Source organism: Hemiscyllium ocellatum, chromosome 37, assembly GCF_020745735.1.
Source record: "Hemiscyllium ocellatum isolate sHemOce1 chromosome 37, sHemOce1.pat.X.cur, whole genome shotgun sequence".
NCBI classification, from domain to species: Eukaryota; Metazoa; Chordata; class Chondrichthyes; order Orectolobiformes; family Hemiscylliidae; genus Hemiscyllium; species Hemiscyllium ocellatum.
The window spans coordinates 11,921,137-12,065,315 of NC_083437.1; positions in this window are offsets into that span (position 1 = coordinate 11,921,137).

The following is a 144,179-nucleotide window of genomic DNA, read 5'->3' on the forward strand; positions in this document are numbered from 1 at the left end:
ACTCCAGTCCAGGCAGCATCCTGGTGAATCTCTGTGCTCTTCCTCAGTGCAATCACACCCTTCCTGCAGTATGGCCAGCAGAACCACACACAGTAGTCCAGCTGTGGCCCAATTCAAATTATATACAATTTAATTATAGCCTACTTGCTCTGATATTCGATGTTTTGACTGATAAAAGACAAGTATCCCATATTCCTTCTCAACCACCACATCTGTCCTGTCCTGTTTCCTTCGAGGATCTGTGGATATGCTCACAAAGGTCCCTCTTATCCTCGGGTGGAAGTTGGTACAATTACAACATTTAAAAGGCATCTGGATGGGTATATGAATAGGCAGGGTTTAGAGGGATATGGGCCAAGTGCTGGTAAATGGCACTAGATTAGGATATCTGGTCAGCATGGATGAGTTGGACCAAAGGGTCTGTTTCCGTGCTGTGCATCTCTATGAGTCTATAACCTACCACTCAACATGTACAATCTTGCCGTTTTAGTCCTCATAAAATGCATCACCTCACATCTTTGTGCTTGGATGTGAATGTGCCTGAATTAGATCCAAAGATGGATAGGATCAATACACAACTAGTATAACAAGTGTCAGATATCATCACAACAGCAAATTGTACTTGTATAGCACTTTTAATGCAGGAAAGTGAACAATATTGCGATGTGCCTCACAGAAAAGATGGTATTAACACAACCTGTTACCAGGGCAAATAAAGAACCAAAAGCAGATAACCAGATGGTTGGTCAAAAAGAAGGATTAAAGGTTTAATTTAAAGGAGGAAAAAAATAGAGAGGGAGCTTTAGGATGCCAATTTAAAGCTAGAGAGCCCAGCGGCTGATGGTGCAATTCAAATTAGGATGCCCAAAATGGAGGAAGGTGAAAGTACCTCTGGCAATACTATGGTTTCAAGAGATGTATCTTGCCCTTTTTTTAATGAAGGAAGGCTGAGACAGAGGTTTTGAGCAGTTTGTGCCATAGCTCATAAAGTAAGAAGCTTGTGAGGCTTTTTATTAAAATTGGAACAATAGAAGCAGCCTAAATGGTTGGAGTCAGGCTCCCACAGAACTGTTTCATTTGTTGCTGGGATCTTGAAGTTGGATGTAGAAACTTTTATTCCTCTCGCTGTTACAGCTAAAACCTGGAGTTCTCTTCCTGCTGTGTGTGGGATTATGACATTGGAACAGTTAATTAGTAATAGTTAATATATACATACATTTGTTAAGCATTTCAATTGAGTTATATTCAAGCCAATCCTTTTATTTTATTTTTATCTTGTCTGCATTTTAATTATAGTATACGAATAAGGTATGTATTGCTTCAAGCCTGGTAGCTTTACCAATCAAATTGCATCTAGAACACAATATCTTACACTTATCTTTAAAACAAAGAAAAGATAGAGTCTAGATGCTACCTTCTTAATATATTTGGAGAGGGAGTTTGGCCTGATCCTTTATCATACCTTTAAGAGTTACATGATAACAGGATTGTCCAGAGATTGGGAAAGGTGAGATTTGAAAGCAAGATTTTTAAAATTGTCGTGATTCTTAATGGGAGTTAATGTATACCTGTGTGCACAGGGGTGGTGAATGTTTGGGAGTTGGTGCAGTTTAGGATTCATATAACAGCGATATGGATTAAGTCAGACTTATGGAATGTAGAGGTCAGCCAAGTCCAGAGGTAACATGGGTACAGACGTGATTTCAGCAGCAGATGAGAAGGGCAAAGTGGATTAGCGTTATAGACATAGAAATAGGCAATTTAGTGATGTCTGAATGTGCCTCAGAAGTCTGTCTCAGAGCTGAATATAAAACCAGAAGAAATAAGAGCAAAAGTAGGTTATTCAGTTCAGTGTCTCTGCTTCATCATCCAATGAATTTGTGGCCGATCTGATAACTCTTTGCCTTTCTTTTCCCCACAACCCTTCCTGATGAAATATCTGTTTTTCTCCCCTCTACAGCCTCTGGCAGTAAAGAGTTCCACAGATTTGCCATCCTCTGAGAGAAATATTTCTGCTTCATTTCTGCCCTAACTGGGTAGTAACCTTATGCTGAGAATCTGAGACTCTGGTCCTCGAGTCTCCCTCAAGGAGAAACAATCTCTCAGCAACAGCCATCACACGACAGCAGGATTGAGAAGATAGTTGCCAGTGAGAGGCATGAAGTGGGTGGCTAGAGATCGGCTTTTGTGTTGGAGACCACCAAAGTCAATGGTTTCATTCTTCTCAATGCCAAACATGGAATGGGTCTAAGCATTATACCAGGAGATACATGCCAAATGTGGAAGTGACCAATACATGACATTGTAAGATAAATTTACAGATTTGACCTTTCATAACAGAACAGCACTCAGAGAGAGAGGTCAATGATACAGCCGCAAGCTCTACTATGCCAACTACGCAGACTCTGAGTGTGACTCCCTGATCATGGAATCAAAGAATTGTTACAGCATAGGAGGATGCCATTTCTAGTTCTAGTACCTCGTGCCAATCTCCTGCCTTTTCCTCCTATCCCTGACATTCCCAATGAATAACCATCCAATGCCATCTCGAATGCCTGAATTGAACCTGCCTCCACCACATTTCCAAACAGTACATTTCATACCATATGTACTCACTGTGTTTTCTCACACCACATTTGCTTTGTAAGCACAAATGACACAACACCAAGGTGGAAATTACTTTCGTGCAGGCAGTGACCTAATTCAACCTATAAGCTTGTATTTTATCACTCTTATTTAATATTTTCTGAATTAAGTCTGTATGGTTTACAAATGCTTATATTATGATTTCTGGCACAGCCCCAATTTTTGTAAACTGCTTGCACCAGTTGAAAACAAAGCAAGCAACACAAAAAATTATGACCCGTCTAATTCTCCGAACTGAAGCACGGCTGTTGCACTGCCTTGATTTCCATTTCACGGCAAGAGTCCGTTGTACAACACCAGGGAGGATATAGGTTGGGGTGGGGATGGAGGCCTGGAGGGGTCAGGACAGAGGGAATCATGGCAAGTGGTGCTGCGGAGAGAGCATTTGCGACAGTCAGCTGTCACAAGGAAAGTCACAGGGAAGGAATGCAAGCATTTGGATAATTGCACTCTAACATTTGGGGGGAGAAAGGAAGGCACTTCAGGTAATGGAAAGGGCTTCATGCTTTGGTGGTCATGGTCTGAATATAATTTGCATATAAATGAAGCCCAGGAAGCTATACAGACTGCAGTCACCCAATGGCAGAGTGCCACAGTGGAAGCTCTGATAGAGGTGTTGAAATGGAGGTTGTGGCTCAGCTGCCATTGGGTTCAGTACTGAAATGGGCAGCAGCTATGCTTTAGACAATTACTGAATTTGTCCAAGGCGTCATGGCAACATGTTGTGCTTTCTCAGGATGACAGAATCCACACTCCCACTGTGATGATTGCAATGAGGTAAGTCAGGTGGACCTCACAGAATATGAGGTCCCTGATGGGGCTATTAACATGGCCCAATCAGGGAGCCCAGGCTGACAGATACAAACAGCAGTGTCAGACATCTTGGCATTCAGAGCTGGCTCTGAGGGAGCTGGATCAGTGTCAAGGACTCCCCACATGGAAATAAGGGATACCAGCCTCTGAGGAGTTATTTCACCCAGCTCCACTACTCGGCCAGTGACCTCTCTGTAACCTCTCTGCCAGTGACCTCTCAGCCAGTGACCTCGCTGTAACCTTTCAGCCAGTAACCTCACTGCAACCACTCTCCCAGTGACCTCGCTGTAACCTCTCTCAGTGACCTCTCAGTCAATGACCTCGCTGCGACCTCTCAGCCAGTGACTTAGCTGTGACCTCTCTCCCAGTGACCTCTCCACCAATGACCTCGCTGTGACCTCTTAGCCAGTGATTTAGCTGTGACATCTCTCCCAGTGACCTCTCAGCCAGTGGCCTCGCTGCGACCTCTCTCTCCCAGTGACCTTGCTGTGACCTCTCTCCCAGTGACCTTGCTGTGACCTTTCAGCCAGTGACCTCGATGTGACCTCTCAGCCAGTGACCTTGTTGTGACCACTCAGCCAGTGACCTCGCTGTGACCTCTCAGCCAGTGACCTCTCAGCCAGCTCACCCACAAGAGATGTGTGAGGGGGAATTCTGGGATGTTTTGTGTTCAGAATGTGTTGCTGGATAAGGAAGTTAAATTCTTGGCCTCTACTGAATGGTGTTGGCCAATGCAACTCTGTGATGGCCTGTCTGTTGTGTTTGTGATGGTTCTGTAGATGGAGAAGTTGACTTTAACTCAGTAGAGAGCACATAATGCAATCTGCCTAGTTTCACATATTACATGTGATCCCTTCCTCTTCCTCTCCAGATGGTCACCAACATAAGGGGTACTGGTCCTTCATAATGGCAAGGCGAAGGAGGACACAGTAAATGACCATGAACATGGACATTCACTGGGGTGTATCCAGCAGTGTACAGCACAAGATGCAATAAAGCTCAATAATCCCTGAGAGATCTAGACAGAGAAAGGTTTGCTTTAGGAGACCACTGGCTTTCTCCATTGTTTTGCAGGTGGTTCCCTGGTTTTCATCGAAGACATCTGGCCAGTCCATCAACTGGGATGGTGGAAGGAGATTATGAGGTATGTGTGGAGGGAATAGCCTCTGGTTGCCAAGCAATCATCCCATGGGAGATCTTGGAAGTGTGAAAATACTGATGGTTGCAGGATAAAAGCATTATGTGAGCAGCCAACATTCACTCTGACAATCAATTTGGTCTGGTCGCACACTAGCTGAGCGTGGATGTAGTGGTCACCACTGGCACACATGGTAATGTTCTGCAGTATCTCAGTGAACCCACATTTCCAGTCACCCTGCTGTTCCTTCTTTCAGCACTGTAAGTATTAAGCTCCCTCGCCTTGAGTACTGTGCCTCTCTCAACTTCCTGATGCCTCGGTGAATAATGAGTTGTGACATTGCTGTTGTCACCTCCCACCTGGAGGTTCCCATCGCAGGTAAGAAAGAGGAAAGGTAGGTAGGGCCTTCTTTTCTAGAATATTTTTCCTAAAATGTGAGCACATATTGTCCAGCCCCATTGACATTTGGGAAGCTGGTGATGAACTGTCTTTTTGATGTATTGGAGTCATGTGGTATAGGTACGCCCATAATGCTGTGTGGATTTGACACAGTGGCAGTGGGGTAGAGTGACAGCAATTCCAAGACAGGATGGAGCGTAACTGGACGAGAACTTGTTGGTGCTGTTGTTCCGATGTTCCTTTTATCATCTCCAGGAGGTAAAAGTCATGTGTGAGGAAGATACATGGCTTGAAGAAAAAGCCTTACCCACATGCTACGCCATATTCTGTAAATGGTGCAGACAGCTGCAACTGTGGACCAATAGTGCAGGGCGGTGAATGGTGATGGTGGTGAAGGGAGGGGATGAGGGTTGGTGGTGGTGGAGGGTGAGGGTGTTGAAGGTGGTAGAGGGGGTAAGGGTGAATGGTGGGGGATGGTGTGAGGATTGAAGATATACAGGGGGAGAAGGTTGAAGGTGGTAGAGGGGGTGAGTGTTGAAGGTGGTGTAGGGGGTCAGTGATGAAGGTGGTAGAGGGGGTGAGTGATGATGGTGGCAGGGCAGTTGAGTGATGAAGATGGTGGAGGGGGTGAGTGTTGAGGGTCGTGGGGGATTGAGTTTTGAAGGTGGTGAAGGGGGTGAGTGATGAAGGTGGCAGAGGGGTTTAGTGATGAAGGTGGTGGAGGGGGTATGTTGAAGGTGGGGGAGGGGGTGAGTGTTGAAGGTGGTGGAGGGGGTGAGTGTTGAGGGTGGTGGAGGGGGTGAGTGATGAAGGTGGTGGAGGGGGTGAGTGTTGAGGGTGGTGGAGGGGGTGAGTGAGGAAGGTGGTAGCAGGGGTGAGTGTTGAGGGTGGTGGAGGGGATGAGTGATGAAGGTGGTGGAGGGGGTGAGTGTTGAGGGTGATGAAGGGGTGAGTGTTGAGGGTGGTGGAGGAGGTGAGTGATGAGCGTGGTGGAGGGGGTGATTGATGAAGGAGGTGGAGGGGGTGAGTGTTGAGGCTGGTGGAGGGGGTGAGTGTTGAGAGTGGTGGAGGGGTGAGTGTTGAGGGTGGCGGAGGGGGTAAATTATGAAAGACCAGTACCCTTTATGTTGGTGACCATCTGGAGAGGAAGAGGAAGGGATCACATGTAATATGTAAAACTAGGAAGATTGCATTATGTACTTTCTACTGGTTGAGGAGTTAAGTGTTGGTGGAGGGGGTGAGTGTTGAGGGTGAAGGACGGTGTGAGTGATGAAGTTGATGGAGGGGGTGAGTGATGAAGGAGGTGGAGGGGGTGATTGATGAGGGTGGTTGAGGGGTTAAGTGTTGGTGGAGTGGGTGAGTGTTGAGGGTGGCGGAGGGTTGAGTGATGAAGGAGGTGCAGGGGGTAAGAGTTGCAGGTGGTGGAGTGGTTGAGTGTTGAAGGTGAAGGAGGGTGTGAGTGATGAAGTTGATGGAGGGGGTGAGTGATGAAGGTGATGGGGGTGAGTGTTGAAGTTGGTGGAGGTGGTGAGTGTTGAGGGTGGTGGAGGGGGTGAGTGTTGAGGGTGGTGTAGTGGGTGAGTGATGAAGGTGGTGGAGGAGGTGAGTGTTGAGGGTGGTGGAGGGGGTGAGTGTTGAGAGTGGTGGAGGGGTGAGTGTTGAGGATGGCGGAGGGGGTAAATTTTGAAAGTAGTGGAGTGGATGAGTGTTGAGGATGGTGGAGAGGTGAGGGTTGAAGGTGGTGGAGGGGTGAGTGTTGACGGTTGTGGAGGGGGTGAGTGCTGAGGATGGTGGGGGGGGTGAGTGTTGAGGGTGCTGGAGGGGGTGGGTGTTGAGGGTGCTGGAGGGGGTGAGTGCTGAAGGTGGTAGAGGAGGTGATTGATGAGGGTGGTTGACGGAGTGAGTGTTGATGGTGGTGGAGCAGGTGAGTGATGAAAGTGGTGGAGAGTTGAGTGTTGAGGATAGTGGAGTGGTTGAGTGATGAGGATGGTGGTGTGGGTGAGTGTTGAAGGTGCTGGAGGTGGTGAGTGCTGAGGATGGTGGAGGGGGTGAGTGTTGAGGGTGGTGGAGTGGTTGAGTGTTGAGCGTGGTGGAGTGGGTGAGTATTGAAGGTGGTGGAGGGGTGATTGATGAGGGTTGTAGAGGGGGTGAGTGTTGAAGTTGGTGAAGGGGGTGAGTGTTGAGTGTGGTGGAAGAGGTGAGTCATGAAAGTGGCGAAGGTGTTGAGTGATGAAGGAGTTGGAGGGGGTTAGTATTGAGGGTGGTAGAGGCATTGAGTGTTGAAGGTGGTGGAGGGGGTGATTGTCGGGGGTGGTGCAGGGGTAAGGGATGAAAGCGATGGAGGGGGTGAGTGATGAAGGTGGTGGAGCAGGTGAGTGTTGAAGTTGGTGGAGGGGGTGAGTGTTGAGGGTGCTGGAGGGGGTGGGTGTTGAGTGTGGTGTAGGGGGTGAGTGCTGAAGGTGGTAGAGGGGGTGATTGATGAGGGTGGTTGACAGGGTGAGTGTTGATGGTGGTGGAGCAGGTGAATGATGAAAGTGGTGGAGAGTTGAGTGTAGAGGATAGTGGAGTGGTTGAGTGATGAGGGTGGTGGAGTGGGTGAGTGTTGAAGGTGCTGGAGGTGGTGAGTGATGAAGGAGGTGGAGGGGGTGAGTGTTGAGGTTGATGGAGGGGGTGAGTGTTGAGCGTGGTGGAGGGGGTGAGTGTTTAGGGCGGTGGAGCGGGGTGAGTGTTGAAGGTGGTAGAGTGGATGATTGATGAGGGTGGTGGAGTGGGTGAGTGTTGGGGGTGGTGGAGGGGTGAGTGTTGAGGATGGTGGAGGGGGTGAGTGTTTAGGGCGGTGGAGGGGGTGAGTGATGAATGTGGTGAATGGGGTGAGTGATGAAGTTGGTGGAGGCGGTGAGTTTTGAAGATGGTGGAGGTGGTCAGTGTTGAGGGTGGTGGAGCGAGTGAGTTTTAAGGGTTGTGGAGGGGGTGAGTGATGAAGGTGATGGAGGGAATGAGTGACGACGGTGGTGGAGGGATGGGTGATGAATTTGGTGGAGGAGTTGAGTGTTGATGGTGGTGTAGGGGGTGAGTGATGAAGGAGGTGCAGGAGGTGACTGTTGAGGATGGTGAAGGGGATGTGCATTGAGGGTGGTGGAAGGGTGAATGTTGAAGATGGTAGAGGGGTGATTGATGAGGGTGGTTGAAGGGGTGAATGTTGAATTTGGTGGAGGAGGTGAGTGATGAAGGTGGTGGAGGGGTGAGTGATGAGGGTGGTGGAGTGGTTGAGTGTTGAGGGTGGTGGAGTGGGTGAGTGTTGATGATGGTGGAGGGGGTGATTGATGCGGGTCGTACAGGGTGTGAGTGATGAGGTTGGTGGCGCAGGTGAGTGTTGAAGGTTGTGGAGGGGTAAGTGTTGAGGTTGGTGGAGGGGGTGAGTGATGAGGATGGTGGAAGTGTGAGTGTTGAAGGTGGTAGAGGGGGTGATTGATGAGGGTGGTTGATGGGATGAATGTTGAATTTGGTGGAGGAGGTGAGTGATGAAGGTGGTGGAGTGGTTAAATGTTGAGGGTGGTGGAGTGGTTAAGTGTTGAAGGTGGTGGAGGGGGTGATTGATGCGGGTCGTACAGGGTGTGAGTGATGAGGTTGATGGAGCGGGTGAGTGTTGAAGGTGGTAGAGGAGGTGAGTGTTGAAGGTGGTGGAGGGGATGAGTGATGCAGGAGATAGCGGAGGTGTGTAGAGGGGGTGATTGTTGGGGGTGGTGCAGGGGTGAGGGATGAAGGTGGTGGAGGGGGTGAGTGATGAAGCTGGCGGAGGGGTTGAGTGATGAAGGTGGTGGAGCGGATGAGTCTTGAAGGTCGTGGAGGGGTATGTGTTGAGGTTGGTGGAGGGGATGAGTAACGAGGTTGGTGGAGCGGGGGAGTGATGAAGGTGGTGGAAGGGGTGAGTGTTGAGGCTGGTGGAGGCATTGAGTGTTGAAGGTGGTGGAGGGGGTGATTGATGTGGGTCGTACAGGGTGTGAGTGATGAGGTTGGTGGAGCGGGTGAGTGTTGAAGGTGGTAGAGGAGGTGAGTGTTGAAGGTGGTGGAGGGGATGAGTGATGCAGGAGATAGAGGGGGTGTGTAGAGGGGGAGATTGTTGGGGGTGCAGGGGGTGAGGGATGAAGGTGGTGGAGGGGGTGAGTGATGAAGGTGGCAGAGGGGTTGAGTGATGAAGGTGGTGGAGCGGGTGAGTGTTAAAGGTGGTGGAAGCATGAGTGGTGAAGGGGGTAGAGGGAGTGATTGATGAGAGTGGTTGATGTGGTGAGTGTTGAAGTTGGTGGAGGAGATGAGTGATGACGGTGGTGGAAGGGGTAAGAGTTGCAGTTGGTGGAGTGGTTGAGTGTTGAAGGTGAAGGAGGGTATGAGTGTTGAAGTTGGTGGAGGTGGTGAGTGTTGAGGGTGGTGTAGTGGGTGAGTGATGAAGGTGGTGGAGGAGGTGAGTGTTGAGGATGGTGGAGGGGTGAGTGTTGAGGGTGGCGGAGGGGGTGAGTGTTGAGGGTGGTGGAGGGGGTGAGTGTTGAAGTCGGTGGAGGGAGTAAATGTTGAAGGTAGTGGAGGGGCTGTGTGTTGAAGGTGGTGGAGGGGTTGAGTGATGAAGGTGGTGGAAGGAGTGAGTGTTGAGGGTGGTGGAGGGAGTGAGTGTTGAGTGTGGTGGAAGACGTGAGTGATGAAGGTGGTGGAGGGGGTTAGTATTGAGGGTGGTGGAGGCATTGAGTGTTGAAGGTGGTGGAAGGGGTGATTGTTGGGGGTGGTGCAGGGGGTAAGGAATGTAGGTGATGAAGGGGGTGAGTGATGAAGGTGGTGGAAGAGTTGAGTGTTGAACGTGGTGCAGGGGGTGCGTGTGAAGGTGGTGGAGGGGTGAGTGTTGACGGTTGTGGAGGGGGTGAGTGTGGAGGACGGTGGAGGGGGTGAGTGTTGAAGGGAGTAGAGTGGGTGAGTGTTGAGGGTGGTGGAGGTGGTGAGTGCTGAGGGTGGTGGAGGGGTTTGAGTGATGAAGATGGTGGAGGGGGTGAGTGATGAAGGTGGTGGAGGAGCTGAGAGATGAACATGACGGAGGGGTTGAGTTATGAACGTGGTGGAGGGTGTGATGGATAAGGGTCGTGGAGGGGGCAAGTGTTGAAGGCCCTGGGGTTTGAGTGATGAAGGTGGTGGAGTGTATGAGTGATAATGGTGGTGGAGGGGGTGAGTGTTGATTGTAGTGGAGGGTGTGAGTGTTGAGGGTGGTGGAAGGGTTGAGTGTTGAACGTGGTGGAGCTGGTGAGTGTTGAGGGTGGTGGAGGGGGTGAGTGTTGATTGTAGTGGAGGGTGTGAGTGTTGAGGGTGGTGGAAGGGTTGAGTGTTGAACGTGGTGGAGGGGGTGAGTGTGAAGGTGGTGGAGGGGGTGAGTGATGAAGGTGGTAGAGGGGATGAGTGATGAGGTCAGTGGAGGTGGTGAGTGATGAAGGTGGTGGAAGAGGGTGAGTGTTGAGCGTTGCGGAGGGGGTGTGTGTGAAGGTGGTGGAGGGGGTGAGTGATGAAGGTGGTGGAGTGGGTGAGTGTTGAAGGTCGTGGAAGAGGTGAATGATGAAGGTGGCGGAGGTGTTGAATGATGAAGATGGTGGAGGGGGTGAGTGTTGAAGGTTGTGGAGGGGAATGTGTTGAAGTTGGTGGAGGGGATGAGTAATGAGGTTGGTGGAACGGATGAGTGATGAAGGTGGTGGAAGGGGTAAGTGTTGAGGCTGGTAGAGGCATTGAGTGTGGAAGATGATGGAGGAGGTGATTGTTGGGGGTGGTGGAAGGGGTGTTTGATAAGGGTCGCGGAAGGGGTGAGTGTTGAAGATGGTGGGGGGGTGAGTGATGAAGATGGTGGAGGGGGTGAGTGATGAAGGTGGCGGAGGGGTTGAGTGATGAAGGTGGTGGAGGGGTTGAGTGATGAAGTTGGTGGAGCGGGTGAGCGTTAAGGGTGGTGGAAGCATAAGTGTTGAAGGCGGTAGAGGGAGAAAGTGATGAGAGTGGTTGATGGGGTGAGTGTTGAATTTGGTGGAGGAGATGAGTGATGAAGGTGGTGGAGAGGGTAAGAGTTGCGGGTGGTGGAGTGGTTGAGTGTTGAAGGTGAAGGAGGGTGTGACTGATGAAGTTGGTGGAGGGGGTGAGTGATGAAGGTGATGGGGGTGAGTGTTGAAGTTGTTGAAGGTGGTGAGTGTTGAGGGTGGTGTAGTGGGTGAGTGATGAAGGTGGTGGAGGGGTGAGTGTTGAGGATGGTGGAGGGGTGAGTGTTGAGGGTGGCGGAGGGGGTGAGTGTTGAGGGTGGTGTAGTGGGTGAGTGATGAAGGTGGTGGAGGGCTGAGTGTTGAGGATGGTGGAGGGGTTAGTGTTGAGGGTGGCGGAGGGGGTGAGTGTTGAGGGTGGTGGAGGGGGTGAGTGTTGAAGGTGGTGGAGGGGGTAAATGTTGAAGGTAGTGGAGTGGATGCGTGTTGAGGATGGTGGAGAGGTGAGGGTTGAAGATGGTGGAGGGGTGAGTGTTGACGCTTGTGGAGGGGGTGAGTGCAGAGGATGGTGGAGTGGGTGAGTATTGAAGGTGGTGAAGGGGGTGAGTGATGAAGGTGGTGAAGGGGGTGTGTGATTAAGGTAGTGGAGGAGGTGAGTGTTGAGGATGGTGGAGGGGGTGAGTGTTAAGGGTGGTGGAAGGGGTGTGTGTTGAAGGTGGTGGAGTGGATGAGTGTTGAGGATGGTGGAGGGGGTGAGTGATGAAGGTGGTGCAGGGTGTGAGTGAAGGTGGTGGAGGGGGTGAGTGATGAAGTTGGTGGAGGGGGGGTAGTGATGAAGGTGCTGGAGGGTGTGAGTGTTGAGGGTGGTGGAGGGGGTGAGTGATGAAGGTAGTAGAGAGGGTCAGTGTCGAGGGTCATGGAGGTGGTGAGTGCTGAGGGTGGTGGAGGGGTTTGAGTGATGAAAATGGTGGAGGGGGTGAGTGATGAAGGTGGCGGAGTGGATGCGTGATGAAGGTGGTGGAGGATATGAGTGTTGATGGTGGTGGAGGGGTTGAGTGATAAAGATGGTGGAGGGGGTGAGTGTTGCTGCTGGTGGAGGGGGTGAGTGTTGATTGTAGTGGAGGGCGTGAGTGTTGAGGGTGGTGGAAGGGTTGAGTGTTGAACGTGCTGGAGGGGGTGAGTGTGAAGGTGGTGGAGGGGGTGAGTGATGAAGGTGGTGGAGCGGATGAGTGATGAAGGTGATGGAGGGGTTGAGTTATGAACGTGGTGGAGGGTGTGATGGATAAGGGTCATGGAGGGGGCAAGTGTTGAAGGCCCTGGGGGTTGAGTGATGAAGGTGGTGGAGGGGGTGAGTGTTGCTGCTGGTTGGGGGGTGAGTGTTGATTGTAGTGGAGGGTGTGAGTGTTGAGGGTGGTGGAAGGGTTGAGTGTTGAAGGTGGTGGAGGGGGTGAGTGATGAAGGTGGTGGAGGGGGTGAGAGATGAACATGACGGAGGGGTTGAGTTATGAATATGGTGGAGGGTGTGATGGATAAGGGTCGTGGAGGGGGCAAGTGTTGAAGGCCCTGGGGGTTGAGTGATGAAGGTGGTGGAGTGTATGAGTGATAATGGTGGTGGAGGGGGTGAGTGTTGATTGTAGTGGAGGGTGTGAGTGTTGAGGGTGGTGGAAGGGTTGAGTGTTGAACGTGGTGGAGGGGGTGAGTGTGAAGGTGGTGGAGGGGGTGAGTGATGAAGGTGGTGGAGGGGATGAGTGATGAGGTCAGTGGAGGGGGTGAGTGATGAAGGTGGTGGAAGAGGGTGAGTGTTGAGCGTTGCGGAGGGGGTGTGTGTGAAGGTGGTAGAGGGGGTGAGTGTTGAAGTTGGTGGAGTGGGTGAGTGTTGAAGGTCGTGGAAGAGGTGAATGATGAAGGTGGCGGAGGTGTTGAATGATGAAGATGGTGGAGGGGGTGAGTGTTGAAGGTTGTGGAGGGGTATGTGTTGAGGTTGGTGGAGGGGATGAGTAATGAGGTTGGTGGAACGGATGAGTGATGAAGGTGGTGGAAGGGGTAAGTGTTGAGGCTGGTAGAGGCATTGAGTGTGGAAGATGATGGAGGAGGTGATTGTTGGGGGTGGTGGAAGGGGTGTTTGATAAGGGTCGCGGAAGGTGCGAGTGTTGAAGATGGTGGGGGGGTGAGTGATGAAGATGGTGGAGGGGGTGAGTGATGAAGTTGGTGGAGCGGGTGAGCGTTAAGGGTGGTGGAAGCATAAGTGTTGAAGGCGGTAGAGGGAGAAAGTGATGAGAGTGGTTGATGGGGTGAGTGTTGAATTTGGTGGAGGAGATGAGTGATGAAGGTGGTGGAGAGGGTAAGAGTTGCGGGTGGTGGAGTGGTTGAGTGTTGAAGGTGAAGGAGGGTGTGAGTGGTGAAGTTGGTGGAGGGGGTGAGTGATGAAGGTGATGGGGGTGAGTGTTGAAGTTGTTGGAGCTGGTGAGTGTTGAGGGTGGTGGAGGGGGTGAGTGTTGAGGGTGGTGTAGTGGGTGAGTGATGAAGGTGGTGGAGGAGGTGAGTGTTGATGGTGGAGGGGTGAGTGTTGAGGGTGGCAGAGGGGGTGAGTGTTGAGGGTGGTGGAGGGGGTGAGTGTTGAAGGTGGTGGAGGGGGTAAATGTTGAAGGTAGTGGAGTGGATGCGTGTTGAGGATGGTGGAGAGGTGAGGGTTGAAGATGGTGGAGGGGTGAGTGTTGATGCTTGTGGAGGGGGTGAGTGCAGAGGATGGTGGAGGGGGTGAGTGTTGAGGGTGGTGTAGTGGGTGAGTGATGAAGGTGGTGGAGGGGGTGAGTGTTGAGGGTGGTGGAGTGGTTGAGTGTTGAGCATGGTGGAGTGGGTGAGTATTGAAGGTGGTGAAGGGGTGAGTGTTGAAGGTGGTGAAGGGGGTGTGTGATTAAGGTAGTGGAGGAGGTGAGTGTTGAGGATGGTGGAGGGGGTGAGTGTTGAAGGTGGTGGAAAGGGTAAATGTTGAAGGTGATGGAGTGGATGAGTGTTGAGGGTGGTGGAGGGGTGAGTGATGAAGGTGGTGCAGGGTGTGAGTGAAGGTGGTGGAAGGGGTGAGTGATGAAGTTGGTGGGGGGGTAGTGATGAAGGTGCTGGAGGGTGTGCATGTTGAGGGTGGTGGAGGGGGTGAGTGATGAAGGTGGTGCAGGGTGTGAGTGAAGGTGCTGGAGGGTGTGAGTGTTGAGGGTGGTGGAGGGGGTAAGTGATGAAGGTAGTAGAGAAGGTGAGTGTCGAGGGTCGTGGAGGTGATGAGTGCTGAGGGTGGTGGAGGGGTTTGAATGATGAAAATGGTGGAGGGGGTGAGTGATGAAGGTGGTGGAGGATATGAGTGTTGATGGTGGTGGAGGGGTTGAGTGATAAAGATGGTGGAGGGGGTGAGTGTTGCTGCTGGTGAAGGGGGTGAGTGTTGATTGTAGTGGAGGGCGCGAGTGTTGAGGGTGGTGGAAGGGTTGAGTGTTGAACGTGGTGGAGGGGGTGAGTGTGAAGGTGGTGGAGGGGGTGAGTGATGAAGGTGGTGGAGCGGATGAGTGATGAGGTCAGTGGAGGGGGTGAGTGATGAAGGTGGTGGAAGAGGGTGAGTGTTGAGCGTTGCAGAGGGGGTGTGTGTGAAGGTGGTGGAGGGGGTGAGTGATGAAGGTGGTGGAGGGGATGAGTGATGAGGTTGGTGGAATGGGTGAGTGTTGAAGGTGGTGGCGTGGGTGAGTGATGAGGTTGGTGGAGTGGGTGAGTGTTCAAGATCATGGAAGAGGTGAATGATGAAGGTGGCGGAGGGGGTGAGTGTTGAAGGTTGTGGAGGGTATGTGTTGAGGTTGGTGGAGGGGATGAGTAATGAGGTTGGTGGAATGGATGAGTGATGAAGGTGGTGGAAGGAGTAAATTTTGAGGCTGGTAGAGGCATTGAGTGTGGAAGATGATGGAGGAGGTGATTGTTGGGGGTGGTGGAAGGGGTGTTTGATAAGGGTCGTGGAAGGGGTGAGTGTTGAAGATGGTGGGGGGTGAGTGATGAAGGTGGTGGAGGGGGTGAGTGATGAAGATGGTGGAGGGGGTGAGTGATGAAGGTGGTGGAGGGGTTGAGTGATGAAGTTGGTGGAGCGGGTGAGCGTTAAGGGTGGTGGAAGCATAAGTGTTGAAGGCGGTAGAGGGAGAAATTGATGAGAGTGGTTGATGGGGTGAGTGTTGAATTTGGTGGAGGAGATGAGTGATGAAGGTGGTGGAGAGGGTAAGAGTTGCGGGTGGTGGAGTGGTTGAGTGTTGAAGGTGAAGGAGGATGTGAGTGATGAAGTTGGTGGAGGGGGTGAGTGATGAAGGTGATGGGGTGAGTGTTGAAGTTGTTGGAGGTGGTGAGTGTTGAGGGTGGCGGAGGGGTGAGTGTTGAGGGTGGTGTAGTGGGTGAGTGATGAAGATGGTGGAGGAGGTGAGTGTTCAGGGTGGTGGAGGGGGTGAGTGTTGAAGTTGGTGGAGGTGGTAAATGTTGAAGGTAGTGGAGTGGATGCGTGTTGAGGATGGTGGAGAGGTGAGGGTTGAAGATGGTGGAGGGGTGAGTGTTGACGCTTGTGGAGGGGGTGAGTGCTGAGGATGGTGGAGGGGGTGAGTGTTGAGGGTGGTGTAGTGGGTGAGTGATGAAGGTGGTGGAGGAGGTGAGTGTTGAGGGTTGTGAAGGGGGTGAGTGCTGAGGATGGTGGAGGAGGTGAGTGTTGAGGGTGGTTGAGTGGTTGAGTGTTGAGCATGGTGGAGTGGGTGAGTATTGAAGGTGGTGAAGGGGGTGTGTGATGAAGGTAGTGGAGGGGGTGAGTGTTGAGGGTGGTGGAAGGGGTGAGTGTTGAAGGTGGTGGAAAGGGTAAATGTTGAAGGTGATGGAGTGGATGAGTGTTGAGGATGGTGGAGGGGGTGAGTGTAGATGTTGTAGGAAGGGGTCAGTTTTGAAGATGTTGGAGGGGGTAGTGATGAAGTTGGTGGAGGGGGGTAGTGATGAAGGTGCTGGAGGGTGTGAGTGTTGAGGGTTGTGGAGGGGGTGAGTGATGTAGGTAGTAGAGAGGGTGAATGTCGTGGGTCGTGGAGGTGGTGAGTGCTGAGGGTGGTGGAGGGGTTTGAGTGATGAAAATGGTGGAGGGGGTGAGTGATGAAGGTGGTGGAGTGGATGCGTGATGAAGGTGGTGGAGGATATGAGTGTTGATGGTGGTGGAGGGGTTGAGTGATAAAGATGGTGGAGGGGGTGAGTGTTGATTGTAGTGGAGGGTGTGAGTGTTGAGGGTGGTGGAAGTTTGAGTGTTGAAGATGGTGGGGCAGGTGAGGGATGCGGGTGGTGGAGGGGATGAGTGATGAAGGTGGTGGAAGGGTTGAGTGTTGAACATGGTGGAGGGGGTGAGTGTGAAGGTGGTGGAAGGAGTGAGTGATGAAGGTGGTGGAGGGGATGCGTGATGAAGGTGATGGAGGGGTTGAGTTATGAACGTGGTGGAGGGTGTGATGGATAAGGGTCATGGAGGGGGCAAGTGTTGAAGGCCCTGGGGGTTGAGTGATGAAGGTGGTAGAGGATATGAGTGTTGATGGTGGTGGAGGGGGTGAGTAATGATGGTGGTGGAGGGGGTGAGTGTTGCTGCTTTTGGAGGGGGAGAGTGTTGATTGTAGTGGAGGGCGTGAGTGTTGAGGGTGGTGGAAGTTTGAGTGTTGAAGATGGTGGAGCGGGTGAGGGATGCGGGTGGTGGAGGGGGTGAGTGTTGAAGTTGGTGGAGGGGATGAGTGATGAGGTTGGTGGAGGGGGTGAGTGATGAAGTTGGTGGAGGCGGTGACTTTTGAAGTTGGTGGAGGGCGTGAGTGATGAATGTAGTGGAGTAGCTGAGTGTTGAAGATGGTGGAGATGGTGAGTGTTGAGTGTGGTGGAGAGGGTGAGTGTTGAAGGTGATGGAGGGGATGAGTGTTGAATATGGTGGAGTGGGTGAATGTGGACAGTGGTAGAGTGGGTGAGTGTTGAGAGTGGTGGAGGGGTGCGTGTTGAGCATGGTGGAGGAGGTGAGTCTTGAAGATGGTGGAGGGGTGAGTATTGAGGTTTTTTGGGGGGTGAGTGATGAGGTTGGTGGAGCGGGTGAGTGAAGAAGGTGATGGGGGGTGTAGTGTTGAACGTGGTGGAGTGGGTGATTGATGAGGTTGGTGTAAGGGGGTGAGTGTTGAGGGTGGTGGAGGCATTGAGTGTTGAAGGTGGTGGAGTGGGTGATTTTTGGGGGAGGTGGAAGGGTGAGTGATAAGGGTCATGGAGGGGGTGAGTGTTTAAGGTGGTGGGGGTGAGTGTTGAAGTTGGTGGAGGTGGTGAGTGTTGAGGGTAGTGGAGGGTGTGAATGTTGGTGGTGTAGGGGGTGAGGGAAGAACATGGTGGAGGAGGTGAGTGTTGAGGGTGACGGAGGGGGTGAGTGTTGAGGGTGGTGGAGGGGGTGAGTGTTGAAGGAGTTGGAGGGGGTAAATGTTGAAGGTGGTGGAGGAGGTGAGTGTTAAAGTTGGTGGAGGTGGTGAGTGTTGAGGGTGGTGGAGGGTGTGAGTGTTGATGGTGGTGTAGTGGGTGAGGGATGAACGTGGTGGAGGAGGTGAGTGTTGAGGGTGGTGGAAGGGTGAGTGTTGAAGGCGGTGGAGGAGTTGAGAGATGAATGTGGTGGAGGGGGTGAGTGTTGAGGGTGGCGGAGGGGGTGAGTATTGAGGGTGGTGGAGGGGGTGAGTGTTGAAGGAGTTGGAGGGGGTAAATGTTGAAGATGGTGGAGGAGGTGAGTGTTGAGGGTGGTGGAGTGGTTGAGTGTTGAGGGTGGTGGAGGGGGTGTGTGTTGAAGGTGGTGGAGGGTGTAAGTGATGAAGATGGTGGAGGGGGTGAGTGTTGAGGGTGGTGGAGGGAATGAGTGTTGAGCGTGGTGGAGTGGGTGAGTGTTGAAGGTGGTGGAGGGTGTGATTGATGAGGGTCGTAGAGGGGGTGAGTGTTGAAGATGGCGGAGGGGGTGAGTGATGAGGTTGGTGGAGGGTTTAGTGTTGAAGGTGGTGGATTGGGTGAGTGATGAGGTTGGTGGAGGGGGTGAGTGTTGAGGGTGGTGGAGGCGTTGAGTGTTGAAGGTGCTGGAGTAGGTGATTGTTGGGAGAGGTGGAGGGTGTGAGGGAATAAGGTGGTGGAGGGTGTGTGATGAAGGTGATGAAGGGGGTGAGTGATGAGGTTGGTGGAGGGGGTGAGTGATGAGGTTGGTGGAGGGTTTAGTGTTGAAGGTGGTGGATTGGGTGAGTGATGAGGTTGGTGGAGGGGGTGAGTGATGAGGTTGGTGGAGGGGGTGAGTGTTGAGGGTGCTGGAGTAGGTGATTGTTGGGAGAGGTGGAGGGTGTGAGGGATTAAGGTGGTGGAGGGTGTGTGATGAAGGTGATGAAGGGGGTGAGTGATGAGGTTGATGGAGTGGGTGAGTGATGAAGGTGGTGGAGGTTTTAAGTGATGAAGGTAGTGGTGGGGGTGAGTAATGAAGGTGGTGGAGGGGGTGAGTGTTGAGGGTCGTGGTGAAGGGGGGTGAGTGTTGAGGGTCGTGGATGGGGTGAGTGTCGAAGGTGGTGGGGAGTGAGTGATGAAGGTTGTGGAGGGGGTGAGTGATTAAAGAGGTGGAGGGGATCAGCGTTGAGAGTGGTGGAGGGGGTGAGTGATGAAGGTGGCGGAGGGTTGAGTGATGAAGGTTGCGGAGGGGTTGAGTGTTGAAGGTGGTGGAGGGGGTGAGATTGAGGGTCGTGGAGGGGGTGAGTGTTGAAGGTGGTGGGGGGTGTGCGATGAAGGTGGTGGAGTGGATGAGTTTTTAGGGTGTTGGAGGGGTGAGTGATGAAGGTAGCAGAGAGGGTGAGTGTTGAGGGTAGTGGAGGGGTTGACTGTTGCGGGTGGTGGAGGGGGTGAGTGATGAAGTTGGTGGAGGGCGTGAGTGTTGAGGGTGGTGGAGGGGGTGGGTGTTAAATATGGTGGAGGGTGTGAGTGATGAAGTTGGTGGAGGGGTGAGTGTTGATGGTGATGGAAGGAATGAGTGTTGAAGGTGGTGGAGGAAGTGCAATCAAGCAGACTGCAGTCTTCACTTTGGTTCCAAGCTTCAAGAGTTGTTGACACTGTGCTCAGAGATAAGTAAGCACTATCACATTATACCCCTAACAAATGCTTTATAGACGGTGGGCAGACTTTCCAAGGGCATTGCCAAAACCCCTTTTCCTTCCTCTCTCGGAGATGCCCGGCTCTCTATCTCCTCGTCGATATATCCTACACATATTGCAGAACCAAATCTGACTCTGGAATATACAAGCTAATGCTATTTTCTCCTTCTCTTGTCAGCAGCGTGTTGCAAATTCCTTTTGCCACTCGCTGTTGTGCATCCACAAACTTTGCCTCAAGGCAAGTCAGTGAAAGTACCTTAGCTGCAACTTGTTGACTGACCCATTAACTAGCACCATAGCTGTATCAATCTTGCTTCATAGCAATATTATTTCAGGATTCAAGAAGGAGAACATTGTTGGAGTGCATTATTTCCCCCTCCAACTCTATTTTGATTTAATCCTTGCCCTCCCCTTCACTGTTTGATCACACAGCATTGCCCTTTGATGTGAAGGGCACTGCTTGTCACAAGCCACTCGGTTGGTCCTTTTCTTCCTGGTGGTGGAAATTTGAATAAAGATTCATGCACCTTGTGTCTGTCACTGTGTCTCACACCTGCACACACAACACAACATGGGTGCTGAGGAAAAAAACTGCAGTTAGGCGGTAGTGTGGGGGTAAAACAAAAAAGAAAAAAAAAGATGAAAAAAATAAAAATAAACAGGGGTGTCAGGGGTTCTGTTCACATTAAAAATAAAAAAAAAGAATATTGCTGCGCATTCAGCTACCAATGACAGTATTCTGACACTACATCTGAAACACCTCTGAAGGTATTAATGATGGATTCCACACCCTAGGTGAATACTATTGCTGTTCCATTCATCAATACCTTCGGGGAATTAACAAGTTGCTGCATATTCAAGGTAGGTCTTTGTAACTTGGTTAGAAGTGACATTTCATAAATAAATTTCCCAACAAATTACTCTGTTTCAGGTCAAGGAATCATTGTGCTGGTTTAAACATGGTGGGCACGTGACACTCTTTTAGTGAGGATGTGAAAGGATGTCATGTAACACACATACTTAGCCTGTACATTTGCTATCCCTCCATTAAAATCTCCCACTTAGTTATCCAGGTGGAGTACAGTAACTCCAATTGTCAAACAGCTGTCACATTTTCACATTCACTTGCTATGCAGGCATGCCATGAGCTAGTTTATGGGAAGTGTATGTTATAAAACCAATGATATGGAGGATAACATATCAATTATGGGCCTCATAAATGCTGTGACTATTATTTCTGGCAATAAAAATAATCTTAAACCAACTTGATGGTTGTAAAAGTTCTGCTGACAATGAAGATCATTAAACATAAACCACCATTGGAATTCATATATGGTTGGTGTTCAAGGTCACAGAAATAGTAATTGCATTTTTTTCATGATACGTGCCATTAAGGGACAGTTTTGATCTACCTTTGCACCATGTTTACTGTAATTAGACCGTGCTCGATCAGAATTGCATGTGTTTGGGTTATAACAAAAAACTTATCAGCTTTTACAGAATGGTTCTTTAGCCAGATTTAAGCAGATGTGTTTAAGCTTTTCTGGTCCTCTCCTTAACTGGTGGAACATCACACCACGTTTCTCGACTTCTCACAGCCCTCAGATCCACTTCACTGGCACATGTCAGTGAAAATAGGCAGTGCCTATTTGGTGTAATTTCTCACTTTTACCATTTCCCCAGATCTAGTTTTCCTTCCTGAACATAGTAACCCATTTGGGACACAGATTTAATAGGACCTTCAATTCTCTAAGACTTTACTCAGTTGGTCGTCCTTCATATAGAAGCCTAGAAAGCCAGTGTGTTCAGGGTAGGTAACTGTAGAGAGTTATCAAGGTTGGTCCAAACTTTGGTTTAATTTTCACATTTAGGCAACTTTCAGCATCACTGAGTGAAGCATCTTGAATGTCTTCTATTATTTCCATTATTCTCCACAGGACTACAATCTGACTTTGGAAGACAACGTCTTATCATGCACAAAAGTGTCAGTTAACCCTTCAGTGCAGTGAAAAGGGAGTTTTGCATTGTTGCCAGTATGACATTTCAGATAGGACATTAAGCTAAGTGGTGTTATTAACAGAAAAAAGTCACTGATAGGGATAGTGTATAGGCCACCAAATAATAGCATTGGGATGGGCAATAAACAAAGAAATAACTAATGCTTGTAAAAATGGTTTGGCAATTATCATGGGGGATTTTAATCTACATATCGATTGGTCGAACCAGCTCGGTCAGGGTGTCCTTGAGGAGGAGTTTGCTGAGTGCATGCAGGAGAGTTTGTTTGAACAGCATGTAATGGAACTGATGAAGGAGCAAGCTATCCTGGATCTGGTCCTGTGTAGTGAGACAGGAATAATTAATTACCTCAGAGATCCTCTTGGATAGAGCGATCACAGTATGGTTGAATTTAGAGTACAGATGGAAAGTGTAAAGATAAAATCGAATACCAGGGTCCTGTGCTTAAACAAGGGAGACTACAATAGGATGAGGGAGGACTTGGTTAAAGTAAACTGGAAACAAAGATTTTAGGGTGGGACAGTTGATGTGCAGTGGAGGATTTTCAAAGCAATTTTTCAAAGTGCTCAGCAAAAGTATATTCCAATGAAAAGTAAGAAAAGGGATAATCTGCCATGGGTTTCCAAGGAGATAAGGAGGCTATCAAATTGAAAGAGAAGGCAAACAAAGTTGCCAAGATCAGTAGAAAGTTGGGAAAACTTCAAAAGTTAACAGAAAGGCACAAAAAGAGCTATAAAGAAAAGTAAGGTAGAACATGAGTAAAAACTAGCACAGAATATAAAGACGGATAGCAAAAGTTTCTGTAAATTTATAAAATTAAAAAGAGTGGCTAAAGTAAATGTTGGTCCTTTAGAGGATGAGAAGGGGCATTTAGTCATGGAATGTAATGAAATGGCTCAGGCATTGAATAGATATTTTGTGTCGGTCTTCACAATGGAGAACACAAACAACATCCCCTGGTGAATTGGCCATGCTAAGTTGCCAGTAGTGTTAGGTGAAGGGGTAAATGTAGGGGAATGGGTCTGGTGGGTTGCGCTTCGGTGGGTTGATGTGGACTTGTTGGGCCGAAGGGCCTGTTTCCACACTGTAAGTAATCTAATCTAATCTAATCTAATCCCAGTAATTGACAAAGAGACGAGTGTAGGTGAGGACCTTTAAACAATCATTATTACGGAAGAGGTTGTGTTGGACAAGCTAATGGAGCTAAGGATAGAAAGGTCTCCTGGCCTTGATGGAATGCATCCCAAGGTACTAAAGAAATGGCGAGAGAAATAGCAAGTGAACTTGTGGTAATTTTCCAACATTCGCCGTACTCTGAGGCAGCTCCAGTGGATTGGAAAACAGCAATTATGACACCATTGTTTTAAAACGGAGGCCGACAAAAGATGGGGAATTATAGACTGGTTAGCTTAACCTCTGTAGTGAGGGAGATGCTTGAGTCTATTATCAAGGAAGAAATAGCAAGGCGTCTAGATAGAAGTTGTCCTGTTGAGCAGATGCAGCAGAGTTCATAAGACTATAAGACCATAAGACGTACGAGTGGAAGGTAGGCCATTTGGCCCATTGAGTCCATTCCACCATTTAATCATGGCTGATGGGTGTTTTAATTCCACTTACCCGCACTCTCCCCAAAGCCCTTCATGAAGGGAGGGTCATGCTTAACTAATCTTTTAGATTTCTATGAAGACATTATGAGCAAAGTGGACAACAGGGACCCAGTAGATGTGGTGTACTTAGATTTCCAAAAGGCTTTTTACAAGGTGCCTCACACGAGGCTGCTGCACAGGATAAAGATGCATGGTGTTACAGGTAAAGTATTAGCATGGATAGAGGATTGGTTGACATACAGAAAGCAAAGAGTGTGGGTAAATGAGTGCTATTCTGACTGTCAATCAGTAACTAATGGTTTGCTTCAGGGATCAGTGTTGGGAGCAATTATTTACAGCTGAAAATGTGTTGCTGGAAAAGCGCAGCAGGTCAGGCAGCATCCAAGGAACAGGAGAATTGACGTTTCTGGCATATGCCCTTCTTCAGAAGAAGGGCTTATGCCTGAAACGTCGATTCTCCTGTTCCTTGGATGCTGCCTGACCTGCTGCGCTTTTCCAGCAATACATTTTCAGCTCTGATCTCCAGCATCTGCAGTCCTCACTTTCTCCAGCAATTATTTACAATTTAGGTCTGGTAGATCGAATACAATGTTAATAAATGTGAAGTCATCTATTTTGGTAAAAGTAACAGTAAAAAGGACTATGACTTGAATGGTAAAAGGTTGTGGCATGCTGGTATGCAGAGAGACCTGGGCGTCCTTGTACGTGAATCACAGAAGGTTGGTGTGCATGTCCAATACATAATTGGGAAGGCAAATGGAATTTTGTCCTTCACTGCTGAAGAGATTGAGTTTAAAACCTGGGAGGTTATGGTGCAGCTGTACAATGTGCTGGTGAGGTGCACATGGAGTACTGCATGCAGTTTTGGTCTCCTTACTTGAGAAAGGATGTACTGGCATTAGACAGGGTATAGAGGAGGTTCACAAGATTGATTCCGGAATTGAGAAGGTTGGCTTATGAGGAGAGACTGAGTAGACTGGGATTATATTCATTGGAACTTAGAAGAGTGAGTGGGGGATCTTAATGAAATGTATAAATTTGTGAAGGGAATAGATAAGATAGACATAGAGAGGATGTTTCCACTGACAGGTAAGACAAGGACAAGAGGACATACCCTCAAGTTTAGAGAGTGCAGATTTTGGACTGAGTTGAGAAGGAACTTCTTCACCCAGAGAATTGTGAATCTACAGAATTTCTTGCCCAGTGAAGCAATTGACGTTACATCAGCAAATATTTTTAAAGCTAAGATGGATACTTTTTTGAATGATGAAGTAATTAAGGGTTATGGTGAGAGGGCGGGTAAGTGGAGTTGAGGCCACGAAAAGATCAGCCATGATCTTGTTGAATGGCGGAGCAGGTCTGAAGGGCCAGATGACCTACTCCTGCTCCTGGTTCTTACGTTCTTGTTCTGTGTAACAGGGAATTCTCCCAGTATCATATTTAACATTCTCACGACCAATGTCATCACAAATATTATATTTTCTAATTAATCTGCTCATACACTTTATAACACACCATCTTCGGTCACCTGGCTTAGAGGTAGCGACATTGCCATTGCATTACAAGGGCCCCGTAAAGTACACCTGACCTCCAGAGTGGGAACCTGGCATCAATGCCACTCATCCACCTCTCTGTTAAACTATTTCCCTGTTGTCAATATTTTCCAATCAACCACTTCAGAGATGTTATTTGGAGCAGGTGGAACCTTGAATCCAGGCCACCTGGCTCAGAGGTAGGAACATTACCACTGCACAACCAGAGCCCTACAGCACCTCAGATATCAAATAATAGTTCATTCATCTTAGCGATTCTTTCTGGTGCCGCAGAGCTGTCTGTTATAACAAAAGCTGAAATTCCTTGGAAAACTCAGCAGGTCTGACAGCATGCATGGAGGGAAAGCAGAGTTAATATTTCAAGTCCATACTCACTGCCTGTCTTCTTCAGCTAACTGTTATGTTTGTCGGCACAACAACAGTGGTGATACTTCATAGTGCATTGGCCCTTGACTCAATGGTAACAATGTCACTTTTCAATCAGAGCTACATGGAATCAAGCCACATTTTGGACCTTTCATTATATCAACTCAGCTGATGTTCACTGTAATACCAAAGTTGTGTTGTACAGTGGAAGTGTCGTCTTTCAGATGAGGCATCAAACAGAGGCTCCATATATCCTAGAACATATCTTTATAGAGTCTATCCAAAAGTATAATATACAATGGCACTATTCAAAGCAAATAAAAACATCCCCCCCTACTCCTGTTACCATGAGATTAGCAAAGCAAACCAGTAGTAAATCAAAAGTACAATGAATCAACTTCACTAGCACATCACTGTCACAAAGACTTTCATCTACAAAAGGTGTGTCCTCCTACTCTAAAGAATATTATTTTGCTCTGATGAGATATGATGAGAGAAGGGAAGAAAATGGACATTAAAGTTACAAGAAGTCATGGTGGAGAGAGATGAGCAGGAGCGAACAAACTAACAAAGTTTAAGAGAGGCCAAATAATGTCAATAAGTATGCACACGTATGAGAGTTATTGAAGGACAAGCCACGTTGAATACATGTGTGGGCCTGGTCACCTAACCTCATGCTGTAAGGCTATTGACCAGTGGATCCCATGCTTCAAGATTGCTGGAAACTGTTGTGGTGAACTGTGATTTAATGGCAATATTGTACAAAGCAAGAACACACGTCTAATCAGGACATTTTACTTATGGTATTTCTGTTCACTTATTCAGTCCCCAGAAGACGTGACCTATTTAGGAATTCAGCTACAAGTAGATAAAGACAACGTGTCTGAATATAATAATTCACAGGCTTGAAAGAAGAAAAGTGGAACAAATCTCCATTATCACTTCAGGGTTGGCGAGATTCTATCCAAGTAAGATGATGCCGTGTCTAATTACACAATGTCCATAGTTTTGGAGAACTAATTAATTTTTCTTCACCATATAAATGTAAATACTTGGTCCCTTTATGCTGGAAATAGTTCAGAAAAGATGAAAAGACTCAAACTGGGGAAGGTTTCAGTCTCCACAATGCATATCATAAATCTATTAATTTAAAGTAATTGATACTGTAGGAACATCCTGTTGAAAAAAATGACTCGCTGCCTGTCTTTGCAAGGAAGAAAATGGGTTGAAACTTTAATCTATATGATTTCTTTCACATGACATTCTTTCAGGGTCATGGAGATTATTATATTTTATTTTCAAAAAAGGTGGGTGCTCAGAGCTCGCAATACGTTTTTGTTCTCATTCTATAAAGTCCCAGCATGAAATAACAGTGTGCAATTAGAGGATAATAATCAAATCCTTTGTTAAATATTAGTCGCCGAAAGGGATCAAGAAGACTCGTGGGAAATTGTCCGGTCTCTCCAAATGCAGGACCCTAATGTCTTTAAAGTCTTGGCACAAAAAATGCAAGGGGGAATAAAGACGATCTGCCCATCAATTTTATTCCCCAACACTCCAAGCTATGATCACCTGCTTGTCACTTTCCATCTTGTAAAGTGAATAGAGAAATACAGAAATTGAGTTTGCTCTAATTATTTCTCATCCTATACAAATATGATGATATTCCAATGCAAATATTTTGTGTGATCTGCTTTTCTGTTGGAGAATTTCTGGAATGAATTGCCATTTCAGATTTAGCTAGATCCCGAGGGAAGTGAAAACCTTGTTTCTGGGACATCAATTATTGGGGCGTATCTTCAACCACAGGCTTAGACAGTAGTCTAGAGGAAAAAAAAAGACCAGAAAACATTCAATAATCTGTAACCAATAAGCATAATTGAATTGAAATTCCAACTTTTCAGGCAACTATTTTTGTAAGTTCTTTCATTGGGATACAGGCATAAAAGGTATTGCCAACAGCGATTGCCTATTCCTAATTGCCTTTGAACTGAGTGGCTTGTCAGACCAGGGTGGCATGGTAGCTCAGTGGTTAGCACTGCTGCCTCACAGAGCTGGAGACCTGGGTTCACTTCCTGCCTCAGGTGACTGGCTGTTTGGACCTTGCACATGCTCCCTTTGTCTGCATGAGTTTCCTCCCACTATCCAAAGATGCATATCCTATAGTGTTCTGGGGAGTGTAGGTTAGGTACATTAGCTTGAAGCAATTCTTAAAAAAAATTAATAACAGAGCACAGTTAAGAGTCAATCATGTTATTATGCATGTGGAGTCACATGTAGGCCAGACTCAGTGAGGATAACAGATTTCTGTCCCTAAAGGACATTAGTGAACCAGATCGGTTTTTCCAATAGCTGAGGATAATTTTGTGATCATCATTATTGAGGCTAGGTTTATACTCTAGGTTTTATTAATTGAATTCAACTTTCACCAGCTAGGATTTGAATGATATTACCACAATGTCACTGACTCTTCCATCACACTGTATTACTTGACACCTCCTCAATTCTCAGGAACTGTATTCCACAGCTGACACACCCACAGTTATAGAATCATGGGAAATTTTCTTATTTCATCAAATATTTTATCATCTTTGTCTTTCCCTGTTCCCAAAGCCTTTCATCTCTTCTTTTCTTTTAAGGTGTTATATCCAGCTCCTTTAGAGGAATTAATCAGTATAACAGGAATTAACTCTGTTGGGAGCCTGTTACAGATGCCCGTGAGATGTGACCTCAGTCATTTCGGGGGATAATAGATTTCTTGTTGAGGAAGGTCATGTTGCAGGAAGCCACCAAGGATGAAATACTAAGGGATGTAGCAGTTAGATGTCACTAAGCCTGTATTTTAAACATATGAGGATGATAACAGAAGAAGGTGATTCATGGATTATAATGGTTATTTGGTTACAAATGGAGAAAGATTATTTTTCCATCCATGGGTGTCGCTGGCTCAGCCAACATTTATTGCCCATCCTTAGTTACCCTTGTGCAGTGCTGATGAGCTGCTTTCTTGAACCACGGCAATCCATGTGCTGGAGGTAGACTCACAATACCATGAGGGAGGAAATTCCAGGAATTTGACCCAGTAACAGTGAAGGAACAGTGGTATGTTTCCAAGTCAAGATGGTGAGTGGCTTGCAGACAGGTTCTCTTGTAGGTCTCCTCCTTGTCCCTCTAGATAGAAATGGTTGTGGTTTAGAAAGTACTGTCTAATGATCGTTGGTGTATTTCAGCAGTGCATTTTGTTGATGGTACATTTTGCTACTGAGGAAGCAGTGAATTGAATTTCTTTTTGTGAGTTGTGTGTCAAGCCTCTTGGGTGTTGATGGGGCTGCACTCGTCCAGACAAGTGGGCAGTATTTCATTACATTCGTGACTTGTGTATGCAAATGATAAACACACTTTGGGGGGATCAGAAAGTGGTTACTTGCCTCTGCCCTGCTCTTGTAGCCACTATAGTTGTGTGGCTAGTCCAGTTCTGTTTCTGAGCTATGGTAACTCAGAATGTTGATAGTGGAGGATTCAATCATGGTAATGTCGTTGAATGTTAAGGAATGGTGGTTAGATTGTTTCTTATTGGAAATGGCCATTGCCTGGCTTTTGTGTTACTCCTCATAGACATGAATTTTGAGGTGAACATGAGACACTAAAAAAGAATAGGTGCCGTGGGTCTCTGGAGGAATGAGCAGAAAAAGTAGGTAGAGAACATCAGGGTAGCATTGATAACGTAGAGAGAGAAATGCTAAATATTGAGTGGTCATTGTTAAACAATGGTCCATGAATTTTCTTCAACTATGTTCTGCTATTTGTTGCAGTTTTAGTTTGCAACATTACTTTCAAAGTTACACTTCCTTCCTGTATTGCTGTGGAGGTAGGAAATTGCTAATAACTGGCTTGTGTCCTGTTGACAGTCTGCAAAACATACTGCTAAACATGGGCTTCTGAATTAAACTGCCCATCCATGATGGATTATCTATTTGAAAAGCAGTCTACCTACAAAGCTAGGGCTCAATGGGGTGTTTATTGTTCTTTATATACAGAATCACAAAGAAAAGGAAGAAACCGTAGTGATTAATGGTGGAGCTCGGCATAAATATCTTCATCTCACTTTCATGCCTTTACTTCCGATCTGGTAGCTTTTGTAAGCTTGCAGCTGTTCAGAGGGTTAGTTGACATGCACAAACAACTTGCAATACATCAATAATAAAGTCATGCTTTGGCCGTCATAAAGCAAAACAGAGGAAAATCCGACAGCAGATCCTAATTGGAAGCTGTTTGGACCTTTTTGTTGAATCTACAACCTTCAAATCAATATTCTCTCATAACTGAATTGGCCCCAGGCGCCATTCCTTTCAAGGGTAGTGAGGGATGGACAAGAAATGCTAGCCTAGCCAATGATGTTCACATCTCACGGTTAGAAAAAAATTCTTCTGCACTGTTTTTGTATTGTTATAAATGTAAAGCAGCAAATCAGAATCCGCATTCAAAGATATTCCTGCCTGCAAGAAAATTTTGAAAAGCAGGAATACTAGAAGCAAGTAAAAACAGAAATTGCTGGAAAAGCTCAGCCGGTCTGGCAGCTTCTGTAGAGAGAAATCAGAGTTAATGTTTTGGTTGAGTGACCCTTCCTCAGAAGGAAGGAAGGAATTGTAGATTTTGAGACATCTAGTTGAAATTCTGGACTATACTTTTCTTTGTACTTAGCGCCTGGAAGTCAGGCAGATTGATAAAATTGCATCCCAGTAGGACAGGGAACATTGAAGGTGATTAATTCCTGAAGATGGGAAGGGAGGTGGTTCTGATTCCTAACCCCAGACAGAGATTAGGAATCCAATTCTTAAAACAGGGTGGGGGGGGGAATGTGTAGGCAGAGTTCAATTCCAGGGAAAGAAACAAACTCAGATGGCAGGGTGGAGGCTTGCTCTCTGGAACCTGCATTTAAAAACTACTTAACGCTTTCCTGAAGACTCCTCCCATATAGTCCAAATGGGATTTTGAAGACAGAATTAATCTCCTAAAAGCAGTTTGAGTGTTCCAGTATTATTGCAATATTCAAATGATCAACCTACTTCCTGGGAGTATGTTTGCCTCTAATCCTTTGATCATTACAGTTAGAAGTGCGCACTTTAAAGATTGAGGTTAAGATCATTTAAAAATCAAAATCACACCCAATCTGCTTTTTGGGGGAACTAAAATGATACAAGTTAAAAATCTTCATTCAGTTCGGCCATTTGTTGACTGTTCCAAAAATATTTTACAATCTGGTCTAAAGTGAACTCTACCCCATTTAATTACTGAGGAACCATTTTACATTAACATTCCCATACTCCCAAAAGCAATCAAGCTCAACTCCACGATATTCACCAATTAGCAAATTTCACGGATTCCACCAAAAGAGTCGGCTATTCAGCCCATTGAGCTTGTGAAAGAATTCTAAATCATGGCTTTCACTTTCCAGCACTATCTCCACATCCCTTAATGTCATTCCTCTCTAGAAATTGATTGATTTCTGTCTTGAATCTACTTAATTTTTTTAATTTCATTCACAGGACAAGGGCATCGCTTGGACAGTTTTGATTGTTCACCTCTAATTACACAGAGGGCCCTTAACTGTCAATCTTATTGCTGTGAGTTTGGAGTCACATGTGGGCCAGACCAAGAAAGGATAGCAAATTGGGAACCCGATGGATTTTTCTTAGTTCCATGGCCATAATTAGACTCTTAATTCCAGATTTCTATTGATTTAAAATCCCATCATCTGCCATGGCAAAATGTGAACGCTGTTCTTCAGAACATCACCTTGATCACTGAGATCTATCATCCAAGTTATAATACCACCTCCACTAATTCCAGTTGCTTGTAACTTTAAATATACCATCTCGCTCCTGTGCAAACGTTTCTGTCTTGGATCTGCTACAGCATTCCAGTGAAAAACAACACAAGCTTGAGGAAAACACGTAATTTTTCCTTTATAGTTTGGGAGTCAACTTCGTGTTCCAGAACTTCACAGCACATCCTCTATCCTCCATGTTGATTATAAAGCCCTACCCCCCCCCCCAACCACCCCCCCCCCACACACACACACACACCATCCACATCTGGTATCAGTCTTGTTGGCTTTGTTTTCAGCAGAATGCATCCATTTTGTTCTTTTTGAAATGGTAAGGTAGCACGGTGGCTCAGTGGTCAGTAGTGCTGCTTCACAGTGCCAGGGACCTCATTCGATGACAGTCTTGGGTGGCTGTCTCTGTGGAGTTTGCACATTCTCCCCATGTCTGTGTGGGTGTGCTCTGGTTTCCTTCCACAGTCCAAAGATATGCAGGTTAGTTGGATTGGCCATGCTAATTTGTCCATAGTGTGCAGGGGATGTGCAGGCCAAGTGGGTTAGCCATGGGAAATGCAGAGATATGGTAGGTGTAGATGGGATGCTCTTCAGAGAGTTGGTGTGGACTCAATGGATCAAATGGCCTGCTTCCATGCTGTAGGGATTCTATAAATTCTGTTTCTCACTCCACAGACTTGCCAAGTTTCTCCAACACTCTCAGGATTTTCAATCTTCCTGCTCATTTTTAAAATCTCGGTTTCCGATCTGAAAGATTACTTCAAATATCGATTGCATTTTGAGTAAATAAGTAAATGCTGCTTTCAAGTTTTCTTTGAAACAATTTATACCTACAACTTCTAATCTTATTTTCCTGACTCAGGTTGAGTATTCTTTGCTTGAAATGGAACTGAGAAAATGGTTGGAAATAGTCTGAAGTTTTTCTCTAAGTAGTCAAATACAAAACTTGTGAGCCCATTCTGCAAGAGAGTGGCATGGGCCCAGCAGTTATGACATTATCTCTTTTGTGTTGGTGGGGAACTGTAATAATTCCAAGCTATGGGGATAATGAGAGCTTGATGTTATGTATCTTTGCTCTGTATCCTGTGCTATCATACCTAGAAACACAATGTATTAAGACATAGAAAATCTAACTAGAACCACCAATCCTTAATATTTACAGACCTTGCACTCAACCAGAAGTCTTTGTATGCAGGGGTTAACTGTATTCGTCTCAACATCTATCATTCCCAGCCTTTCCCGAGCTAATTTCAAATCCTTTGAATGCAGAGAGTACGCTTCAGAACCTTGTCCAAGCATAAAACATGAAAGAGAATCTTCCATTCCCTCCACGGCAAACTAGAGACGGATACGTCCCATGTGTTTGCACTTTCTTTTGTGCACAGTGCCCTACATATTCTCGGCTCGAGTTCTGAGGAATATCATTGTAAGGCTATAAGAAGAAAAGGCTACCCTATAAAATATACTGATGTTCGGAGACACAGGATGGATTTTCAAATTTCGAAAGAGCGATGGGCCGGCAATGTCTTGTGGCACCCACCAGCGTTAGTGGTACTAATTAAAACATAAATATACAAGACAAGTTTACTCTGCTCACTCACTCATTAAATCCCAGTTCTTTCTTTTCCAATAATGTGGCTCCCACCCCATTAACAATATTAAAGAGCATCACAATTCTCATTACAAAAGCTGATATTGGAAATGTCAAGTGCCAGCTGATTTTTGGCTTTCAAGCAACAGAGACATCAATTGCACACGTTCTGGCCAATATATCTCAATGAGTTGCAAATTTATATATGAATATAATCACTTCCCTAGAACTGAGTATCTTGGATTAACAAATGACGGTTTCTTCACTGCTCAGGGTAAGGTGGCATAATCACGCTAATCTTCTAACCTGCACCCTGCCAAAGCCGGCATCAGCACAGGATTGCAATGCGGCCAAAATCAATGCATTTAAAATGGACAGTCAATATCTTGCAGCAACAGCCCCATTCGCTACCATTCATCCACACTGTGTAGTGCACTCCCTGTCCAATTAGACGCCAATGCAGCTCCCATTTATCAGGTTACAATACAAATATTTCCAGATGTCCTTTTCCTTCAGTAGGCAGCGTGCTTTTGTACTGATATGAGTATGTAATTTAAAGACACAGTTTACAATCAATATCTCACATGATTTAAGCTTAAGTAATTGGCTTCATGGAAGTTATCCCAGGCAAAGGTCCAAAATAGAAGTTGCTTACAGAAGCTGCAGTACGGTTTAAAGCCTTTGAGATTCTGCTTCATTTAATGTTGGATTACAAGAAACCCAAACATTAAGTTGAAACAATAACTTAAATGTTATCACAAAAGACGAGAAACTACTGCTGGAGATAATAGTGGCAAAACATTCAGAGAAATAAATAAGAAGGTGATACTCTGGTGGCATTATCACTGGACAGTTATCCACAGAGCCAGGTATTTTTTCTGGGGACCTGGGTTTTGATCCTGCCATGGCAGATGGTGAAAGGTAAATTTAATAAAAATCTGGAATTAAAAGTCTAATGATGTCCCTGAAGCTATTGTCGATTGTTCGAAAAACCCATCTGATTCAGTAACGTCCATTAAGAAATGGACCTGGATAAATGTGAAGTAAGTCATTTTGGAAGTTTAAGTCGACCAGGATGCTGCCTGGATTGGAGTGCTTATCTTTGGAAGAGAGGTTGAATGAGCTAAGGCTTTTCACAGTGTGGAGAAGAAGGAAGAGAGGTGATTTGATAAAGGTGTACAAGGTAATGAGAGGCATAGATCGAGTAGATAGTCAGAGACTTTTCCCCAGGGCAGAAATGGCTAGCAGGAGGGGTCATAATTTTAAGGTGATTGGAGGGAGGTATTGGGGAAAATGTCAGAGGTAGGTTCTTTACGCAGAGTGATGGGTGCATTTAATGCACTGCCAGCAGTGGTAGTACAATCAGAAACATTGGAGACATTTAAGCGACTGCTAGACAAACACATTGACAGCAGTAAATTGAGGGGTGTGTAGGTTAGATTGATTTTAAATTAAAATAAATGCTCTGCACAACATCGTGGGCTGAAGGGCCTGCACTGTGCTGAACTGTTCCATACTCTATGTTCTAAAGGGACTATCAGCCTTACCTGTTCTGGCCTACATGTGATTCCAGACTCACAGCGATGTGGTTGACTTGTAACTGTCCTCTGGGCAATTAGAGATGGGCTATAAATACTGCCCCAGCCAGCAATGCCCTCAATGACACAAACATTTTTCTTAAACAAAAAAGCCATTAAATCATAGGTAGAGGAATGTCATGAAAGAACAGTCAGTTTTCACATTGCCGAAAGTGAGGACTGCAGATGCTGGAGATAGAGTCAAGAGTGTGGTGCTGGAAAAGCACAGCCAGTTAGCAGGAGATTCCAAGGAGCAGGAGAATCCAAGGAGCAGGAGAATCAATGTTTCGGACAAAAGCCCTTCATCAGGAATGAGGCTGGGAGCCTCAGGGTGGAGAGATAAATGGGAGGAGGTGGGGCTGGGGGGAAGGTAGCTGAGAGTGCAATAGGTGGATGGAAGTGGGGGTAAAGGTGATAGGTCAGAGAGGAGGGTGAAGCAGATAAGTGGGAAGGAAGTTGGACAGGTAAGACAGGTCATGAGTGCGGTGCTAAGCTGGAAGGTTGGAACTGGGGTAAGGTGAGTGGAATGGAAATGAGGAATCTGGTGAAATCCACATTGATGCTGTGGGGTTGGAGGGTCCCGAGGTGGAAGATGAGGCGTTCTTCCTCCAAGCATCGGGTGGTGAGGGAGTGCTCACATAGTATCTGCTTCAGCCTCAGTCTTACGTGGCAAATGTGTCAAATACATGCCCTGAAGACAATTTTGGCTCGATCTTCGTGAATTGGAAGCGAGTTTTGCATTGCCAGGCTTTTAGCTTCATTGACTCAATTGAATCCGATTTACTGGATCCCTTCTGGCTTTAGTTCTCCGCTGTTCTGGAAGCGATGCAACATGTAAATTCCACATCCAGGTCTTTCATTACAATTTCAGTGACCCTTGAAAATGTCATCAGAGCTCAATCTGCATATGTAATGAAGACTCCTCCATGCCCTCAAAGAACGGGTGAAATTTACAAACCACATAGAAACCAGCCGGTCTGGTCTCTCACTATTGTTTAACTTGCATTGTGCAGGAGGAGTTGTGAGCAAAGGTTCAGTGAAAATGAGGTTCTTTAATACATGGCCAGCAATGAGTGAGCTGTGAAAATATATTGCATAAAAATGAAGGTGTCACACTTACACAATATTTAACACCTCACATTCCTAAATATTCTCAATCTGGTCTGCAGTAAAGGAGAGTCGCTCTCAGTGCAATACATCTGTAATTGAGTAGCACAGTCACAAACATCTAGATCTGATCAATATGCTAAAACAATCACTTATAAAACTTGTAATCAGAGCTGCTCCATGTGTGGCCAGGTCTGATCTTTCCTCCGTGATGTTTGTGTTAATACAACAGTCAAAACATGAAGCATCTGAGAGTTTTCGATTACTTAAAATCTGCAGGCCTGACATTTGCTGGTCTCAGACTCAACATGTTGGCTCCATGCCTAAAGGAATTAGTGACACCCTGAGCTATAAGTGGCTGCTGGCACCTATTGGAAAGTTCAGAGATTTAGAACAGTCATGTCTCTCTTTTCTGCTCCCAGGATTGAAGACTGAATGCATCCACCCTTTGTCTTCTCTCCCAGTTGGACCCTGCACAGCGTACTGTACAGGATTCTCATCCCCAGAGGCACAGCTAAGAAACCCAGAAAATCCATTCAATCAATTTCAGTAACTCTTCCAAATGCAACTACAAATATCACTATTTTAAAGTTTCATATCTCTCCAAAGTTTATATTGGATTCAAACAAAACAATATGTGCTCCACGGTAGGCAATCTCTGCCTGTGGTGCAATGGGTGTGGCTGAGAAAGACCTTTCATCTGACATTTCTCATGCCTTGCCTGAATGTTCTCTCACTCCCTATCACAGTCTTTATTATATTTCTTCTTATTATATCCTTTATAACATACTTTATGGCACACACCCATAAAGACCATTTCGTCCATTAGGCAAGTCCTCACTTGTCATTCTTTAGCTTCAAATATGTCACCCTATAATTCACTTCTTCTCCCATAACCTCCTTCAATATTCATTCTGACATCTCGTCCAGTTGGACAATTGCTCTCAGGATCATTGAAGTGAGAAACCTTTTGTTTACCTTAGTTTTACCTTCCTCAACTGACTTTTAAGATGCACATTTGAGTCACTGTACTAGCCATCACTATCTATTTAGCTTGCTTTGTCTCCTAAACTACTCAATGTTATTGACACTCTCCAACGCGACTTTGGCTTTTCACCTTTGCTTCTGTTGAGTTTGTATTTCGGGGAATAACTCACTTCAAATACTTACATTTGTGAAACTTCTAAATGCTTTCATTTTAATGTATTCTCCTTCTGGGACATGCTCAGAGAATTCATAGAATGCCGACAGTGCGGAAGCAGGCTATTCAACCCAACAAGTCCACATCAACTTTCCAAAGATCATCCCATCCCCAGACTCAACCACCCCTCCCTTCTTATGCCTGCACCCCGACATCTCCCATGGCTATTTGACCCAACCTATACATGCCTGGACACTATGAGCAGTTTAGCATGGCCAATCTACCCTAACCTGCATGTATTTGGACTGTGAGAGGAAATCAGAGCAAACCTACACAGACACTGGGAGAATGCGCAAACTCTACACAGACAGACGGTTAAGAACGGAGAAAATTACAGCGCAGGAACAAACCCTTCAGCCCTCCAAGCCTTTGCTGAATCAGATCCTCCATCTAAACCTGTCACTTATTTTCTAAGGACCTGTCTCCCTTTGCTCCCGGCCCATTCATGTATCTGTCCAGATACATCTTAAATGACCCTATTGTTCCCACCCCTACCTACTCCACTGGCATTGTGTTCAAGGCACCCACCGCCCTCTGCATAAAGAACTTTCCAAGCATATTTTTCTTAAACTTTTCCCCTCTCAGCTTGAACTTGTGACCCCTAGTAATTGAGTCCCCCACTCTGGGGAAAAAAATTTCTTGCTATCCACCCTGTCTATACCTCTCATGATTTTGTAATCAGGTCGCCCCACTTTTTAATGAAAATAATCCTAATCTACTCAATCTTTCTTCATAGCTATCACCCTCCATACCAGGCAACATCCTGGTGAACCTCCCCTCCAAAGTATCCACCATCCTTCCAGTAATATGGCAACCAAAACTATACACAGTGTTCCAAATGTGGCCAAACCAAAGTCCTATACAACTGTAACATGACCTGGTAATTCTTGTACTCGATATCCCATCTGATGAAGGAAAGCATGCTGTATGCCTTCTTGACTACTTTATTGACTTGCGTTGCCACCTTCAAGGTACAATGGACCTGAGCACCTGGATATCTCTGCACATCAGTTTTCCCCATAGCTTTTCCATTTACCATATAGTTTGCTCTAGAATTGGATCTTCCAAAATACAACACCTCACATTTGCCCCGGTTGAACTCCATCTGCTGTTTCTCCATCCAACTTTCCAATCTATCTATATTCTGCTGTATTCTCTAACAGTCCCCTTCACTATCTGCTACTCCACCAATCTTAGTGTCATCTGCAAACTTGCTAATCAGACCAGCTATACCTTCCTCCAAATCATGTATGTATATCACAAACAACAGTGCTTATACAAGCACGGATCCCTGTGGAACACCACTGGTCACAGTTCTCCATTTTGAGAAACTCCCTTCCATTACTACTACTTTGTCTTCTGCTGCCCAGCCAGTTCTCTGTCCATCATGCTAATACACACTGGACCCCATGCAACTTCACTTTCTCCATCGACCTAACATGGGGACCCTTATCAAATGCATTTATATGATATCTACAGCTCTCATCAATCAACTTTGTCACTTCCTCAAATAATTCTATTAAGTTGGCAAGACATCACCTTCCCTGCACAAAAGCATGCCGCCTATCACTGATAAGCCCATTTTCTTCCAAATGTAAATAGAGCCTAAATTCTCAGCATCTTCTCCAGCAGCTTTCCCAACAGTGACATCAGGCTCACCAGTCTATATTTACCTGGATCATCCCTGCTACCTTCTTAAGGAAGGGGATAACATTAGCAATTTTCCAGTCCTCAGGGACCTCACCCATGTTCAAGGATACTGCAAAGATATCTGTTAAGGCCCCAGCTATTTCTTCTTTCGCTTCCCTCAGTAACCTGGGATAGATCCCATCCGGACCTGGGGACTTGTCTATATTAATGACTTTTGGAATACCAAACACATCCTCCTTCCTTATGCCGACTTGACCTAAAACAGTCAAACATCTATGCCAAATCTCAACATCCATCAATACCCTCTCTTGGGTGAATAGCAACGGAAAGTACTCATTAAGAATCTCACACATTTTCTCTGACTCCACGCATAACTTCCCTCTGCTGTCCTTGAGTGGGCCAACCCTTTCTGCAGTTACCCTCTTGCTCCTGATATATGAATAAAAGGCTTTGGGATTTTCCTTAACCCTGTTTGCTAAATATTGTTCATGACTTCTCTTAGCCCTCTTAATTCCTCATTTCAGATTGACCCTAGATTTCAGATTCACAAAGCTAGTCCCTTTTTTCCTAAAATTGTCTCTTGGCTCAAGGAGACTCTGTTCTTGATTTTTTTCAGAGGGTCAATAAACTGGGCCGAGCTCCGACCAGTCTGGTTTGGTACAGAGATGAAAAGGATTTTGAGAGGCCTTTTGTTTATGTGTAAACAGATGAGACTTCAGGCCAAAGTGGTCATGTTTTAGAAGTGACATGTATAATGAAAGGGAAGTGGTCAACTCTTTAGCTGAGCTGAGCAGTTTTAGTTCAGTCTTGAACTGGGAGGTTCAACAGGGAGCTGTGGGGAAACTCTCTCTCTTTTCTGCCCATTAACTTCAACCTGTAAGCATGTGTTCCATTTAAACTGGTTTTTGAAGGGAGTTTGCTTTTTGGGACGGTTGTGTCTATTCGGAACAGCATAATTAAGTCTAGTTGGATAGATTGAGTTCTGTAGGGGTTCTTTATTCTGATTTTTGTGTTTCATTGTGTAATTTTGTGAATTAACTTTTATCTGTTTAAAAACTATAGTCAACCTAGCAATCTTACTCCAGGGAATTTTCACTGTACACTTACTGAAACAAATTGCAAGTTATGGTCTGGGGCTGCCTGCATAAGAATGGTTTGAGTGGTCTGGTCTAGTCCATAACACCCAATATTTTTACAAAGCTTTGTCTGTTTTCAGTCGCCTAGACTTTGTGTATCCTTCCTTTTTCCCCTTAGCTCATCTCATAATTTCACCTGTCATCCATGGTTCCCTAATCTTGCCATGTCTATCCCCTCATTTTCACAGACACATATCTGTCCTACACACTAATGAACCACTCTTTAAAAGCCTCCCGCATATCAAATGTGCAGTTACCTTCAGACAGCTGCTCCCAATCTACATTCCCCAGCTCCTGCTGAAGTTTGCTATAGTTGATCTTCCCCCAGTTTAGCACTTTTCCTTCAGGACCACTCTCGTCTTTGTCCAAACTTATGGAACTGTGATCATTATTCCCAAAGTAATTTCCTACTGAAACTTCAATCACTGCTTGGACTCATTCCCCAACACCAGGTCCAGTATGACCCCTTCCCGAGTTGGGCTATCTACATACTGTTCTTGAAAACTGTCCTGGATGCTCCCATTACGAATGCTGCTCCATCTAGACCTCTAACACTAAGTGAATCCCAATCAATGTTGGGAAAATCAAAATCTCCCACCACCACTACCCTGTTGCTCCTACATCTTTCCACAATCTGTTCACATAATTGTACCTCTACCTCGCACTTGCTGTTGAGAGGCCTGTAGTATAGCCCCAACATTGTTAACACTACCTTCCTATTTCTGAGCTTAGCCCATATTGCCTCTCTGCTCCAGACTTCCATAGTGCTCTCCTTCAGCACAGCTGTGACATCCTCAATGACCAGTAATACAATTCCTCCAGCCCTCTTACCTCCCTCTCTATCCTGCCTGAAGTGGCTATATCCTGAGATTTAGTTGCCAATCATGCTCTTCCCTCAACCAAGTCTCAGTAATAGCAATAACATCACACTCCCAGGTACTAACCCAAGCCCTATGTTCATCCACCTTACCTACTAAACTTCTTGCATTAAAACCAATGTACCTCAGACCACCTGTCCCTTTGCGTTCATCATCGGCTCCTTGCCTACTTTTCCCCTTAGTCACGCTGACTTCATTATCTAGTTCCTTACCAGCTTTAGTTTACTGTCTCCTTACTGTCCACTAACCTTCTTATTTGGTTCCCATCCCCCTGCAACATTAGTTTAAACCTTCCCCAACAGCGTTAGCAAAAGTACCCCCGGTTCATTGATTCCAGTCCTGCCCAGGTGTAGACCGTCCAATCTGTAATAGTCCCACTCCCCCAGAGTCAGTACCAATGTCCCAAATATCTGAACCCCTCCCTCCTACCCCATCTCTCAAGCCACGCATTCTTCCTGCCTATTCTTTCATTTCTACTCTGACTAATATGCAACACTGATAGCAATCCTGAGATTACTACCTCTGAGGTCCTACCTTTTAACTTGGTGCCTAACTCCCTAAATTCTGCTTGTAGGACCTCATCCCGTTTTTTACCGATATTGTTTGAGCCGAGATGCACCACGACAACTGGCTGTTCACCCTCCGCCTTTCAGAACGTTTTGCAGACAATCGGTGACATCCCTGACCCATGCACCTGGGAGGCAACATACCATTCGGGAGTCTCGTTTTCGATGACAGAACCACCTATCTACTCCCCTTACAATTGAATCCCCTATGACTGTAGCCCTTCCACTCTTTTTCGTGTCCTCCTGTACAGCAGAGACAGCCACGGTGCCATGAACCTGGCTACTGCTGCCTTCCCCTGGTGAGCCAACAGTATCCAAAATGGTATACCTGTTTTGGAGGGAGATGACTGCAGTGGACACCAGCACTGCCTTCCTGCTTGTTCTCTGCTTTTTGGTCACCCATTCCCTTTCTCCCTCAGCAATCCTAATCTGTGGTCTGAACAATTCACTAAATGTGCTATCCACGATCTCCTCAGCATCGTGGATGCTCCAAAGTGTGTCCATCCGCAGCTCCAGAGCCACTCTGTGGTCTAACAACAGCTGCAGCTGGACACACATCCTGCACGGGAAGGAATCAGGGACATCAGCCACGTCCCTGAGCTCCCACAATGAGCAAGAGGAGCATAACACGGGGTCTAAGATCTGCCATTCTGTCGCCCGGGGCTGGAATCAAACCCAGATTCCTGGTGCTGTGAGGCAGAGGTGCTAACCACTGAGCCACTGTGCTGTCTTGAAAATAATTGACTGAATGTAGTCTCCATTGAGAACTCATCAGACACCACAGACATCAGCATTATCATGACTCTCCAGTAATGTGAACAATCCACTAAAGCACAAAACTGTTACAATGCAAACCACAGAAATCCCGTAAAAGAAAGTGAGTTAAGTTAAAAGAGTGAGTTAAATTAAACAGCCTGAGTTAGGACAGGGGAATAAAGGGGCAAAGCATCAGGTTAAGGACAACATATCAGAAATAAGTGACAATGTTCTTTCAGCTGATAGATAGCTTGACCAATGGAGCAGAGTGACATAGATTCAATGGAAGGAAACTATGAACAAGTTCTGAAATGTAGCACTGAATGGATTAATCTGATGGGGCAATTGATCTCCCATTATTCCTAGCTTCGTATTAGACTCACAGAAGAACTCTACATGACCCTGACAAAAGACACCCAGGAGAGTTACAACCTGTGGTTAGATCCATGGTAAAGCTCTTTCCTCTATTACCACCAAACAGTGGAGGTGGCAATAGACTGGTAATGTTACTGAAACACTAATCCAGAACACCCGGCTAATATTCTGGGGTTTTATTTTTGAATCCTAGAGTAGCAGGTGGGAAAATTTGAATTCAGTTCAAAGAAGTCTGGAAATAAAAGCTAATAATCACTGTTGATTACTATAAAAACTTGGTCACTAATGCCCTTTCAAGAAAGGAATCTGCCATCTTTACCTGGTCTGGCCTACATGTGACTCCAAACCCACAGCAATGTGGCTGACTCTTCATTGCCCTCTGGGCTGTTAGAGATGGGCAGTAAATGCTGGCATAGCTAGTGAATTCCGTGAATTTACAAATAAAATAGAGCGTGGAAACTCAATCCAACTGACCCAAACTCACTCTGAACAGGAGTTTTAAAATAACAGAGAGCAGTATGGCAAGATCTCACAACTAAAATCAACAAAAATAAAATAAGATAGCTTGAGGTAAGTGTAAGACTTCCAGCCAAAAACTCCTGGAGTTTTTGAAAGCTAAACAACCAACAGTCTCAGGGACAAAGAGATTACAAAGATGCTGACTGTTTCAGCAGAGCATCAAAAGGATAATTGATGTAGGAGAAAATAACCTAATCACTTTCCAGATTAGTGTAGCTGAAGGCGATGTGCTGAAGATCACATGATGGGCAATGCGGCATGCATTTCATAGCAAGCCACTGGCTGCTATCCCAATGGAATCTGTGAGGCACAATCTGAGTCTCCCAAGAATTTTCAATCTAACACAATATATTTTATCCAACAGAGATCAGAAATCTGTTTGTACAGAAAAATGCACCTAATATTCTTTTGAAAAAGTGAAATATTAGCTTATTCGTTGCCAGAAATATAATTTAGAATGTTGGTGTAGCAAATGGCATGTCTTAGATCATGAACTGGATAATTGGCAACGTTTTAAAAAATGGATGATAGTATGATGGCTTTTGGTTACTTTGCCTGTAGATATATTTTGCAGCATGTGAGGAGTTCAGGAAATACAATATATTTCATCACAATATATTTCTTCATTTTAAGTTTTGTTTAAACATGTAACACAATCTTTAAGTGATCTGGTCATAATTGTAACGTGATTATGTAAAACAAATCCAGAAAGAGGAACAAAAACTTAGTAAAAATTAGCCAACCAAAGAAAAGTGCTTGTTCAATCATAGCATTCAGAAATATTAGCTCCTGCCATGATCTGAATATGTAGCGGAAAATGTGCTAGCTGGGATATCTCCACTGTGGTCAAAATTCTGATCATTTTGTTCATCTGACAGGAGTTTCATTTGCCAACCAAGTGCATGATTGATAAGAGTGGGGTATTGAAGGTTTAAAATGATCTCTAATCTGTAGCCTCATGATAACTGAAAAGACTAATGGTTTGAAACATACCAGAAATTGGTCGTGTCATTGACAAGGGGTTTAATGGAGGATTTCTCTCTGCAAGGCCTAGTCAGTTTCTCTATGTGGTCATCCTAAAGCCATCTCATCAATAGATCCCTGGCTGCTATGGCACATTGGATGTTGGTATAATTCTGCCTCTTGCTGCACATGGAGATACTCACCACGGCCAGGATATCCCTGCCACCAGTTGCATATTTAAAAGGGCATTGAGCACCCAGTCAAATCGAGTCATAGAGACGTACAGCACGGATTCAAGCACTTCGGTCCATCTGATCCATGCCAACCAGATATCCTAACCTAATCTAGTCCCATTTGCCAGCACTGGGCTCACATCCCTCTAAACCTTTCCTATTCATACACTCATCCAGATGCCTTTTAAATGTTGTAATTGTACCAGCCTCCACCACTTCCTCTGGCAGGTCATTCCATACACACACCACGTTATGTGCGAAAAAGTTGCCCCTTTTGTCCCTGTTAAATTTTTCTCCTGTCCCTAAAACTATGCCTTCTAGTTCTGGACTCCCCTACCCCAGGGAAAAGACTTTGTCTATTTACCCTATCCTTGCCCCTCAAGGTCACTCCCCAGCCTCCAACGATCCAGGGAAAACAGCCCCAGCCTGTTCAGCCTCTCCCTGTAGCTCAGATCCTCCAACCCTGGCAACATCCTTATAAACCTTTTCTGAACCCTTTCAAGTTTCCCAAAATGCTGTCAATCTGGACCTGCTCTCCACGGTTCAATTAATGTCTCCCAAATATGAGACCGGGGAAATTGGCAGACATGGATCTGGAGATCCTGGTGATGGGAGAGTTGCAGAAGAAGAATGTCTTCCCCCCAAACCCAACCCACCCCTCCCCGTCCCAGACCTATGAACATTAGAACAAGTCACGACACCAGATTCTGCCAAGCTAGTCCAAGATTATGCCCCGGTCAGGGCAGACCAGCCCCCCGTGCCACAAGAAAGCCAATGACATTCTCCACTATGCCAGGGAAAGTGCCACCATCTGGACTTTACTACCTTGAACTCATCCTATCACAGCTGCTGCAACCACCTCCCATTAAGGCTCATGCCCTACCACTCTGACAACTGCACACAGCATTTTCCCTCACTCAATCTCACCCACCCTCAACTACTAACCCTACATGGGTCTCTTTCAAACCACTTACTCAGTCGGGTCACCTCACCACTCTTAGCCATCACTAAGAGTTGTCTCACTCACTTTCAGCTCACTCAACCGTTGCCTTTCTCTTGTTCCGGATCGAAACAGCCCACGATAGGACCAGAAAAGTCAGGACAGGCGGTGGGGTGTCCAACATTCAGCTTCTCGCCCTCGATGACAAGAGCATCTTGGCGAGAATTGGGACAGGTCCTGAGGAGCTGCTTAAATCTCCAGGTCCCAGCAACCAACTAAGATTCAATGACCAATTCTGGGCTGCTGTCCCACGACCCCCACAGAGAACATATCCTTAACATGTCACAACCTATACCTTTGTTTGTATTCTCTCTTTTATCTCCAGCAGCAACTTTACCACAGTCTCCATGGGCCTGAGGGCAGTGCCACACAGGACATCCCCTCCTCCACCACTCACAGAGTAAGGATGCCTCAGAGGAACACTAGGCATACCCTCAACCACCTCAAATACTGGCACATCAGTGGGTACGTTATCTAGTTTACAGCCAGTAGCACTTACTAGGAAGAACTTTATTGGGTGACACGGTGACTCAGTGGTTAGCATTGCTGCCTCACAGCACCAGGGACCCAGGTTCGATTCCAGCCTCAGGCGTCTGTATAAGTGGAGTTTGCACATTCTTCCCTTGTCTGCGTGGGTTTCCTCCGGGTGCTTCGGTTTCCTCCCACAGTCCAAAGAGGTGCAGGCCATGTGAATTAGCCATGCTAAATTGCCCATAGTGTTAGATGCATTCGTCAGAGAGGAATGAGTCTGATGGGTTACTCTTCGGAGGTTCAGTGTGGACTTGTTGGGCCGAGGGGCCTGTTTCTGCCCTGTAGGGAATCTAATCTAACCTACCCTATCTGCCACCTCTCTGAGGCTTGCTCAGGAAGAAATGCTTCAGATCCGTGGCACATGAAGGACTTGCAAAGACCAGGCACCTGCTCAGCCCCAGGGAGGAGACTTGCTGGTGACTCCATTGACAGGCACAAGCGCAGAGGGCTGGTTTGTTGGGGGCAACCTTATATCAAGGCTGCAGGACTGCAGCTATGAAGTTGCAACCCTGCTGCCTCAGGCACAGGCGGGTCAGGCTCTCTCCATGAGCAGGTTGCTGGCTGTCAGTGGCCCAGCAGTCTCAGAGTCTACTCGATTTGTGAACAGACCTACACTCCATCACTCCAGCCACTTGTACCCAGCACCAACTCTTGGCAGCAGGTAGACAAGAGACCTTGCTCTCACTCCAGGAGACAAGGTGGTGCTAATAAGTATCCTGTTGGAGGAGGAACTGCATGAAGCTCCCCTCCAGATGGCTCTTATCTGTATATTCTAGAAGTGGCCATGCCTTCCATGTCCACCCTGTCTGCTGCATTCAACCCTGTGGCAGTTCAAGCTGAGAATCTCTACCTTCCAGCCACAGAGGTAGCCAAACCAAAATGCCAAGGCTGACAGACTCCACTAGAGGGCAGTCTTTCTCCAGTTCAGCTAAGACTGCACCTAGGTGTCATGGGAAGGAAAGAAAGAAGACTTTCTGCTAGCATGGAGTCACCTATCACTGTAAACACATCACCACCTTTCTATATACATGTCAACTAATATTTGTCAGTTTTGTCATTAGCAAATGTGTGTCTAGCTGCAGCTACCACATTGAAGGTATAGAGAATGGCCATCCTTCACACTACACAATGATTTGTGATCCAAGGTGTGAAGTGAGCAGTTCCTGCAAGCCTCAGGTCAACGGCAGGTGATTGTCACTTTGGCAGATCAGGTCAATCTCTCTGGGTGGCAAAGCATCGCCAATGGAAAACAAGCTTGAGTGAGATAGATTCGTAAATATAACATGGTGTGGTTAAGAGTGCTTGGGGCTAGGGGCTGGATTCCACACACTATGCCACTGCCTATGGTTCACATAGCTTGTACAGTTCATAGCTGCAGTGTCTGTCTAATGCTGTTGTCCGTTGAAAGGGCCATACCTCACTCAAAATTGAAGTTCCGTCCTTCTCAGATCAAAACACTTTCCCACCCACTCCTTATGGTTGTAGCCATTTTTTCTCTCCATGGCACATTGTTATTTACAGCACAATAGAAGTGAGTTTTTATTTGGAAGCACCAGCTTTGAGAACATTGCTCTTTCAACAGGTGGTTGTCACCTGATGATGGAACAGCGTTCCAAAAGCTAGTGCTTCCAAATAAACCTGTTGGACTGTAACCTGGTATTGAGTAACCTTTAACTCAAATAAACCTGTTGGACTATAACCTGGTATCATGTGACTTCTGACTTTGTTCACCTCAATCCAACACTGGCACCTCCATATCTTAAATGTGGAGACATGGGCCATTCGGTTGAGGCACTTGCCATGTGTTTGGTGTGTTCCCAGCTGGTAGGTGGTGCGAGAGCAACACTGATGTTGTACTTATTCTGTGCAGAAACTTGTTCACTGCCTTAACTCATGACTGATGAAACCTGTCTGGCTATTTGTGCGTCTCAGCTGCAAGGTAAGTTAGGACAGGAGGAATATGAGCTTGTTATCCCATTGCTGAGGGGCTAAGGCGCATAAAGCAAGGCAGGGAAGCTGTGAGCGTCCAAGCAGCCTCTAAGTGAGTGCGTGCTAAAAGTCCAAGCGATTAACCCTGAGATGCAGGCTGGTCCAGTCCATGAGCTGGGCCCCTGTCATTTTACTCAAAGTGTCCCTTCCTACAGCAGGCATTGCAATGAAAAAGTTCCAGGGCACTCCAGGGAGCAGCACTGAAGCGTACTGATGCTAAGACCCATGGACATAGGTTACACATAGTCACTGCCTATGCCTGTGGACCATGCCTTGAGAGGTAGCTGACAGGTGCCCATCCAGTTTCCATCAGGTAGAATGGGAGCCTGCCTATTAACTGGGTGAGATTTAGAAACAATGGACAAAAACCTGCTGGGAAAACTCAGGTCTGTCAGCATCTGTGAAGAGAAAGCAGACACCACTCTACCTCCTTGCTAAGCTACCTGTTACCTGTGCCCACTCACCTGGTACCTCAGTGCCTCAACCACTTACCTGTGCCTCTTCACCCCCCCCCCCAACTCTTTCATTTGCTCACCTGCCATCCAAACCCTTCAGTTCCTTCCCTTATACACTGTCCACTGTCAGAGTAACTTTGTAACTTCAAACCCAGGAAGATAACAGTTGGTCTCTGTAAAAATGGGGCGTGGTTTGGCCTCCAATAGAGAACTGGAAGGTTTCCTCAACAGGAGAACTCTGCTTTTCTGAAGAAGCCCAAACCAGAGATTCCAGCCGGAAAAGTGTATCTCTATGGTAGGGGGCAGGAGAAGGAGCAGATTGAGAAACACTCCTGGGCAAGGTCAGCCCAATGATTCTACACAGTATGCTAGCTAGATTAATGCAGTAAGGTATCGGTGTGACAAGCCTCAGTTGAAAGTCTACAGACAGTAAATCATTCCATCGACAACGTAAACTGCTGTGCCTTCTTCTGGAATATACTTGTATTTCACAATAGCGCTGGATCTGTAAGTTTTACCATTTAACAGGTGTCAAAAGATATGCCAAAAGCTATGTATTTATCATCCATTTAAGGATATTTGCCAAGCCTTTAACTTGGCTATAATAAGAATGTTTCCATCAGGATACTTGTTGTAATAAGTATGGCTAAGTTGTCCAATTAAAAAGAAAGAGGTAGTTGAATGATGATGTGCCAAATTTGCATGTTAAATGCTCAAACAATCCAATGCATCAATCTTGGACTGGATAAGGACTTAAATCACTCTGTAGACTCTAAGAAACACGACTGTACTTGGCTGTTGGAATGTCTTAGAATTTATTCTGACTGCAATGGTGCAGTCATATCATATACTTTTGGACACACATTGTAGCGTGGAGCAGGGGATGGTGATTGTGGTACAGGTTGCAAGTTTCTTTCTGACACACAGTTGACCAGGAATCTCTAGGAGAAAGATTAGATTACTTGGTGTGGAAACAGGTCCTTCGGCCCATACAAGTCCACACCGACCCGTCACCCACCCATTCCCATACATTTACCCCTTTACCTAACACTACAGCCAATTCACCTGACGTGCACATCTTTGGACTGCGGGAGGAAACCAGAGTACCCAGAGGAAACCCATGCAGACACGGGGTGAATGTGCAAACTCCACACAGTCAGCCGCCTGAGTCGGGAATTGAACCCGGGTCTCTGGCGCTGTGAGGCAGCAGTGCTAACCACTGTGCCACCGTGCCTCCCACAAAGCGAGGACTGCAAATGCTGGAGATTAGAGTTGAGAGTGTGGTGCTGGAAAAGCACAGCATGTCAAGCAGCATCCGAGGAGCAGGTAAATCGAAGTTTCGGGCAAAAGCCCTTCGTCAGGAAGGGCTGTATTTTATTGTATTCTTACATGCAACAATAAAATCATTCGTTAGTTCATTAGTGGGGTCATCAGGTCTAATCAGGGCTGGTCAGGCTCAATCAGGCGAAGTACACAGTTAAAAATCACACAACACCAGGTTATAGTCCAACAGGTTTAATTGGAAGCACACTAGCTTTTGGAGCGATGCTCCTTCATCAGGTGAAGGAGCGTCGCTCCGAAAGCTAGTGTGCTTCCAATTAAACCTGTTGGATTCTAACCTGGTGTTGTGTGATTTTTAACTGTGTACACCCCAGTCCAACACCGGCATCTCCAAATCAGGGGGAGTAGTCAGCTTGGTCGCTAGTCAACTTGGTTTGGGGGAGGGTAGTCAAGAGGTAGGAGGGATAGTTTATAGGAGCAGTCAGTATGAGTGTTTGGGAGCTCAATTCTTTAGTTACCCAGGAGTCAAACATGAATGAAATGCTGTATTTCAGTCTATACAGCATTTCCTGGCGTATTGTTCAGGCTCTTCGGATGCTGCCTGACCTGGTGTGCTTTTTCAGCGCCACACTCTTGACCAGGAATCTCTCCCATTCTTATCACCCTTCAGGGTGTGTGTTGTAAACACTTGAAGTAAAGTCACCATAGACCCAGAGGGTCATAGGGCAGTTCTTTCATTAGCAAGAGAGAGAGAGAGAGAGATAACCTGAGGGTCACCATGCTTCAGACGAGGGGAGAAGTGAAGAAGGAGAGTTCGTCATGGTAGAGTTATGGTTAGAGTTCCTCAGTCGATGCAGAAATTGGCATGACTCGACATCGCGAACCAGCCTGAGTTAACCCAATTCCTTTGGAGTCTGCAACAATGGGGATTCCGCAGGGTCCCCATGTACAACCTCCACCTATCCTGCAGAAATGATTATCTGGCCGTTGTAAAATCCGAACCATCATCACTGGGTTAATACAGGATAATGTACAAGTGAAGTCAGTGGATGTAACAGCAGTGTGCAGATTTGGAAAGGCAGCCTAAATCCTAACATCACAACCACCAGGTTCAGCTGGTTATCTTCTTAACTCCAGACTAGCTGTGTACTTCAGTACAGAATTGCAGTACATTCTCTAGACTGGCACACTACTGCAGTACTTGAAAAGTGTTACCTGTCAGGATCATTATCCTTTTGGTGAAGCAACTATTTACTTGTTTTCCATTCAATTATACAGCTTCCCAAACATTTTCCTATCATGACCTGATTTTTGAAGTTTGAAAAATGTGATTCCTCAGTGGGAACTAAGAAATGGAAGATCTCAGGGAGAGCATGGCTGCCTCAGGGATCATGACCCACTTGGGATTTCAACCTGTACTTTCAGAAACCCTGTCTCAGATACTCTGCCAGGCTTACCAGCTTTGTTCCTTCCTCCACCAGGTTTCTTACATGGACCATATGTATGGTCCATGATCTAATTACCATAAGCAGATGTTACAATTGTAAGAATACAACTCCAAACGACCTTAGCTGGATAATGACCCAGATCTTCCCCAAGACCTTTTGCAAATCCTGCTGTACTGACCTCCTTGAACATCTGATCAGCAATTATCCTGCTCCCCAGAACACTCCACAAGACCCAAGCTGGGAGAAAGTGAGGAACACAGATACTGGAGAGTCAAAGTTTAAAAGTGTGGCGCTGGAAAAGCACAGCAGGTCAGACAGCATCCGAGCAGCAGGAAAGTTGATGTTTTAGGCTCGAAACATTGACTCTCCTGTTCCTTGGATGCTGCCTGATCTGCTGTGCTTCTCCAGCACCACATTTTTCTACCCTGCCTCTGAGCTGGAGTCAGAAAGCTCAAACAGTTCTACAGTACTTACCTGAACAATAAGCCAGGAAATGCTGTATAGATTGAAATCGAGTCTGACTCCTGGGTAACTAGAGAATTGAGCTCCCAAACACTCACACTGACTGCTCCTATAAACTACCCCCCTACCTCTAGACTACCCTCCCAAACCAAGTTGACTAGCGACCAAGCTGACCACTCCCCCTGATTGGACCTGACTATCCTGATTAGACCTGATGACCCCACTAATGAACGAATGAATGATTTTATTGTCGCATATACAATAAAACACAGTAAAAAGCTTTCATTTATCACTGCAATTTGGTGCAATGTTGAATAATTTAAGAATATGGAAATCAAACTAAAAGATACACCTGAGAGTCCATCAGTCCTTAGCCAGCTCATTACCGTCAATGACACCTGCACTGCCATTCCACTGCCATCACTTTGCCCTTGTCTACACAGGAGCCAACCAATGTTGAAGTCGCCATTCCTCAGGTGCTATCTTTGGCTGCTGGGCCTACCTCGCTGACATTCCCTCCACTGATATTGCAGTCACCGATTTCGATGCCAGATCCTGTGCTCACCCCAGAAAGGTAAGTAAGGGCTCATTCATGGTTCACCTGGCCCCTGTTTCCTCCACTCTAGGCTTGATCGTGGTTCACGCTGGGGCCTGTCTCCTCCACTCTGGGCTTGACTGTGGCCCATGCTGGGCCCTCTCTCCTCCATTCTGGGCTTGATCCTGGTCTGCACTGGGCTCTCTCTCCTCCACTCTGGGGTTGATCGATGTGCACAGTGGGCTCTCGTTGCTGCCGATGCCATTCGAGGTCAGGATAATAGATAAGCAAAGGTATAGAGAAAAAAATAAAACAAGAAAAGGGAGTAACAAAAAGAAAAGAAAAAGGAAAGCAGGCAGAGTGGGTGGGCTCTGGCTCAGGAGCCCAAACCAATGCTAACTTGCTCAATTAGTCTCCCATCCCCGGCCTGACCCGACTTGTCCTAAGCACCAGGAAAGAATCTAGATCCAAACTTGATTCATGTCCCAATCTGCCCTCTCCACCCAGCTGCCTGCTCACACACCTTTCACGTCACCACCTCCAAGCCTCCTTACCTACCCAATTTATCTCTTCCCACCAACCAACCCTGGCACGTTTCATCCAGTAAAACATTCACTAATGAGTATTCCTGCTTATAAAATGGTGGTTAATGCCATAAAGAGCAAGTGGCCCTTCTTTCCAGATTTCAGCATTGAGGGAGTTCTTCATGGTGCAAGATGAGAAGTCGGATCCCTTTAATATGGCTGGCAAGTGCACAGTTTTCTGAATCATCCACATCGCATGCAGCGGTTCTGATGCCAAGCGGTGGTTTGGGCCAAACTGCCTTTTTTATGAGCTCTCTTGGACACCATGCCAATGTTGCACTTGCCAGAATTGATGCTAAAGGTCAGTGTAAAATCAAGAAGCTGGCTTATTTTCAAGAGTACACATGTGTAAATGTAAGCAAGATGGTGCTTCCAAACCTTTCTGGTTTCTAACGTCCAGAAGGTGACATTTGACATGGTGCCACATAAAAGTCTAATCCAGAAGGTTAGATCCCAAGTGGTGAAGGGTAAAGCATTGGCTGACTGACAGAAAGCAGAGGGTCAGAATAAATGGGTCCTCTCCTGATGTAACTAGTGGTGTCGCTGGGTTCAGTTCTCAGACCTCAACTATTTACAATGAACATAAATGATCTGGAGGCAGGGACAGAGTGTAACAAAACAAAGTTCATGGGCAGTAGTAAAATAAATGGGAAGGCAGGTATTGAGGAGATAAAGAGTTTCCAGGTGGATATTGACAGGTTAGTAAAATGGGCCTGAATCTGGCAGATGGAGTTTAATTGGGATAACTGTGATAACTGTTAGCCATTTTGGCTGGAAAAAGGAAAGTGCAAATTATTCTTCAAATAGGAAGCAGATTCAAAGTGTGTCAATGCAGGGGGATCTGGGTGTTCTTGAGTGCGAATTAGGAGGTCCTGGGCCTCCTCCATCACCAAATCCTTCCCACCCGATGCCTGGAGGAGGAACACCTCATATTCCACCTTGGGACCCTGCAACCACACAAGATTAATGTGAATTTCAACAGTTTCCTCATTTCCCCTCCCCCCACATTATCCCAGCCCCAAGCCTCCAACTTGGTACCGCCCTCCTGACCTGTCCATCCCACGTATCTGCTCCATCCTCCTCTCCAACCTCTCACCTTCATCTACCTATCACATACTCAGCTATCTTGACCCCAGCTCCACCCCCCCCCCCTTGCATTTATCGCTCAGCCCCCACAAGCCTCATTTCTGGAGAAGGGCTTAGGCCTGAAATGTGGATTCTCCTCCTCCTCAGATGCTGCCTGACCTGCTGTGCTTTTCCAGCACCACAGTCTCAACTCTGATCTCCAGCGTCTGCAGTCCTCACTTTCTCCTACTAATGTAAACAGCCAGCAAGATGCTCATCTTGGAGTTCCCTTCTATATCATTCTCCGGCTGTGGTCACTAACTAGATTTGTCTTAATGTCTGACCCAGAGTCGAAGCTTGCCTCTTGCAGTGTGCTTGGAGTTAGCTGCTCATGGGTTTTACATTTCTTTTGGTGGATTCTGATTTGTGAAACAGGATTTTCACTCCTCACTAAGGTCAGAAGCAGAATTGGAAGGGGCCGAAAAATACCAGAGCCCGCCAATACTTTTTATTTTAGATTAGATTCCCTACAGTGTGGAAACAGGCTCTTCAGCCCAACAAGTCCACACTGACCCTAGAGTAACCCACCCAGACCCATTTCCCTGTAACTAACTCACCTAACACTATGGCTAATTCACCTGACCTGCATATCTTTGGACTGTGGGAGGAAACCGGAGTACCCGGAGAAAACCCATGCAGACATGGGGAGAACGTGCAAACTCCACACAGACAATCACCCCAGGCTGGAATCGAACCTAAGACCCTGGTGCTGTGAGGCAGCAGTGCTAACCACTGAGCCACCGCGCCGCCCCATATGGCAAAACCATGTGCAGGGATGTGGGGAAAAGGTAGGAGGTTGGCACTAGGTAATAGAACTGGTGTAGACTCAATGGGCCAAATGGCTCCCCTCTGTGTCATAACAAGTCTGTAATTTCCCTGATCTAATTCTCAAAGACATTAATTTCTAACGAGGCAGCCAATTAGCTCATTAAGAGCCTTGTCAAGATGCTGATAGGAGGCCTTACATAAAATCTTAAAGAACTGCGGGTGCTGTAAATCAGAAACAGAGACAGAAATTGCTGGAAAAGCTCATCAGGTCAAGTAGAATCTGTGGGGAGAAATCAGAGTTAAACTTTGGGTTCTGTGAGTCTTCTTCAGAACTGATGGTAGCTAGGAAAAGGTTTTCAGCCTGGGAGAATGAATAGCTATAAAAGGGGACAATTTTCCAGCTTGAAACACTTTCTTCCATATCCTTACCCTAACCCCAACACACCAGGCCTTGTTATCACATGGTCTGCTATTACACACAACCCATTGTTAGACACTAACAGCCCCCATTAATAGCTATTCATTATTCAAGACATAGTTTAGATCAGAGTGGTGCTGGAAAAGCACAGCAGGTCAGGCAGCATCTGAGGAACAGGAAAATCGACATTTCGGGCAAAAGCCCTTCATTGGGAATAGACTCCAAGGCTGACCATTAACCACACCTTTGTCTGTCCAACTGTTTTTCTCTCTGTTTGGACTTTATCTCCACCTATCACTTACTCCTTACTCCCTCCCCCAATCCTACCTTCTGCATAGAAAACAACTTTTTTCCTAGCTACCACCAATTCTGAAGAAGGGTCACTGGACCCGAATCGTTAACATGGACTTTTCTCTCTAGATGCTGCCAGACTAGCTGATCTTTTCCAGCAACTTCTGGTTTTGGCCCAGCATCTGATTTGTGGAAAAAAATCAAAAGGCCAAAGATGAAAATTTGTAGACGAAACTTATACATGGAAAATTATAGGCATTTTCCCTCTTTGCAATTAGTCCACCTTGGTGGTGGGTAAGATCTTGGAATCCAATTGTGAAGGATGAGATTTCTGAATACTTGGAAGTACACGGTAAAATAGAGCAAGGTCTGCATGGTTTCATCAGAGGGAGATCATATCTGCCATTTTTGTTAGAATTCTTTGAGAAAGTAACAAGCAGCTTAGACCAAGGAGAGCCAATGGATGTTATCTACCTGGACTTCAAGAAGGCCTTTCACAAGGTGCTGCACAGGAGGCTACTGAATAAGATCAGGGACCATGGTGTCAGAGGCAAGATGCTAATGTGGATAGAAGCTGGGCTGTCTGGCAGGAAGCAAAGAGTGGGGATAAAAGGGTCTTTCTCAGTGGTGTTTGGCAAGGCTCAGTGTTGGGACCACAACCTTTCACTTTATACATCAATGATCTGGATGAAGGAATTGAGGGCATTCTGGCTAAGTTTCAGACAATACAAAGATGGGGAAAGGGACAGGTAACTCTAAAGTGGTGGGGAGGCTGCAGAAGGATTTGGACAGGTTGAGCGAATGGGAAAAGAAGTGGCAGATGAAATACAAAATGGGAAAGTGTGAGGTCATGCACTTTGGCAGGAAGAATGGAATATTTTCTAAATGGGGAGAAAATTCAGAAGTCTGAAATGCAGCATGACTAGGGAGTTCTAGTTTAGATTCTCTCAAGGTACACCAGCAGTTTGAGTCAGTGGTTAGGAAGGCAAATGCAATGATGGCATGTATTTTGAGAGGACTTGAACATTAAAGCAGGGATGTACCTCTGAGGCTCTATAAGGCTCTAGTCAGACCACATTTAGAGTATTGTGCGCAGTTTTGGGCCCCATATCTCAGGAAGGATGTACTGGCCCTGGAGCGTATTCAGAGGAGGTTCACAAAAATGGTCCCGGAATGAAAAGCTTAAAATATGAGGAATGTTTGAGGACTCTGGGTCCATACTTGATGGAGTTTAGAAGGATATGGGGAGATCTAACTGAAACTTACAGAATACTGAATGGCCTGGACAGAGTGGATGTTGGGATGATGTTTCCATTGGTAGGAGAGACTAGGACCCGAGGGTACAGTCTTAGAGTGAAGGGAAGACTTTTCAGATTGGAGATAAGGAGACATGTCTTCAGCCAGAGAGGGATGAGTCTGTGGAATTCATTGCCACAGAAGGCTGTGGAGGCCAGGTCATTGAGTGTATTTAAGACTGAGATAGATAAGTTGTTGAGTATCAAGGGGATCAAGGGTTATGGGGAGAAAGTGGGAGAATGAGCATGAGAAACTTATCAGCCATGATTGAATGGTGGAGCAGACTTGATGGGCTAAATGGCCTAATGTTTGTTCTTATGTCTTATGATCTTATAATCTTATAGTGAACCATTAGTTTCACAATAAAACAGGGGCCTTTAACTGCCTGGAACTGCCACTCAGTCAGAGACTAAGGGGTCAGTGTTTCAGCAGGCCAACGGGCCTTCCTGGAGTGGAATATTAACATCATGGTAAGATCCTGACAATTTGGAGCAAGGGTGAACCATTCAGTCTGCTCCGCCTTGCTATCAGATCATTCTGTTCTGATTATAGCCTTGACTCCATTTTCTACCTGTCTCCCATAGCCCTTAACTTCACAATTTTGTCAAAAGCACACTGAGTGAGGGGGCCAAGGAACACCACAGAGTCCTGTTTCCCACCTCCTGAAGTGAAAATCCCATGGTCCATGGTTCCTGATGTTACCTCTTTTCCACAGGATTGCACAATAGAACTGCAAACCAATCCTGTGGCATCCATTCAAACTGTACATTTTCGTTAAGTTGCCAAATGATGCTTCGAGAGCTCAGATTAATTGGATCATTTCAACAACAATAGGTTAGACTGCATTATCAAAGTTGGTAAGAAATACAACTTTTTTTATATTTGGTTTGTACTTTATCTGTTTTGCCTGTGAAACTCTACTTTTAGACTCATTTTAATTTAAAAGCAATGTTTTCATTAAAATATTTTCCCAAATATGTTCCATGAAAAGTCTCTGAAAAATTGCAATAATCACCAGTTAATTAGGAAGGCTTCTAGTAGTTTTAAGCTCTACACTTCAATGCATGCCACTGAGGGAATTTTCAGCATCAAGTCATATTGAAAGAACCTAGAGGTTCAGAAAACAAGTGCAAAATGTCACGGTTTCTGGGATAGAAAGCATATTAGTTGGAACCATATCTGATTATTTCTCTGGTCAGCTTCCTGTTCAACTCTTAAAAACAATAGAAATAGTGCTGCCTTAATCAGAACAAGGATGTTCATTAATTATGATTTAAGACATTCTAGCAATGATTCTGATACTTGAATTATTAAACTGATGTCTTTCCATATTCCCTATGGAAGTTGTTACATTGTGTTGGCTATTGTAGGCTCTCACCAACGATTAAGGCTAATTACAGAAGGAATATGAAGGCCAGATGAAACAAAGAATGGAATGGTTAAGATGTTGATGATGTTGGTGACAGATCTACAGTCACTGCAGCTGGTGACAAGTTTCAGGCTGGTGTCACTAATACTTTATTTTGATTAAGGCTGCCAATATTTGAGAAGACATTCCTTTCCTACTTTTGTATTTTTCCAGCTGGTTCATAACAGTTACTTTTTTTCCTATCGTAACAATTGAGTCTAAATCCATTTGCAGAGACATAAACCAAGAACGCAGCTTCTATCCAAGTAATATATTCATATTTAGTATCTGTCTCTGGGCATCTACATACATGTGGTTAAAATAGAGTTTCACCCGCAAAATATCTTCTGTATATCTTTACCACCACTAATGAGTCCTTCCGATAATCAGAGCTGCTTGTTCAGATCTACCTGTTCTACTGGATGAAACATCCAGGAGTTGGGGGCTACATTTTTCCTGAAAGACTAAGTCTCTCTAATTGAAGTTTTCGCTCTGAAATCTTTTTCTCCTCCCTCAGCTTCCTGGTTATTTTAATCCATCTGTTCAGACATAGATTACAGAGTCACACAACACCGAAATAGACCCTTCATTCCAACCAGTCAATGCCAACTGTAATCCCAAACTAACCTAGTCCCACTGGCCTGTTCCTGGCCCATATCCCTCTAAACCTTTCTTATTCATGAGACAGCATGGTGGATCAGTGGCTAACACTCTGCCTTAGAGCGCCAGGGACTTGGTTCAATTCCAGCCTTGGGTAACTGTCCGTCTGGAGTTTATACATTCTCCCCGTGTCTTGTAGGTTTCCTCTCACAGTTCAAAAATGTACAGATTAGATGGATTGGCCATGTGAAATTGCCCATAGTGACCAGGAATGTACAGGCTATGTGGATTAGCCATGGAAAACGTGGGTTATAGGGTAGGCATGTGGGTCTAGATTAAATGTTGTTCGGAGAGTCAGAGTGGAATCGATGGGCTGAATGGCCTGCTTCTACACTATAGGGATTTTATGTTCTATCACTCTTTCAGAGCAAGTGGGACTTGAATCCTGGCCCACTGCTCCTCAAAACCCTTTTCCTCAGCTTTGTAAATATTGTTCAGATGTCATTGCATATCTCCAGAACACATGAATCTGAACCTTGGTCTCCTGGTCCAAAGGTAGGGAGAATACCATAGTACCTGGAGAGTCCCCCAAGTCACATGGTTGCAGACATTGAATCATTGAAGTATTCTTCCTTTCACAGGTGTCTGATGAGTTTCAGCTGTTTAAGGCCATTCCAATGCCAGGTCATTGACCTGAAACAAAAAGTCTGTTTTTGTTTTCAATCCACAGATACTGCCACACCTGCTCAGTAAATCCAACACTTCCCAACATTTTCCATATTTATTCCCAAGGGAATCCCTGAATTCAGGATTGATCGGCACTGTTCTTCAACAAGTTAAAAATCCTAATAAAAACGTGGAATTGTCAAGTAGGTCAAATTGTACTTCCAAAATAACAGTCAGTTGAACACATAATTTTTAGTGAGTCAGTTGTCCAGAAGTTGGTGGCAAGGAAAATCGTCCCCATAAATCATGAGAGCATGCAAGTTGTTGAATCATTTGCATATTTCTTCTTGTAGATTTGCTGAGGGTTAAGCAACATTTCTAACTAATGGACCATGGTCTGAAATGACCTACACCAGCAAATGTCCTGCTAACGACTCTGAACGTGTAGTGCACTTACACTACCGAACTTCAGTCAGAAAGTGAAGGTAATATCAACTTTTGCCAATAGCGTAAAACTAAAAATACAAGATTGGCTACCTAGTATACATCTCTCTAATTTTCATTTCTAGCAATGCCATTGTTAAATAAAATGTTAAAAGAATTCAATAATTGATTGGTCAATATAACCATCACCACAACATACAACTAGTCCCAAACTATCTGAATAGCTAAAAACTTCAATCAGTGGAAAATTTATTGCAAAGTGATAAAGGATGCAACTGACAGTACCATTAAATATCACTGAATGGCCAATCATGTGTTAACTAACGATCAGATCAGCTGCAGTAAGGATCACTTGTTCCAGACCTCATTATAATCTTGGTACAGATATGGACAGCAGAGCTAAATTTCACTGGTGGAATTAAGGCAACATTAGACCACATTTGGCACCAGATATCCCTTGCAAAATTGAAGTCAATGGGAGTCAAAGAGAAATCTTCCCACTCATTGTGATAATACCTAGCCCATAGGAAGATGGCTGTGGTTGTTGGAGGCCAATCATCTCAGTTCCAGTACATCACTGCAGGAGTTCCTCAGAGTAGTGTCTGAGACCCAACCATCTTCAGTTTTAATGATGTTCCCTCTAGCATTTGCTCAATAGCGTTGACATCCACTGGTAATTGCAGCTTGTTCAGTATTTTAACAAATCCTCAAGTAATGTCCATGTACAGCAGGATGGCAGCAACATTCAAGTTTAGACTTTTGAATTGTAAGTATTAACAGTAAATAACTTCATTGAGAAATAAAACTGGAAGAACCACAGATGCTGTAAATCTGAAGCAAAAACAGAAGTTGATAGAAAAGATCAGCAGGTCTGGCAACACGTGTGGAGAAAAAGCAACTTAACGTTTCAGGTCAATTGACCATTCCTCAGAACTGATGGTAGCTAGGAAAATACTTCTAAGGGTCACTTCACCTGAAACATTAGCACTGATTTCTCTCCACAGATGCTGACAGACCTGCTGAGCTTTTCCAGCAATTTCTATTTTCCTTTGTGAAGAAATTTGTTGAGTTATTTGGGAATCTTTAAATTCCAAAAAAAAAACTGTTTGAAAAAGATCTTTAAGAATTTGCATGAATATTAAAGGTTCCAATTGTAGATATTTTCTAATCAACTTGTTCAGACCTGCTGTATTACACACTCCTGAACGAGGTGGGACTTGAATCTGAGTAACTGTCTTGAACAATAAGAAGTACGAGTCAACATGACCTACCCACCTTTCTACCTGAAACTAGTACTAATAAGAAAGAAGACATAAAGACTTGGCTGGCAGACATAAAGGAAAATGAGAGGCAGAACTCAATCAGCACACAGATGCAGGGGAGATTTTGGAAGCACCATGCAAGGAGGCATTAAATATTTAAAACCTGAAAGGCTGTGCAAAAAGCTTGGAAATAATCAAGTGTTTCAGTAGAACTGGCCAAATTGTGAATGGATTGTTATAGGTTCATCAGTTACAAAAGAATTCTGGGCAGCTACATTCTGTTGTGATCTAAGAGAGAACATTCAAAGATGTTAGCCCTATTGATCATAATCGTACCCAAAAAAGACAGGCATGAAAGCTATTGTCAGATAGGACTCCTGATTTACTCTGTGGGAATAAGATATTGTGAAACTGTATAGGTATGTGATGCTATAGAGATAGAGTCATACAGTATGGAAACAGACCCTTCAGTTCAACCAGTCCATGCTGAATATAATCCCAAACTAAACGGGTCCCACCTGCCTGCTCCTGGCCCACAATTCTCCAAACCTTTGCTAATCATGTCCTTATCCAAATGTCCTTTAAATATTGTAATTGTACCCGCATCCACCACTTCCTCAGAAAGTTCATTCTACATGTGAACCACCATCTATGTAAATAATTTGCCTCTCTTGTCTTTTTAAAATTTCTCTCTTCTCACTTTAAAAATGTGTCCCAGTCTTGAAAACACCCAGCTTTGAGAAAAGACAACCACCATTAACTCTATGAAATTAGCCTGAGAAATGGTGGCCCCTCAGTTTAAATCACAACCAGTCATCTCTCTCAAATGAGTGAGCAGCCCAATGGTCTGGTGAGCATGTAGAGACTCACACAGACAATGCTAAAGGCAATAATTTGTTCTTGTGGAAAGCAGATCTCAGTTGTATTACCTTTTTAATGTGAAATCTAAAATCATCTGACCAACCTCAATAAAATATTAAAATAGCAAACCTGCTTCCTAAGAGCAGATTGGGTTCCCACCTGCTCTCCTCTCTCTGTTTGACCCAGAGGCAGGCAGATTGGGGCAGCCTATGAAATTTGCAACATTTAAATGCCCATCTAATGCCAATTCATCCATTGGTTAAAAAACATTCCCCTGAATCTCAATGTATGAAACCCCCCCCCCCCCCACACTGTAAACAGTAGAGATAGAGTGATTCTGTATGTGTTACAGCTGACAATGTGAGCTGGTACAGAAACAGTATTCTTGAACGTAACAATAATTTTAAACAGAGTAGGAGAGAGAGATGAATGCATGAAATTAAAACATATCATTTCAGAGTGTTGACTAATACCCCGAATGCCTGATACCACATCAGAGGATAATGTTGAATTTCTTAAATGTCATATCACTCAGTATTGGATCCTAAACTGCTGGCTCATTCTGTTGCATTCACTAATATTTACTGAAAGTACAATATCTTTCTGAAAAGGCAATCTAACATCATTCAATGAAAACTCACTCTTTTAATCATGAGATTTATGGATGATGTCTGTCACTACTCACATGAAGACAGTCAACACAGGAAGAAACTGGGGCAGAACTATTTCAATGATGTATTTGGTTTTAGCATCTTGTAGCCTGTGCTGACTCCTAAATGTAACGCAGACATATGAGTGAGAAGGGAAAGCATTTGCTCTGATGGTGATGTGTAGTCAAACATACAGATACCACTGTCAGCAACTGAAGTAGTTCTTCACCTTCTTACTTAATTTCCAATGTTTATTATTTTTAATGTTGTGTAAAGTGGAATATTTATGTTTGTGATAAAAACATTTAAATGTTCAACAGATTTATATTGCATTTCTTTGCCTTCTATTCTCATAACAGTGCTGGAACAATGGAAGAAAGGGAGTTGTACTCATGCATTAAGTGGTCACCTCCTCAAATAATTAGCAATGCATTTTTGAGCTATAGTCAGCAATTGAATCGTGATAAACATAAACTAATTTCCCATGAAGTGATATGTTTGGATAAGTAATTCAATCAATTTCACATAAAATGCTGAAATTTACAGATATTTTAACTCCAAATTATTTAGTTACTCATTCAGCAATTTACTCCATACAAAGCAGAGACTAATGCTTTCTGAAAGCCTAATTTGGCATAAGTGGCAATATTACAATTTTTAAATTACACAGTGTCTCTCAGGAACTGCTCTCCATGTAGCAAAGTGTAGATAATAAGTTTTGAAGATTTCACACTCAGGATGGGAAGGTGGTCAGGATTCTACTAAATGGAAATGAATAAGGATATGAAAATTCTACGTAGAGCTTCCAAATAATAATTGATATTCATCTGCTGGAATCTGCTTTAAAAACCATAACCTGTTGTGAAAATGAACCACAGAGACCATTGTCAACCAAAGCTCAATCTATGAACCTTAATAAGTTCACTGATCTCAGTTAGTGTAATTCTCCAAGAATCATGGTCACTGTTCGATAACCTCCAATTGGAAAAATGTTTCAAGTGAAGTTAGGTTCAAGTTCAGTGTTGGTCAAATAAAGTGCCAGGACACACTGTATATGCTTATTCACATGAAATAGTTGACTCATGACCATAATACTGTAGGGCAACAGGCATTGGGTCTTTGAGGAGTGAAGGAGAGAAATAAGGGAAAGACATTGAAGTGAACACAGAACTTGTAAAATCTCAATCTTTGACATATGATGCTGTTGTGATTCAGTTCAGGGATCACAATAGGGATTCTCCACAGGCTTAAGATTAAAATACCATACCACCGAGAGCAACAAACCAGCTATGTTGGCAAAACAGTCCTCATAAAAGGGGGACTCATGAATCATGAAGGGACAGGCTCCAATATATCTATTAATCCCCAATGAGCTTACCATAATATTTACAGTACGTGTTCATGTAATGGTAGCTGTGTAAAGATAGAAATCTAGTTTTATGACCGCATTTAAAATTATGAATAAATAAGAACTTCTATGGAAACTGATGTCAATCGATGCACACTAAATTCATTAACTTGATCAAATTCATTAAAAAGAATTGCCATACAGACAAAATATATACACATTATCACTCTCCACTTCATCTTCACAAGAGACACGGACAAGATATGTACATGCATTGTCTTATATATTAAAGATTCTGCAAAAATGGCATTATGGGTGTTTAAGATGATGAAAGCAGTTGATGGGATGAATAGAAAGTAGGTGGAAGATTCCAGAATAAGTTGGGTTGTTTAGTCCTTAATAAAGAAGCACTTCCTTAAAGTTTCAGAACTCTCCCGACCCCCAATAATAAAACTCTAGCTTTGGTTCAATTAAGACTTACAAAACTGGGATTGATAGATGACTGTTAAATGAGGCTAATGAAGTTGTATAAACAAAGAGAATTTTTTTTACTGCCATATTCAAATGTCGCTTTGATGTCAACAGCAGTCATTCTCATCATTATGTTTTCAATTCAGCTCCTTTATCCATGATGGCACCAAAGCTGGAATGAAAGCTGGATGGTTCTGGTGGAATCCAAACTGAGCATTACTGAGCAGGTGATTGCTTTGTAAATAGCACATGATTGTACTGTCAACATTACTTTCTATCACTTTGTGAAAGATGGGGTGGGGACAGATTTAGATAGTTTGGATTTGTCCAGCTTCTCACAGACAGGACATCCATGGGGAATCTTCCATACCATTGGGTGCTATAAGCAAAAGATAGTTTCAAAATCTTTTCTAAACCAATTTCCTTCAATGATCATTTTTGGGGACTTTAACATGAACTGTTGTCATGAACCTAAGTGCCTACTCTATTTGTAAATATTAGTATCATTCACTTGGTTGAAGCCAACTCCATTGGGAATGGATGAATGTTTTTACTGATGATTCACAGTCATGTCTTCTGCTGAAAACAAGTCATCAAATTATTTAAATTAAGCAATGTAAATGAAATGTAGGAGTTTAGTGCTGAAAGATGATCTGAATTATCAGCTAATTTGAATGTGGTGGTGAGGAACGTTTTAAGAAATTACACGGTCAATCACCTTCTAAATTGAAAATCCTGAGCTATCCATGTATCCGGTTCTTAATGTGGTCCCAGGACAATATTCCCAGGAATGTGTTACTTGAAAATTCATCCTGTAATCCAAAGCTGAATTGAATGAATGCATGCAGGTTCAACTGAGGTGACTTCAGAGTTTTGATGACACACACTGTCCAGTTTAGGTAAATGCAGTTTTAGCTCCTAGCAACCTATGATAGCACTAAGTGGTGTTGTAATGTAAGCTCATAATTATTACCATGTTTCCCTATAATTTCTATATAATAGTGACAGTGGATGTGTCTCTTATTTGGCACATTTAACAAGTTGGCTTTGGTTAATACCATCTTTGCTTCCTGTAGCTAGCCTCTAGTACATACCCATTGTGACCAGCTGTTCATTGAATGAGAGGCTAGCCAATGACTCTTAGCATAGTTTAAACCAAGGACAGATTTATAAAGTACCTTGAACCTATGGGTACAATTGAATCATGGCACAGATTTCAGACTGTAAGTAAATTACGACAGCTAAATGCCATCACAACATGCAATGTTCCAATATAAACGTACTCATCTTGCATAATGACCCTCTTTGTATAATGGAGCCAGTATAGTGTTTTCAGTCATTGAACCATATAAATGTAATGTACACTGACATACAATTTCAATAGCCTGGAGACCTTTCTTAGAAAAAAAGATGTCTGTCAGCCATCAAAGCAGGAAACAGCTAAAAAAAAATTAAAGTGTTAAGATATGAGGAACACCACTAAGGTGGAATATTTGTATAAGGGGAAGGTGCTAATGTAATGGTAATGTTACTGCACTCGTAATTCAGAAGCCCAGACTAATGTTCTAGGGACATGGGTTCAAACTTCAGCAGGGCAAATGGTGAAACTTGAACTTAAGATATAAATCTGGAATTAAAAGACAATCTGAAAAAGTCATGCTCTACTGGTGACCATGTAAGTTGTCAGTTGTTATAAGAACTCATTTGGTTTACTAATGCCTTTTACAGAAGGAAATATATTGTCAGTAAGTGGTCTGGCCTACATGTGACTCCATACCAACAGCAATGTGGTTGACTCTTAATTACCTTCTGAAATTACCTTGCAAACTATTCAGTCCAAAGGCAATTTGGGAGAGGGAAGAAATTCTGGTTTGGCCAGCACACTTATATCTCATGAATGAATAAAAAGGATATTGCAGAGAAAAAGGCTGAAAATTTGCTCAGCTTTTATGTTAAGATCTTTCGGAACTGTCTCATATATATATATATATATATAGTCTTGTTCTTTTTTGTTTGTTCAATTAACATCTGTTCATAACATTGACAATCTTATGTGAATATGTTTCAGTGACTAATCACTGAATACAAATATTAAACTTATGATCTATCAAGCCAGGTTTCACTCTAGGATTTGACTTTTCCAAAATTACCATCAGGTAGGATCATAACAGGACTAATCTACAGAAAACTACAACCACAGCAGCTACTTCCCCATCTTAGAACTGCACAACATGAACGGAGGCCATTCTGTCAATACTTCCTGTGCTAGCCCTTTGAAAGAGGTATCTGATTAGTGCCTTTTTCCTAAATGCTCTTTCCCCGCAATCATATAACCTTCACATTTTACACTATCTTTCAAATTCCATTCTGAAAGTTACTGTTGACTCTGCCCCCATCTCCTTTTAGACAGTGCATTGCAGATAGTTACAAATGGTTACTAAATAAATAAATAAAAATTCTCATCTTGTTCTTCTGCCAAGTGCCATAAATCCCATGTCTTGTGATTACTGACTCTCCTGAAAATAGAAACAGTCTCTCCTTATTTCCTCCACCAAACCTTTTCATAAATTTTGATCACCTCTGTTAAATCTCCCCTTACCTTTCTCTGCTCTCATAATCCCAGCTTCTCTAGTCCCTACTCAAGACTGAAGTACCTCCCTGATAATATTCTGGTGAATTTTCTCAATACCCTTTTCCAAGGCCTTGGCATCCTTCTTATGATGTGATATCTGGATATTAAACTCAACATTCCACTTGAAGTCTAACAATCGACTTTTAGAGTTTAGTATTACCTCAGAAATGCCCCCCTTTCTCCTCAACTGAGGATTCCCTGTTACCATGGTCAACAGGTTCCTTAGCCATCTCCCGTACTTCTGCCCTCACCCCTTCTCTTCTTTTCAACAATGACATGTAGGATCCCCTTGTCCTCATTTATCACCCCACTAGTCTCCACACCCAAAGGATCATTAACTGCCACCTCCACCCCCTTCAGCAGGATACCACCACAAGATATATATTCCCCTCCCCTCCACTGTCACCCTTCTACAGGGACCATTCTCTTGAGGATCATCTCTGGTCCATTCCTTCTCCACTCCCAAAACCTCCACACATCCCCAAGGCACCTTCCCATGTAATTGCAGAAGGTGTAACACTGACCTGATTGCTTCTTCTCTCCTCACTGTCCAAAGACCCAGACGCATCTTCCAGGGGAAAGCAGCATTTACCTGCACTTCAGTCAGTCTGCTGTGTTCACTGCTCATGATGTGGTGAGGAGATGAAAGATAAACTGGGTGACCACTTTGCAAAACACTTACACTCTGTCTGTAAAAATAACCTTGTGCTTCCAGTCGCCTGCTACTTTAGTACACCAGGATGTTCCCACACCATCATTTCTGTACACAAGCCAACTGCAGTGTTCCAGCGAGCTTTCGTACTAGCCTGAAGAACAGCATACTATTTTCTGCTTGGGGATCCTCCAGCCTCTGGGACTCAACATTGAGTTCAATAACTTTAGACCCTGAATCTGTCCTTCCATTTTTTCCCCAACCCCACACCAAGTCCTGTTCTGAGGAAGGGTCTCTCAACCCAAAACATTAACTCTAATTTCTCTCCACAGAGCTGCAACACCTGCTGAGCTTTTCCAGCAATTTATGTTTTTGTTTCTGATCTACAGCATCTGTGGCTCTTTCAGTTTTTACCTGTTATGATATGGGTTGATTTTGGCACATTCACCCCATTTTCCCCCACTCTCAGGCCCTTTACCACATTACATGGTTTGCTTTCCGCATAGACTACCCATTCTCTGCCACCTTCAGCTCTCATTATCACTTATTCAGCTTCTCTACTGTTCTGGCCTGCCATCCAAAAACCCCTCATTTACCCACCCCTTTCATCTCTCTCTCTCTCTCTCTCTGAGCTCCATCTCCACTTATCCCCTCACCTCTCCCTTCACACTTAACCTCCCTCCCCACTGCACAATCAAACCCCAACCTTGCCTCAGTATAAATAGTAGCTGAAAACGTGTTGCTGGAAAAGTGCAGCAGGTCAGGCAGCATCCAAGGAACAGGAAATTCGACGTTTTGGGCATAAGCCCTTCATCAGCCCTTTCCTGCTCCTTGGATGCTGCCTGACCTGCTGCGCTTTTCCAGCAACACATTTTCAGCTCTGATCTCCAGCATCTGCAGACCTCACTTTCTCCTCAGTATAAATAGTAGTTTTTCTTCGCTACTATTAGATTTGATGAGACTTGAAACATTAACTTTGCTTTCTCCTCTTGATGTTGCCAGACCTGCTGAATTTTGCCAGCAACTTCTCTTTCCATTTCCAATCTTCAGGATCCACAGTCTTTGTTTTATTATAGTATAAATTTCTTGCTTTGGTATTCTGTTCTTCTATTTATAAAGCCAAAGATCAAGGATGTAATGTATTCAGTATTGTATCATCAAGGTACAGTAATATCCAGGTTCAATAGCCTGGAGACCTCTTTCTTAGTAAGAAAGACATGTCTTCACCATCAGGGCAGGAAACAGTTAAGAAAATAAAGAGTTAAAATGTTATTGAAACTACTGGGATGGAGTAGCTTTGAAAAGGGAAGTTGTAATGCAGTGGTAATGCAATTCAGTAGTACTGACATTAGTTACTACGGACACTATTGACTCAATTACTTTATAACAGCTTTATTAACTTGTTCAACTCCCTTCAAGATGTAGTTATGTAGCTCCAGGTCTATCTGTTTCTGCGTCCACTTTGAGAATGTACCACTTAGTTCAATCAGCCTTTCCACAATCTTCCTACAGGTAGTGGAAGTTGACTATTACAAATTTACAATTACAGTGTGTCCACATTTCCAGTCTGGATTGCTAGATGCATGCATGTGTAAAATTAACCTTCATATGTAAATGTGATCATTCCTTAATGAGTCTATTGGAATGGAACAGCCTGGTGATACTAAACCGCAGAGTTTAGGAAGGCCTGGGACTTGACCAGCTCTCTGTGACGAATGAAGACTGGCATCTATCTGACAAAGCCACTTTCATTACCCCAGCAATCACCCTGGATGAAATTGACTAATTTGATCAATGTTACACACTTCTTGGTTGTATGTTGTACCATTAATCATTATTCCAAAGACATGCATACAAAGATATCCAGTGGAGTACTTAGGAATGGCTATACTGTTGGAGGTGCTGGCTTACAGATGAAGCATTCAATCAAGGCTATCTCTAAAAAGAATCTGATGACACTATTCAAACCAGAGCAAGATAGTTGTTTGGGCACCTGGCAAATATTTGCCTTTTAAAAATCAGATTATCTGGTCATTCATTACATCACTATTTGTGGGGGCTTGCTGTGTGCAAATTGGCTGTTGTGTTTCATACACTACACCTGCAATTGGAAATCACAAGTTTTTAATTGCCTGTAAATTGAATGCCTTGAAAATATGAAGAGTGCTATATAAATGGATGTTATTTTGCTATCTTCACTCATCACAGAGGACTGGTCAAATTCCAGGCCTTCCTAAACCCTGCGGTTTAGTATCACCGGGCTGTGTCATTACAATAGACTCATTAAGGAATTATCACATTTACTTATGCAAGTTAATTTTACACGTGTGTAGCCAGCAATCCAGATTGGAAATGTGGAAATACTGTAATTGTAAATTTGTAACAGTCAGAAAAGTCTGTGTGAACCTGATTTTAAATTTGCATTGTCCACTGTCAGCTTCTTTTTACAATATTCTTCTTTCAAGATTGGAAGTGAATTAAATTTGAATATAGCCTCTCAGTTTGAATGAAGATTACTCACCAGAATACAGTACAGACTGTATAGATCAAACAGGCTCGGGTCTTAAAGAGACAACCTAAAATCATTATGAACAACCTAGCAGTATTGATTGGATTCCAACCTAAACTACTAGCTTAGATTAAATGATTTCTTTATAAAGTAGGCCTGAGGATCGTAGTGTCCTGTATTATATTGAACTCTCATAGGTACATCTTCTACTTTGCAAAAGGATTTTTACCAAAGAACCATTGAGTACAGTGAAAGCTTTGTGCTCCATAGATTAGCTGATAAAGAAAAAAATTCACTCTTGTTTACCAATTCACTTGGAATTTCTAAAACAATGTATGACCAGGTATTTTTAGGAACACATTTAAAACATTTCACGTAACGACTGAAAATGAATCATCCTGATTTCAAAACTTTGGTACATGTTCCCTGTGCCATTAAGCAGATAAAAGGGAACATGTTTAGCTCTCAAAGTGTCTGCTCAGGGGTTTAAGGCATCTTCCCATTGTTAGCTAACGTGAAGAGGTAAAGCCTTCAAAGGTAAGATTAAAAATATTTAAAAAAAAGAACTGGAGTAGCCCATTTCCTTGCTTGAGCCTCGTTTCCACCAAACGACAAGATTACAGGTTATCTTCCAACTTAATTCTATTTTGTTTCACTTTCCCATCTACCTTGATTCCCTTAGTGTTCCAAAACCCCCTGAGTCTTCCCAGCCTCCAGGATAGAGATTTATAAGATTCAGAACCCTTTGAGAGAGGAAATTTCTCCTCAACTCAGTACTAATTGGCTGAAGTCTTATCCAATATTGTGGAATCCATTCTCAATTTCTCAGCCATCAATTCTTTCATGTTCCTGAGAGTTTGACATATTACAATAAGATTGCCTTATACTTCTAAATACTGAGGAATCCAGGCTGCGTCTAATTAATCTCATCTTCTAGGACAATCTGTTCATTAAAAGAATGAGCAGCAAACCTTTGATGTAAACCCTCCAATGAAAGTACATCTTCTGTAAGCAAGCTTTATTGGATCAAAACCATAGATAACAGTTGAATGCATAATTTTCCAATTTAGAAGGTACTTTATAGACTGGAACAATGGCATCCTATGTATAGAATTTGTGTCAACAATCTAAACTGTTTCATCTAAGTTACGCTTTGTGTTTGAAGTTATGCTTGACCACTGATAAAAAGTTGTGAAATAGTTTTATGGAGTCCGTAATATCTCCGTCGTTCATTGGAAATTGCATCACTTGAAACTAACAAATCCTCAGCTCATTTTAAAATATCAATAGGACTCTATGCAGCCATTGAAGATTCACCTTCAAAGAATCATTCCCAGACCAAATCGGAATCTCATTGATTTAATAGCTAATGTTAGATCTTGCTGCAGAGGAGTATGCAACTTGACCTACCAATGGATGATAACAATAGAAAGTTACATTCACTGTTGATACATTTTGTGAATGGAGAGGCAAAGAAAGATGAACGTGGGTGTAGGACAGGGAGCATAGAATCTCTCTCTACGCATTGTCGTCATTGCCTGAGGCTGTTAATCATGGCTCAATAATGCCAGAATATGACAACACGCCTAATATCAACAACAAGCCTCAAACACTTCCGCAGATTATACAAGGAGTGAACCCATGCTGCCAATGCTATACCTAACTGAGTTAAATTGACCGTAGTGTAGTTTTGGGTGGTCTGAGGGAAAGCAGCCAGAGAAACCTATGGGAATCCAGGAGAGATAACTCACATGGTGATGATAATAACTCCTGCCCCAAGTATTTTTGAATGAAGGCCTACTTTTCAAATTGAATCCCTACAGTGTAGATGCAGGCATTCGGCCTTTTGAGTCCACATCAACACCCTGAAGAGGATCCCACCCAGATGCAATGCCCTCCCCTAAAGCTGTAACCCTGGACTTCCCAGAGCTACAAATCCCTGGACACTGTGGGGCAGTCTAGCATGGCCAATCCAACTAACCTGAACATCTTTGGACCGTGGGGGGAAACTGGAGCACCCGGAGAATGTACAAACTCCACACAGACAGTCACCCAAGAATGAAATTGAGCCCGGGTCCTAGGCATAGTGAGGCAGTAGTGCTGACCACTAAGTAATGTGCCGCCCACTCACGAATGTCCCCTCTCAATAATATTCACAATATGGAAGGATTGCACGTTGAAGGGATTACATGCAATAAGTATTGCTTTCAAAAATAAAGTATTTGCTTCGAGTTATGAATAAGATGGATGTAACTGTTTCTCATTGCAAAGTCCTTGTGCAATGTCTTCCTAGGTGTAAAAGCCAGCCCAGTCTCCACTGCACAGCCACACCCCTTTCATCTCTTTGCTCACATTTTACATTACTTTGTTGACCTCCTACGCTGTATCTCAGACTTCCAGTTTGAAAGCCAAGTCACTACTGACCAGATTTAATGCCACCATAAAATTATGCACAAGACATGAAGAGAAATATGATATCTGGAAACATATCAGGTTACTTCATTTGGGTATGAATAGGCACATTCAAAAAGGACATTTAAGACTGGACATGAATGCTTCATTATAAAGGAAATATCAGTACAGGCTTGATGGAAGGTGTTGTAAGTCAACAGCCATATAAATTTTAAATAGTATTCTTTTAATTATGCATAGACTGTATCCTGATCCCACTGCTCCCAATCAGTTTGTTTTACTTTAAACAATAAGCTGCAATTTCAGAACAGAAAATCAAGCAGTTTGAAACATAATCCAATCTACCAACCAGTCAGCTGGATGTAATAGGACACAGTTCCCCGAGGGGTTTAGATGAAGCCAAGCCAATTACAGAGCCTGTTCCCACTCTTCTGTGTCACATGTGGCACATATTTCCATTTACTGACTACCACAGTAACTGAGACATACCTCCACAGGTAACAACATTCAATAACACAGCATAAAATGAGGCCATTATGCCCATTGTGCATTTACTGCCTCTTTGCCAGGGCTATCCAATTAATCCCATTCCCTTAATTCATACCCTTACAGCTTTACATTTTTTCACATTCAAGTGTTTTCCCAATTTCCTTCAGAAGATTACTTTTAAATCTGTCCTACTATCCTTTCAGGTCATGCATTTCAGTTCATTAGAGTTACACCGTTAGAAAAATTCCCCTCATTACTTCCCTGCTTCCTTTGATAATTATCTTAAATCTTCTCCAGTTATTGACCTGTCATGTGTTGTTAGATCCTTAAACCAGAATATTACCATGAACAACAACAGCATCTTGCATTTACAAAGTGCTTCTCACATTGAAAAACATCACAAGACAACTTGCAAAACTAAAGCAAGGCAGGAGCATAGTAATAATGTCACATGGCTATTAATCTAGAACCCCAGCCTAATGTTCTAGGGCACGGGTTCAAACAACTAGCACTGACGGTGGTGAAGTTGATTTTAATAAAAATCTGGAATTAAAGCTTATGTAACAATGCTCATTAAAAAGAACTGGTTCATTAATGGCCTTTAGGGAAAGAAATCTGCCATCCTTTCCTGTTCTGGCCTATTTGTGATTCCAGACCCACAGCTATGTGGTTGATTCTTAACTACCCTTTGGGCAATTTGGGTTGGACAATAATTGTTAGAGATACTCACATTCAATGAATAAAAAAAAGTCAAAATGTTTTGTTTTTGTTCTCTTTATTCATTTGAGGGATAGGGGCACCATTAGCTAGGCCAGCATTCAGTCCCATTGTCAATTTGTCTGGAATATGTTGTGACCAAGTAAGAGATAATAGGAGAATTGGCCAAGAACTTTGTCTAAGTGGTGGGTTTTAAAGTTGACCTTAGGAAATAAAGGGAAGAAGGATTTTGGAGAGAATGTGGAGCCTAGTGGTTAAAGGCGATACCATCACTATGTAGTGAAGGTATATACAAAGGGCCAGAATGGAAGAATCACAGCTTATAGGAAGGGGTTAGGTGAAAAACCATTAGTGGGGGGCAGTGTGGATAGGGAGGGATTCATTGCCAAAGATTAAACAGAGCAAGTTTTCAAAGGATTTTAAAGATGAAGATAAGAAATGAATGCATATCAGCATTTAGTGAGGGATAGAAAGTAGACAGCATGCTTTTTGGATGAAATCAAATTTATCGATTCAATGTGTAGAACTTGTTTCATATTACATTGAATGATGGGAGATTGGCATTGGAATGCTCAACTCTGGATGTGAGAGACATGTATGTGGAGGTTTCCACAACATATAGGTTGAGGAAGTGACAGATGTAGGTGATATCACTGACAGGAGGTAGTAGGCTATAGATTATCATGAGTGCAACATGAATGTCAATGACAGCAAGTCACACAGGAAGGACCTCTCAATGATCTCCATCCTGTCATTAGCAATAAACTATAAACACCTAAGCTGCCACATCTCACAGCAGTGATGTAGCTGGAGCAAGATCGCAGAAAAATTAGGCTGACATAGACTGCTATAGAATGCACTCATTGCCACAAAAATTATTCAATGCCTGAACACTAGGGGCTTTTATCTCACATGAGCTTCAGGGGCATGGTATAATTTCTTCCAAAACCCAGTATCCTCCAAAAGCAAAATATTGCTGCAGCATCTGTTAAATCCCTAAAGGTGTGAGCAGATAAGGGCACCAAAGGAGATTTTCAAGGAGCAACACGCAGGAAACTTCGGAGCCTGACATACTATTACTTTCTTCCACTGGATGTTCACAGGAACATGGTAGAGAACATTGCACTAGCACAGGATACACAAATGGAGGATACTCCAGCACATCACTGCACACAGACAGGTACAATTTACAGAAAGCTGGCTCAATTCATTGGACACTTAATTTATCAAACATTTTAATGAATAACAAGTTACGAAGAATGTGATAAACCAGGCAGACTTGGCAATACGTCCCATCTCCAAATCACATTCTTGGTGAGTGAATCCAGATGCCTTACCTTTTAAAACAAAACACCCTATATTTGTTGTGTATGTTATGACCAAGTGAAAGCATTTAACTTCACTAATGAGTAAGTCATTCGGATTGCTGCAATATGTATGCAAACAGTGAAGCCAGAGGTACAATAATAATGGTATATTTGGAAATGACACTCAACAACAGCACAGAAAAAAGGCAGCGCAAATGAATAGAGGCATTATACCTATGTATCAAATGAAAATAAAATGATCAATCTAATTCTGCCAACATCTTTACAACTCCCCCAATGTCTTGCCCCATTAACATCTGGTGATTGCTTCCTGCTCTCCCGGTTCCATGCATTAAGCACTCCCTTTAAAAGTCTGTAATCAGGTTTAAGTTGAATGTAAGAATATAAAGGAAGGGCCACCCCAGTATTATTGCACTCTCAGATTTTTGGAATGTACTGACTTTTGCTCATGCAGTAGTCTAAATGAAAAGTAATGCTTCAAAGTTTTAACATTCTGCTCAATGCAATTCTGACTGTCACCAATTGCTCTTTATAGATGTTCAATGCTGAAGTTTGTGGGCAATGCCTGACTGGATCAAGGATTACACAGTATAAGCACATTTATGATATATTGTCACATAATATGCAGACATGGTATTGCATATTATGTTGACATTCTGATAGCCGCATGTGTTCAACCTCTTCTGGCTTGCACTCTAGGGAAGTCTGTGCAATCATAAAACTGCCAATGCTGCTGCTGCTGCTGCTGCTGCTTCTGACATTCCTGACTGAATTGGATATAAAGTTGCTGTAGTGCCAGATGATTGCATTTCTGACCTCTTTGATGCTGTAATAGACAGCAAACTGCCTCAGACTCATGACCAACCGTGTAGGTTACTTAGAAGGCAGAATAGTTTAACACAAGTGTTTCATTTTTTGCTGCAGTTATACTAGTGCTGACGCCTCATTGTATCTCTCAGTCTGGTTATGAGTGATCTCCTTGCCCTGCTTGATCATTCATGAAGGCAACAGAGAAAACTTTGGTAAGGCATTTGTTGAAACATCCATAGGCTTCTGTGCTTTTACTTCTGCAGGAGGCAGGGGAAGGCTGGTTGAGTACATGAAGATAAAGGCAGCTTATGTATAGAAGGGTGTCTATTTCGGTCAGATGACTTTTATGGCTTCATGACATAAACATAATATACTTTTAGAGGAACGCCAGACTGCAGAGTTGGAAACTTGGATTGGCGAGAAGCTCAGAATCTGATATAGCACAGATAAATGTATTTGTAAATTCTGGAAGCAGGTAAAACTAGGTTTTGTTTCTTATGCTACTGCAGTCGCACACTAAAAGGAAAGAAAAGTTTTCTATAATTGCATAGACAATGCATAAAGTATTATTACATGTGAGGAGTACTGGAGGATGAAACCAAATCTAGCAAGACTTAACAGAAAATGAAGTAAAGTTGCACATAATAGTCCCGAGTGGATTCTCAACAAATATCCCTCTGTACACCCTCTGGAATTTTTATGGAGCTACCTAATACTATCACACTTCGCTTGCCTTGACCATTGCCAACCTACAATAATAAACACTGAACATTGAGCCATTAAGCATACCTGCCTCTTACTTCATGAAGTACCTTTCAGTGAGAAATGAGCGTGCAGAACCAGAAATGATCACAAAATCCAAAATTACACAAAGTACAAAGCACTATTCACAGTCCCCTCAATTTTATATCAACTGTTACTTATTAACACTGGTTATGCATACCAGTTTCTCAATATTAATTGGAGCTTGCAATTGATTTGTCCAGCTCCTAATGTCTTTCAATATATTTTGTCTTCTCCGAGAACATAATATTTCATGAAGGCAACAGAGAAAACTTTGGTGCGGTATTTCTTGAAACAACCATCGGCTTCTGTCTTTTTACTGCTTCAGGAGGCAAGGGAAGGCAATTGCCCTCAACATCTCTTTATAGGTTATTAATAAATCTTTAATAAATGAATGAGTTAATAAATGCTGAGGTATCATTTGTTGAAGGTAGCACATACTGGAAGTTTGGGCATAGATTGCACATGAATTTTAACCCTTTTTGTAAATTAAAGCTCAAATGAATTAAATATAAATTAAAGAATATGGAATCTCAGGTGAAAAGCATGGGCTGGCTGTGTAGGACATCATTAATAAGTTAGGAAGAACGATATGGGTTCATGATTAGTTGGATGTAATGGAGAAGGGAGATTGAGGCAACGGATGGAGATCCTGAGAATTAAGTAGCATCAAGTTTTGCTCAGCCATCACATCCTGGCTTGTGGATTTAACATGGCTCCCAGCACCCCAGCAGTTTGGAAATTCTCAAGCTTCTATATGAATTCCTCCTGGCCTACAACTCCATCTATATCTCTGACTCCAGCTTGTAAGGCGCTCTCAATATCATTGAGTCTCCTGCTGATGATTATGCCTTTTACCTTGGAAGTCAGTTCTCTGGAACTGTCTTGCTAAGCCTCCACCTCTTACCTTTCTTCTCTTCCTTTGATCAAGTGCTTGGTCCACTCAAAATCCCCTTCTTTGTTTTTCCTTTGTCAATACTACTATTTTGGGGTTTGAACAATAGGAGTATTATTCTTGTGGCTTTGAGGGCATAAAGATCCCCACAACATATGTAGAATAGTCTGGGAGACATCATGGTCATTTTCTGGTACTAGGCCATGGATTGCCACAGTTATTAGGTTTAAAATTAAATCAGCAGATGCTATTAAACTGGAAGATGGGAAATAGACAATAGGTGCAGGAGTAGGCCATTCTGCCCATCGAGCCTGCACCACCATTCAATATGATCATGGCTGATCATCCTTAATCAGTATCCTGTTCCTGCCTTATCTCCATAACCCTTGATTCCACAATCCTTGAGAGCTCTATCCAACTCTTTCTTAAATGGATTCAGAGACTGGGCCTCCACTGCCCTCTGGGGCAGAGCATTCCACACAGCCATCACTCTCTGGGTGAAGAAGTTTCTCCTCATCTCTGTCCTAAATGGTCTTCCCTGTATTTTTAAGATGTGTCCTCTGGTTCAGCACTCACCCATCAGCGGAAACATGTTTCCTGCCTCCAGAGTGTCCAATCCTTTAATAATCTTATATGTCTTAATCAGATCCCCTCTCAGTCTTCTAAACTCAAGGGTATACAAGCCCAGTCGCTCCAGTCTTTCAGTGTAAGGTAATCCTGCCATTCCAGGAATTGACCTTGTGAACCTACGCTGCACTCCCTCAATAGCCAGAATGTCTTTCTTCAAATTTGGAGACCAGAACTGCACACAGTACTCCAGGTGTGGTCTCACCAGGGCCCTGTACAGCTGCAGAATAACCTCTTTGCTTCTATACTCAATCCCTCTTGTTATGAAGGCCAGCATGCTATTAGCCTTCTTCACTGCCTGCTGTACCTGCATGCTTACCTTCACTGACTGGTGTACAAGAACACTCAGATCTCTTTGTACTGCCCCTTTACCTAAATTGATTCCATTTAGGTAGTATTCTGTCTTCCTGTTCCTGCCACCAAAGTGGATAACCATACATTTATCCACATTAAACTGCATCTGTCATGCATCTGACCACTCACCCAACTTGTCCAGGTCACCCTGTAATCTCTTAACATCCTCATCACATTTCACCCTGCCACCCAGCTTAGTATCATCAGCAAATTTGCTAATGGTATTGCTAATACCATCTTCTATATCATTAACATATATTGTAAAAAGCTGCGGTCCCAATACTGATCCCTGCGGTACCCCACTGGTCCCTGCCTGCCATTCCAAAATGGAGCCGTTTATCACTACTCTTTGTTTCCTATCAGCCAACCAACTTTCAATCCAAGTTAGTACTTTGCCCCCAATACCAAATTTTACTCACTATCCTCCTATGTGGGACTTTATTAAAAGCTTTCTGAAAATCCAGGTACACTACATCTACTGGATCTCCCTGTCCATCTTCAGAGTTACATCCTCAAAAAATTCCAGAAGATTAGTCAAGCATGATTTCTCCTGCATAAATCTATGCTGACTCTGACCTATCCTGTGACTATTATCCAGATGTGTCATAATTTTATCCTTGATAATAGGCTCCAGCATCTTTCCCACCACTGAGGTCAGACTAACTGGTCTATAATTTCCTGCATTCTCTCTCCCACCTTTCTTAAAAAGTGGTACAACATTAGCCACCCTCCAATCCGCAGGAACTGATCCCGAATCTATCGAACTCTGAAAATAATCACCAACGCATCCACGATTTCTTGAGCCACCTCCTTCAGTACCCTGGGATGTAGACCATCAGGCCCCGGGGACTTATCAACCTTCAGATCTAACAGTCTCTCCAACACCAATTCCTGGCAAATATAAATTCCCTTCAGTTCAGGTCCTTCAGCCACTTTTACCTTGTGTCTTCCCCAGTAAACACAGATCTGAAGTACCAATTCAATTCTTCTGCCATTTCTTTGTTCCCTGTAATATATTCCCCTGTTTCTGCCTTCAAGGGCCCAATTTTAGTCTTCAACATTTTTTTGCCTTTCACATACATAAAAAAACTTTTACTATCCTCCTTTATATTATTGGCCAGTTTACTTTCGTACCTCATTTTTTTCTCTGCGTATTTCCTTCTTAGTAATCCTCTGTTGTTCTTTCAAAGCTTCCCAGTCCTCCATTTTCCCACTTATCTTTGCTATGTTATACTTTTTCTCTTTTAACTTTCTATGTTTCTTAACTTCCCTCGTCAGCCACAGCCACCCATGCCTCCTCTTTCTTCCTTTTTGGAATGTACTGATCCTGCAACTTCTGCATTATACACAGAAATATCCACTATTGTTCCTCCACTGTCATCCCTGCTAAGGTATTGCACCATTGAACTTTGGCCAGCTCCTCCCTCATAGCTTCATAGTTCCATATATTCAACAGAAATATTGTCACTTCCGATTGTACCCTCTCCCTCTCAAATTGCAGATTGAAGCTTATTGTGTTATGGTCATTACTTCCCAATAGCTCCTTCACTTCGAGGTCCCTGACCAATTCTGGGTCATTGCACAATACCAGATCCAGAATTGCCTTCTCCCTGGTCGGCTTCAGCACCAGCTGTTCTAAGAATCCATCTCTGAGGCACTACACAAAGTCTCTTTCTTGGGGTCCAATACCATCCTGATTCTCCCAGTTTACCTGCATGTTAAAATCCCCCATAACAACTGTAGTAGCATCTTTGCAACAGCCAATTTTAGCTCCTGATTCAACCTACATCCGACATGCAGACTATTGTTTAGGGGCCTGTAGATAACTCCCAAGAGGGTCTTTTTACCCTTAATATTTCTCAGCTCTATCCACACTGACTCTACATCCCCTGATTCTAGGAATCCCCACGCAAGGGACTGAATATCATCCCTTACCAACATGGCCACCCCAGCCCCTCTGCCTGTCAGTCTGTCCTTACGATAGCACGTGTAGCCTTGAATATTCATTTCCCAGGCCCTGTCCACTTGAAGCCATGTCTCATTTATCCCCACAATATCGTATCTGCCAATTTCCAAAACAGCCTCAAGCTCATCCATCTTATTTCTAATGCTTCGTGCATTCGTGTATAGTATTTTTAATTTATTACTGCCCTCACCCTTCCTATCAACTCCTATTTCACTCAACCTTACAGCATGATCTCTTTCTGAGTTTTCTGCCCCATTGATACAGTTGTCTTTCATGACTTCCCTTGTTCTAACTTTCCCTTCAATTTCCTTCTTAAACATCCAGTTTGTCCTCTCCCCCCCGCTACTTAGTTTAAACGTAGCTGTGTTGCAGTAGCAAACCTGCCTGCCAGAATGCTGGTCCCTAACCTAATAAGGTGCAAACCATCTCTCTTGTAGAATTTATGCTTACCACAAAATATACCCCAGCGATCCAAGAATTTAAATCCTTGCTTCCTGCACCAGTTCCCCAGCCACACGTTCAAGTCCATTATCTCCCTGTTTCTGGCTTCACCAGCCCAAGGAACTGGAAGCAAACCGGAGATAACCACCTTGGACGTCCTGCTTTTCAGCCTTCTTCCTAGTTCTCCGAAGTCCCGCTGTAGTATATTCCTCAATGTCCACACTAATGGGAAAGGGCAATCCCAGTTGGATAAATGCACATGGATAGTTTACATTATAATTTGAAGCTTGGGAATGCGTAATGGAAGATATTGATAGGAAACATGAACAAACAACATTTTTAGTATATATTGTTAAATATGGATGGCTAGTGAATTATAAGTGAATAAAAAGGTTAAATATTGAGTTGATGATGTGAAATTCCAACAGTAAATGAACTCAAACCTTTAATTCACTTTTTTAAATTCAGTTTTTATGCAGTAACATATTAAAGTTAGTACTGTAGTAGGCAAAGACATTTTTATATAATTGTTGAGTCTGTAGCTAATATCACAGAGTTATTTTAACTTGCTTTAGAATAATAACCCACTTCGAATTTCTCCAGTTCACCAAAGTGCAGCAATTTTATTTAATTGGGTTTAATTGGGTCTGATTGGGTTTTGTGACTGAATAGAAAAAAAATTAACACAGCAGGAACTAATTGTGAAAATAATGGCAAAAAAGCAGTGTTCTAAGTAATGATACTGACTTTAGCCAAAGACTCTATGTAACATGACCAACTGTCCTTTTAGCACCCAGAACATTGGCTGTTGCAAAGTTGTTTTTAGATGGATATCAACTGTTGAAGTTCCTTTCCTCTGGTGCAGACAGAATACTTATAATGCTTGGGCAATTGATTCATATTCTATGTTTGATTATACTTCATCAAAACAAACTGTTTTATTTGTACAACACCTTGAAGGTAAACCATGCCCCCAAGCAGCTCATGCAAGCATAGCCAGAAAAATATTGTGTCACAAAGCGTGCAAGTACTGAGGATACATACATTCATTCATTCTTTTCAGAGAAATTTGTTAACAGAATGATGCCCAGCAATTCCTGAATGCATTCTGCAAAAGGAAAATGAATCAACCTAGTCAGCATACACCCTCGCCCAAACTCTACAATCGGTGGGATGTGAGACAGTGATCCACTCCACCCACCTGGCTTATCAACAGAGACATAACTGATGAATCACTCCAATCTTCTTCCCCACAATGTTACCCAAGTAGTTTTGACCAAGCCACCACACTCATTGCACATCAACATAATAACAATATAGCAAAAGGCATGTGAATGCAGCTTTACCTCACTAAACCAGTAACAGCTCAAAAAACAAATGTACCATTTGCCAATATTAGGATTGTTCCTAATGAAGCATACATATGTACCAATGTGCAGCCATGTAAAAAAGCACCTAAGGGACAGAAAAATATAGATAAATATCTGTATATTCTTAAATACACGTTCCAACTTAAAACACTATATCTTTAACACAGAAAAATAACAAAATCTACCTTGCTTCTCTGATGGTCTAACAGCTAAAAGCCATACCTTAGATAGTATTAAGCCACACAAAGCCTCACAGGCACAATTCACAATATGAGTTGGTGATCTCAAGTATGCAGCAGTTCAGTTGTTATGACTGACCTTAGGCTATAAAAGGGAGACATCCACCAGATTTTCCACTCCTGATTACCATGCACTGACCTCTACTGGAAAGTGCATATGTGTGGCAATTAAATGAGACCTGAATCAGGTTCAGCTGTAATTTCTTCAGAAGTCAAATAACCAGGGGATAGACAAGGAATAGTCACTTGAGGGAGGTGTAAGGGAGAGATCTATTCGCATCTGTACAGTCATAGCCAAGTAATAGTCAGTATTCTGAAGAAAAATAAATACTAGAAAGAAAATATGCTGGTATGCACAGACATAACAGACCAAAATGCTAACGATGAGATCTTATCAAGCATCTTTCAAAAGCTAAACTTCTCTACTACCTGGTGAGTTTTATAATATTGACATCACAGGAAACTAATTCCAAGCAGTCTGCTCAATATTCTCAATGATTTTCAAATTAATATCGTGTTGTTCTTTTCTATGTCCATTTTACCATGTGTACAACCCTGAATAGATATTTACAGTGGGAATTGCATGCTTATCAGAACAGATTTGCATATGTGCAGTTCTTATTCAAGCCCAATTAGAATTTGGGATGCAGATGTTTATTTTAAGCTGGCTTCATCAGAAACATAAATGAGATGAGTCTCTCTCTTGCTCTGAGTGCTGGCATGTTCAATGATTTGTCACACCCTGGAACAGCTCATTATTCTTAAAGCTCCTTTCATTCGCCTCTGATCTGCATAAAACTCCCACTTGGCAATCCTGCTGATTTTCCCCATCTCTGTTATAAACCCCTGGTCGCAGCTTCAGATAATGACTTTGCATCAGTTTTGAGCCTGAACAGGGGGGCTTGTGAAAGGATGTCACAAACGAAAAATTTAAAAAAAACTTTTCAAACAGTGGTTCAAAGGATATTCATAAAATAATGAAAATGGCATGGAATTATCTATTTTATATCAAACCAACTATAAAAATAATAATGCATTGACTTTCTTTTAGTTAGCAAATGATGACTGTGTCTATTCACTGGGCTGGTTTGTGATTAACATTTCGTTGCCATCATTTATGACTGATTAACATTCAAATTGTATTCAACATTTTTAGTTATTGTTTGTAACCTTTCTGTTGAAATTCACCTTCCTTTACTTACCTAGTTCCCATTTAGATCATATTGAATTAATTAGTTCTCTTTAAATACTTCAGTAATTACGTTTGAAGCTTCAATTGTCCTGATTTATTCAAGTTCATTGTTGTTTCTGCAAAACTTGACTAAGTTTCCATATTTTTATACCATAACTACTCATACCTGCGACAAATAACTACTATCAGATATAATGTATATTTAACAACTCACTAAAGCAAGTATTATGTTTTCATTTATCTATATGGAATAGAAATTCACATTTTATATATACCCCGTCAGCGTTAGGCAGACAAATCTAGAGGGGATTATACATTTATATTACAGATTCAATTTTCAATTACAAGACCAAACATATACATTTTTTTTTAATTTAAATTCTGCATTCTTCCAGTTCTAATTAAAGTACCGCTCAACAGTTTATTACAATCTTATATGTGACAGATACACACTGGGAGATTACGGGCACAAAAGATATCGCTGGTGCGATTATTTTATCATGTTTTGAATTATTTGTGGTTACTTGTTTTTTCTCTCTCTCTTTTTGCATTGGCAATTTTCGTGCATCTTTCGGAGGTGGGTATCTGCCCAGCCGAGGTGGTGAAGTTGGCGGGCTCCGCTTGGAGCTGTCCACGCTCCGTGGTGCTGAACATGCTCCGCTCTGTCTGTGTGGATGTCTAGCGCTGCCCAGTGGAAATATCAGCAATTCGGTTATCGTGTTGCAACCCCTTTTCTCCCAAACGCAACTACTTTGCTTTCCCTAGTCTTTTCAGTGAATAAACCGTACTAATAAATTAGAAGATGCAACCCTAACCGGAGCCCGTCAGAATTGTTTTGTTTTTAAAATAAGTGACCAGTCAAACGCAAATTTAAAAAAATCAAACCTCTCAATTGCAAATGGATTCATCAAATGCGATCTTACCACAAGCGTTTTAGCAACATGGTGAATACTGTTAGCATTCGCTTCTTATACAGCCGTGTCTTTGCAACCCAAAAGGAGAGAGACCATTTTTTTCTGTCCCAGACAGTTTCAAAGAATATTAAGATCCCATGTCAAGCTTCGCAGGAGATGCTTGGTATTCATTCTCAAACAAGTAATTCCCAAAGCGCTGTTCCTTCTCTGCCCATTGCTTGGAAATAATACAGATTTCCCCCAACCCTAGCTGGAGCCTGTCTTGACACCGATGAGAGAAGGTGAGCTCCAAGCTGGAGAGGAAGAGAGATCAGGACGCAAGAGAAGTGAGCTGGCAATGTTTTGGAGCAGCCTCCTTCCGTATGCCCGGCTTCCAGAGCCGCTCAAGGTAATGATGAGCATTCCCAGGGACTGAGAAAAGAGCCCTGTCTGGCTCCAGCTGACGTCAGTTCAGCCACCACCCCCCCCCCCCCCCTTCCCCCTCCCCCCATCCGTTCATTACAAAAAAAACAAAGGTGTCAACCCATACACACACTGGACCAAAGCTTAACACGTTCATGGATTGTATTAACCTATTGCTAGCTGCTGCAGCGCTGAAACTTGGAGAATGCCAATCTCAATCCTGCTGTGTACCAGCTCCTGAGCGACACAGTACAGACGGCACTCGATGCCCAGTGTTATTCCTCAGAAAATTAAGAGCTACGCAGAAACTGCATCACCTACTTTGTGCTTCCATTTAATCCCCAAACTTGTATCAAGAAGGCATAGAAATAGAAATTACTGGAAAAGCTTAGCAGGTCTGACAGCATCAGTGGGGAGAAGTCAGAGTTAATGTTTCGGCTCCACTGACCCTTCGTCAGAGCTGTATAAAGGTGGGTTTACATTCTCTCTCCCACACAAAGGTAATGACCGTCAAGTCGAACGTACAGCCAATCAATGATTGTCATTGACAGGAAGACTCTCTCCATCCACATACTCCCATTGTTCAAACTATGGAGCATGAGCGTGCCTTAACATTTGCAGGAATTGTGACCGTCATCTGGTTAAGTGAAAGAAGAGATTAAACATGAAGAGTGAAGCAATTCACAAAGTGTGGAAGTCAAAAAGAGACGCCGTTGTCTGTCACAGGGTTCCCTCCGTTCTCTGCAACTTTCCTCTGTGCAAAAAGGGAAAATAAACAGTTGCCAGACCAAAGCTAGGCGCAAGGGCAAACATTAACCCTTTGTATAAGTCTATTGCAATGAACTTGACGACGCTGCCCTTACACTTGGCTGGCCTTCCAATGATTAACCCTTTGTTGTACAGGGGCGGCGATTTTGAAAGTGAAGGTATCTGGCTCACAGTTACAGCTGATGTGATGGGCGAATCACGGGGCTTGCCTTGGTTATAAAAACAATGGGCAATAGAGTAAAGCCGAGAATGAACTTTGCTAGATTGAGTGCACCCCAATCGTCTGTCTACGTATTTAAAAAAATATTAACTCTTTCAGAATCCCTGCCATAACAAAATCATTGCAACATTTAGTCGCTTTACAGATTCCTTGCAAATGACTGCATTCAGAATTTGCAATGCTCTGTTCCCTCATACTGGCCCTGATGATGGTAAACACTGTCGGCTGATTTAGAAACATAAGTGCGCTGTTACTCTTCAGGAGATACCGACTGGAGTTGGAATGTTTTTTTTCCTTGTAAACAAAATAGGAGCCCGCACCAAAACAGTAACTGGGATGTCAGCTCATTCATGCTAATGGGACCCGAGCGATTCATTCCTGATATATGTTTCCTGGTTAAACGGATCATTGCAATCCACAATTAAACATAATAATTCCAGGGAACAGTCTCCTATGACTGGGTTATGGTTTAATGGGTAGCTGCAAATTGTACTGTCCAGATACAATTAACAGGGAATGTAATTAGCCGCCCCTGCGGTGATTTTTCAAACTGGGGTGTGGGAAATCAAATCCCTCCATTGCTCACGCGATGTGCTTATCCGACAAATACATTATTGATTACGTTTGCAGTCCGTGGTGCACTTCTCTGTGTGAAGTTCAGTGTTAAAATAAAACATTAAACCGTTAGCATTGGAGGGACACAGGAGTCACTGCTCATTAACTGATACTGAGGCTTCCACCTATGTCCAACAGTAAGGTCTGACACAGGCTTGCTATCCCATTTCCCCGTTTGCATACAAAGATTGAAAATGCCGGGGAAGGCGGGGGTGGGTGCATTTCAAGTTAAAGAAAAGCAAAGAAAAACAATCCGGTGCTGTAAGGAGAAATGTTACTGTCCCCGGATTAACCCATATTCTCTCAGAAGTGGTCATATGGACTGCCCATGAAGTGAATCAGTTTTGTGGTGGCTGGGGATAAACTCGCACCAGCCTTCTCGGTTTCCCTGTGTGTGTGAGCGTCTGTCGCCCCTTCCCGGTCCTCCCCAGAGTGTGATGGTGTGCAGGAGCTCTCCTGGTTTAACGCGGAGAGGGTGGTGGCTCCAAGAACCCTCCGCCCCGGATCAATCCCTCAATACACAGTAGCAGGAGGCATAACCACAAGCGAAAACCAACTAGATTCTTAAAACCATCCCTAATCTGATTGAGAAAACTGCTCGTAAAATCCAACCTGATGCAATGCAACCTGTTGCATTTATCTGACCTGACACAGAGAGAGTGTTGGATTGCTGCTGTGTCTAACTGGCGCACCTTGATAAAATTAACCATTCCTGTTCTGAGGAAGGGTCACCGGGCCCGAAACATTAACTCTGATTTCTCTCTACAGATGCTGCCAGACCTGCTGAGTCCTTTCCATCCATCTTTGTGTTTGTTAACCTTAACCGTGCCGGCTGACAGTGCACACCAGCACCTCCCTCTTGTCAGCGATTTCCCCCAGGGTGTCATTTCCCTCAGGGTGAATGTAGGTCAGAGGTGGGAGACGATTATATTAGATACACACACGCACAGCCAAGCAGCTGGACTGGGAAGTTTCCCAGGGCGCGATTTCAGCCGTGGTTTCACCCGTTCGCCCCACTGTTCCTGACAGAGTCTGAAACTGTAAAGCTGAGAATCTCCTCCCCGCAGCAGCTCCGGGCTGGTGAAACCCACAGCAAGTATGGCTCCTGCTAACCAGGCTTTGAAGAGCGACAGAGTTGCAATGTTAGCCAGTTAGGGAATTGCCCATGGATTTTTGGTGTGCATTTTGGGAAAGGTTACCTGCAGTGGTGTCTCCTTAAACCCCCAGCGTCATGACAACACCGCGCACACATGTGAGCCAGGGCGAGTTACAAACCAGGAAGGGGACATTCAGTCTAAAGCGGTTTCCCCAAAACCCTAAACGGCCCAGGGAGCAAATTGCTCGGAGTTGCTGAGACCTACAGTTCCCCCCTCGGGTCACCACTCCCCTGAGAATTTGGTTAGCTTCACTTTGCAACATGCGCACAGGGTTAATTCAGGCAGGCAATGTTTGAATGGACTTGTCTGCACCGAGAAGTGTGTAAACGGTCCATTTGAAAGCAGCAGCACCTTGCTTCGCTCTGTATCCATTTCAAATGGGAATTGTAAGACAAAAGCAATTTTATGTTTGTCAATATTAGCAATCTCTATTTATTTTCTGATGACTTGAACATTATAATCGTATCACAGGCCATAACTTGCGCCAGGATGTGATGATTTACTATTAAAGGATTACTGTGATCTTTCACAAAACTCATTCAGAAAGAAGGAAATCTGAGCAGCATTCTGTGAATACTTTAACAATCTACTCCCTCTTTCAATCTATATTGCTAGTAACAATCCCTTGTAGCTGACCTGTGGTGTTTAATAGGTCAAACGCACAAAACTTTGGCGACAGCCATTTAATTTAGTGATATTACACAGGGTTGGATGACTCTGGAGTACAGTTGTCTGTGGTTTGACCACAAGCATCAGAATTAAAGAATCTAAGATACATACACTACACTAATTGAATCTTAATGTTATAGGAAAACACAGACCACAAAGTCGGAAAAGGAAAGATGGCTGACAGCTTATACTGAGCGAATTTACTGAGACTCTTAGCAGAAATGATGTGGAAACCACAACCGGTGTTGGTTGTGGTTTCAAATAAACCTGTTGGACTATAACCACGTGTCACGTGATTTTTGGCTTTTAGCATTTTAAGCCTGATTAAGTTAAAAGAAGATGGTATACCATAGAGAAAGGAAGAGTTGGGTTCAGTGGGTATAGTCATAGAGTTACACAGCATAGAAACAGACCCTTCCGTCTAACTCGTCCACACCAAACAGATATCCGAAATATATCTAATCCCATTTTCGATGGTGGGGTAATGTAAGGTATCATTTGAACTTCAGCCCTAGCCAGTGCAGCATGTCTCTCCCAGACTGGCAAATGAATGACCATTGAAAAGCAATCATCCATGGAATTTCCAATTCTTTCCCTCTTCCAGGACTCCAGCTCTGAGATTTTCATAATTCCCCAGTATTCTATTCAAGTGGCTCCAATATTCTGCATACGGTTAATATCTCTTTAAGAAGGTTCCCAGCACAAGGCCTGAAATTGGGGGTATTGAACTGTTGAACGCCGAACACATTCATACGTCATTTATATATTACTATTTTTCCAGTGATGTTAATTCATATGAAGATGATGAACTCCTGCAATACCATTTGGGCCAACGAATGTATTAATTATTCATCAATAAACATCTTCACCAATAATTTAAGGTTATAATCACGTCCCAAAGTTAAACTAAGTTAACGTTGAAGCATAGAATGAAGGATGAAAAAAATACTTTTAAAAATAGAAATTGTGTTTCTTTGGGAAATGCTCTTTTAAAAATGCTCACCCCCTTAAAAATTAGTGTAGCTGGACTGACAATGCAAGAGTAGATGGTATATGTTAGTGCAATACCACCGAGGGCTTTATGTGCTAGATCTCAGCAGTGCCCACCCCTCTTTTTTTTAATATTTCCCTTCTCAGAGTTGTTCTGGGTCTCTGTCATTCCTATTCTTACGTTTTCAGAAATTTTTTCTCCCTATTCCTTTCTGTTTTACTTTCATTCTGTCATTTCATTCTGAGGAAGGATATTAGAAAAAAAACACTGAAAAAAAAATTAAAGCAGACAGGCAGCTTACAATCGCTGGGCCGGATCATGATCTCATAATTTTCCCTGACAGTGTTTGGCTGACATGGTAGATTTTGTTTTAGTTGGGCTGTGATCCTCTATGCTACCCCCACAGATTGCTAAATATAACAAAGCTTGCTGTTGAATGCATCAGGAAACTTACTGAATTTATAATTGGACTCAATGAATCATTATGCCTTTAAAGAATATCTGGGAGATTCTGGAGACATCTAACGGCACAAAATTACTGTTGTTTTCAAGAAAATATTCAATTTCTCTGGGACATAAGTTCACAAGGAATGATGCACCACTAGTACCAACAATCCTTGGAAACAGTTCCACAGACTGAATCTCTCTGGAATACAATTTCACAAGCAATAATTCTCTCTGGAATACTTTCACAAATGCTGACTTCCTGGATTTCACTGAAACGAAGATAAAACCTTGTATTCACATAGCACCTGTCAAAACCAGAGAATGTCCCAAGCTTCTACACAGCCAATCAATTACATCTGACATGTAACTTGTCCTGTAATTAAGGAATGAGGAGACAATGACCTTGTGGTATTATGACTGGGCTATTAATCCAGGGACATTAATCCTGATGAAGGGCTTATGCCCGAAATGTCGAATTTCCTGTTCCTTGGATGCTGCCTAACCTGCTGTGCTTTAACCAGCAACACATTTTCAGTATTAATCCAGGGACCCCCAGTCGAGGCACCTGGATTTGAATCCTGTCATAGCAGATGGTTGAATTTGGATTCCAATAAAAATCTGGAATTAAGAATCTGATGATGACAATAAGACTCATGTTGAATGTCAGGAAAACATGTCTAGTTCTCTAATGTCCTTAATGGAAGGAGACAGCCATCAATACTGGCCTACATGTGACTCAAGACCCACAGCGATGTTGTTGGCTGTTAACTGCCAATGCTGCAAAGTTAGGAACAGGCAATGGATACTGCCTTAGCCAGTGATGCCCACATCATAAAAACCAAGGCAATGGGCCAGATAATTGCATACTGCAAGATAAGATTAGATTACTCACAGTATGGAAACAGGCCCTTCGGCCCAACAAGTCCACACTGACCCGCCGAAGCGCAACCCATCCAGACCCATTCCCTACCTTTACCCCATCACCTAACACTGCGGGCAATTTAGCATGCTCAATTCACCTGACCTGCACATCTTTGGACTATGGGAGGAAACCGGAGCACCCGGAGGAAACCCATGCAGACACGGGGAGAACGTGCAAACTCCACACAGTCAGTTGCCTGAGGCAGAAAATGAACCCGGGTCTCTGGCGCTGTGAGGCAGAAGTGATAACCACTGTGCCACCATGCCGCCCATGCAAGGTTTCATGGGAAATAATGGTTCAATATCCAAGTAGTTTTTTTAATAATTAGAATTAGATTTTATTGTCTCATGTACTAAAGTACAAGAATACAGGAGTACAGAGAGAAATGTACAATGTTGCCACATAGGGTACAAAGTACCCCAATGCAAATCTTAGGTTATAGCATAAATTAGATACCAAGATAGAGAAATGGAAAAACAAGATAAAAGGTCTATGTTATAGTTATTCATTGTATAAATTGGGAAAATAAAGGAATAAAGTTTAAAGGTAGACATTACGGTCCTTCTGTAGCCTGCAGTTGCTCTATGCTGGGGGCTTTACACATGTGGTCTCACTCTCCCCTGCACTGGGCTGACCCCAACTGAGCTCGGAAGCCACTGACTGCCATCCTGAGAGGCTGACCACTCCTCTCTTAGCTCCTAGACTGCTGGCTGCTAACTGCCCCACTCTGGTGTTTAGGAAGATCCACAGTTCTTTTAGGAACAGTCATTCATGGCACTCAACAGTAATGGAAATGACATTATAAAACAAGGTCAGGAAGCTGTGTGACTTGGAGGGAAACTTGTAGATGGTGCTGTTGAGGAAAATCAAGGCGATTCCCTGCTCTTGTTTGAAATGTCCCTTTATATCCACCTGAGAGGGGAGGTAGGATCTCAGCTTAACATCTCACCCTACAAGTACAGATTCCCTTTAGGATTTAGCCCCATGGATGTACTTGCTACGAGTGCCAGTACTGGGGAGTGATAGGTTGCAAAATCACCTATTAGATTCCATTGTTCTGCTTGGCTGAGAGTTCAGAACTGCTGATGCTGTCCTATACCTGCTGCCCTCCTCTGTGCAATTGAAGAATATCATTAGTCAAAATCTGTTTAGTGCTGTCTAATGGACAGAATGGTACAAACCTTAGTGCGCTTTTGAATGATATGATGCTGTACCCCATTCCAGTTTTTAGTGACAGCACTTTTTCCTTCATTCATCCAGCTCAAATACCATTGCTTTTTTTTTCAAGAAAGAAATTCTGAAATGATTCCTGGCATTTTTTTTTGTAGCGAAGGCATATATGTAATTTTCTCCCACATAATTGATAAAACACGTGCACTTTGAAGTCACCAAACAACCTTTCTTGAAGATAAAATGCAGAAATCACATTTGAGCAAATCATTAAATATATGCAGGGATAAGAAGAAATTATTCCCGGTGCCAGTATGTTACTCACAAGAGGTGAGAAAGTTGCAGTAATTGACAAAAGAATCAGAGGTGACGGTACAGCCATTTTTTCTTCCACACAGTGCGTTGTTATGATCTGAAATGCAATGCCCAAAAGACAAGTCAAATCAGATTCAAAAACATAATTCAAACTAGAAGTAGGAAAATAATACGTCAAAGGGAATGAAAGTTCACAGCTTTGGGAAAAGATCAGGCAAATGGAATTCATTGAAAATCTCTATCCAAGTCTGGCCACTATACAATGAATAGTCTCTTTCTGTGTAGCTTTATTTTACAATTCTGCATTGAGGAGGCAGTATGTGTTTCCAACAAGTTCAATCTTCTCCATTGTTAAGCAGAGGTGAAAGATTCGAGTCCATAATAACAGAAACTGCCAAGATTGAAGAGAATCAAACACAAAGAATGCTGGAGAAACGCAACAAGTCTGGCAGCATCAGTGGAGAGCGAAACAGAGTTAAAGTTTCGAGTCTGGTATGACTTCTTCAGAACTGTATCAAAACTTTTCCTCTGTTTCTATCTCCAGACCTACTGCCAGACCTGCTGTGTTTCTCCAGCACTCTTGGTTAGTTTCAGATATTCCAACATCTACAGTATTTTGACTTTATGAAAACATTGAAGAGATTAACAACCAAGAAGAGAAAAGATACAAGTAAAATTTCCATATTATCATTTCTTGCCTGACGGGAATTAGACAGAACATCACCCACGTGGCACTAAGTACTCCATTATTATCAGTAATTTTGGCGACTTCAATCTACAAATTGACTGGGCAAACTGAAGTAACACTAAAGCTGTGGATGATAAATTGTTGGAATTGTTAGGAAAGGAGAGAACTGGAAGCTGCAGGAGACATATTTATTCAGGAACTGGATGAATTTGAAATAAAAATCACATAACAACATCACAAGTAAGCTAATTGCTTGATGAGAAACTGCTGTTCAAGAGTCTTTTCTTTACTTATGCAAAGGGAAGTGGACATTACCAGCTAATTGTGCTGGAGAGGATGGTGGTGAGCTATTTTCATGCCACATTATAGTTCCCAAGGATGAGGAAGATCCGCAGTTCTTTCAAGGGGTGTCATGCATGACACTCAGCAGTAACGGAAATGATATTACAAAACGAGGTCAGGAAGGTGTGTGACTTGGAGGGGAATTTGTAGATGGCGGTGTTTCCATGTACCTGCTGCCCTTATCCTTTTAGAATTGTAAAGATCATGGGTTTGGAAGGAACAGTTAAAGGAAATTGGTGGAGCATTAGTGCACCTTGTACATGGTCTGTAATGCTGCTACTGCACATCGCTGGTGAAGCAAGTGAATGTTGAAGTTGATAGATGGGATGCCAGTTGATTTGACTGCTTTGTCCTGGATGAGTCAAACTTCTTGAATGTTTTTGGAACTGTAACCATCCAGGCAAATTGGGGATATTCCATCATACTCCTAACTTTTGCCTTATAAATGGTGCATAGACTTTGGTGAGGCAGGAAGTGAATTACTTCCTGCAGGATTCCTAGCTTCTGATCTAATTTTGTAGTCATAGTGTGTATATGGCTAGTCCAGTTCAGTTTCTGGTCAATGGTAATCTCCAAAATATTGACAGTGGGTAGGTAATGCCACTGATTCTTAAGGGGTGATGGTTAAATTCACTCTTGGTGGAGATGAGCATTGCTTGGCATTTTTGTGGTCTGAATGTTACTTGGCATTTATCAGCCCAAACCTGCGTATTGTTCAGGTCTTGCTGTATACAGATAATGACTTCCATGTCTGAGGTGTCATGAATGGTGCTTGCAATTATGTAATCATTAGCAAACAGCTCCATTTCTGATACTGTGGTGGAGGGAAGATCTTTGATCAAGGAGCTGGAGATAATTGGACATGGGTGCTACTTTGAGGAACTCCTACAATGATATCCTAAAGGAACTTCCCTAAAATGTCTTTAAATAGCTGATTTTTTTCAAAAGAGAGACAGCTATTTAGATTCATATAAGATACTTGAACAATAGGGAAGTAAAGTTAAGGTGAATTACAATAAAATAACATAACTAAATCAAGTTTCATAAAAGTATAGTTGAAACATAATAGGGCAGCTCAGAATGCATGTCCTATAATAAATGGGAAGTGGTGATATTAATGACCATATGTACTGGAAATTCCATTGGATGCAGGAACTTGAACTCCAGGTTTCTGACCCCACGTGGCAACTGCAATCATCGTGGTGCATCTGTGGGATTTAGAGTTACATGGTCACACTGTATGCAGAGGTGCATGAATGCAGAAAGCTTTTTCTAAATTCATTCATGGGCTGTGTGGATGTCACTGGCTAGGCCAGCATTTGTTGCCCATCCCTAATTGCCTATTGGACAGCAAAGAACAATCACATTGCTGTGAGACTAGAGCCACATGTAGGTCAGGGCAGGTAAGTATGGTAGAAACAGATGTTTTTGTTTTAACTGCAATCGGCAATGGTTTCACGGTTGCCATTAGATGACACTTAAGTCCAGATTTGTTGTAAAATTCAAATGCCACCATCTGCCATAGCAGGATACAAATCCTGGTCCACAGAACATTACCTGGATGTTGGATTAGTAATGTAGTGATAATGCCACTAGTCCGTTGCCTTGTCCCTACACTGTGATTGGCCATCCAAGAGAACAAGGCAGCTACAGCCAGAGACCCCTGAAGTTCTGCTTGCTAATCAATTTTCCATTCTGGATTCTAGTGAAGACATTAGTACTTTGGAGAGGTGCAGTCAAAGCCATGTTCTTGGCATTGCAGGTAACTTTGCTGAACTCGAGGAGAGGAAGAGGAAAGGAAGAGAAGTAGAGATGAGGCTTTTCAGTTTTTGGGAACCGAGAGCTATTCTAGCCATAGATGTAACTCCAGACGGTGTGTTGTCTCTCTGGTGCAAGAGTCAAGGATGCTACAGAATAGACAAAAGCAGAGATTGCTGGAGAAACTCAGCAGTTCTGATAATATCTGCAGAGAGAAAAACAGAGTTAATAATTTGAGTCCAGTGACTCTTCTTCTGAACTGATATAGAGTAGCTTCAGGACATTCATTGGGGAGAGTAAGAAGACAGAAGTCTTAGTCCACTATGGTTCCATGATTTAGGTAGGAAAGGGTGTGAGGTCCGGAAATTATACTTTCAGGAACTAGGAAGGAGATGAAAACTCAGAACTAATAAAGCAATAATCTCAAGATTATGTCCTGTCTTGGATGCTAGTTTGCACAGAAATAGGAGAACCGAACAGTTGAACACATGCCTGAAAAGCTGGTGTATGGTTTCTAAGGCATTAGGACTGGTTCTGGGGCAAGTTGGACCTGTACAAGCTGTGCAGGACTGAGACACATATCTTGGCAAGGATGTTTGCTAGTGCTATTAGGGAGGGTATAAACTTGACTAGACAGCAGATGGGAACCCAAGGGCCCATTCAGATATAACAAATTCAGAGCAGAGAAAATCAGCAAGTGACCCCAAAGAAGAGACAAATCAAAGGTTAAGAAGGGGACAGCATAGAAATTTGGTTCTGCATAAAGGTATATTTGTAAATGTAAACATCTGTAAACCAAATAAGATGGGCACAGAGATGGGCTTGTGATTGCATGGTTGTGTTAATGAAACTTGAGCTTAAATTGAGGCAAAAATGGTAGCTCACCATTCCTGGATAGAAAATTTCCAGGCAGGATAGAAAGCAGGTATAAAAAAAGAAGGGGCTGTAACATTATTGGTTAAGGAAGCAATAGCAGATGTGAAGAGTGCTGATATGCTAAATGAATCATCAAATGAAGCAACATGGATTCAGCTCAGAAACAAAAAAAGGAGCAGTTACACTGCTGAGAGACCCAAATAATGAGAGGGAGGTAGAAGAGCAAACATGTAGACAAATCTCTCAATGCACAACTATAGGACAATCCTTATTCAATCTTTCAACTATCCAGGGAGCAACACAATGGCTCAGTGGTTAGCACTGCTGCCTCACAGTGCCAGGGACCTGGGTTTGATTCCACCCTCGGGCGACTGTCTGTGAGGAGTTTGTACATTCTCCCCGTGTCTGCATGGGTTTCCTCAGGGCACTCTGGTTTCCTCCAAATATATACAGGTTAGAGGGATTAGTCAAGCTAAGTTGCCCCTGATGTCCAGAGATGTGCAGGTTAAATGGGTTAGCCATGGGAAATGCAGGGTTTCAGGGATAGCGATGGGTCTGGATGGGATGCTCTTTGGAAGGTTGATGTGGACTCGATGGGCCAAATGGCCTGCTTCTGCACTGTGGCATTTCGATGTTACCCAAATATCAGCTTGGATTGAAATATTGTGAAAGACAAAAAAGGCACACAATTCTTGATCTGTATTCAAGAGAACCTTTAATTTTTTAGCTCACACGCAACAGTCCCAATGACAGACAATATTCTAACAGAGTCTTACAAAATGAAGTTGGGCAAGGGGATGGAAGTGTTAATGGGCAACCATTTTAGAAACATTATCATAATACAGCTATATTGAAACTCATTACAGGAAAAGAGAAAGACAGAAAAGGAGCAAACATTTCAAATTGAGAGAAGGCAGATTTTATAAAACTGTCGAGAATGGGCGGCTGGAGCGTGTGGGGGAGAGGGGTAATCTGGTGAAAGCAGACTGGATAAAGCCATTTGAAAGAAGCCAGGAAGGAAATGACAGATTAAATGAAGCTAATTTTCAAAGGCTCTCTTAACATTATTGACTCAGATAGCTCAGATGGTGGAATGATCAGTTCGTGATGCAGAGTGAGACCAACAGCATGGGTTCAATTTCCACACTATTTGAGGTTACTATGGAGGACTCTCCTTCTCAACCTCTCCTCTTGCCTGAAGTGTGGTGACCCTCAGGTTAAACTACCACCAGTTGTCTCTGTCTAAAGGGAAAGCAGCTTTGTGTGTGTGTGATAAGACTATAATGATGCTATCCTTATCAGAGGTCTATAAAAAAGAGTAACATTGGTCAAAAAGGATGCAAGGGATTAGTCAAATCTTGATGTGCCAAGAAACCTGACTTTCATAATCAACGAATTATTAGGATTCTGCAACACAGTATAAACCATCACTTAGAAAAGCATGAAGATCATTTCTTACTATAAACATTTTGAGAAAGGAACTCAGAGATTTGATGACATTGGTGCGGTGGATATTGTCTACATGGGCTTTTCCCATTCACAGGATGAGGGGATCAGTGGCAAGGCAGCAATTATTACTCATCCCTAATAGTCCAGAGGTTCGTTAAGAGTCAACTACATTCCTGTGAGTAAGGACAGCAGTTTCCTTCCTTAAAGGACATTAGTGAACCAGATGGATTTTTCCAACAATTGATTCATGGTCATCATTAAACTCTTAATTCCAGATATTTATTGAATCCAAATTGCACCACCTGCTGTGGCGAAATGTGAACTCAGGTCCCCAGAACATTACCTGGGTTTCTGAATTAACAGGCTGGAGATAATACCAAGGCCAATTCCTCCCCATTTCAGTAAAGCTTTAGACAAGATGGCTGACAGGTCAGATATATAATAGCTCGTGGGAATACAGGGGAATTTGGTGATTTGAATTCAAACTAGGCCCAGCTTCAAGAAACAAATGGTAATGATCGATGGATGTCTTTGTGCATGGAAAGCATGGAACATTGTGCATGTTCCATATGGTGCAGTTGCTGCTTGCTGGATCTATTAATAATTTGGACTTAAATGGGGAGGCATGATGGGAAACTCACAGATGATGCAACACTGCTCTGGTGTTGACAGTGACGAGGATGGCTGTCCACTCCAAAGTAATGTGAATATAAAGGGGGTCTATGTTGAAGTTACGGTAGGTATAGGTAATCACATGTGCTTTACATTAGTCCTGCCAAAATTGCATAAACAATTTAGGACCAACAGACTAATAAAGGCCTGGGTCACCAAATGAAGCCACAAGAGCAAAAGTGGTGATCTAAAGGGGGACAGTTCCATTGACAATGACAAGTATTAGGTTAACTAAAGTAGGACATTGCTATTTCTGAAGAAATGCAATGCTTGAGAGAAAAGATGACTGAAAGAGGGAAACAGGAAATTTTGTTGAGAAAAGGAGAGAAATGAGGAGGCATAAGAGACAACTGTGGCTTAATTTTGCAAACACAAATAAGGAAAAGGAAGCAGGTACAAGGGCATATATCCCATGATCTAATTGCAGTTCATGAAGTAGTGTTACAAGAAACAGTATAAACAGTTAAGATATCTGTTAAGTTGTCAGGATGCCTCCTTGAGCAATCTGAATCTCCTTCTGTACGCATGCTTGTATTAATCAACAAACTGCTGCTTGATTCACTTTACAAATGACTTATGTCAAGTGCCTTTAGATACTTTACAACAAATGGTTTAGTCAATCATGAGAAAAATGGCAAATGGAATTCAATCTGGATGAATGCGAGGTAATGCATTTGGGAGGCAAACAATGCTAGACCATTCACAGTAATTTCGAGGATATTGAGTGGGGAAGAGGAAGTGAGAGTGTGCATTTCCATTGATCCTTGAAGGTAGCAGGACATGTAGATAAAGCGATAAAGCATGTGGAGTGCACTGCTTTATTAGGCGAAGTATAAAATATAAAAACAGGGACATAATGCTGGAAATATTTAAACACTGGTTAGGATACAGTGGGTTTTTGTGCAAAGTTCTAGTCATTGCATTACAGAAAAGGCACAATTGTTCTGGAGACTATGCTGAGGAGATTTTCAAAAATGTTGCCCAGGACTTCAAAAATGTAGTGATGAGGAAAGATCGATTATTTCTTCTGAACAGAAGAAGCTGAGGGGTGATTTCATTGCGGCATGCACAATTATGAGGGCCTTAGATGCAGTAGATAGGGAAATAAAAATATTTGTTTCTCTTAGCAGAGAGGTCAATTATCAAATGTAAGGTGATTTGCAGAAGAAGTGGAAGGGATGTGAAGAAAAAGGAGCCAGAGAGTGATGGTGGTAGTGCCAGGAAGGTGCTGCCCAGTTGGGTAGTGGTGGCAGAAGCACAGGTTCCTGTATCTGCAGCTGAAGTATTGCAAGCCACAAGGCTGCAGGTCAGATGCTGGAAGGTTAGAAGAGAATGATCAATTCTGTTTTGTTTTCTGGCTGGCACAGGTTGCCTGTGCCATCACGTTTTTATGATTTTATATTTATTTTCTGGAATAGTCTTTTGGGAACTCAGTGTTGTGCAATAAGAAACGGCTAATTTATAATCTCACTGCAAATGAGCCATTAGACAAGAGTGACCATAATATGGTTGATATTCACATTAAGTTTGAAAATGATGTAGTTTAAGACATAGGAAACTAAGATATGTAGAGCCAGTTGCTTTTGGTGGATTGGGAAACTACATTAAAAGGATTGGTGACAGACAGCAATGCCAAATATTTAAATAATTATTATATATCTTTTTGAAGCAAAAAAAATTACCCAACAACAAAATTGGTGCAAATGTGGATGTTAAGAGAAGATAGCTAATGTACTTGATCAAAGAAAGGAGTTTACAAACTTGCAAAGAAAAGATTGGGATTATGTTAGCATTTTGCAAAGGAGCATGAACAAGTTGATAATGAAACAGAAAATAGAATACAAAAGCAAACTAATGAGAAATGTAAAAAAAGAACAGACTGCAAAACATCGATAGTTACTTAAAAAAAGGAAAAGATTAGCAAAGACAAATTACAGACAGAATTAAAAGAACTTATAATAAAGAATAAGGGAATGCCAGCTAAATTAATTAACCACTTTGTGCTTGATAAACAAGAATAAAACAAAACTCCCAGAAGTATTAGGGAACTAAAGGACTCTGAAGAAGTAGGAACTGAAAACAATACTATTGGTAAAAGAATAGAACTGGAGAAATTATGGGACTCTGAACTAGTTCCTACAGTTTGGAAAGTAGCAAAAGGGTAATGCTAATACTTAAGAAAGGAGGAAGAAGGGAAACGAGAAACAACACACCTATAAGTCTGATATCAGTGGTGCAGACAATATTATAAAAGATATGGTATTTGGACATTTAGAAATTAATGAATAGTTGTGCAGAGCCAACATGCTCAAAGTTCTATCCTCGATGGAGATTAAAATGATGAAGGAGGATCTGATTGAAACTTTCAGAATATTGAAAAGCCTGGACAGAGTGGATGTTGGGAAGATGTTTTCATTGGTAGGAGAGATGAGGACCCAAGGGCACAGCCTTAGAGCAAAGTGAAGAACTTTTAGAATGGAGATAAGGCGAAATTTCTTTAGCCAGAGAGTGGTGAATCAATGGAATTCATTGTCACAGAAGGCTGTGGAGGCCAGGTCACAGAGTATATTTAAAACAGAGATAGATAAGTTCTTGATTGCCAAGGGGATCAAAGATCATGGGGAGAAACTGGGAAAATGTGGTTGAAAATCCTATCAGCCATGATCACATGGTGGAGCAGACTCAATGGGCCAATTGGCCCAATTTCGGCTCTTGTATCTTATGTTCTTATGATTTACACATTTATGAAAAAGAAATCATGTTTTTTGAGGATGTAGTGCTGTAGGCCTTTGAGTAGGCTTTCCATAAGGTCCAACGCAAGAGGTTCAGAAAAAGAAATCGAGAATTTGAGATTGGGAGTAAAACTTGATATGAATTGAGAATTATTCAAAGGATGGAAAACAGAGATTAGGAATAAATTGGCCATTTGCAAGTTGGCAGGCTGTGATTCGTGTGGTAGTGCAAGGATCAATGCCTGGGCTCCAAATATTCATATTCTACAGCATCAAATTGGAGGTGGGACTGAATGTAATATTTCCACGTTTACTAATGACACAAAACTAGCTGGCAATGACAGCTATGAGGAGGATGAAAATACACTTCAATGGTACTTGGGCAGGCTAAGTGAAGGGGAAATGACATGTCAGATGGGATATGTGAATGTAAGATGATCTACTTTGTAAGGAAGAAATAAAAATGAGAAGCATTTTTTTAATGATGAGAGACTTGGAAGTGTTGTTGTCCAAAGATTCCTAGTGTCCTTCCTCATTAGTCACTGAAATTGAATGGGAAAGTATAGTGAGCAAATAGGAAATCTAATGATATGTTTGCCTTTAATGCATGAGGATTTGAATTCAGTGAGGATTTCAATTGAAGACATGTCCTGCGGGAACTGTACAGTGCCTTGGTGAGACTACACTTGAAACATTGTGTACTTTATTGACCAATTCACCTATGAAAAGATATACATGCTAAAGAGGGAGTGTAGCTAAAGTTCACCAGTTTGATTCTTGAGATGGTAGGGTCGTCCCATAAATTGAGGATTCACCTTGAGTTCAGAAGAATGCAAAGTGATCTCAGTGAAGTATACAAGCTTTGGTCAGGCCACCTCAGGGTAAATACAGGAAGGATATCAATCTTGAAAAGGTCTAAGGGCTGGATCATTAAGGATTAAGATAAGGAGGATTTTCTTCATTTAGACAGTTGTCAACCTTTGAAATTCTCTACCTTAGAGTGCTGAGGAAGCTCAGTTATTGAGTTTTTCCAGCCAGTTGTCAATAGATTTCTAGGTATCAAAGACATCCAGGGACATGGAGATAGTATGGGAAAATGGCGCTGAGATAGAAGACTAACCATAATCTAGTTAAATGCTGAAGTAGACAGAAGAGAGGAGATAATGAGGGCTGCGGATGCTGGAAAATCAGAGTCAATAAAATGTGGAGCTGGAAAAGGCACATGGTTCAGGCAGGACCCTTCACCAGGACTAGTGAAACACTGATTCTCCTGCTCCTCTGATGCTCCTTGACCCACCGTGCCTTTTCCAGCTCCACATTTTATCGATAGTTGACAGAAGAGGCCAAATGGCTTGCTGCTGTTGCCATTTCCTAGCACACATTTTTCCTTTTGTTTTTCCAAACACTTTGTACAGGTGTGATGATGTAACAGATATATTACTGGACAGAGCTCTGGACTAAGGGAATGTATTGAATATTCTCACCAGGGGAATTTGCACTCTGTTTAAAAAATCTGGGAATATGAAGCTTGCATTAATAAAAATTATCGTCCAGCCATCTGAATGTTGGAAATGAAAACAACTGGCTCAGTGCTATTCTTTAGGGAATAAACCTATTGGTTTTATCTAGTCTGACCTTTTTGCAGTTTTGAGCCCACAGCAACATTATAGACTCTTAGTGCCTCTGAGGGTCTGAGCTATCCACTTATTTACATTAATATGACCTTCTCAAAGGGTACGCAATGAACACTGGACTTTCTAATGACATCCATATCCTAAGAATTAAGATTTTAAAATTTCCATATTGTTCAAGGTATTTGTAAGCTGTATGTTAAAGTAGCATAGTGTATAAGAGCAAGGAGTTGAAGTTGTACAGAGCATTGGTCAGACCACAACTGGAATACTGTGTTTAGTTCTAGTCACCTCACTATAGGAAGGATGTGATAGCGCTAGTGGGGGTAAGAGAAAGTTCAGTGGGATGTTCCTGGGATGGAGAAATTGAGAAGAGACGAGATAGGATTGTTTTCTGTAAAGCAAAGAAGACTGAGGGGGCCATGATTGGGATATATAAGATATTGAGGGATATGGACAGGGTGAATAGAGAGCAGGGGGTCACTCCCAAGGGGGAATGGTTTTAGGATAAGGGGCAGAATATTCAGCGGGTGGTGGGAATCTGGAATGCACTGCCTGGAATGGAGGTTAGATTAGATTAGATTACTTGCAGTGTGGAAACAGGCCCTTCGGCCCAACAAGTCCACACCGACCTGCCGAAGCGCAACCCACCCATACCCCTACATTTACCCCTTACCTAACACTACGAGCAATTTAGCATGGCCAATTCACCTGAATCGCACATCTTTGGACTGTGGGAGGAAACCGGAGGAAACCCACGCAGACATGGGGAGAACGTGCAAACTCCACACAGTCAGTCACCTGAGTCGGGAATTGAACCTGGGTCTCAAGCGCTGTGAGGCAGCAGTGCTAACCATTGTGCCACCGTGCTGCCCATTGGAAACCTTACAACCTTTCAAAAATATTTGGATGAGAACATCAAGGATATAGGACAAGTGCAGAAAATTGGGATTAGCGCACTTTTCGTGGTAATTATGTTAGCGCAGCCTCAGTGGGCCATATGAATCGATGAATCTATGAAAGCTGAAGCAATGGATGGTGAACCTATTTAAATTGCTTGGGTATTAGCACCACCAGGTCTCACAGGTATAACAAAGTCTACAGGATATTTTGTTGCTCTGAGGAATATGCTTTACTCTCCATTTACACTTGCAGTCGCATACACATGAACAATCTGAACCATTATCTTATCATTCCTTTTCTTTTGACATCATGAGATTATGGACAATGTTGTTAAAGCCAGCAGTTATTGTCCATGTTTAATTGCGTCTGAAAAGGTGCTGGTGAGCTTCCTCTTGAACCACTCCAGTCCACTTCTTGAAAGAATGCTCACAGTGCTTTTACAGAACCAGTCCTAGGTTTCTGACCCAGATAATAGACAGGGTCTTTTCCCTGGGATGGGAGAGTCCAGAACTAAAGGGCATAGGTTTAGCGTCAGAGGGGGAAAATTTGGAAGGGGCCTAAGAGACAATGTTTTCACACCAAGGATGGTGCGTGTATGGAATGATCTGCCAGAGCAAGTGGTGGAAGCTGGTCAAAGCCAGCATTGAAAAGGCATCTGGATGGATATATCATTAGGACAGGTTTAGAGGGATATTGACTAAGTATTGGCAAATGGGACCAGATTAGTTTAGGATATCTGAAGAGTCTGTTTCCGTGTTGTGCATCTCTCTAACGCTATGACTTTTTTCGGGGGGGGACATGCAGGCAGGTGACCAGCTCTGTCTACCCTCTAGGTAAGGAAAGATTAGATTAGATTCCCTACAGTGTGGAAACAAGCCCTTCGGCCCAACAAGTCCACACGACCCTCCGTAAAGTAACCCACCCAGACCCATTTCCCTCTGACTAACGCACCAAACCTATGGGCAATTTAGCATGGCCAATTCACCTGACCTGCACATCTTTGGTCTGTGGGAAGAAACCGGAGGAAACCCACGCAGACACAGGGAGAATGTGCAAACTCCACACAGACAGTCGCCTGAGGCTGGAATTGAACCTGGGCACCTGGTGCTATGAGGCAGCAGTGCTAACCACTGAGCCCCTGTGCAGGTTTGGAGGAAGCTGTTGAAGACAGTTGCTCAGTCACTTTCTGTAATTTCACCTCAAAGCAATAGAGTCAAGCTTGATGCCACTTAAGAACTATTTCTAAACTTGAATAATTTACTTTGCTCTCTATTCAGGCTCACTTTGCTCTGCACTAAGGACTATGAGATTTCACTTCAGTATCTTTACAATAAAAGGGAACAGAATTGGGCTGTTCAACATTTTTTCAGCAGAGGAAATATCTTAACGCCCAATTCAAATACAGGCAGAACAAACACCTATTACTCAAGTTATGAATTGAAGTGGAATTGAAAGCAAAAGCAACACAATGGACTAGAAGTCTGAATATTCTGCCTGAATATTGATATCCAAGTATAGTTGAATTTCTAGGCCCATTTTCATTATGGCAAAATTCCACAAGTCTCTGGTTTTTAGACAGATCTGCTGTTCAAAATTTCACTGAGTATCCATCTCTTGAATAAAGCATTGTACAACTATTTACTATCATGTGATAGGCTTCACACTTGTGAACAAACATTCTGATTTTTACAACTGTATATTGTGTATCATCAGATTTCTTTGTGTCTGTGAAAAAAATAGAGACCTTAATTTTACCATGGATGTAATTAGTTTGACATGGTGATTAGAGCTGAAAATGTGTTGCTGGAAAAGCGCAGCAAATCAGGCAGCATCCAAGGGGCAGGAGAGTCGGCGTTTCGGGCATGAGCCCTTCTTCAGGCTCATGCCCGAAACGTCGACTCTCCTGCTCCTTGGATGCTGCCTGACCTGCTGCGCTTTTCCAGCAACACATTTTCAGCTCTGATCTCCAGCATCTGCAGTCCTCACTTTCTCCTGACATGGTGATTAACAATGTAAATATTACGTTGTGGTGAGGAAGCTCAGGCTTGTGAATAACTGCTCTGTTTCATGCACTTAACAAATGTTAATGTGACCACTGACAGGAATAATTAAACAGCAATACATTCAAAACTGACAATGATTGAATAATCTGTAACATGGAATCGATCCAACATCTGGAATGGACTTTAGCTTGATATTGGAGCCAAACAATATTGATTAAATTAAAGAACAAGATTTTGTTTCTGTTGGGTAAGATGACCAGAATGGTCTTTCTTCCCCTTTTCTGTAAATTTATGTTCATCTAAAGCACAAGTTGATTATTGTCACTTTATAGACTCATATAGCATGGGAACAGATCCTTCTGTCCAACCAGTCCATGCTGAACATAATCCCAAACTAATCTAGTCCCACCTGCCTGCTCCTGACCCACATCCCTCTACACCTTTCCTCTTTATGTACTTATCCAAATGTCTTTGAATCATTGCAAAACCACATCCACCTCTTCCTCAGGAAGTTCATTCCATACATGAACCACCCTCTGTGTGAAAACTTTGCCCTCATGTCTTTTTTGAATCTCTCTCCAGTCACCTTAAAAATGTAACCCCTTGTCTTGAAATACCCCATCCTAGGGGAAAAGACACCTACCTTCAACCTTATCTACATCCCTCATGATTTCATAAACCACTATAAGGTCACCTCGCAACCTCCTATGATTCAATGAAAAGTGTTCCATCCTAAAAGCCTTTCTTTATAACTCAAAACTTCCATACCCAGCAACATCCTGGTAAACGTCTTCTGAACCCACTCCAGCTTAATAATACCCTTCCTATAACTGGGCGACCAGAACTGGACATGGTACTCCATAAGAGCCTCACCAATTACTTGAAGAAATATATTTTCTTATACACCATTTCTATATCATTGGAATAATGTAAATATTTTATCATCGAGCTGACCTCAATTGTAGGAATATTATTATACGCTTTATGCCTAGCTTCTAAATCTGTGATGTTATCTAACAAAATTATGCACTTCCTGGGAGTATTAACCTTTTCAATGAAACCAGGCTGTAATTAGGTTTCAACATACTATAGCCCCAGTGGCATTAACCTACATCTCGTCTCAATTGATTGCCTTTGTTCTTCTGTTCAGTGAATTCAGTTTCTATATATAAGTACGTACCTGTGCAACCCTGTAAATAAATCAGAGATACTGACAGATATGAACCTTGTACAATGTTCCAAAAATGTTTGATTGATTAAAGTCAGGTGGTCAGGGCATTTGATAGGTGGCGAGGACCCTCATTGACCCCAGCAGATGTTTGAAATTTCAGGAGAAGAGTCAGTAAGCAGTGTGTTCAAGCCCCATTTCAGAAATGTGAGCACAAAAATCTAGGTTGAGACTCCAACACAGTCCTGATGGATTGCTGCATCAACTGATATTTTTGTTTTCTGAATGAGGAGGGGAATAAAAAGCCTGATCAGCTCTCCAATATGCCATTCCATTGCATTACATCAAGCAAAACTGGTGTTATCCAATTAATCTAGCCAATATTTACTACTTAACCAACATTACCCAAACAATGTTGAGAGGCTTGGCTTATGAGGAAAGACTGAGTAGGCTCGAACCATACTCAGTGGAATTTAGAAAAATGAGGCGGGGTCTTATGGAAACATTACAGAAATGACGGGAATAAATTGGAAACAAGCAGGAGGTTGCTTCCATTAACGGGCGAAATTAAAACAAGGGGGCATAGCTTCAAAATTAGGGAGAGTTGACGTAGGAGAAAGTGAGGACTGCAGATGCTGGAGATCAGAGCTGAAAATGTGTTGCTGGAAAAGCGCAGCAGGTCAGGCAGCATCCAAGGAGCAGGAGATTCGATGTTTCGGGCATGAGCACTTCTTCAGGAATGATGTTGACGTTTCGGGCATGAGCCCTTCTTCAGGAATGAGGACTTCAGAGTTGACTTAGGACTGAGTTGAGTTGAGGGGAAACTTCTTCACCCAAAGGGTTGTGAATCTGTGGAATTCCCTGCCCAATGAAGCAGTTGAGGCTGTCACCTTGAATGTTTTTAAGGCAAAGATAGATTTTTGAACAGTAAAGGAATTAAGATTTATGGTGCGCAGGCAGGTAAGTGGAGCTGAGTCCATGAAAAGATCAGCCATGATCTTATTGAAAGGCACAAGGTCAGATGGCTTACTCCTGCCCCTAGGTCTTATGTTCTGATGTTCTTAATGTGACTTGGTCATGATTGTGTGGCTGTTTGTAGAAGCTAACTCTGCAGTAATTGCCTGTCGCATTTCCTACAGTATAGCACTGTATTGTAAAAGTACTTCAAAAGTACTTCATTGACTGCAATATGATCTTAAAAGACGTTACATAAATGCACATTCTTCCTTTGAGTGATCCAAGTGAATCCAATGCCCCGGGTAATTTGGCAGAGCCACTTACTACAGCAACATTACAATATAAAGGCCCTACTCAGAAAGACTGAAGTCTGAATCAATAATTTCCAATATTCCATTGGGTGTTGAAAATTGACAGCGGTTGACAGCATTGTATAGGACATGAAGGGCAAGTTTCAGGCAGGCTGCCAGAAAAGGCTTCATAATGCTGAGGACAATCAATGGCTGGCACAGTTTGTTGGGGAAGGGTTAGGACCAGGGCATTAGAGTCATTTGAGAGACAGCTTCATAATGAAATGGGAAGACAATGCAGCTGGTGTTCTGGAAGGATAAAAGAAAAAAAAAGACTTGCATTTATGTAGCTCTTTTCATGCCCACCAGACATCTCAATGCACTTTATAATCAATGAAGCCCCGATCAAATGGACAAAAGAACTGCCATAACTCTTGGAATTGTCAAAGAAGTGTTTGAATTGGTTTGGGAAAATAAAATTTTACAGTGTGAAAGTTGCAACCTTTAGAAATTAGCCATAATTAGAAATGAAATGGACAATTGCCTCTCATCGCTGCTCAATTTTTTTTTCCTCTTAGTTTGCACGCAATGTTATATTTTAAAAATGTTGATCATACTGATGCAGTTCCCTGGAGCAACCAAGTAAACCTTTAGCTATTTCTAAATGTATAACAAGATGTTGCGATGAGAAACTCCCTCTACAGAGTGAGTCATCAAAATCTGAAAGTATGTTGTAAGAGCTAACGTGGCAAAATTGAATGGCACTGGGATAGCAATGCGCAATGGCGAATCTGATGAAAATCCAGAGCAAAGATTTATCCAACTCAAAGTAAGCTTTGTGAATAGACTGAAGTAAAGGGCTAGAAGTGGGGAAATCAGCCTTTCAAGCATGTCAATTAGATCATGGGTGATCTGCATGTAATGCACAAGACTTTTAATTTTTTCAATGTTTTTGGTTCAGTAAAAGCAAATCAAAGGTACAATACTGATTATGTTCAAGTTGATCATCTTGCCTGGGACAATAGATAGAAATGCTGCAAATGGTCACAGTGTCCCAGAAATGAGAAAAGGAACCATGACTAGGATTCCTGTTTTTGTTTCCTTCAATCAAGCAATTATTGATGGAAAGTGCATTTAAGAGAGTATTGGGCAATGAAAAGTTCAGGCTTGGCTGCATTGTATAGCATGCTGGTGCTTAATGTTGAGAAAGCTGAATGTTTAGACAAGGTATTAAACAATATCTGATACTTGTGGAACCACACATTTATTTGCAGCCTGTGCTTTGAGGAGTAGAGGAAGGGTGAAAGTTAGCACAGAAGGAAGATATTCACTTCTAATGATCATCAGTTCTTGGGTATTAGCTTATTTTCCCATTCCTGGTTAGACTATCTGTTCTTCTACATATTTGACCATGAAAGGCCCTGCATTTAAGCCCGGCTCTATCTATCCATTCAGACCTTCCAGCTGAGGACATTATATCAAGACTGGGAACTCATATTTCTCGTCCCTGAAACAGTGATACGAAGATTAATTATGTTACCCCCACTGTTAACCTATTTTCAGCCCAGCATCTCAGGACAGAACTGGGGCAGAATCAAATCTTTAATATCTGCATGGCTCCGTAACACTTACTGCCTGAGCCACTGTCCCTATTTACACAGTTTTATCCTGATCACTTATACCCTCCTTCTTTAAATAAAATGAAAGGAAACCATACTATTATATTTTTGTGATGAAGTTATAAATCTTCTAACAAGGAGGTGCTCTAGGATTATCCAATACACAAGGATGAATTCCCATCTTCCTATTAAATAGTGTGAAATGTTTCTGGCCCATTCTCGCTGAAAGAACAGATTTTCACCAGGATTCCAAATGGAAACAAATGTGAGAATGTGTTGCTGGAAAAGCGCAGCAGCACCTGAGGAGCAGGAAAATCGACGTACCGGGCCAGATTAATTCCTGGTGAAGGGCTCCGGCCCGAAACATCGATTCTCCTGCTCCTCGAAAGCTGCCTGCCCTGCTGTGCTTTTCCATCAACACACTCTCAACTCTGACCTCCAGCATCTGCAGACCTCACTGTTTCCTAAACAGAGACAAATGCCTACTACTGCCTCTGAGTTCCTCTCTGAGGAAAGATCTCAGTTACTAACAACTACCGGTAGAAATAAATCCATTTAAAGAGTAACTGCTTTCATAGGCTGCTGTAAACATTTTGTCAGATAGACAATGTAGAAGGTTGAGGGGGCTGAGGAAGAACGACAAAGTCTGTGAAGCAATTTGAGATAAAGTGTGACAGCTGGCATCAGTTACTAAATTGATACTTTTTCTGAGGTAATCTCTGAAACAAGACTAGTTTCCCTTTTGAAAATAAATTTACATGTTTTCAATTTCAGTCAGTACTGCTCATGAAATCCTTGAACATTACAGCTGCCTCTATAGGGCTTCCTCCAGAAGGTGTTGACGTAGGAGAAGAAAGAGAAAGAACTTGTTTTCGTATAGTGAAGACCTCAGGGCATTCTAAAGAAGTTTTCCAACATGTTTGAAGCATAGTATCAGTTGTATTGCTGATCACTACCAAGGGAGCCTGATTTTACTCAGTGAAAATATTTCTATTGATTTTGATTTTCATTATCAATGATCTTTGCTTTGTTTTGTGTTCATTGAGCTTCTGGTGATGATGAAACAATTCCAATTGCACATAGCTAGAGTCAGCGTTAAACATTTATTCCAGATGGCAGGGTTAATGAAGAGAGAAAGAACTTGCAGTGATATGGGATCCTACATAACCTCAGGATTTCCAGAATGTTTCTCAATTAATGAATTACTTTGAAGTTCAGTCATTATTTCAGCTTGAGTATTACATTCTGTTTAAAGGTTTGTAAGTGTTCTTATGTTCATTTGTTCTTGGATTGTGAGGCATTGTTAGAAAAGACAGCATTTTTTGCCTAACTTTATTTGCCCTTTAGAATCTGGTTCTCACTCACTATTTGAATTATTTTGTGGTGAAGTTACACTCACATACTGTTAGGTAAGATTTTGACTCAATGACAATGAAGGAACATCAATACATTTTTCAGTCAGGATGCATTGAGTCTTGGAAGGGAACTTACTTGTTACCTGTATTTTTCTATATCCTGGAAATTGTGAGTATGAAATGTGTAGTCCAAGAAGACATGGTTGAGTTGCCACAGTACACCTTATATAAAGTGCACATGGATGCCACAATGTGGTGATGGAGGACATGAATGGGCTGGGTTCTGGATGGAGTGCCAATTAAACTGGTTACTTTATCCTAGTAGTATTTTTGGCAGCTTCACAGAGTGGTAATGAATCTTGGAACCGTGTTAGGTTAGCTCAGCCAGTTTGCTGGTTGGCCATTCTGCCTGGTCTGAATGGCATGGTATAGAGATGACGAAACATTGCTCACTCCTGATCAGTGTCCACTGAATCCCATAGGAAAACACACAGCTGTAGTTGTTAGGCAGTACCAAATCAGGCTTGATTCCTGTCCTGTCCATTTATGATAGAATAGCTTGCCCATCCCAAATGTGCACATTGACATGTGAAGAAAGCCACTTCACAGGGAGAACTAGCCATTTGGATACAGAACTAGCTCAAAGGTAGAAGACAGCTGGAAGGTTGCTTTTCAGACTGGAGGCCTGTGACCAGTCAAGTACTACAAGGATCCATGCTGGGTCCACTACTTTTTGTCATTTATATAAATGATTTTTTTTGTGAACATAGGAGGTATAGTTAGTAAGTTTGCAGATGACATCAAAATTGGAGGTGCAGTGGATTGCAAAGAAGGCTACCTCAGATTATGATGGGATCTTTACCAAATGGGCCAATAGGCTGAGGAGGGGCAAATGGAGTTTAATTTAGATAAACGTGAAGTGCTGAATTTTGGGAAAGCAAATCTTAGCAAGACTGTGTATTTCCAGACGCAACTTTCTCAATTTAGGCAACGTTTATTTCTGAAGTAGTGTCAATATCTCAATGTCTCTGATTTTGGCAGATGATTCTACTGGCCATGCATACTGTCAGTAGCCCCTGTTACCCTGTTAAAATTAAACATGGAAAGACGAACAGAGAGTGGGAAGGGGAGAGAATGTTGGTCGAAGAAAAGATAGAAAGATGAAGAGACACATAGAAAATAAAGAGAAAATACCTGGAAGAACAGAGCTCATTTAGTGAGGATAAGCGAGAGGAGAACAGAAAGACGCCAGAAAAAGGTTGTTCCTGAATGGTAAGATGTAAGGAATGGAACGATTGCAAAGGGGATACATTAAAAAAAACACTAAAAGAAGGAATGACTGAGAATGTTTTTAAGAGATTGAAAAGGGGAGAGAGAAGGTTATGAACAAAAAGGATGAGAAACAGTGGGTGAAATTGGTCTGTGCAAAAAAAACTGAGTTGTTATTTCAATGATAAGACAAGAATTCAAGCTGTTTTTGAAGCTGTCACTTTCACTGTCACTTTTATTTGACAGATGTTAGCGCATAAGAAATAACAGCAGGGTAAGGCTCCTCATATCTGCTCTGCTATTTGATAAGATCATGGTTGATAAGATTTTCTCCTCAACTCGATTTCCACACTGTACCCCCAGAATCTTTGAGTATATTTTCGATCCACAAGGGAATTAATGACACAACCTTGCCTGCCTTCAAAAAACCTTAAACTTAAACTATGTTCTGCGGGAAGAATTTCTTCCTCATCTCCCTCTTAATTAGGACGTTTCGTATTCTCAAACTGAGCCCTTTAGTTCCTGATTTATCTAGTACAGGGAGAGGGGATGTGGGGTAAACTCCTTTCCTTTCCATTGTCTGAACACCCCTCTTGGAATATTATATGTTACTACTCAATCTTTCAAACACTAATAAGCCAAGCTGTTCAACCATTCCTCACACAAAATTCATCTTAGGAATCAGCGTATTGTGTCTTCTCTGCACTGCCTCCAATACAAGCACATTCCTCTTTAAATAAAGAGTCAAAACTCTAGGTCCTGTCTCACCAATGCTCTGTACAATGGTAACAAGGCTTGTCCATTTATGTTCTGTCCCTTTTGCTTAAGGATTCAAGGATGCTGACATGAGATCCTTTGTTCCTGCAGCATTCATCAGTCCATTAAAATAATGTCCTGCTTTTCGATTTATAACTAGAATAAACGACTTCATATTTTCATTATAATTTATCTTCCAAATGCTTACTTAACCTATCTATATTCTTTTGCAAATTAGCACAGTTTGCTAATCTATTTAACATTTGCTCATCAGTGTATCTGGTTACTTGGTCCCTTCAATTAACCCTGTGTTTTTTTTATTCATTCATGGGATGTGGACATCACTGGCTAGACCAGTACTTATTACCCATTTTCCCAGAGGGCAGTTGAGAGTTAACCATATTGCTGTGGGTCTGGCCTCACATACAGGCCACACCAGGTATGGATGGAAGTTTACTTCCCTAAAGGACATTATTGAACCAGATGTGTTTTTCCCTAATTAATTAACAATGGATTCGTGGTCATCATTCGACTCTATTCCAGAATTGTTTTCAATTCAGTTCCACCATCTGCCATGGCAAGGATTCGAACCCAGATCCCCAGTATATTACTTGGGTCTCTGGATTATCATTCCGGCGATAAAGCCACTAGTCCATCTCCCCCACCCCCGCCAAGTGCTCCACTAGTCAGGCCAAAATGTCATAAAGAAATAAGAAAGCATGGAAAAGTCATAATGAAAGTGGGGGTTGTAGAGAATAAAGGAATGAAAGAATGAAAAAAAGAACAGTGAGAATGGAAGAGGAAAGAAAGAGAGAGAAACATTGACCCAGAAGGATAAATAGATTTAAAGAAGGAAAGAAGGAAAAAGAAATGGAAGAGAGTGATAAAGGATAACAGTGAAGAAAGAGAAAGAAAGAAGGTGAAATGATCTGGAGAAAGAAAGGGATGAGAAAAAAGAAAGGGAGAAAGGAAATGATAGAAAAAAGTGAAAGAGAGAAAAATAAAAGTAAGTGTACAGAAAAAAAATGATAGTAAAAGGCAGGGGAAATGTAAAGGCAGGAAAGCAGAGAGTGTGACCTGCTTTTTCATAAGTCATTTTGGAAGAAAGATCTAGAGCTGTGTCCAACCCCAATAACCCGTCACTCGAAAGGAATAATCTAATAAATATAAATTGAAAAATCCTACTTTCAAAATCTACAGAAAATTGGCTGCTGATTAGTTATCCCTCTTTTTTACATTATCACTGAAAGATCACCGTGTTATTACCGGAGACAGTGTGGGATGAGTGAAGGTTTGGCTCTTTTACACTGTCGCACTCAAATCACAGCACACAGCTCCCAAACAGTAGAGGGCAGAGCAACATTAAAATCTCCTTGGTCAACAGTTTGTAAACCTTCCACAGCCTTTGTGGATTCCAGTCAATATTATAGATGTGATATGAGTATTCGGTCAGACAATCAATACACTTTATGTGTCTTTTTTTCTCTCAGCATGGACATTATTGGGAGTGAGAGCAGTGAAAGCAAATCAATGGAACATAATCCATCTTCAGGAGTTTGTAGCTTGAGTTTAAGATATTACTTCTTCATAATTAATTGCTTGATCCACATGTGCTTTTAACAGCCTTCAGTGGGAGAAAGGGAACTGCTGCATCAGGACTACGCATGGTTGGCCATTTATAGTTTATGGATTAATTTCAAGGCAATCGGTTTTAAGAGGCAAACTAGTCTCATCTTAATTTATGCTGAGCTAACTGATCACAATCACTTGTAATGATAAGAGAAGCTCAAGTTGGTCTCAACCCCTCCTGAAATGTGGAGTGCAACTATCGACAGGACAATGGGTAAACCCATTGCCTTTAGGAAAACAGCAGGGAGGAGGACCTTCAAGCTCCCTGTAATCTCTTTGCAGCATTTCCAATTACTTAAAAGGTCAAATAATAAACATTTCATTTCCCTTGCGCTGAACTGAGCTTGGGACACGTTTACCATTCAGTTATGAAATTAATCTAACTGCTTTATGCAGAATCATTCATAAGTGTGAACATTGCCTTGAGTGATAATGTCACTAATCATAAATCTACCTTTTTTTTGGAACTATTAGAATTTGCTATCTAAATGCAGAAAATCATGGGCTGGGTTTCCCATGCAATTCCGGGGAATACCTGGATGGTTTGTCTCCATGAGCCCTGGCAAATTTTCCCAAGCACTTCTCCACTTTTCCCCTCATTAACTACGCTTTCAGTGATGCATCTGTAGAAGTTGGGGACGGTCCTTACGGATGCACTGAATTTCTTGAGCTGTCTGAGGAAGAAGAGATGTTGTTGTGCCTTCATGACCATTGCATCTACATGGGAAGTCAAGGACAAATTGTCAGTTATCGTCACTCCTAAGAATTTGACACTCTTGATATTCTTCACTTTCAGAGCTGAAAATGTGTTGCTGGAAAAGCGCAGCAGGTCAGGCAGCATCCAAGGAGCAGGAGAATCGATGTTTCGGGCATGAACCCTTCTTTTCCAGCAACACATTTTCAGCTCTGATCTCCAGCATCTGCAGTCCTCACTTTCTCCTAGAAGATTCTTCACTTTCACTCCATTGATATAGATGGGGGGACATGTTCTCCTCCTTTCTCCCTGGAGTTAATGATTAGTTCTTTTGTTTTGTTGACATTGGCAGAGAAGCTGTTATCATTGCACTACAACACTAAGCTCTCTATCTCCTGGATTCTGTCTCACTGTTATTTAGTATTTCAGTAAATTGCCATATCAGGTCATTTATTCCAATAAAGCATTTGATAAGGTTCCCCACAGTAAGCTTTTGCAGAAAATAAGGAGGCATAGGATTGAGGCCGATTTATCGGTTTGGATCAGAAATTGGCTCACTGAAAGAAGACAGAGGGTAGTGGTTGATGGGAAATGTTCATCCTGGAGCTCAGTTACTAGTGGTGTACTGCAAGGATCTGTTTTTGGTGCCACTGCTGTTTGTCATTTTTATTAATGATCTGGATGTAGAAGGTTGGTGAATTTGTGGATGACACTGAAGTTGGTGGAGTTGTGCACAGTGCACAGTGCAGAAGGATGTTGCAGGTTATAGAGGGCTGAGAGGTGGCAAATGGAGTCTAATGAGGAAAAGTGTGAGGTAGTTCACTCTAGAAGGAGAAACAGGAATACAGAGTACTGGGCTAATGGTAAGATTCTTGGTAGTGTAGATAAGCAGAGAGATTTCCGTGACCATGTACATAGATCCCTGAAAGTTGATAGGGTTGTTAAGAAGGCATTCAGAGCATTAGCTTTTATTAGTAGAGGGACTGAGTTTCAGAACCATGAAGTCACATTGATGCAACTGCAATTGGAATATTGTGTACAGCTCTGGTACTACATTATAGGAAGGATGTGGTAGCTTTGGAAAGGGTTCAGAGGAGATTTACTAGGATGTTGCCTGATATGGAGGGAAAGGCTGAGGGACTTGAGGCTGTTTTCATTGAAGAGCAGTTTAAGAGGTGACTTCATAGAGACATGCATACAAGACAATCAGAGTATTAGATAGGTTGGACAGCGAGAGGGGACATAGCTTTAAACTGAGGGGTGATAGATATAGGACATGATGTCAGAGGTAAGTTCTTTGCTCAGAGAGTAGTAGGGGCATGGGATGCCCAGTCTGCAACAGTAGTGGACTTACCAACTTTAAGGGCATTTAAATAGTTATTGGATAAACATATGGATGATAATGGACTAGTGTAGGTTAGATGGACTTTAAGTTGATTTCGTAGGTTGGCGCAACATTGAAGGCCGAAGGGCATGTACTGCGCTGTAAATGTTCAATGTTCCATGTTCTATGTTCTATGATACCCATCCTACCACAGTGGTATCATCAGCAAATTTGTAATTGATGTTCATTCAGATTTGGTTGGACAGTGGGTGTACAGGGAGTACAGTAGGGTGCTGAGAACACATCCTTGCAGGGCACCAGCGTTGAGGATTATTGTGGAGGAGGTACTGTTGTCTAACTCCACTGATTGTGGTCTGTGGGTCAGGAAGCTGAGGATCCACTTGCAGAGCACAGAGCCAAGACCTAGGTCTCAGAGTTTTGAGACTGGTCTGGAGGGGATCATGGTGACAAATTGTGCTGACAAATGAAAGCTTTTCACTGTATTTTATTGTATTCTTGCTGTAAAATACATGTGACAATAACATCAAAATCAAAATTAAAAATCAAATTGGATCCAGAAACTTGGTGGAAACTGGTTAGATCTGCATAAGATATTAAACCAAGAAAAGAAGTTGCTTCTGTGGAAGCAGCTCAGTCATTACAGGATGATGTGGACACAATATGAGTGAGTGCAACAATTGTAAATGAAGTGTAATATCTTATACATGAGGTTATCTCAAAAACAAACATGAACAACAATCGTACTCAATGAATAATGTTGAACAACTAAATAATGAAGTTGAAAAGGAGCATGAGGTTTGTACAGACATGGCACTCAAGACATTATTGTGCAAAAAAGCAATCACAGAACAAATAGAGTGGTGAACAATGGAGTCAAAGCACTAAAGTCTTTGATAGAGAAAGTCGTGCCCATCCTTTATAATGCTCTGATCAGGCTACATATTGATTTCGATGTCCAGTTTTCTTTTCTAAGTTACAAAGGAGATTTTTAAACTGCATAAAACTCAAGACTGAAACCTTGTATTTGACACCTGAGGAAATAATGGAACAATGTGAAGTGGCATAGTGAAACAGTGGTTAGCACTGCTGTCTCAAAGCTCCAGGGACCTGGATTTAATTCTAGCCTTGGATGACTGTCTGTGTGAACTTTGCACATTCTCCTTGTGTCTGTATGGGTTTCCTTCATGTGCTCTGGTATCCACCCACAACCAAAAGATGTGCAGGTTAGGTGGTTTGGCCATGGGATAGGACGGGCATCTGGGTGGCTTGTTCTTAGGTGGATTGGTGCAAAGCCTCTTTCTTTCTGCACTGTAGGGATTGTATTAACTTGGGCATTTCACTTGAGAAGTCATAGGGTTGACAAGGGACTTCACAGGAAGATTTAAGACAGTAACTGCAATGGCAAATGCAACTCCCAAAAATAACTTGAAGGTAGCAATATATTTGGACAACACAGCACAAAATCAAAGTGGTCTTAGATAAATTTATAACTGCTGTCAAGATAATCAATTTCATATGAAGAATGATCAACTCATAGAGTGACTAATAATTTAATACGCAATTATAGAAGAGGTGGATAGATAATGAGTCAAATGGTCGTTAATATTACGAAACTAACCAAGTTGAGCAGTTCTTGATGTAAGGCTACACAAATTGATCTTGCACCATTTGCTAATGCTCAGCAATCAGTAATTTGAATCCATATTTATAACGCGGCTTCTCCCATGAAAGGTACAGCACATTCTCTCACTAACTGAAACTCAAAGACACCTAGGTCCCTCAGTTACAAACTAATCCTAACAAGTCAGACGTTAGACAATTCTTCAGAAAACTGTGTGAGAACCACAAGATATAACAAAAAAAAGATTGAAATTCCAACAGCATAATACAAGCATAGCATGCATATACACAATTTCCCTGTTGTCATCATGAGTTCATGAATTGATTCAATAATTTACTGAGCCCCAGCAAAACCAGGTCTGTCTCAGGCATATTTCCTGACATTGTTAAGTGAGTTGATGCCAGAATGATAAGGGTGAATGCAGCATCAAAATTGGCTTCAGAACCCCAGCTTTCACTGGGAAAGATGTTTCCGATTTCCGCTCCTGAATGCAGCTCATCTTGACTGAGCACGACATGGGAGAGGGGGCAGCAAACTATAACCAGCAGAGGGCCAAGGAAAGAAATACAATGGATACCACCAGAACAAGCTATGCAACGGTTCTCTCCCTGTCAGTGCTGTGCGTGTACCCACATCATATGGACAGCAGTAGGTGAAGAAGATGGCTCTCCACCACCTTCTCAAAGTCAATTAGGTTTAAGCAATAAACACTGGCAACACTCACATCCAATAATAGAAGTCTTTAAAGATCTTGGTTGGCAGATGGAGTTTAATTTAGATAAATGTGAGGTGCTGCATTTTGGGCAGGACTTATATACACATAATAGTAAGTTCTGGGAGTATTGCTGAACAAAGAGACCTTGGAGTGCAGGTTCATAGTTCCCTGAAAGTAGAGTCACAGGTAGTAAGGATATTGAAGAATGCATTTGGAAGTTTGCCTTTATTGGTCAGAGCATTGAGTATAGGAGTTGGGAGGTCATATTGCTGCTGTGCAGGACACTGGTTAGTTCACTTTTGGAATATTGTCTGCAATTTTGGTCTCCTTCCTACCGGAAGGATGTTGTGAAACTTGAAAGGGTTTAGAAAAGATTGACATGGATGTTGACAGGGTTGGAGGATTTGAGCTATACGGAGAGGTTGAATAGACTAGGGATATATTCCCTGGAGTGCTGGAGGCTGAGGATTGACTTAATAGCGATTTATAAAATCATGAGCAGGATGGATTGGGTAAATAGACAAAGTCTTTTCCCCAAGGTGGGGAAATCCAAAACTATTGGTTTCAGGCAAGAGGGAAAATACTTAGAAGGGACCTAAGGGGCAACGTTTTCATGCAAAGGGTGGTGCATATATGGATTGAGCTGCCAGAGAAAGTGGTGGAGGCTGGTACAATTACAATATTTAAAAGACATCTGGATGGGTACATGAATGGGAAGGGTCTAGAGGGATATGGGCCAAGTGCTGGCAAATGAGACTAGATTTTTTAGGATATCTGGTCATCATGAATGAGTTGAACCAAGGGGTCTGTTTCTGTGCTGTACAACTCTATGATCCTGTGATTTTATGGTGAATGCTGAAGTGTTGCTATGCCTGAAATTCTAAAATTGAATTGTAAATGCAGAACTCCCCCCAGTGCTTGCACTAACAGCATAATAAGTAGAAAGATCACCCCTAACCTCTCCAATTTGATTAGTAATTACATTTTATTCTGTGGAACTTCAGTTGCCATCTGTTCTTTGGGCATGACAGATGTTTTAGTCATAAATACAGAGCTTCCTTTCGAGAAAGAAAAACTGATCAAAACCCAAATATTTCTCCAGATAAACCCAATGAGTTTTGTGAAAAAAAAGTTCAATTAAGGATGAAAGATAACGTTTGGTTGGAGCTTCTCCAGCATGGAATTGACCCTGTGCATTATTGCTGCCTGAATCCTACAAATGTTCGAATGACATTACTTGGTCCATGAGTTGCCAAGAAGAATGATCTCTTTTTAAATTAGTAATGTGACATGATCATATTAAGCATTGCACACAAAATTATAAAGATTATGTTATCATAAACCAACATGTCAAGTTTGTTCCTTTACATTTATTATGTTTGCACTTATCCCTTATTTTTAAACTCTGTGTGTTCTAGTTCTAGTATCTCCCGTAACGTGAAACATCCTTTCAACATTTTCCCTGTCAAGTCCCCTCAGGGTCTTCTGGGTTCAAAAAAGGGCTCCCTTTCATTCTTCTAAACTCCAACTAGTGTTGGCTCATCCTGCTCAACCTTTCCTCGTACTTTACCCTACACTACCAGGAATCCTCCGTGAATCTTGTCTGAACACTCCTAATGCAATTTTATCCTTAACATATAAGGATATCAAAATTGTATATTTTATATCAGATGTCGTCTCACCAACAACTTACACAATTGTCCTCCTTTTATAATTCATTACCCTTGTCATAAATGACAACATTCAATTTGAATTCTTAATCACTTGCTGTACCTGCATACCTGCTTTTGTGATTCTTCCTTCTGAGTACTCAGATCCCTCCATATTGCTATCTCTCGCCATTTAACAGTATACTGTTTTTCTGGCTTTTTTCCACCAAAGTTCACAATTATCCTGTAACATACAGCATCTACCAAAATTTTATCCACTCATTTATCCCTTTGCAGACACCTTATATTTTTAATCAGTTGGTAACACTGCCAGCACACACTGAATTGACTTCTATTTGTAAATTCCAGGGTTGTGTTACGCAAGTGACATATACTTTCCATCGGTGTTGGGCGTCTTCCCAATTGGTAAAATTGGTTAATACTGTAGTTGGGACCAAACTAGTGTTTTTGTATGCTTATCATAATTTCCTTGCTTTTATATTCTACGTCTTTTTTCATAACTCTCAGGATCCTATATACTTTTGTAAACTGCTTTCTCAAACTGCCCTGCACTCTTCCAAGATTTGTGCAAATAGACATCCAGGTCCTGTGCTACAGTACTCCTTTACAATTATGTTATTTTATGTTACCTTTCCTCATGCTTCAGATCAAAATCAAACCTGTCCACGCTAAATTTCACATGATATTTGTCTGTCCGAGTAGCCTGGCTATGCCCAGGCTTAAAATGCTATGTTGAAATGATTATCATTTCAAATTTTCCATATTAAATAGATACCGTGTGATTTGCAAATGAGTCACTTAACATCATTTTAATCTTGCTCTATTGTTGCCTCATGTCAAACCATATATTCTCTGTTTGATGCAATCATCATTTACATTCTTGAATAAAAGTCAAGGTTTTGCACCAATCTTGGCAGACTCCTTGGATATTCATTAGCAACACAACAAAACCAATAATTTAAGAAAATATTACATGAGGCAGAAGCTTAAATGAGAAAAAAAACAAAATGGAAAAGCCATTGACATCACCAGCTTGCTTCAAGCAGATCATGAATCCCAATCAAGCAAAGCAGCACCTTTTTTTTATACAAAGGGTGGTTTGTATATGGATTGAACTGCCAGAGGAGCATGGTCAACATGGATTGGTTGGACAGAAGGGTCTGTTTCTGTACCATATGACTCTATGACTCTATAGGTATAGTTGAATGAGCATAGACCAAGAGAGTACACCACACTGGATCTTGCTGCAAAGCTGAGTAGTTGGATAGATTTCTGTTGCTGTGGGGTGATTGTGCAGACAGTAACCTAATCAGATAAGGGAGTGATGAAAATATGATGAAGTAATAAAAGCACTTAATGCCTTCATCAGTCTCCAGAAATAAAAACAATATCATTGAGCATGCAAAACTTAAACACCCATGTTTTTATCAATGATTCATATAAGTTGGCAGAAAATTATTAATGGAGCGGTTTAAAATGAGAAATAATCAGGAGTAGAATTGTTGTTGGACTCTTACATGAAACATTGTCAGACTTCTTGCAGTCAAGGGAAGACTCAACATTAACAAAAGATGTTCATTTGATCAGGCAGGTTGATGTCAAGAGGCAGAGTCAGTCAGTGAAAGAAACAACTTCCTTAGTGGAGTTTGCTAAGTTTAAAGGTGAACTGTGGCTATACAGAAGAAGAGGTGGGGTGAAGTATGTGCATCAATTACCCCATCAATGAGCTGTCAACATGATGGGAAAAGGCACTTATGCAGAATGCAGCTGCTGGAAAGCTGTCACTTTAAAGAAGTACGTATTTTCACAGGACATTTACCCTGAATAAGGTAAAAATGAAGAAGTCCTTAAATGATAGCAAGATCCAAGAAATTAAAGGTAATTGATGATATAAAGATTCTGTTCTTGAAATGAGATCATAGGATGAAGTGAAAAGTTATTCAGATCTTAGATGATAGACATAGACATGTTTTGAACTGTAGATCTAAGCAGATTGGGACCATGAAAGATTCTCGTCAGGCATTATAATATAACTACATAGAGCTTAAAGTGAAAGGACAAATGACTGCAGCACCTCAAAATAGGGAGCGAAAAATCAATAAAAATGAGTGTAATCTGGAACCAAAGCTGTTTACTTTTAGATGAAAAAAGTTATCCTGACTTACAGCTAATATGCATTATGAAGAAATTGGAAAGGCAAGAGGATTACCTTAAATATTTTGGAGCTGAATTTTCACAGCAGTTCTCAGACCTGAGCAAGTTGAATATTTCTGATTGTTTATGGAAAGACCGAATGTTAATCCGATGAAGTCCCTCCTTGCTGATAGATTAGATTAGACTTACAGTGTGGAAACAGGCCCTTCGGCCCAACAAGTCCACACCGACCCGCCGAAGCGCAACCCACCCATACCCCTACATTTACCCCTTACCTAACACTACGGGCAATTTAGCTTGGCCAATTCACCTGACCCGCACATCTTTGGACTGTGGGAGGAAACCGGAGCACCCGGAGGAAACCCACGCAGACACGGGGAGAACGTGCAAACTCCACACAGTCAGTCGCCTGAGTCGGGAATTGAACCCGGGTCTACAGGCGCTGTGAGGCAGCAGTGCTAACCACTGTGCCACCGTGGCAGGCATGATTTTTCAGAACTCTTTTCGCAGGATCATACATCATTTCATTAGTAAATAGGTCTTTATACTTTGTTTGAACAACTAAAATTAACTGTGTCACTGGATACCTATCCATGAGATTTCTGCTATCCATGACCCCATCTTAAAAAGGATTGGACTATTACACCTTCGTTCCTGTGTTTTTGATGTTGTGTAAGTTTGATTTAAAAGTACTGTTTCACTAGCCTTGAGGTCTCCTTAAATTTGCTCCGTTAAAGCATTCAAGGAAGACAAGCAGGAGGCTGGAAGAACACAGCAAGCCAGGCAACATCAGGAGGTGGAGGAGTCGAGGTTTCGGGTGTAACTCTTCCTCAGAACTGGTGGTGGATGCAAGGGGAACTGCAGATAAAGGGGGAGGAGCGGGAGGGTTTCTGGTGGGGAGAGAGGCAGAGTGGTAAGGTAGGGATCGGTGAGCACAGGCAGAGGGCATGACCTGGTTGGTCTGTGGGAGGAATGAATCCAGTTGGTAGCTGGAAGGAAAGGTCATTTAGAGGAATGGAAGGGAGGGGCAGGGGCTGGAAAGGGAGTCGGAGGATGGGAAGGGGGGCTATTTGAAATTGGAGGACTCAACATTAAGAAGTACAGGCTAATTCTAGCATATATCTGATATATGCGGCATTCATGCCAAATAAAAGGATGTCACAGATTTTGTTCAGCGGGTTGTGAGTTCATGGAATGCCCTGCCAGTATCAGTGGTGGACTCTCCCTCTTTATGGTCATTCAAGCGGGCATTGGATAAGCATATGGAGTTATTGGGCTAGTGTAGGTTAGGTAGGCTTCGGTCGGCGCAATATCGAGGGCCTGTACTGCGCTGTATTTTTCTATGTTCTATGTTCTATTTCTGCATTGATTTGGAAATAAAATGACAGAACTGATCAAAGGTAAAGTTTTTTAATCTAAAATTTTAGTGTTTTTGAGCTATATTTCTAAGGGTGCTTTGAAGACGTGTTTTCAAGACAATTTAAAACTGTCTATTTTTAAAAAAATAATGTTTCAGTAGCCTTTTGTGTTTTAGAAAGGTATATGAGCACAGGTTTGAAGTCTTTAGGCTTGGTTGTATTTGTCACTTTACTCTTTTTATTGGTAATTCAGGCAATTTTACAAATTTCTTGTATCGGGAAAGAACTTGCATTCCGGTTCAAAAGAAATGAGCTCTGAAGTTTTTAACGGCCAATGTCCTGTCTGCAATGACATTTGTCTGCATACACAGTAACTGTGAGTTCCATGCTGAAGCATGACAAAGTTCCCCTTGCCCAAATTCTCTATTATCCAAAACTGTTGTCTAGTGGGTCTTCAACTATTTTTTCCAAATATCTGTCACCATAGAATTGGGGTCTTTTGTAGATAGCCACCAAATTTTGACCTTCACATATCTAGATGCAAATAGTGCTATTTTGTGCCAATGTAATCTGATTGAAGTTTTTCCGAGCTTTCATTTTGGAGATTTTGGAACAGACTAGGTTTGGGGATCACATTAACATCATCATTTTGTTAAAGAATGATATCATCTGTCACGTGGATGCTTCTGATCCGTGGCTGCACTCCAACAGAACATGATGCTGGGATACAAATTATATCCCAATAACTGCAGGAAGCACTCAACAAGGAATATGTGTCTCACAGCCAATGTTTCACATTACTAGGGTGTATTGTGGGTGCATTCAGTGTCAGAGCTACCTAACAAATGACAAGAGCACTGAAGGAATGTCTAATTCCCCGAGAACTCTTAATGGGAAGGACATCGAGAGCTTAATCCCTATTCTCCCACACATGGTCGTGTTATGTCCACAATGAGAGGGCTTGGCAAGGTATGGAAAAAAGACAATGAGTATCATTCCAGTCAATCACCAAATATATTACAGAACACATAACTAAGCAGATTTTCAACCAGAAGATCCAGTGTGGTTCATGATCAAACTTTTCATGGCCAAGTTCTTGAACAAATCCCATGCCCACCATCCTATGTAATTCAAAATGAAAATAGTGTGAAGAAATGAAACAAATACACACTTGCATTCACAACGAAATAACCTTCTGCATCTTTGAAGCAGACATCAAAAAGTCCAGCAATACAATATTCATCAACAGATCTCTGTAACATGGTGTGAAGATGTGGGTGCATTGTACCTTTAAGAGAGTTAAAAGCTTGCAAAAACTACCTGACATCACCAACTGTTCTGTAAAAAGATACAATGTAACATGTGCCCCAGTTACTGGGTAGTTAGGGTAGCTGGTTGCCTAGAAATGACAAAACAGATTCGAATTAGTCCAATCAGTTTAAATTATACCCCAAAAAATACCAAACTCCAATCCAGTTTGAATTTAGTATATTGACAATCTTAAAAGTCAATGACACAATCTGATGCTTTGAATGTATAAGACCGGGAAAAATTAAACAGTTGGGAGGAGAGCTGCCAAGCAATCAGCATGTAAAGACTGTCTAAAAAGTAGCTCTCTTTATTGATCAGTACTCTGTGAAGCAGAACCTCCAAAAAGAAGAAAAGAAGAATACAGAGAAAACTGAAAGCTGCTTGGTTTTCAGATAAGAAGTTTTGCTTTGTAAATCGTAATCAGGAGTTTTATCGGATACTATTGTAGAAGGGAAGGTAAAAGATAGTTTCCAGAGGAGTTGTAAATAGTTATTAGTTACTTATTCTCTGTTATACTTTAAGAAATAAAGTTGCTAGTTTTTACTTTAAATAGTTCTTGGCCTCTCGCATTTTCACAGATTACTGCATAGGGATAAATCTTTTCTGTGTTGCTGGTTTACAGTGAGCAAGAGAGCTTACTCCGCTTCATAACAAATGGCTAAACTAGAGTCATCTAGAAATATTCATTTCGCCAAGCAAAGTCTGACAGAACACATGGAGAATTCAAATTCTTACACTCCTCCAGTGTGACTGAGGACTCGATCAGATAGATCAGTGATCTGCTGTTGTGGTCATCCTTATAAATACAAAAGAAAGTCAAGGTCTTCAGGAGAGATAGCGTTCAATGCGGAATAATGGAATGGGCAGAGTCATAGAACTGGTGGCGAGGGAAGAGACATGTAGTATCGAGTTACTGTGAAATATGCAATCCTGTGAATTACAGGAAATATCACCTCTCGAAGTGATGTCTTGTCATGAAAAGTGATCATTCTCTCCTACAATCTTGAGAGAAGACAAAGTCCGAAATTAGATGTTGTGACTTTAGGTTCGTTCTTAACTAAAAACTAATGTTTTTAACCCCACCTTAGCAGACTTTATTGATATTCTTTGGCAAGACCATGAGGTTGAGAATAATGTAAGGCCACAATCACAACCGATATTATGATCACATAGTGGGCATCGACTGCCCTGAAATTGATTGTTAATATATGTTCCCAATGTACAATGGTCTTGCGGGAATATAAAATATTCTTTTGCTCAAACATTAAAAATAAAAGTGTGCCACTGAATGGTGTCCAAACAATAAATGTTACAAATGCAGAATGTAATTATTTTGAGCCCTGAGTGCTGGAAGATTTGATACAATGATAATTTTGTTGGCAACTGGAATTAAAATAATCCCAAATGTCTCATTCTATGAGTGATTCCAATAAAGTCAAAATATCAGGTTTCATTACCAAAAGAGATAAAGTAGAGAATGCTAGTGTTAGATTGCATTAAATAAACAGGGATGCTATCAATGGTCATTCAAATATTGAAATGATAAATGGTAACAAATTATGTTGTGGTTCTGTTCGCCGAGCTGGGAGTTTTTGTTGCAAATGTTTCTTCCCCTTTCTAGATGACATCCTCAGTGCTTGGGAGCCTCCTGTGAAGCGCAAGCTCCCAAGCACTGGGGATGTCACCTAGAAAGGGGATGAAACGTTTGCAACAAAAATTCCCAGCTCGGCGAACAGAACCACAACAACGAGCACCCGAGCTACAAATCTTCTCACAAACTTTGGTGACAAATTATTCCTGCTTATTCTTCTATTGCGCCATTAAATATGTTGCTGGCTGTTTAGGACCTCAGGATGCTCAAAGCACTTTAAAGCTAATGAAATAGTTTTGAAGTGTTGAAAATGTTGCAATGTAGGAAATACTGAAAAAACATTACATCTAAGAAGGACTTTGTCTTGCCCCAAGACTGTAAGAGAGAATGGGCATTTGCTGTGACAGTACTTCACTTGTGATGATATTTTCTGCAATTCATTTGCAGGTCACACAGTAACTGATATTAATAGACTGCTGTTGACCTTTCATAATGTCTTTTGGTATTTCCTACATTACATTATTGACAACACTTTCAAAATTACTTAATTAGCTGGAAGCTGCTTTGTACATCCTGAGGTGAGGAAAGGTATCGTACAAGTATAAACCCTTCTTTTGCTTTTTAAATGATTTATTTTCTTTTTAATCCCAACAGAGACTTCTAATCTCTAGCTGTCTCATGAATTGACATAGTTACAATTCAAACAAAAAAACGTATGAACAAACACTATCTTCTTTAGTTTTATTTTATTCTTGAGCTCTCTTTGATCTGGAACAGTATGAATTGAATTGGTTCATTGCAGAGACCACTTCCCAAAATGTAAAATGACCTCTGTTCTTTTTAGTGGAGATACAAATTGCATAGCTTTTGATCTTGATGATTGGAGCTGTCAAGATAGTATTAGCCACAACAGACCTTGGGGTGGTACGGTGGCTCAGTGGTTAACACTGTGCTTCTCAGTGCCAGGTACCCAGGTTCAATTCCAACCTCAGGTGACTGTCTGTGAGGAGTTTGTACATTCTTCCTGTCTCTGCAAGGGTTTCCTCCAGGTGCTCTGGTTGCCTCCCACCATCCAAAGGTGTGCAGGTTAGGTGAGTTGGTTCTGCTAAATTGTCTATAGTGTCCAGGGATGTATAAGTTAGATGCATTAGTCAGTGGTAAATATAGAGTAATTGGGTAGGGGAATGGGTCTGAGTGGATTACTCTTCTGAGGGTCAGTGTGGACTTGTTGGGTCAAATGGCCTGTTTCCACTCTTTCTATTCTATAAAGACAACATGCATCAAATGGAAAGGTTTTTAAACCCACTGAGATTGAGAGCCAGCTAGGGCTCCACATTCTCTCCTTTGAGAAAGCCCACTCCTCCATGCAGGAGCCCATACACAGGGCTGGCCTTTTGGGTTCCATATGTGGTATCTCCCTCACTCATTGCTCGATGATTGGCTCCAACAGAGGCCTGAGGTGGTGGGGCCCTACATGCAACTGCCAATCCCCAGCCCAATTAACTGGCCCTCCCACCTCCAAACTCAATCATGGAGGACATTAAATTCCCCCCATTTTAGCTGAAGCTCATTGTTCAATCCATCTTCCTTTTAAATTGGAAGTGAATCGGTGCATTCTAAATATCAGGAAGAAGAGCAGGTTGTTACACGAGTTGGTGACATTGCACACTATTTCACCCAGAGCACTCTGGGTGCATGAATCTCACAGTCAAGGTAGGGGAAGTCACCAGTGCCAACATCAATCATCCATTCTGATAGTTCAAGTGCAGAATTGTAGGCCAGAGATTTCTTAAATCCAAGGTGTGCTGCCACCAATACTGAAAGCTGGTCACAGGCCCTTGTGGATGGAGTGGAGTTCTAACTGACGGTGGCAAACTGCCTCGAGCTATTGGCTCCAGAGGGCTGGCAGCTTGGCAAAGCCACCATCAGCGGGCCATTGCTGCAGTTGGAATGAGAAATGGTACCTCCATATTGAAGAACAAGGATGGATGTATTTTTCACGTGCTGTGGCCAGTTAGATCAGTGTTGGACAGGTGAATACTCCAGTGGTAGAGCCAGAGAGTGGCCATTGTGTTCACAGGAAATGGCCATATTGGAAGCCCCCTCCCCCACCCACAACATCCAAAACCCCCCTACCACCTCACCAACTCCCCAAACCTGAAAGCCTACTGGGAGTCCCTATGGTTTACCTCGTATACTCTCCCCATGCTTCAAGTTCCCCTCATGGTCTTTCAAGATCCTCATGCTGTAATAGACCAGTGGATGGGAAGTGACCATCAACTGTCCAGTTAGTCATTTTAATTGGCTGCTCAATCCAATTCTCAGAAACTTTCTGCTGCTGAGAATATCTCATCTCACCAGGCATCCCCTCCAAGTGCCTTCAGCCGCCATTTTACAATGTGTCCCTACTCCTGGCCCATCTCTTAAAGCAAGCGTTTAGTTTTAACTTCTCATTATTTTACAGAACTGCAGTCTCTTATCTCTGCCAATATCTTAGTGTATCTATTGCACTTTCTTTTCATTGTCATCATATCCTTTCCACAAGTGGAGGGTCAAAACTATAGGATGTTCAAAGTGCATCCTGACCCTCTACAATTCATTTTGCTTTGAGTTTGCTTCTACAGTCACAGAACGCAAAGATGCATCGCCTTGTGTTGACTATCTCCACCTTCAGTGGCCATCTATCTGCATAAAATATCCCTCCACTCCATTTGATTTGTCATTTAGAAACTGCAGGCTTGATAAGTAAAACCTTGTGCAGACACTAGGGACATAACAGAAGGAATTGGTCTCAAAACCTGGATTAAAGAGGCACAAATCAAGTAAGTTTCTTATTGTTGCTCACTGAACTGGACCTTTGCTGGAAAGTAAGTTCAAAGGACCATGGAGTTCACTCCTGTTCCTACATTTTAAATGCTGTTATGTCATCATCATTTGACTAGTTAGTTTACATTATCTCAAAGATTGAACAATATGTGGAAAATGCTTCGTTAGGAGGTCACTGCAGATGGATTTTACCTCATCATGTTTTTAGGAAAGGCTGGCAATGTACTTTGCCAGCTGCCGTTTACTTTATACAAGTCAATTCTCAGTTTCAGGTTGTGCTAGCAGTGTTGTCATTAGCCTATAATGTATTTGTTCATTTGTTTCCATTCAGTGAATGGTTTAATATATTTTCCAAAGCTCAGGGAGCTGTGTTAATAATTAGACTACCCTTACAGAGCTGGGAAGTTTGCTATGATAGGACAGAGAGCAGGAAGAGCCACTGAGTAGATGGTGATGGCCCGGTGCCTTTAAGAGAGGTGTATTCTGTGCTGTTCCTATTGCAGGGATGCATTGGCACTTTGGTGCTGGGTGTATCTTTCAGACAGGCAGTTGGTAAACAGCTTTTGAGCTCTCCCTGGGTGTGTTTTTTTTTAAATGGAGGGGTGTGGTCAGGACTCATAGAGACCCAGAAAAATCTTTGCTTTCCCTTAGTAAGAAGATTTCTGCTGGCTGCTGAGCTAAAAGCTTGAGTTCCAAGCTACTGAGTGAAGTCTGAGACAAGAAGCTTCCTCTTAAAGATCTAAAGGGGAAGCTTGTTTCTTTGTTCTCGACTGGAGGAATGTGGTACTGAGAAGCAGAACTGTTCTGCTGAATTGTGTTTTTGCCAAAAGGTGTGTGTTTATGGGATGCTGCCTATATTGGAACAGTTAATGATCCTTGGTTAAATAATACATTATCTTGTTAAGTATTTCAATTGAGTTTATGTTATGCCAGATTCTATTTTAACTGTGCTGTAAGAATAAAGCGTGATTTGCTTATTAACTAGTTGTGGACCATTTGAATCACATCTGGAACACAGCACATGACACTTGCCTTTAGATAAAGATAAAAGTTAGGATCTAGGCTTTCTCCAAAGTACAACAGTTTGTTGGAGCCTAGTTTGATCCATAGCAAGATTCTGCATCTCATTGCACACATTTTGTGTGCAGGGACATAAATGCAACAAATGCCTTGACATTCAGTGGTGTTAACATCACTGAATCTCCCACTATCAACTTCTTTGGGGATTATCATTAACCAGAAACTCAAACGAACTCATCACATAAACACAGTGTCTACAGAAGCTAGGAATACTGCAGCGAGTAACTCACCTCCTGTCTCCCCAAAACCTGTCCACTATCTATAAGGCACAAGCCAGGAGTGTGATGACATACTCCCTAGTTGCCTGGATGAGTGTAGCTCCAACAACACTCAAGAAGCTTGACACCATCCAGGACAAGACAGCCCACTGATTGGCACCACGTGTGCAAACATCCACTCCCTCCATCACTGACACTCAGTAGCAGCAGTGTGTATTGTCTCCAAGATACAGTTCACCAAAGCTCCTCAGACAGCACCTTCCAAACCCATGACCATTTCCATCCAGGACAAGGGTAGCAGATATATGGGAATACCAACATCCTCAGGTTCCCTCCAAGGCCCTCACCATCCTGACTTGGGAATATATTGCCACTCCTTCACTGTCACTGGATCAAATTCCTGGAATTCCCTCCCTAATGGCATTGTGGGTCAACCCACAGCAGGTGGACTGCAGTGGTTCGAGAAGGTAGTTCACTATCACCTTCTCAAGGGCAGTGAATTTTTTAAAAATCACAAACTGAAAACTGGGGGCTGAGACATCAAACTTCTAACCCCCACCCTCTTCTCCAGGCCTTTGGCCCATCCCACTGTTCAAAATTCCCAAAACGCCCAGTTCCTCTTTCTTTCACCAAAGGATTAGTCAGCTTCTTGTTACATTTGCTTTAAAGGTCATGCTGGGTGAGCATTTTCACATCTTCACCAGCATCTCAAGAAGGGACAGTTTTTGAGAATGATTTATTAATTGTGGATTAGCAGTAAATCTAAAGCAAAAAATTTCTCCCAACTTCCAGAGTCCTTATTCATGATTGAGTCAGGATACAAACAAGAAACAGGTTTCTTCATTCAAAGTTGTTCCTTGACAATTATTCTCGTATCATTTTAAAAAGATCACAGAATGACACTGGTGAGAAACTTACAGCTGAATCTAAACAGAATAATAATTCTGAATCTTTTCAATGGACATATTCTTTCAATGAAATATGGCTGTTAATTTTTTAATGAAGCAAGGTTATAATCGTCTCTGGTTTTCTCTGTTCTGAAACACAGATTGATAACAAAGTGTAAGATTTAGAATCAAGCTGCTTTCATTTTCTTTGGATAGAAATACTCCCTGAGGAGACTCAAGTCTTCTTGCCAGATATTTAATGTTTCCCATCTACTGCTGATTTCATTTCTCCCAAAGTTTCAGATACGAAAATCAGAACTTCATTATGTACTTGTGAATGTATCATTCTCCTGATCTATTACTTAAACTGTCATGATGAAAATGTGTAGGAAGTGCAAATGATGGTTTCAGACCATGGCATTTTCTCTGTCATAAGCTCACCACATTCATTAACACTCTTGTTAAAAGAAATCATCGTTGACTCATGCTGAAATTTTAAGTTCTACTCTTCTGTGACCAGGCGGCTTGCTTACGATCATAGAATAAATACTAAATGTGAAATGCAGCCATACAAAACCTACTGAAATAATTTTAAGTTCTCTCTTAAGGCCAGTGAGCACTCAGAGATCTAAACCTCATCTGGACCCAACTGTTACAAAGGCAAATATTAACAATCAAATGCAGCAGTAGTTCCAATGAAAGATAAATGCAGGGACAACCACACGGTTACCATGAAGTCAAGTCCCAATACCAAATACTTCTGCCATCAATTTGTTTGTGTTGCAAACCTAAAGTCAGCTCCAATATTAGGGTCTTGACTTTAATGGAATTCAATCAACATTATTCATAATTTTAGAACAATCTTACTCTCAGTCTGAAATAGAAGTCAAAACGCAGTTTCAAAAATTACTGGCATCTCAAAATATTGTCCTGATTAAAGGTTACTGCATTGACAGAATGGATTAATTATATGGGAGATCCAGCAGAACACACAACTGGTGTTGATGAACTTCTCGAGACACTGATGTTCTTTTATTTGTATTGCAGATAAAAAAGGGGAAGCAAAGGAAAGGATGAGGGAGAGTAAAAAGACTCTCTCTGGCCTTGAATTTTTGTGTTTGACCTTAGTGAGTGATGAGACAGGAAGAGACTTCTGAGTGTAGGGGGAGTGGGTTTGACCATTGTTACCCCTGAACTCTCAGTTTCAGGACATAATGCCACACTGGGTTGGGACCTCTGCTTTGTTGTAACAGTATAGCCCCTGTACAATGAAAGTGGCACACTTCAAAGTACAGGTGAAAAATTAGATAGGCACTGGCTAAGCGATAAACTCTCGTCAGGCACACTAACTGCCACGTTCATCTTCAGATAATGTACCAGCATCATTTATGCCCACTTGAAAACACAGAAAAGCCATCCATTTATCATTCCTACCAACTGACAGCAACTGCAACAGCACTACAATCAATCAGTTCTATACCGCAGTGCTATTTACTTGTGCCACAGAAGGTGGAAGAGGCAATACTTCTACCTGCACTTGGTGGTATCATTGTCCGTAAACAATGGGTTAGAAAGTCTGATAAGAAGATAGTCATTGCAGCAATGTAGACCAGAAATGTACATTGTGACCAGACAGAAGTCCCAAAGCACCTGACAATATGGGAATTGTATCTACACTTTAAACATGAGTGGGAACTGTGCAGCATCTGGAATCCCCTGAGAAAGATTGCAGAGTATCCTGACTCACTTATGAAATACTTACCCAGCAAATTTTAGAGGCTTTCAAAACTGTTCTAATTCCTGAGCATTTATAAAACTGATACCCTCCCTTTCCAAACCAGCACTGACACCAAACCAAACTCTAAGCCTCTTTCTAAACATAACCCTAACCCCAATCTTAACTCTAACACAAACCCCAACCCTAACCCAAACACTAATCCTAACCCTTACACTAACCCTAATCCTTACTCTAACCCTAACACTAATCCTAACTCTGACCCTAAAAATAATACTAATCCTAAACCTCACCCTAATCCTGATCTGAGCTCTCCAATCAATCCTGACCTGCACACGTCATTACCAATCCCAACCTAATCTGACCACCCTGTCCCAACTCCCCCACCTCCCAAATGAACTCCTGATGATTCCCTCAACCCACTCCAACATGATTCAACTTCCATTTGACTTGCTAATAAACCCCCACCAGCAACCCCCCCACCCCGTCCCCCCCGTTTCCTCCCTCCCTCCCTCCCCCCCCCCCCCCCCCCCCCCCCCCAGTGTGGTAGCCCACCTGACTAGGCACTGGCCAGCATCGACAGACTGACCTTGAGAAGCTGGGTCAATAGGTAGATTGTCAATCTTTACAACTGCCATCAGTTTGAAATCTTTGATGACAATCAAAGTTCTACAGTGACACATCTCAGAACCAAATAATCTGCTAGCAGCAAAACCTGTTATGTAAATAGAAGATGATCCAAGGATGAACTGACTGTTTTGATCAAATGTGTTGATCTGGATCAGGATCCTAATTTTTATTTTGTTGCATCCATTAACATTGGGAAATTGATTTTTTCTTATCTTTTCAAATGTTGTGAGCTGTTTTGTCTGGAATATTGCAAGTTGTTTCACCTCTTGTGCTGGAATCTATCACAACTGTCTAAGTATGAACAACATTTTCAGAGCAGCTTGTTGCATTGGCATTGGTCCACAGTCTCCATAATTAGAGGGAGGCTCTTGGGGAAAAAAATCTTTTGTCACTTTTGTAATTAAAGAGCATCAACCAAAGCCCATGGGAGAGCTGTTTAATTCTAATAACATTGACTTAACATCACATGATTGTTGTATACATTCAACTGTGTGTCCTCTTCACTTGTTTAGAAGCCATACCAAACAAGTGCCTGGAATGGTGCTCGACTGACTCAATAAGTCACTTAATAAGAGAGTCACAAGCTGTTTCATTGGCGGCCCCTCACAAATGAGGATAACTCTCTTCCACCATTCTCAAGGTGAGTCTGCAGGTGACAGTACAGTTCAATACCTGAGTAGAATGTTATCTTGGGAAAGGAGTGGGAGGGGCATTGGTGTGGCAGCTTGCTCCTTTCCCTGTTTCGCCTGGCTTCCATTTTTTCCCAATGGCAAGTCTCAGGGGGCTTGACACTTTCCCAGATGATCCATCTCCAATTTGGACGGTCTCGGGCCAGTGACTCCCATGCGTCTGTAGGAATGCCGCACTTCCCCAGTGAGGCCTTGAGGGCATCCCGGAAGCATTTCCTCTGTCCACTTGGGTCTCACCTGCCATTTTGGAGCTGGAGTTGAGCATCTGCTTGGGAAATCACGTGTCGGTCATGTGGATGGCATGCCCAGCCCATCCCAGCTGATCAAGGGGGGATGGGAGGAAGGGGTTCAGTGCATTGATGCTGGGGATGTTGGCCTGGTCAAGGACACTGGTGTTGATGCATCTGTCTTCCCAGCGCATTCACAGGATCTTGCACTGGCAGCATTGGTGAGACTGCTCCAGGGTCTTGAGGTATCTGCTGTAGACAATCCGTGTCTCAGAGCCATATAGGAAGGCGGGAACCACCAGAGCGTGGCGTCGCATCTGATGTTGTCGTCCACGAATACCCTTTCCCTCAAGTGGCCTAAGGCTGTGCTAGCACACTGGAGGTGATGCTCTTCATGAATAGTTGCTTTTGTTAGCAGGACACTCCCGAGGTATTGGAAGTGGTCAGCATTCTCTAAGGGCTCCCTGTGGACCTTGATGAACTGTATTGATATGAACTATAATGACAGCAAAGACTGATTGAGATGCTGATAACATCCCAGGAAAGCTTGATTCTTTCAATTGAGTTGCTACATTTTCTGGGCATTTTGTATTCTACACAAGTTTATCCAGTTATTATACGTAAGTAATTATTTCTCAAAATTAAGCATATCAACAGAGAGATATTTAAGTTATTAAAACTGATGATGAGACTGTCATTATTTTAATGCAGCTTGAGGAGTCAATGGTGGAGGGTATTGTCACTAGGTCAGAACATAGAACAATACAGCGCAGAACAGGCCTTTCAGCCCTCGATGTTGCGCCGCCCTGTGAACTGTTTGCAGCTCGTTCCCCCTACACTATCCCAAAATCATCCATGTGCTTATCTAAGGATTGTTTAAATCTCCCTAATGTGGCTGAGTTGACTACTTTAGCAGGTAGGGCATTCCACACCCTTACCACTTTCTGCGTAAAGATCCTACCTCTGACATCTGTCTTAAATCAATCACCCCTCAATTTGTAGTTATGTCCCCTTGTACAAGCTGATGTCATCATCCTAGGAAAAAGACTTTCACTGTCTACCCTATCTAATCCTCTGATCATCTTGTATGTCTCTATCAAATCCTCTCTTAGCCTTCTTCTTTCTAATGAGAACAGATCTTCCCTCCAGACCAGGCAACATCCTGGTAACTCTGTTCTGCACCTTTTCCAATGTTTCCATATCCTTCCCGAAATATGTAACAATCAGTCTAATGCACTAGGGATTAATTCAAATCCCACCTTGACAGCTGGTGAAGATTAAATTCAATTCATTCATTGAAAAGTCTTAGTAAAGGTGACCACAAAACTGTCTTTAATTGTTCATAGCTTCCCTACAGTGCGGAAACAGGCCCTTTAGCCCAACAAGTCCGCACAACCCTCCGAGGGATAACACACCCAGACCCATTCCCCATTACTCTACATTTACCCCTGACTAATGCACCTAATCTCCACGTCCCTGAACACTATGGGCAATTTAGCATGGCCAATTCACGTAACCTGCACATCTTTGGATTGTGGGAGGAAGCCAGAGCACCCAGAGGAAACTCATGCAGAAATGAGGACAATTTGCAAACTTCACACAATCACCCAAGGCTGGAATCAAACCCAAGTCCTTGGTGCTGTGAGGCAGCAGTGCTAACCACTGTGCCACCTGTGTTGTGAGGACCCATCCATGTTCACTAATGCCCTTCAGAGGAGGGTACCTGGTCTGGTACTACTTGTGGCTCAAGACTCACAACAATGTGGTTGACCCTTAACTGTCCTCTGCAATGGCCCAGTAAGTCACTCAGTTCAAGGGCAATAATTGACGAGCAACAGATGCTTATCTTGATCAGCATTGTCATCAGGCCACAAATGGACAGAGACAAAAGCAAAGGTTTTCTGGCACAAAGGAAATCTGAAAAGAAGCATTAAAGATTTAGTACCTGAATAAACAATTTAAAACCACAAGGATGGAGATTTGATTTGAATAAATCATGGGCTACCTCCCCAGCATGGCAATGCGTGAGTAATCATGATGTTCAGAGCTTCGGTACGTTTTGCCAGATGACCTGTACATGGGCATCCATACTCCGCTTATCAATTCTACACCTGAAAATGTCAAGGCAGATTGAAGAATACAGACTGACCAGAAGATGCCAGGCTGGTCAAAGGATGCCAGCTTGGCCAGAGGATACCAAATCAGCTTTAAAAATGTCAATCTGACAGTGGTGTGACTGCACAGGACATTGGTTAGGCCACCTTTGGAATATTGTATTCAGTTCTGGTCTCCCTGCTAGATTTACAAGACTTTGGCCAGGGTTGGTGGGTTTGGGCTATAGGGAGAGGCTGAACAGGCTGGGGTTGTTTTTCCTGGTGCAGCAGAGGCTGAGGGGTGACCTTATAGAGGTTTATCAAATCATGAGGGGCATGTATGGGGTGAATAGCCATTTTCTTTCCCCCGGGGTAGGGGAGTCCAAAACTTGAAGGCATAGGTTTAAGGTGAGAGGGGAATGATTTAAAAGGGACCTAAGGGGCAATGTTTCCTTGCAGAATGTGGTGCATGAAAGAAATGAGCTGCCAGAGGAAGTAGTGGAGGCTGATACAATTACAACATTTAAAAAGCATCTTTTAAAGGAAGTGTTTAGAGGGATATGGGCCAAATGCTGGCAAATGGGATGAGATTAATTTAGAATATTCTGTCAGCATGGACAAGTTGAACAGAAGAGTCTGTTTCCGTGCTGTACAACTCTATGACTGTATGACTCTAAAGGAAGATTTAGAAAAATTTTTCTTGGAGCAGCAGTGACCCAACGTTCTTCTGGGGGCACCTGGTAAATTAATCCTATTCATCATGGCCATTTGTAAAATGTTGAAGCATTCCCCTAATTGAGATGTGTTGAAAACCCTTGTTTGTATCCATTTGCTCTACTGAGCCAGAAACGGAGTGATCAGTAAAATGTAAATATGTCTAATTGTGGCAACATTCAATTCTGCCCCGTAATAGGAATGTGCTAATTGTAAAGTTTTCAATAATCTATTCATTCCTGAAGAAGAGCTCATGCCCGAAACGTCGAGTCTCCTGCTCCTTGGATGCTGCCTGACCTGTTGCGCTTTTCCAGCAACACATTTTCAGCTCTGATCTCCAGCATCTGCAGTCCTCACTTTCTCCTAAATAATTTATTCAAGACAATTTGAAGAGCAGTTTAAAGGTTGCAGACAGAAAGTGGAAAAGGGAGAAAGAGACAGACTGGAAGAGATTTGGATTCCATTCAGTTGTGCTGTGGGTAGCTGGACAGCTAGGAAGACAGCTGAACTGCATTGATACTGGGTGAGGCATTCAGTCAGGATTCTAAGTCAGTGAGATAGCTGTGTGCAGTCAGAACTCAAAGATGTAGCTGTAGGAATTAGTGAGTGTTGAAAAGAGCACACATAAGAAGTTCTGACGAGTTGATAAATTATATTTCAGAAACTCCGAATATCATCGAATGTGCTTACAAACCAGCAAAGGTCAAAACACATTGCACTGGCAAGCTGAGAGGTCAGACTGTTCATGCCAGAATCAAAATGATGAGTGTGAGACAAATGCAATTCAATGTTCTGTCAACAAAACTCAGGTATACTATTGCAAGTTATCTGAATTCAAATGATCCCATTCTTCTAACTCATATTCTTTTATATTTTGTTAATCACAATGCAATCTACAATTTCTGCATTTATTTGTGAACTCAGAGCATCTGCAAAATGACAGATGAAGAATCTGAGATTAATAAGACTATACATTGATCATATCTTGCCCTCTACAATTATTAAGTTGTGTGGTTAGCATTGCTGCCTCACAGTACCGAAGTCCCAGGTTCGGTTCCAGCCTGGGCGACTGTCTGTGAGGAGTTTGCACATTCCCCCCGTGTCTGCATGGGTTTCCTCTGGGTGCTCCAGTATCCTCCCACAGTCCAAAGATGTGCGGGTCAGGTCAATTGGCCATGCTCAATTGCCCGTAGTGTCAGGTGCATTAGTCAGAGGGAAACGGGTCTGGGTGGGTTACTCTTCGGAGGGTCGGTGTGGGCCTGTTTCCACACTGTAGGGAATCTGAATATCATTGCAACTTTGAAAATCAAAGATTGCTGCTGGAGCACCAAACACAGCCTTGGGGCAGTGAAAATGAGGGTACTTGACTCAGGAAGGAAAACAAAGTTAAATATCCAATATAAAATAAGAAACCTGTCTACCAACAACCAAAGGTTATTGCAAAAGTAAAATTAACATATAAAACCTTGCCAGATTTGAACTTGCACACCATTCAATTTGAAATAAATAATTTTAATATATTAGATGTTCCAGGTCTGCATTCATAACAAGAATGACTACACCTCAAACACGCTCTTGTACCTTTGTAACAGCCTGGGGTTGTGCATAGTGCTAAATAAATGAACAAATTTCTTTGTGCTTGTAAATGTAGAGAATTTTGAAGTTGAAACCACTCCTGTGGATATTATGGTGAATACTTTATCATATTCAGTAGTAAATTTTTTTCTTGTGTTATTTCATCATGTTGGTTATCATGTATATTTTAAATCAGTTAAATAAATGCATCAAAATAGGGCCTAGAAGAGAAAAAGTTAACTTGTCCTGGGAGTATTTATTACCCTTGTGCATTTGTATGCTATTGTAAGCAATGAAACATCTGCCTTCTTTTTCTACTCTCAGACAGCAAAAGACAATCCCTGAGCAACTCCCCTCCAATTACTTTAAATGGTTTGCGTGAACCATTATCTCACAGGAATACTTCATCCACCACATCAATTTGATGCTTCCATCCTCTATGGAGTATTTCAATATCTGGTCTGTGTGAGATTTCCGAGTAAGTGCCAATCACACCACAGTAGAGAGTATTAACATCACATGAGTTCAGGTTCACTGGGACAAGTCTGGCCAAACTGATTTCACTAAGGAAAATTAACAGCTGCTAAAAACAAGATGTTTGTAATCTATCTAATTAGATTAAACTTGATCTGGGAAAGGAAATATTAACTTAATGCAACTGGCAATGCTTATTCAAAATCTTGTACATTGTTTTGATTTGATTTACTGTTGTAACATGTACCGCGATACAGTGAAAAATATTGTGTTGTATGTTAAATCATACCTTACATAAATACATCAGGGTAACAGAACAGAATGCAGAATATTGTGTTACAGCCACAGAGAAGATGCAGAGAAAGATCACCGTTAATGTATGAGAAATCCATTCATAAGTCTGATAACAGCAGGGAAGAAGCTGTTCTTAAATCTGTTGGTACGTGTTTTCAAATTTTTTATATATTCTGACAGATGGAAGAGTGTGAGAGGAGTCTTTGATTATGTTGGCTGCTTTTCCAAAGCAGCACAAAGTGTAGAGGGAGTCAATGGATGGAAGACTGGTTTTCGTAATGGAGTGGGCTGCATTCACAACTCTCTGTAATTAGTTGTGTCCTGGGCAGCACAGTTGCCATACCACAGGATGACGCATAGGTGGTGATGCTTTCAATGGTGCATCTCTAAAAATTGTTAAACTTCATTGTGGACACAGCCTAGTTCCTTAGCCTCCTGAGGAAGTAATGGCGCTGGTGTGCTCTTTTGATTGTAGCATTGACGTGGATGAACCAAAATAGATAGCTACTACTGGAGCTTGAAACTCTCGATACCTCCACCTGATACAGATAGGGACGTGTCCTCCACTCCACTTCCTGAAGTTGATGACCAGCTCCTACATGATGGAGAGATTGCTGTCTTTACACCATGTCACTAAACTGCCTGTCCCCTTCCTGTACTCTGTCTTGGCATTGTTTGAGATCTGACCCTCTCCAGTGGTGTCATCAACAAATTTGTAAATGGAGTTAGAGCAGAATTTGGCCACACAGTCATGAGTATCGCAAGGGGCTAAATATGCCCTGAAAATTTCCAGGTGAATCTTGTTGTCCTTCTCCTAATCTGGGTTACTTAGACCAATTCTACCATCCCAACAACTGCCCTAGCAGACAGAAACTAAATCTCTAAGGGTTGCTTTATGTAACCACTAGATCACATGGACGAAGATGTGATTGTATTTCCAAGTAGCATTGGTTAAGCCAATCTCATGTACCTCTTCCTGGAGGAGCAACACAATGAGACTCTAAGTGGAAAAGGGAGCTTCACTGTTAGACTGCGACCAAATGCCTTGCTAGATAGATCTTCCTTAGCGAGCTTTGAGAAGATTTGGAGCTGAGATTGAGATTCTAGATGTACGTTTGCAGGCTGAGCTGGAATCTGAAATCCAAGGAGCTACACCAAATATGAAAACACTTAGTAGAAGACACTCACACTCCATCCATGAGTTCCTGAAGACCATCAAAGACACCAAGATAGAAGAGGATGAAATAATGGTTTCCTTTGATGTAACAGCCCTGTTCACATCCAACAACATCATCCTGGCCAAGGAAGCACTGACTACTCTATTAGAAGAACCAAAGACACATACACCAAACACCACCAACTTCATCAGCAAGGGCAATATCATCAAGCTAGTGTCTTACCATGCCTTACCACCCACTTCACCTTCAACAATAAAACCTCCAGACAAACCAATGGAATTCCCATGGGATCTCTGATATCAGGATTCTTAGCAGACACTTGAACAAATAGCTCTGCAAACCATCCAACCCAAACTTTGGGTCCACTACATGGATGACACCTTTGTCTTCAATAAATTAAACAAATTATAGGAAACCTTCAAGACCATCAATAATACCCTTACTGGCATAAAATTCACGAAAGTGGAAAAAAACAGCAACAAACTACCCATTCCTAGATGTCGCAGTATAGAGAGCAGCCAATGGGGAACTTCAAGCCAGCATCTACAGGAAAATACCACGTACAGACCAAATACTGAAATACAGGAGCAATCATCCCAACACCCACAAAGTGAGCTGCATTAGAACATTATTTCAATGAGCCACCACACACTGCAGCACAGAGGAACTACAAAGAGCAGAGGAAGATCATCTATACCGTGTATTCAAAAAGAACATAGTTCACCGATTTCTCAGCAACAAACCCAAACAAGCAGACAAAACACATCCAGGAACCCTAGCCACTCTCCCGTACATCAAAGAAATCTTAGAAATGTCTGCCAGACTACTCAGACCCTTTGGCATCATAGTAGCCCACAAACCCACCTACACACTAAAATAGCAGTTCATGAACTTGAAAGACCCTCTACAGACAACAAGCAAAACTAATGCCATTTACAAATTACCTTGCAAGAACAGTAACAAACACTGCATTGGACAAACAGGCAGAAAACGAGCCACCAGGATACATGAACATCAACTAACCACAAAAAGACATGACCCACTCTCACTAGTATCCTCAAATACATATGAGGAAGGACACCAATTTGACTGGGACAACACATCCATCCTTGGACAAGCCAAACAGAGACACGCACGAGAATTCCTAGAAGCATGGCATTCTAACCAGAACTTTATCAACAAACACATTGACTTGGATCCCATTTACCTCCCCTTGAGAAAGAGAACAGGAAATGACATCGTTACAGGAAATGATACCACCAACCCAAGGAAACCTAAACACATCAATAAAAAGTGGACCATACCACCAGTACTTCACTGGAGGCTCAGAGATGATGATGAAGGGCTTTTGCCCGAAACATCGATTTTCCTGCTCTTCGGATTCTGCCTGACCTGCTGTGCTTTTCCAGCACCAATCTAACCTAGAGTCTGATTTCCAGCATCTGCAGTCCTCATCTTCACCTCAGTGATGATGTTATCTAGTATGGTGATGAAACATCTGAAGACAAACTTTCCAGCTCTTCTTCATTCATATGTTTCATGTCAGATATGTTATGTGTCCATTGCTTGTGAGTTCTGAAGAAGAGTCATACCAGATTCAAAGCATGAATGCTGATTCATTCTCCATAGATGCTGCTAGGCCTGTTTTAGTTTCTGAAGCACTGTGTTTGTTTCTGAAATAACCGCACAGGGGCCAGTATCCCATCAACAAGTCACCCTTTATTTACAGGTGCACAGTATTTTGGCTGTGACCAGCCAGTCCAGAAGCAGTCTTTACAATAAGGAGACTGTCTGAATCTTTTGTTTATATCTGTCAATTCAGGCTCCCTGAATCACTCAGGTTAACAACCCCCAATAAAGGATCCCATAGGCAACAAGATCCACATGGCCTTCATTCCAATCACTACTGTTTCAGAATTTTTAGCTCATGCCTGATTGTCCTTGAAATTAAATGCATTGTCCTCAGCCATTTTGGAGGTCAACTAAGAGTTAATCACATTTCCATTGATTTTATAGAGTTCAGGCCAATGTAGGACAACGGGTTTGAAAGGTATTAGTGCTGACATGAGTTTTTATAATTCTGGGGGTTTCACAGTCACCATTCATGAAACCAGCATTTGAGTTCTGGGTTTAATTAACCAATTGCATTTAAGTTCCCCAGTTGATTGAGCACCATTTGATTCTTTGAATCGATTGCCCTGGTCTTTAGGGCAATGTATTTTTTCAATGGTGTGCCATTTCCAATGAAGTGAGACATGTGCACCACTTGCTTTTTTGCTTTGCTCTGTTTTGCTTGCGATTACAATTAAAATTGAAAGTACAGACAGCACACATGAGAGACACATGTAATCACTCGGGGATGGAACGGAGGGGAAGCTTTTCAGTGGTGAAACCTACAATCATGTAGCAGCCACGGATGGACTATAAATTACCTTCTAGATCAAGATGGAAGCTCTGTTTCACAGCCAAAGATTTCCTTTGTAAATGCATTGTCATTAACATAACACTTGAGAGTAGAGAGGTAGATTGGGTGACTTTCAATATTAAATTCCACATCACTTGAATTTCATATGTGCACCGTCATAATTTGTCGTGACTGGCTTAGTCAGAGAGCAGTAGCACACAATGGTGGTTATGGGAAACAAATAACAGTTCCTTTGTTGTTAAAGACATAATGTTGCTTTTTCTTTGTTCTCTCTTTTTTATGTTCATGTTTGTATTTAGTGTTGCACACAACCCCTCCAGCAGTGGAACATAGTTGACATTATAGGTTCAGTTGACCCTCTCTACTACACATTTTGTAGGGCACTGTCTTCTCATTGTAACTGATTGTTCCTCCTCATCTCCCATCACCACATCCAGGAAGGCAGGTCCTTCCCACCTCATTCCTTTATGATATGACTGTATTTCCTGGTCTGTCTTCCACTCCTTTATGCATATCACATTATGCCACACCATCCCTCCCTCTAATCATTCCTTTATGATGTGACCATTGCTTGTTCTGAGAATCCATGCAAGTTTCCATTCTCCTCCTCTCTTCCCTTGTGCCATACAAGGAAAACCACTTACAGCAAAGCTGATGAGTCCATGCCTCCGTTAGACAAGCATGAACAGTGTGTCATAGTTGTCTGTGCACCACTGACTTTATCTTGGAAGTGGAACACAATTATGAAATGTCTGATACTGGCTGTGTGAAGCTCCAATGCTACAAACAAGGTGCTGACCCCATATCAACAACTTAACATGCCATCAGAAAATTGAGATTTTTCATCCTGTCTAATTAAGAAATACCACATGCAAGCTTTCCCACTGAATCCCCTCCTAGGTTATTACAGCGGCAATATAAGCATTCCAATACTGTATTCCATCATAGACTATTAATTATGAAGAAAAAACTGGCATTCTCCATATCTCCTTTATTGAGGATTTTGGCCCTGTGAAAATACAGATTTAAAAACTAACTTAAGAACATTCTGTACTATAAATTACTATCATGGTAAGGTTAATATTGAGGCTTTGAGAAATTGCTCAAAAAGAAAATCAAGCCTGTACTTGTTAAATTATCAGTGAAAGATCATCATCGTTTCACACTCTGCCCACTGAAAATCATGTCAAATTGAAATATTCACAGAATACTGATTACATCCATTCATAAACCTGTACTCCCATGCTGTCTGTGCCTGTGCTGGTATAGTTTCTATTACGTTCCCAGCAAAGGTGGACAGGGAGGTTATCTAATCTTGCCCGTCATTGCAATTTGTGGAGAGCTGCTAAGAAAGTTCTTCTAGGCCTCCAAAGTTATCTTTCTGACCAGATCAAACTTGTCATGTTTTAAATGTTGATTAATTCAAACTTCCTTGTTGAAGATGAATAGAGAATTTCTGTTTTCTGTTCGTAACTAACAGTCCACTCATTGCACTGCAGATCTCAAATTAAGCCAACATATCATTAATAGTGTTACTGGGTATCAGCACCGTACACTGTCAGTTTGCAGAAGATTAGATTAGATTAGATTAGATTGGATTG